Below are 123,100 nucleotides of genomic sequence, written 5' to 3'. Positions count from 1 at the left end.
GTGCCCTGCTCACAACAGGCCTTCTCCTTCCCCACACGACTCACAGAAGCAGGTAAATATGCACCTCCGACTCTTCTTTCATGCAAAAATGTTTTTCATCACAGTAACATGAATGAATTATTTAGTACAACAAAACTACAAACCTGTTTGTTGTTGCAACGCATGTTTTCAGTTTATACTGTCCAAGCTCACATGATCCCATCCCAATGACATCACTATGACATCATGGGGGTCTTGTTCTCCTCCAGTGGCACTGAAGACATCATACAGCTGTTCTGAGAGGTATTTAAAGTGGTACTTCCCATGCAGGGCTCTACTATAAGGATTCTTTAAACCAATCATGACAGGGTGAGTGAACTTATCAAACTATAACAGGAAAATACAACCAAATGCCAGGACACTATATGACATACTATCATTGTCAAATGATTGGTGGAAATCAAATTCCACCAAGCTCTGTCATGATTGATTGATGGCTTTTTATGATCTAAACTTAAATTAGTTTGACCTACTATAACTATTTCATGAATGACAGTTGGCAATGAATTATTTCTAAATGCTTTGAAAGTTCTTTAAATACTTTGCTGCCACAGTAAAATAAAAATGTAATTTCAGACCCTGCTGTACAAAGCCCCTTGTGACAAATTTGTATAAACAAAATTAGATATATTCTGTACACAAGGTTTCCTTCTAACAATGCAGGCCAATAAAAACATTTAAACTCTTAAAATCATTGGATTTCATAATTAAGTTATGTGGCAGTGTGCCATTTTTGAATTCCTTTGTTTATTCAGTAATAAAAGAAAGTGTAGCCTGGGAGGAATCAGGACTTTCACTTCATTCAACTGTGGGGAAAATAAATATAAATGTCCTGCTGAGAAGGAAAAACCAGAGAGTAAAGCTCTGGTGACTTGATGGTAGTTCTTGTAGATTTAAAGGCGGTGCAGTCATTCATGAGCATGTACACTTTATAAGGGAAAGCGTTACAGATTAGCTCCATTTAGGAGTTGCCGACTACTAACCAGCACTTTGGTTTAATAAACGATGGCATGTAAACATAACAGCTTTTAAGTCAATATGAAAAGGGTGCGTAACAGATGCAGATCAGACAGAGTCCAGCTCAACATGTTTATTCAGATTAAGACCAGATCAGAAACAGTCATTCAAATGTCACACAAGAGGAGACTTGGAGGTAATGAGGGCAAAGTCATCACCTTATAAATATCTATCCTTAAATGACATTTGAAAAACCCAGTGACACCACCAGAACTCATCAACTCCACAGGTCAAGCAGATTAGATTTAAATTCACGCTCACTGGAGCAGAAGGGTGCGTTTAAAGCCTGTGTGCCACATCTTCCCTCCAGGCTCAACCCTGAGACTTTGCATATTTAGCTCTTTGCCCCCAGGGTGTGCTTGTCAAACAGGTACTCCGCCATCTTGTTTTTGTTGGCGTCCATGCGGGAGAGGTTGGAGATGTAGTCGCCCAGCTTCTTGATGGCCTCCACCTGCTCGTTCAGGTAGTGGGTCTCCAGGAAGTCGCACATCTGAGGAACGGAGACAAGAGAGAGAGATTACTACGCGTACAGACGAATGCTAGAGCACACGAGTTTGTGGTGTAGCCGGGACCGTCTTTGGCAGACCACGCGGCACTAATTCACACTTACATGAGGGTCTACGTTGTCAGAAGCCAGTTTGTGCAGGTCCAGCAGGGCCTGGTTGACGTTCTTCTCCAGCTGCAGGGCGCACTGCATGGCCTCCAGCCCGCTGCCCCACTCATCACGGTCTGGTTTCTACGGAGGAAAAAACATTCAATTATAGCAGACTGAACGGTCATGATAATAATTGGTGGTAAACGGGAGGGACCGAGTGTCCCACTGCTGCAGGTTAATCCCAGTTTATTTGTCCTAGACAGACAGGGTGCAGCAAGACACGTCTCAACGGGGCCAGTCCTCCAGTGTGTACCGACCTTCAGGTCCTGGAGGAAGATGCGTCCTCCCCTGTTGTTCTGGAAGGCCAGCAGCTTCTGGGCGTGCTCCCTCTCCTCGTCACTGTTCTCCTTGAAGAAATGGGCGAAGCCTTCGAGGGCCACATCGTCACGGGAGAAGTAAAAGGCCTGTAAACAAGGGACAAGAGCAGAGGTTAGAACTGTGATTAGCAGACGTCACCATTATTTAAAAAAGAAAACGGTTGTGACAAACTGTAGTTAGGCAACAAAGTAGTTGTCAGGCACACGAGTCATAGTTTTGAAAGGTCTAGTCCAGGGGTCGTCAACGTTTTTCAGGCCAAGGACCCCCCCCAACTGATAGAGAGATGGAGCAGGGACCCCCGACAATTTATATTGTGCTTTATATTAAATGGGCCTAGTACCATCTATATTGTACATTCAATACTAAGCTATTCGAATAATACACAGGTTCATATATTCATGTTTTTATTTTAAACATGTTCAAGGTACAGTGAGTAGGGTGGCCGTGCCACTGCCATTGATAAGCATACCTTGTCAGCTGATGCCAATATCAACATTGTCTGTCAATTGCATGATAATCATGCATACAAGCTATTCAAAGTGATGTTTTTTTAAACAGAAATGTGGAAACGAAAATGAGTGATGTCCCATTAGTGCCATGCATAAACATACCTGTTATCTTGCATACAATACTGAACTATCAAAATAATGGGCAGATTCATGTTTGGAAAAAAAAAAAGAAAGTCTAATCAATCAAAAGTTTCGCGGACCCCCTGTTGAAGACCCCTGGTCTAGTCGGTTTGGACACAGACCAGCGTCACGTTTGAAGAAGTTAAGAAAACAGCATAAACATGACTCAGCGTGTTTGACTCAATGTGGCGAGTGGGGGATAAAACACTCCTTATCTGGCAACCATCAGATAAACAAGTGAGAGATGCAGAGAAACAGTGCTGCCATACTGCATTACTTATAAAACACAATCAATTTAATGACAATTGTATTTTATATTTCTTCTTTAACAGCCAATGTTTTTTTTATATCAAGACATACAATAGATGCAGATACTTAGCATACATTAATACATACTACGAAGATACAATAAATTGAAGTGTTCTTCTCACCATGGAAGTGTAGGTGTAAGAGGCGAACAGCTCCATGTTGACCATCCGGTTGACGGCGGCCTCGCAGTCGCGGTGGTAGTTCTGACGGACCTGAGACTCCATTGTAGCTGGCGTTTCTTGCGGGTTTCTTCTCTTGTTTTCTTAGCAAAACGGTCCAAAAAAATAGCTTAACGACGACTTTCTCGGTAGTGTTCAAGTAATAAAGGTTTGTCGTGTCCGGAATGCAGAGTAGAAGAAGTAGTACGCGGGACGAAGGAAGAAGTTCCGTTCAAACACTGTTGAAGCAAGAACTCCTTGTGGTTTCTCTCCCTGGTGTGAATGGTAAACGTCTCGCTCCGTGGTTTTATACCCTTGCCGGAGCTCGTGACACACGTTACGTCACTCCACGCATTTCCGCCAATCACTGAGCTCAGACAGCGGCAGAGCTGTGAGACGAGGGATGAGGTCGCATCCCCCTTCCTCATTCGGGGAAAAACAGGTTTTTCATATTCCATTGATTTATTCACACGTGCAATGACGAAGCACTTTTTGTTATTATCTCAAAAGACAATAAACTGAATTATATTTGAATGTAAATTCAAAGACTGAATAGGTTGAGTGTGCAATTTATGTGTGCAAAGGTGGGTTGTGAAGTTATCATTTTCCCTTTATACAAACAGCATAAAGATATAAAACTGTACATTTAGATTTAGAAAACTGAATACTCCAACATATAGACACAAATCCTCTACTGTTGTATAAACTACAATACATCAGGACATATTTAAATACAAATAGAAAACTGTTTCTGGTCTCAAAATCGTTGAATGCAAGTACTTGCAACTGCAAATGATAAACATCAGAATAACTTCCAATCCTCTGTTTCTACCCCCGCCATCCCTGAGTTGTTGCCCCGCGGCCTGTTCCGAGGATTTACGGACCTGACGACGGGGTGCGCTCGCGGCGCGCGTCTGGCACCAACGGGATGCGCCCGCCATTCAGAACCTGAAAACCTTGTGCGGTGCGGCGGCCTCGTCCTGGCTGTCCGCCGTGCGCCTCCGGGTACCCAACTCTCTTAACTCTCTGCAAGCGTTTTTGATTTAAAAAAGAACAGCAACTACAATTTTAGACGGAGCTCCATAATGACTAGTGCTATTTTTAGAACATGTCTTGCGGGCGACTCACGTGGTCCCTGCAGGCGACAGGGTGCCCGCGGGCACCGTGTTGGCTACCTCTGTTCTAGAGTCAAACCTTTTATATCTCAATGGCAATAAAACTGAAGTAATTTTATTTGGACCACAGTATTTGACCGACATTATATCTTCTCATCTTGGCCTTTTAACTTCTTCTGTTTCACCAGTCAATTCAGGATTTAAGTGTGACAATTAAATCAATGAAGTAGGTAAATTAGGCTTAGTGTTTGAACATAATGAACCAAACGTCTCTTTATTATTCAATTGTCATTATTTATTGCTTCATGAACTACACATGCTCACTTTTCTATTACATAAAAACAAGTAAATACATGATGTATACAACTAGGTTGCAAGTTAACCATCAACATCAAATATCAGATGAAATAACCTGCATTAAATACATCTGTATCAATAACCTAGACAATTAACAAAGACACAGGTAAATATAACAAATCTATGGTCAAATACACGTATACTGCCATCTAGTGGTAGCAATGGTAAACACTCTTAATCTGCGTCTCCTTTTACAGGCTATGATCTGCGTTCACTCAAGCAGCAGCACAATACGGTGGAAGAATAAATAGCAACAACTCTGCACACACAACAATGACTTTGATTAAACTATGTTAAAAACTGTATTGCATCAAACAATTGTTGAGGTATAAAACTAAGGATGTGAGAGCCTGCAGGCCGCAGGTACGTTTCTGCTGCGAGCTTCTTACTGCGCACGCGCACCATAAAAATGGGCTGGGTCCGGTTCAAAATTATAACAATATTTAATGTACTACACAAAGTTCACTTACAATCTGAATTAACTATCAATAGTAATGTTCTCGAGAACACATGCACACATCTCACTCACAGGTCTGAATCCAGGTACTGAAAAACGAGAGCGGAAGTGGTCTGAGGAATGCTCTCAAGAACGTTGTCTTTTATATCCCCTGACAGTCGGAAAGTGTCCGAACTGTCCTAAAACGTCTGAATGGTCGATTAGTGATTGGCTCCATTTGAATCCTGTCCCCTCCCTGGATCGATCCTTTCTGGCAAACATCCTGAACTCCTCCTCTCTGACCTGCTGGTCAGTTGTCCGTCCCTCTGTTCTCTGCTGCACCTCTGAAAAGCCTCACTCAAAATGATCTCTTTCTGACCCTCAAACCTATTCATACAGTGTTTTAATACCTTTAGTGACGATACTTCTATGGTTTAATACATTCAATGAGTAAAATACTGTAACATATAATATGCTCTATAAGTAAGAATATTGTAAACATAATACATTCCATAAGTAAACATATTGACTTTTTATTATTGTGACACTTCTACTCACCACTAGGGGTGTTATTTAATCCTACTTATAATATTTCTAATACTGAAATCCTTCACACAATCCACAGATTAATCGAAAACTTGATTCTTGCTGTGTACATGGATAAATGACTAATGTTGCTAACATACTCCCATCAGCCCACGTTTATTTATTAATATTTATTTATTTTTCTTCTAATGTTACCCTGGTATGTGCTTGCATCATAGACGAACCATTTTCTTGCATACGGTCATTCTATTATCATCACTTTTATTTTGACATATTCTTACTTCCGGACTACCTGTTTTACTTTGCGTCGCTCTTCAAAAGAAAAAATAAATAAACCATAAAACAGACTATCAAAACGTACACGCTCAGCTCGGCAGCTTCTTGACGGGTGCCGAACTAGTGCCGCTCGCCTGCCACAGTTGTGGCACCTGACTGACGCTTGCCACTGAGGTGCCACTGAGGTGCCGCTGACTGCCAGTGCCACAAGAAGGATCTCGGCCCTGCTCGACAGTGGACTTCAAGAGGAGCCCCCCAACACCACCATACCCAACAGCACAGTATCTGTGGTGGAGACCTTCAGGTTTCTGGGATTCACAATCTCCCAGGGTCTGAAGTAGGCCTACAACATCGACACCGTCAGGAAAAAGGCCCGGCAGGAGCTGCTGATTCTGTTTTACTCTACCACCATCCAGTCTGTTCTCTGCTCCTCTATCACTGTGTGGTTTGGATCGGCCACTAAACAGGACAGAAACAGACTACAACGGATTGTCAGGTCTGCAGAGAGAATCATTGGTGTCAGCCTGCCCTCCATCCTGGACTTGTACACCTCCAGAGTCAGGAAACGGGCTGGAAAGATCACTGCAGACCCATCACACCCTGGACACAAGCTGTTCCAACTCCTCCCCTCTGGTAGGCGCTACAGAGCTCTGTACGCCAAAACCACCAGACACAGGAACAGCTTCTTTCCACTGGCCGTCACTCTGATGAATAATTAATCAGATATACTGCACTGCTACCTCCATTTGCACTATCACCTCAATTCCACTGTCATTGCTGTATAGGTTTATGTTCATATATATATATATATATATATATATATATACTTCTGGATATTCTATATTTATATTTATTTGTACATAGTCGTTAAACGTTAAATGTTTACATCTGTTCTACTTTTTTTGGTTGTCCTTGTTTTATGTTTTTTTACATTTCTCTTGTTTATTTGCGTATACGCATACATGGCCAATAAAGCTGATTCTGATTCTTCCTCTTCGACCCAGTTTTCTGAACCCTCCCCCCAACCCCGTTTTTGTCTCTCTCTCTCTCTCTCGCAGGATTACAGGCACAACGGGGGACTCTGCACCACCAGAGCTTCCGAAGAGACGGCCCCCACTCTACAGTCTCCATTCCCCCCGTTCCCGCCAGCCACCATTACATTACATTACATTACATTACAGTCATTTAGCAGACGCTTTTATCCAAAGCGACTTACAATAAGTGTATTCAACATCGGTTTTCGAGAGAACAACTAGTCACCAGAAGTAATAAGTGCATGTCCCTACCTCAAACAAGCATCTAAGAGCATAAACCAGAGCCAACGTACAGTGCAGAAACAAAGGAATGCAATAAGTGCCACAAGCTAATATAAAAACAATAAGTGCAATAAGCTAGTATGAATACAGTAGATGCTAGGTAAGTGCTAAGCGGAAGGGTAGGCCTTCTTGAAGAGGTGAGTTTTCAGCCTGCGCCGAAAGATGGGCAGCGACTCTGCCGTCCTGACGTCAGTGGGGAGTTCATTCCACCACTGTGGGGCCAGGACAGAAAACAGCCGCGACCGGGTCGATCGGCCGCAGGGACCTCTGAGCGACGGGGCAACCAGTCGCCCCGAGGTAGCAGAGCGAAGTGGTCGGGCCGGGGTGTAGGGCTTGACCATGGCCTGGAGATAGGAAGGAGCTGTTCCTTTCACTGCCCTGTAGGCTAACACCAGAGTCTTAAACTGGATGCGGGCTCTTACAGGTAGCCAGTGTAGAGAACGGAGAAGGCAAGTTGTGTGGGAGAACTTGGGGCGATTGAACACCAGGCGAGCTGCAGCTTTCTGGACAAGCTCCAGAGGTCTGATGGCCAGCGCCGGGGCTCCGGCAAGTAGTGAGTTACAGTAGTCCAGGTGGGAGATGACAAGAGCCTGGATTAGCACCTGCGCCGTCTCATCAGTGAGGAAGGGGCGAATCCTCCTGATGTTGTAGAGCAGGAATCTGCAGGAGCGTGTAACCGATGCAATGTTTGCTGAGAACGACAGTTGGTCATCCAGGGTCACACCCAGGTTTCTCGCAGTCTGAGTTGGCGTCACCACGGTATCATCAATGGTGATGGACAGGTCTCGGTGCGGGCAACCCTTCCCCGGGAGGAACAGTAGCTCGGTTTTGTCCAGGTTGAGTTTGAGGTGGTGTGTCGTCATCCACTTCGAGATGTCAGCCAAGCACGCAGCGATGCGTGCCTCCACTTGAGTGTCCCCGGGGGGAAATGACAAGACCAGCTGGGTGTCATCGGCATAACAATGGTAGGAGAAGTCATGCGAGCGAATAACAGAACCCAGAGATGTTGTGTAGAGCGAGAAGAGAAGGGGGCCCAGGACTGAGCCTTGCGGAACCCCCGTAGTCAGTATGCGTGCTTCCGACACAGAGCCCCTCCATGACACCTGGTAGGATCGACCTGTCAGGTAGGATGCAAACAGGGAGAGTGCAGAGCCTGAAACGCCCATCCCCTCGAGGGTGGATAGGAGGATCTGGTGGTTAACAGTGTCAAACGCCGCAGACAGGTCCAGGAGAATCAGGACAGAGGAGAGAGATTTAGATCTCGCTGCATGAAGCGACTCCGTCACCGCAAGGAGGGCTGTCTCAGTCGAGTGACCCACTTTGAACCCGGACTGGTGAGGGTCCAAGAGGTTGTTTTGGTGGAGATAGGAGGATAGTTGAGTAAAGACAGCACATTCAAGTGTTTTGGAAAGAAAGGGTAGAAGAGACACCGGTCTGAAGTTCTTGACATCAGAGGGGTCAAGTGATGGTTTCTTCAGAAGGGGGGTGACTCTAGCAGTCTTGAAAGCCGTGGGAAAGTATCCTGAAACAAGAGATGTGTTCATGAGGTGGGTGAGAAAAGGAAGGAGTTCAGTCGCAATAGACTGAAGAAGAGGGGAGGGGATCGGGTCAAGGGAGCACGTGGTGGGGCGGTTAGATGTAACAAGGTTGAGGACCTCGTTAGGGGAGAGGGGAGCAAGATAGGGTAAGATGGGGCATGGAGAGGGGAGGGAGAGCTGTGGGGGAAGAGCTGGAGATGGTAGAGAGGGAGAGGGTGGACAGGGGGGCTGAGAGAAGGAGGATCTGATATCGTTTACCTTCTTGTCAAAGAAGTTGGCGAAATCGTCAGGGAGGGAGGACGTAGGAGGAGGGGGTGGGGGTTGGAGGAGTGAAGAGAAAGTTTCGAAGAGTTTTTTAGGATTGGAAGCAGAGGTTAGGATTTTGGAGCGAAAGAAAGCAGCTTTAGCAGTAGATAGAGTGATGGAAAAAGTGGAAAGAAGAGCTTGGAAGTTAAGAAGGTCCCCCGGGAGTTTGCCTTTTCTCCATTTACGCTCAGCCTCTCTTAGGCTCCGTCTGTCATTACGCACTGAGTCCGACAGCCACGGGGCAGGTAGGGTTGGGCGTGCAGGCCTGGAGGTGAAGGGACAGAGGTTGTCCAAAGAAGAGGAAAGGGTGGAGAGGAGAAGATCAGTAGCAATATCAGGGGATAGGAGAGAGAAGGCTTCAGGGTCAGGGAGAGCAGAGGTAACAGAAGATGAAAGATCAGCCGGGGAGAGGGAGCGGAGATGACTACGGGTAGAAACCAAGTGGGTAGGTGGTGGAAGTACGGGGGGAGAGGAGAGGGAGAGGGAGTACGACATGAAATAGTGGTCAGAGAGCTGGAGGGGAGTGACGGAGAGGTTAGCAGTAGAACAGTGTCTAGTGAAGATAAGATCCAGCTGGTTGCCGGCCTTGTGGGTAGGAGGAGAAGAGGCGGGGTAAAGGTCAAATGAGGAGAGGAAGGAAAGAAGCGGTTCTAATTTATCAGTCTGGATGTTAAAGTCTCCGAGCAGGATGAGTGCGGAGCCATCATCATGGAAGTGTGAGACTAATGTGTCGAGATCTTCCAAGAACTCACCAAGAGGGCCTGGTGGGCGATACACAACAGCAATGGTGAGCTTGACTGGATAAGTGACAGTAACCGCATGAAATTCGAAAGAGGACGGGGAGAACTGAGGAACCGAGACAAGAGTGTATTTCCATTTTGGGGAAATTAGCAAGCCAGTACCACCACCCCGCCTCGCAGCTCTGGGAGTGTGAGAGAAAGAGTACACTTCTGACAGAGCTGCAGGTGTGGTGGTATTTTCTGGCGTGATCCAGGTCTCAGTTAGAGCAAGAAAGCTGAGAGAGAGCAAGGAAGCGTAGCCCGAGATAAACTCAGCTTTCGGCACTGCCGACTGGCAATTCCAGAGCCCTCCCGATACCACTTGCTCAACATGAGCTGAGAGAGACACCAACGGTCCCCGATCGCTCCCCTAACCTTCTTTCTACAACCCTCTCTACCCTCCTCTTCTTCCCTACATCCCTTCATCCCTCGACCCCTTCTGCTTCCTAAATCTAACGATCATTCCATCACGCAATAAACCTCTTGAAACTCATATTGTTATTGCCGTGGTCCTTGTTAGTGAAATGTAACTTAGAGAAGCCATATGGATCTGTGGCTCTCCAAAGCAGGCGTCAGCTGTACACAGTGTTCTACACATGGTGCAGTTCGACACACACACACACACACACACACACACACACACACACACACACACACACACCCGCACACACACACACATCAACATATAGCAAAGTCATACGGCCAAGTATTGAACACAGACACCTATTGCAAAACGTACACACATGCATGACAACAGATGGCCGAGCGATAAACCATGAACCAACTGAACATGAACTATATTAGTTCCTCTTCTGGTGATGCCTGCGCTTAGCCAGGTATACACATACAGTTCCTCTTTTGATGTTTCATGCGTTTTAGCCACAAACACATACAGACAAAGGTAACCTTTTATAACATATGACCTATATATTATTATTATTCTTGATATTTTACCACTTATTGCTTAGGGATAGGGCTCCATACCTCATAAAGGTAGCAGTCAAATAAACTTGCCAAAGAGTACATATATTTGAAAGTTTACTCTGTTATATAATTTATGCTTGGCAACAAACCTGTATAATTGTTTTTTACTGTGATATCATGTTTCCATTGTCTTGTACCTAACAGTGAGCAGATGTGCCATACGTCCTTTGTAACAGTGGGGGGGTCACTAAAGTCAGAATAGACGGAAGGGGGTCAGATAAGGTCCTGACCAGAGCAATAGCCTGTCCGGGCGGAGTTCAGTGCTCCGAGCTGTCTCACAACACAGACAGGAGAGGGCTGGACTTCCTCTGCCTCTTGCTCAGCTGATGATAAATACCTTCGATTTTAGAAGATCAGGGCAGAAGAAGGGGGAGCGGCAGGTCGTAACCTGTGTTCAATTTAAAATTAATTGAACCAATCTCCGGACTTTTTGGCAATACACTTTGCTCACTGGTTTAGGTTTTATTCTTTTTCTGGTGTTGCAAACTTGTTGTCGATAGACCACTTTTTCTCTGAATTGGAATCCAAATAAATATACTTTGAATTGAATTAAATAAACAAGTGAAAACGTAACTATTTGCTACATTTTTCCATCCCGGACGGGACATCGAAACCAAGAGAGAGGGGTCTCCTCTAGGGGGAGATCGTTCAGCCCCTGCGGTAAGCTGCAGCACACTCACACCATCACACACACGCACACACACACACACACACACACACACACAGTCACATGCATTCTTAAAGTAGGAGAGACCTGGGGACACCTCACTCCGAGCACTATACTAAACTATAACGTAGGTATAGGCAGTGGAGGGAAAATTTAATTAAAATCAAGAGAAAAAAATTAAGATCCATGTTTTGCGGTCGAGAAAATGAAAATGAATGAACAACTGATCGTGTTGTTGTTCGTCATATATTACTGTTTGGTATAATTGACCCGTACAGGTTTCTCTCTTAAAACTCTTTAGAACGTGCGGGAGCACCACACGCGACACAATGTATAAATACTCTGTTACAAGTAAAAGTCATGCATTCAAAAAAGTAGTCCTATAGCATCAAAATATAGCTTATTTACTGAAAGAACTAAACGTAGTAGCTATTCATTGTGTTGAATGTCCCATTTCATTATAATGTATTTTATAATTCTGGATTATCATAACTGATGGGTTTATGTGTAATTGTTACTAATGCAGCTGGTAAAGGCAAAACTAATTTTAACAAATGTATATGCTGAGATTTAGCATGATCTATATTAATACATCATATTTTATAAATGTATATTTTATTTTTATTTACAATCTGAAGCTGCAAAGTAACTAAAGCTGTCAAATAAATAAAGTGGAGTAAAAAATATGTACTTCTGAATTGTAGTGGAATAGAAATATACAGAAGCACAAGATGGATGTACGGTGCATGGATATGGATATACTCAAGTAAAAGTACCTCAAAAGTACAGTAGGCCTACTTGAGTAAATGTCCTCATTCCACCACTAAAAGCCACTTACTGATTCCATCCATCACAGCACAATAGAACATTTTCTGAGGTCTCAATAACGGCACACCCATCATCACACTATCTCTGCCCATCTTTTGAAATATGAATGAATTTGGAAACAATGTGAAACTTAAGTTATTAATGAAAGTATAAAATGTTTTACCGTCAATAATTATCTTTAATTATTTCTACCTCAGCAATGTCCCATCTTATGTGAAGGAAACATAACAACCATGTTCCATTATGATCGCTACATGACATTGATGTTCATATATTACATGATTATATTTAAGAATGCATCTACCTCTGAACAGATAAATTAATAAGTGTATAAGTAAGTCTATCCTTCAGAAAACAAGTGTGACTTAAGACGACACATATTATATTTCCGGGCTGTAGTTTAGTTCACCTCATGTTTTTACGGGAGATATTACTTTACATTTTGGCGTGAAAACCATGTAAACATGACTCAATAGAGGAGAGAGATTTCATCACACATGACCTCAAATCAACTTCCTTTATCACATATTCACCATCTGATGCCTTCTCACTGCTGCTGTGAACGCCGCAGGTAAAAATAGCCTCTGTTGATCATCTGCACACTCTCAAGAGGTGCTTTGACCGGTGGAATTATCAGATAATAATCCTTAATAACCCTTCTAATGTTAATATGGTGATTTGCATTGTAAATTTAAGCACTTCAATGATCAATTTCTCCATGTAAACACACGTTAAAAGATGTAGCTACACAACGATAGCATTTTTGTTTTTCACAATTTAAAGTTTTTAAGGTGCAAGTTTGAAAGTAAATTTCTCTTATATTTTTAGAAATCTTATTATTTCTAAATGCAAAAACACAAAAACAACACGAGCCATTAAATGCTCTCTCTAAGTTGTATTGTACATGCTTGTATTCTCAGTGGTTGGTGCATAACAGATTTATTATGTATCAATTGTGAAATCCTTCCACAAAACATACTGCAAATGTTGTCATTTGGAATTTTACTTCCATAATATTTTCCAAATAAGTTCTTCCACATTCATCTACTGTCAGGTTCAATGTGTTTGCATGCAACCCTTACATGGGACCTGACAGAAAATGTACTTTTTTACAGAAGACTCTACACTTCCAAACACATCAAAGCAGTACACACTCTAAATGTCACACAGCAGGGGCGGATCCACACGTTGTGAACATTCGGGGCTCAGCCCAAACCTGGTGGGGGGGCAGTCATTTTTTAGTGACCTATTTACGGCAGCTTTGTGCACGCAAGCAAATTGAGATAATAGAACAACTAAAATCTATACATCTTTCGGTAAAAACATGATAGTTGCCAAGGAAACAATCATCCTGTAGAGTCTACATGCTGTATTGTATCTTCTTGTTCTCAAACTGTATTCATCATTCTCAAGTCAAAAATTGTCTTATGTTACTATTTCTTAAATTCCATGACATACTTAATTAGGCTAGGAATTAAGCATTAATGATCTGGAACCTATTTTTGTTACACAGTTGGAGAACAATTCTTGCAGATTATCTAACATTATACACAGGGACTGGTTTTGCTTGATCTTTAATAAGATGTTACTAACAGAATAATGATTCTCCTGCTGGAGTAATAATTTACCCAGGATGTCACGATCAGGCTTTGCCTTCTGTGTTCTGTGTGTGTCTTTCTGTAGCTCCTCACTCTACCTGTCAGCCACTCCCTCAGCACCAGTCTAACTCCCTTCACCTGCCCCTGATCACTAATCAAGCACTCCCTCATCAGCACAGCTCTCCTCACCTGTTCTAGCCACTATTTAAACCTCTGCCTCTCAGTCACTCACTGCCAGATCATTGTGTTCTACCGGCCCATTTGTCTTGTCCTATTCCCGGTTTCCCCGTCTGCTTGCCTTGTCTCGTTCCTGCTGGACTTTCCCCCTCGTCTCTTGTCTTGTGCTTGGACTCCCTGTTGTGTTATGATAACGATTCCTATTTGTGTTTAATAAACACCTGCTTCACGCTACTCTGCCTGGTCTGCGTTTGAGTTCTCTACCACACCCCGTGACACAGGATGCCTCTGCAAAAAGCAGCACATGAAACGCCGGGTTGCCGACTCGCTTTGGGATAAACTGCCGGGAATAGAGATCCTGCTGCGTGTGTCCAGGGGTGCAGGTGTTGGTGCGTCTCTGACTCCCACAGCAGGGCAGAGAGTCTTTCAGGCTCCTCTAGCATGCAGTATAACTATTACATGCTAACTGTCCATGTGTCATACAATCAAGATTTAGGATGATGTATTTTAAATATACACACTAATGTGACCTCTTTGGCTCAGGATGCGTTGGGTGTGTGTGTTGGGCCTCTTGTTGGTCCTGCTGCATCTGTCTACCTCCCTGCTGCTGGGAGCCTTCAACATCCAGCAATTTGGAGACAAGAAATCCAAAGACGTGACTCTCATGAATTACATCAGCGAGGTCTGAAAATGTTTTATTTTTTCTTGCATCCAATATTCCTTTTTTCTAAGACTGTATCTCATCGATATAAAGAGGATATATTTTGAACAGCGCTGAGTAACGTTAAAATACCACAAGGTTTACCCGACATCTGACCTCCCTTCAATTGCAATAAGTTGGTAGCACATTAGAAAGCACATTAGAAGTATGAGCATGTCGTTAGATTTAGTTACAATACTGTATTGTTCAGAGGCTTTTGGAGATTAAAGGGGCACTCCAGCTATTTTATTTCAAATCCATAAAGTTGGGGGATTCACAAGAGGAGATTAAAATAAATTGTAATAAATAAATAAAAATGGATCCTACATTTACCATAATGTAATTTACTGACTTTGGTCTTTGTTAGTATTTGATAACAACAAAGATTAAATAAATGAAACAAGTTATATGGGGGCAAGTGATTAAAAAAAAAAAAAACATTAACGTTGAACCCTGTTATGACCAGTGAAGCTTTTAAGTGAGGAATTAGTGAAGTACCCCTTTATTACCTAGAACAATAACCATCACAGATTATTTAATTTGAGTGGAAAAGGAGATGTTATGTTGGTTCACCTCTTTTAGTTCTGTTTCTCTTTGTTTCAGGAGAACTCTACTTGAATGGAATGAAACTAAACAGACCACGAATATAATAAGACGGCACTGCAGCAAGAACTCTAATCAGATATGTGTTGTTTTCTGTTTCTCAGATTGTCTGTCGCTACGACATCATTCTGATCCAGGAGGTCAGAGACCCGGATCTGGAAGTGACCACAAGACTCATGACGGCCGTCAGCAAGTTAGACTAACCACACACCTTATATAGTGCTTATATTACTACACACAGAATATAGTGACCTTCTGTAGAAGTTAAGTTGGACGGCTCATGAACTCACATTATGATTTGAGACAAACTAAATGATGCTCTACATCTGTGTGTGTTTGTGTGTGTTTACGCAGTCGTTGTCCTCAGTTGGTGTACAAGTACGTCGTCAGCGAGCCTCTGGGTAATACTTCCTACAAGGAGAGATATCTCTTCCTCTACAGGTAAACAGAGAGAGGCAAAAACAACCGATCCTCTGCAGGAATCCTCCGTTGAGACCCCACATCAGTGAACAGAAAACAAACTATTTATCTTTTAAAGTTATACTTCAGATCTGCACAGTGTCTTTGTCCTTATTGTCAGCGATTAGTGCCAGAAAACTACTCATGTAAAAGTAGCCAACATTACAATTCAAATACTCAACTACAAGCATTCAACATCATAAGTATTATCAGAAAAACATAAAGTATCACAAGTATAACCACATAATGCAGCAGACTGAGCCCTGTCAGAGTAATAGATTACAATGCTAGATTATTATTGTTAGCTGGTCTTGGTGGAGCCAATTTGAACTAATTGATTTACTGTTGGGCAGTTTAATCTGTACCAATGCGTCATGTTACAATGTATGTTACATGTTTTATGTGAAAGCACAATCTGAGAAGTAACCTTAAGTAAAGTAACTGAAGTAAACCTTCATTGTAAATATTTGCCTCTGAGATGTAGTGGGGCGGACGTATTTAGTAACAGGAAATGGAAACACTCAAGTACAAGTAACTCAAAATTGTACATGTGTATAGCGTCCAAAACTTGCAGCAGAATGTAAACCTTAAGTTGACACGTGTTTCTGGTCCTATGCACATAGCTCACACACTGCTCGTAGGTGAAAGCAAAACAGGTTTTATTGATCCAATTTCCCTCGTACAAGTTGGTGAAACAACTTCCTTTCTTCCTAAAAGTATCGCTGTTTATCTGGACACACTCAAAGAGTCCACAGATTAATCCACAGATTGTTCCACAACATAATCCACATAACACGGTTACTCCCCACCACAGGTTGTTATGAAAGATGGTTCAGTACAGATATTAGCAGATCAGAGTTTAAGGTAAATATGGGTGATCATGTGTCACATGCTGTGCTAGAAAACTCTACACTTTTGACAGCTTTTCGTGCCATCGAATGCAATTTCTCAACAAAGGCACTTAAAGGGCCAGTGTGCAGGATTTAGGAGCATCTAGTGGTGAGGTTGCAGATTCAAACCAACTCAACGCCTCTTCGCTCATCCCTCCTTTTACAAGGATGTCGGAAAACTACAGGCGCCTTCAGGTAACACAAAAAGCCAGCGTTTGGTTTGTCCATTCTGGGCTACTGTAGAAACACGGAGGACTCTGTGAAGAAGACACACTCTCTATGTAGCTATGAAAGACTCATTCTAAGCTAACAGAAACGCAACGATTCATAGTTTCAGGTGATGAAAACATGCAACAACCATCACTCTGCAAATAGATCCCCCAAAATCCTACACACTGTTCCTTTATGAATGCAAATGACTTGCAGATGTGTTGTGAAAAATTTAAATCCATTTGAAATTCCCTTTTTATATGGAATGTCACATAATTGCATAACATGCACAATATACAGCATAGCCCAGCATACTATCTACTATATAAATAGCCCACTTTAAAAACACCAAACACATCATGAAATCTAATTTCTGCAAAGAATACTGGTGAATACAGAGTACGTTTTGGTCCAGCTGTATTTAGTAATACAGTCTTCATTTGGTAATTATATGTAAATTTGTTTGGCAAAAACAGCAAACATGACACTTCTGCACATTACATTCATCCATTCACACATTCAGGACCGGTCAAGCTGCTCCCGAGTGGTCACAGGACCGATAAACGACGATGATGAACAACTTGTGAAAATGCTCCAGCAATGCTGTGAATAGCTGACTACAAGAAAGAGTTGATGAGCTTTAACCGCTTTTTAAAGACTACTTCAAAAGCAATGTGTTTACAGGAAGTGAGAGATGTGGTTAAGTACTATCTTTCCTCTGCAGGGTGGGGATAGTGTCCGAGGGTAGATCCTACACCTACAACGACCCTCACGGTTTCTACAGACGCTTCAGCCGGCCGCCCTTCATCGTTGAGTTCTCCTCCACACACACCGGTAGGCTCTGAAAGAGTGCGGCAAAGAACAGAGAGCGATAACTCTTCCTCACTGTAGGACGCCAGTGATGTAGATTGCCTCTCTCGTTAGGCGACCAACTGAGAACTAAACACCAGACGTGTGTGAGAGATTCTGAGGTCACGATCCGTTGGTCACCAAGGCCCCTTTAGAAAATGTTTTGTCTTCAGTTGAATTCTGACTGCCATACAGTATTTATGTCCGCCAAATAGGGCCGGCAACTCTGTGCTGCCACATTTAAAAGACAGTGAGCTCACTTTTTTGTTGAATGAATCATGTCTGCCATATCCAAAACATCAACTTGCCTCTTCGTTCACTCACTCCTTTCTCCTTCCTCCTGTTTTATAGCTGTGGGGAAGTTTGTTCTGATCCCCCAGCACACCTCTCCAAGCGACGCTGTGCTGCAGATCGATGCCCTCTATGACGTGGTGGCTGATGTCAACACCCGCTTGAACACCAATGTGAATGTTCTCCTCCAGAAAACACAATTATTTTTTTTTAAAACTGGATGATTAATTTGTTATACGAGATGGGGATGGTTGAAATTATTTCTACTCTCCCTGCAGAACATCGTGCTGCTGGGCGACTTCAACGCTGGCGGCACTTACGTAAAAGACTCCGACTGGAAGAAGATCCGCCTCTTCACGGACAAGAGTTTCCACTGGCTGATCACCAACGATCAGCACACTTCAGTGAAAACCGGCTTCCCTTATGACAGGTGCACACACACACACACACACACACACACACACACACACACACACACACACACACACACACACACAATCAGGTGTACAGACTCTAAATTCCACTCCTCTTCCTGTATCTGCAGGATTGTGGTCACTGATGACATGATGAAGGGAGTGACTGGCAGTGCTGGGGTCTACAACTTCATGTTAGACTTTGGTCTCACCTTGGACGAGGTAAAAACAACTTTAGCTTTAACTCTCCTCTGTGATAGAATTCACATCAGTTGCAATTTACAAAAAGACCGGGTCTATTAAGAGCAGTTTATAAAGAGCACTTTCATGTTGTCGCCAGAGAAATAAATGAAGGAGTAGAACGGACATAGAACTAGGCTCTGGCTCGGTGCTACAGCGGGTCGTCCTTCAATCAGAGGATGGCTCCTGAAAGCTGTGCCTTCAGTGTATGTGTGGGATGAATGTCAGTTAGTCCTGAATGCTTAGTCCTCATGGGCAGGTGGCATTTTGCATGGCAGCCCCTGCCATCAGTGTATGAATGGGTGAATGACATGTAGGGTTAAAGCAAGTACATTTAACATTTACATTCACATTCAAATCAATGTGGCAGGATAGTCAGAGCGTGGGCCATTTTTTTGTTTTTAAAATTCTATACAAGTTTCTAAAAGCAATTATTTAGTCATGAAAAAGAACAGAGTATTTAAGAGTAGCTCCTTGCTGTGATAAAATCCTACAAACCACTTAATGTTTCATCCTCTTGTCACAGCGTAGGAAAGCACATCGCTATTGTCATGGATCATTTATTGTAACCAGCATTAACTAGCTAGCTAGCTAACTAGTGGACAGCTGACTAAGTGGCTAGCTTGCTAGCTCCATCATGCTTTAATGCTACACTGGTTACAGAATATGAGCTGAGCTGCAGGCTGGAGGCCAGCGGCAGCTCTGGGTCTAACTCCGCCTTACTCCCCGCCACTCCAGGGAAGGACAAGCTAGCATAACTATCAATAATCACAATTTTTTTTTATACTGGTCAAATGATCACAAAACCGTTAATTGCGTTCTACTCCTATTTCATTTCAATGGTTTTCTCCTTGCAGCAGTGATGTAGAAGTATAGTCACGGGTTGGTCAGTGCACAGTGACATCACTGTTGGGAGGTTACAGGTGCAACAGATTCTGAACACGAGGAGGTGTCAGTAAGGTGTTATTATGGATCCCACTGCTCTTCTTGGCAAGACCCGCCCTGCGCAGCCATTCAAGCGCAAGGATTGGCCAGCAACCATGCTCACCGAGGTACTGGTAGCCTGATTTGTTCAGGTTCTATGTCCTGACCAATGGGCTGTACTGGCCCACGCAAGTAAAGGTCTAATGCCTTACCCTAACATTGTCACCAGCTACACAGGGCGGTTTTGCCAAGAAGACCAGTGGGATTCATAATTACACATCAGTGTATCAAAGTCCACCTCCACGCACCTCTAAAACTCACCAAATAATCAGATTTCAGGAAGGTTTAATACTGGAAATTCCCAGACCAGCCGAGCAATAGTTCAGCTCAGGGCCCCAAATAATGCAGCAAATTTTAATTCTTGACTATTTTTTAAAACAAACTTGCACACATGCTTGGAAAACGGTCATCAGTTTTGGTTGATGGTGCTGAAACATGTAAAACCAGTACTGTATGTAGTCCTTTAGTGATGCAAGTGAAAAGGGTATTTTGATGACTTGAGTTTTACAAAACATAATAAACCTGTTTTCTGTCTAACCGAGGACATTTTGCTGAAGCTGGGACAACTAGAAATTGTGCCACAGGAGAAACCTACAATGTTTTCTCTCTCTCTCTTTCTCTTTCTCTTTTTCTCTCTCTCTCTCTCTCTCTCTCTCTCTCTCTCTCTCTCTCTCAGGCATTGGCTGTCAGCGACCATTTCCCTGTGGAGGTGAGGCTGAAGTAAAAGGGTACCTGAATCATGAGTGCCAAAACCGTTGCAGAGACCTCCACGGTGAATTGGGATAATGATGACTCAGTGGGGGAACCCGCTGCAACCATGCAGCGTTGAATTGACGAGACCAAAATAAAGAAATTATTTCTGCTGTTCTGTTTTATTGTCATTTCTTTCAATGTTTGAAGCAGCACAAACAAAAGTCCATTCACCTTTATTGTATCAAGTAGCAGCAACATTTTCAGAGGTATGTATCGAAAACGTTGCACAAAAAACTAAAGCTATCTGCATGTCGTGACGCCAGCAGTAGTAGCAGTACGTCTGTCTCTGTTGCCTTGAAACCGAAAGAGACTTTGTGAGGATCATTTTTAAAGATAAAAATGAAAGTGACGATGTGATTTTTAACAGCTTCATTTCATTCCTTAATCACACGAATCAATCCTCTGACAACAAAAACCATCATTGCTTCAGATATTTCAGGCTAAATGTAGATAAAACTGTGAGATCACAAAGGCATCGCCCACTGTGGGCTGTTCAAATGCACCCAGGGTTACTTTCATTAGTTATGGTTCATGAAGGTACAGCAAGGCTAGGCACTCGGTGGAGACCGGCCTGTGGCAATAACTGACTGTTCACTAAAGCCCTCCCCCGAAAAGCAACTGTCCGACCACCGCTTAGCAACCGTAACTGGGCACAGTCGGTCTGTGAAGCTTTGGCTAACTAGCAGACTGAATATTTCACAAAATATGGTTTGATGGTAAATTGGAACGGATTGATGTTACTTTAAATAAAGTATTTAGAAATTTGGATCGAAAACATTTATGTCACTGAATCACTGGTGTCTGTCAAGGTTCAAGGTTAAGTTATTGTCATTGTCCAACACAGGGTTAGCAACAGTACATCCGTGCGTTTTAGTTCCAGTAAGAAGTCCTTCTTCATTCATGGACGCCAGTGAAGACAGTCGAGCCTCCCCAGTTGTATTTCTTGAATACGGTTTAATGCGTTTGAGGGCTGAAAATGTCCGCTCGACAGAGGCAGCAGATATTGGGATTGTCACCGCCCAACATGTCACGCAAGCCCACTGACCAATCACGTACTTGTAGGCCAGCTAGCAGGTTCTGACACGTTAAAGAATACGCCCAACATGTCAAACTAAAGATCTGATTGGTTGAACACTATGACAATCAACAATATCGTCCCCATTCACTTAAACTGCAAAGCGATTCACGTGTGAGTCTGCAGGCCTCTGCCTCTGTTCTTACCTAGAGACACAGAGGTGAAATCTGATTGGATAAAAGCTCTACTTAAAACAAGCTGCACTGGAAGCAGAGCAACTGAGGAAGACAGTAGCTGTCAATGAGAAAATAAGATAATGGGGAAAATATTTTTATAAATTATAATACATTTTTTTAAGAAAAATTATTAAATTATAAAATAGCTATAACTTTGTGATTCTGTTTAGGCCAGCAGAGAAGGCCTTGCAAGCCCTGACGGCCCACCACTGGACTGGGGGGGATGTGATCCAGACACAGCATGACCAAACACCAGTTTGTTCCTGACTCTCAATGCCGTTTCATTACTGTCACAATGCTACACAGGCTGCTAAGCTAGCCAAAGCTCTCCCTGCTTAGATAACAGCTGGATGTTTTCTTCCTGTTTGTGGCTGCTACACTAATGACGTCACGCAGCGTTTCCTTCCGCGAGCAAGTCGGTCGGTGTTAAACACAGCAGCGCTTTATCGCCCCCTGCCGGGCTGAAACCAAATATCCCAAAGAACCCACTGTCCTGTTTCCTTACTGCTGTGCTGCAACCAGTGGTAGAATAATAAGTAATACTCAAACCTTTTTCTTGAGGGCCTGCCGCGGATAAGTGTAGAAGATATGTTCATGATCAGAAGCCCTTCCAAAATGAACCGATTCGATTCCCACCTTACCCAAACTAAATGTCCAGTATTTGATTCAAATGATTAGCTACAGAATGTGGCTATAATACAAAAATAATGATCATTTATTTGTATAGCATTCATGCATAAACACAAAGTGCTTCACGTCAAAGAATCAAGATAGAATAATTTATCTTGAAGTAATTATGCAAATGAGATACTAATTTCCAAATATGATGCTGCAGTTTTACTTATATTATTGCAACAATAACAATATATGTTTATTGTGCAGATGAGCATATATAAATGTTTGATTATTTAATTTTCTATGTATTACCACCCCTAAAGTAAAGACAGTCAGAGGGGCACTTTCAAGATATTTTATTGAAAAAATACAGATGCACAAAAACAAAATGCCCCTAAAACATCATATATAAAACAAATGAACAATACATTTAATATACAGTATATATACAGTAGATGGTGTATCCATAAACATATTTACAATATAAGTGCTGAAACAATAATCATCAACATTATCTAGTTTCAGCTTCTCAAATGTCCGTATTTATTCTAGTGCTTTAAATGTATACATTATAATTAAATAATGATATTCATTCTAATGCAATAATTATATTTATACTCGTTAAATTATTAAATTAATACTAATACAATATATTGAACAGTGTTGTGTGTGAGTGTATATTTGGGGGTTTGGTGAGTTCGTGGTCACTTCTTCTTCTCTGCGATCCATCTGTCCCTCTCAGCCTCATAAAGTCAGACTGTGAGAAGTCTCTCCGGGTCTTCTCCTTCACCATGTCCTGGTCCTTGTGCAGGGAGAACACTCTGGAGGGGCAGTAGATGTACTTCCCTGACACCCCGGGGAAGCTGCTGCACATGAGGTTCACTGCTGGGACCCTGCTTCAGAGGCTGGTGACAGACCCTGCACAGGCCACCTGTCGGAAGTTGCACCGCTGACTCCCTCTTCTTCCTCTCCTCTGCCACCTTCCTCCACTCAGCCCCCCTCTGCTTCCTCAAGGACAGTGTCTCTCTGTGTTTCCACAGGGCCAATATTCTGAGATGATGACAAACAGGGAAGGCAAGTGAGATATACACATTAAAACACATGAGTAATACACTCTATAACTTAGATTTGATTTTAAAACGAGATACACTGCTAGTATGGGAGGACTACATACTTTGCCTCAACACATTGGGAGCTTGTTGATAGTAAGAAGGCCAATATGAATGTGATTAATGAAGACAAGCTAATGAATAACTGTTAATGCTGACATATAAACATTACATACAAACAGCAAATATAACGTTACGTAACCTTGATGTGCTAACGTTACGTCAGCGAACAACAAACCGAGTTAGAACCTTACAATGCTAAACAACAAACATGTAAGCAAACTATAAAAACAGTTTACCCATATATACAACTGAGAGGGTTCATTAAGTACTTGAACAAATGAGCCGTGCTTACGTGTGATATGTTTGACTGTTTGTCCGAAGATAGAGCCGTGATAAAACTCTGTGTAAAGCACAGGTTGTTTACTGTAGTCTGCTGCTGTAGATGCTACACGTCTGTCACTCAAAAAGGAAAACGGGGTCTCCTTACTTGTATGGAAGGGGAGAAACAGCGCCCCCAGAATCGTGCTTGTGGACAAAAATATATGACACCCGTAGTGATAAGAACTATCATAGAGAATCGTTTTTATCAACCTAAACCGTTTTCCATTCATTTTCAATGGTAGTCCTAAACCACTACGGGTGTAATATATCTTTGGCCACCAGCAGCGCTGTGGAGCCGAAAGGACGTAATATATCTTTGGCCGCTAGTTGCGCTGTGGTGCCGTTTTGCGAGTGAAAGACTTTCTCCGGTGACAGCCCGGATTTTCTGGAGCTCTTCGCTGTGTGGACGCTACGTTAAACGGTAAATCATTAAGATGAATAACGATGAATTTAAATGTCATGACAGTTAGTCTGGGCTGTTTGACATTCACGTGAAAGCTATAAAGATAAAGTTAGTTGTGTAGTTGTCTTCAGTTTTATTCTTCATACGGGTTCATTCATGTCCGACTTTGTTGTGTTTTTGTGGCCGAAAGTATCAAGTTAACACGAATGTGCATTTAAATATATGATTTAGCGATTACTGCTGTACGTCGGTGAATATAGAGGCTGACCAGCGGCCGGTTAACGTCAGATATACTCTGTTACTTTACATACACGTAACGAAAGAACAAGAAGCTATGACCGGACCCGGTGCTTCATTTGAATCACGTTAACGTGAAATAAACACACACGTCTCCGTTGTATCACGTCACGTATCGTCATTAATTCATGTAGTTTATAGTTATGTACCTTTACTGCTCCACGTGTATTTGACAGCATTAGTTACTAGTTATTTAGCAGATTAAGGATATCAGACACAATATACTCAACTAATAAATGATGTGTTATTACAGATTAAACTACCAGCAGTGTATAAAGTCATTGAAGTAATGAACACATTAATGCCTCAATAATTTCAATAATAATTTAATGCATAATATTCTGCATCATGAGTACTTTTATTTTTGCTCCTTAAAATTTACTTTTTGTACTTTTACTTAAGTCAGACTTTGAGTAAGTAAAATTTGAATGCAGGACTTTTACTTGTAAAAGAGTATTTACACCATGTGGTGGTATTAATACATATTTCTTTACTGAAGTACAAGATGTGTAGACTTTCTCCATCACTGTTAAAATAATGTTGTTTATTACATTATACAAGAAGTACAAGAAGATATTCATTTAATGACGTTCTTATTCTCGTCTGTTTGCATCTCAGTGATGGATGAAGATGAAGAGCTGGAGAGAGGGATGCTGAGTATCTCTCCTTCCCAAGCAACATGTGCAGAGCTGTGAGTAAACATTTGCTGTCTTTAATTTCTTTTTCTACCCCCTGAAGATTTAAAATCAGTTACAGTTCATACATATATACATACATGTGAAACTGCTGTGTTACTAACACCTGCATGCATGTGTTTGAAGTGTGCCATGTTGCTTCACCTGCCTAGGTTACATCATAATGACTGGCTACTGAATATTAACCCATTGAAACATGAACACACGTGTATGAATGAAGTATATATTCTTTATATATTAATGTTAGAATCAGTCTGTTTCATTGGATAAGGTTGAGAAAGGTGAAGTAACGATGCTAACAGTAGTGTTCGTATGTTGTCAAAATATAAATGACTTTCAAGGCTTTTTCCTTAGAACCATCTGCTGCACTGGCTGCACCAACTCATCTGAAGGGTTCACATAGAGGGTAAATGCATCCAACATTTAAACGTATCTGTCATATTCACTGTGCTCATATCCGTTATAAACCATTGATTATGTGTTGTGATCCTTCTCTCCTTGCAGCTCTAACTGTAAAGAGACCAGTGCCTGTTCCCCAGGAGCTCGTGTGTCTGCTGCCAGAAGGAGCGGGTCGTCCATCAACAGTTCCTGGTGTGTATTATTTCACCTGTATGTGCATCTTTAAATTATCCATATGTAGTTTCCATCAAAACTGTTGTTAATTCTTTAAAGTTGCTGGTGCACTGTATTCTGACAAAAAGTAGAGTTTCACAGACTACAGTGTAGATGTCATGTTACATTCTTGTTACTGTCAATGATAATAACATGTTTAATATTCTCTATAGTGTCAGAGGCACTGAAGTATTTCATGTTTATGGTGCTACTTTATAGTTGTACTCCACTACATCTCAGAGGTGAATATTGTAGTTTTTACTGCACTACGTTCATGTAATAACTTAATTATTTATGTATTTAATGACATCTTTAGGCCACCAATTATAACATTGAAATGCTGCTTATGTGTGTTTGTGTATATATACATTAGTATATAGTATATACAGTAATAGTATTATATATATATATAACACCCCTAATATATATATTAGGGGTGTAACGGTTCACAAAATTCTCGGTTCGGTTCAATACGACACAGTGGTGCCACGGTTCGGTTCGGTACGTTTTCAATACAGCAAAAAAGCAGAAATCCAAGCTGGTGAGACTCTCAAGGGGGCGTGTCTGAAGATCATGGCTCCTCCCACTCAGAAGAAGAAAGAAGAAACCATTTTTATTGTCATATACATATACACATACACGAAATTTGACCGCTGCATTTGACCCATCCCTGTATATAGAGAGCAGTGGGCTGCCAATGACAGGCGCCCGGGGAGCCGGGGGTCCAGTGTATTGCTCAGGGACACTACGACACGTGGCACTTCCCAGTCGAGGATCAAACCATTGACCCTGCGGTTACCAGACAACCCTCTTAACCCAGTGAGCCATCTGATCTGAGGATTGTTTGATGTGATACAGTTCATAATATAGTTTAATTAAAGTCATGTTGTGTTCACAGAGTTGTTGCTGTTACCACTGATACTTATGTCTCCACATGTTTTAGTGAACTCAGAGCTCAGACTGTAGAAGTTAATGTTTCACATTTCTACCACTAGATGACAGTACACGTGTATTTAAAGCACAGATTTACTCATGTTTACCTCTTCTTTGTTCATGATCCAGGTTATTGACACACATGTATTTAATGATGTTTATTTCATCTCATATTTATGGAAGCCCATTCCCACAGCAAAAAAAAAAAAAAAAAGTTAACTTAAAAACTATATATATATATTTAAAAATCCACCCCCCCCTTGCGGAAATGATCTTCCATACATATTTGATGTTCATGGTTCATTTGCAATTTACTGTAGTGGGACTGCTGCCACCTGGTGGTGGGACACAGGTATGGATGCTGGACTCAATAAGTCCACCAGGGACAGAGACCAGGGACAGAGACCAGGGACAGAGACATAAAGGGATGAGGGATTTATTTGACTTTGGTTCTCTCGTTTTGTCGTTTTTGGTTTAAAACGGAAACAAACAAAAAGATGGCATTTCTGAATTTCCGTTTTTTTCTTGATAAAATGATAAAACAAAGTATCAAAACAATGATTATAATCTCTCCTTTGTTTGCTTCATAAAACATTTCTAATAATATTATTTCTATATTTCTACACAATTTCATATTTGCCCCCCCCTAGGATTGATAAGGTCGATATTGTTTGATATGAACTTCAACACAAAGCAACATGAGGAAGTAGTGTCCTCGTGACGGCCCCTCCCTTCCCGTTTCCTCTTTACTTTCACTTCTGGAGCTCGTGGTGTCGCAGCTTCTTCTCTGCTTCTAACGGTTAGTAAGAATCGCTGATTATTTAAAAAGGTGAATTCAGTTTGATTTGACTGTTTTAAAATAATTTGTGACGATCTGAAGGAAGCAGCTTCTCTTTAATCTTCATGTTGAAGCACAAACGTGATGATCCTCAAATAAATGAAGCTTTTACTGCTCAATGACGTTTAGACAGAAACTCATTTATGTGTGTAAGCGTCTGTCTGCATAAAGAAGCTGTTCAGCTGATAAACAGTTTTCAAAGAACATCAACCCAACAAATGATAGTGTTTCATTGTGAAAAGTGGTAAACGGTGTAATGAGTCAGTTCAAGGTGACGGTTTCCCTCTGAGCCACCAGAGGGCGACAGCTCCACTAACAGCCTCATTGAGAGGAGACATCAGTGTGACTCCATCAGAGAGAATCACGACGTTGATGTAAAGGAGGAATGAGTGCTGATGTGCTGATCAATGATTGGACGGATGCTTTCAGTTCTGCTCTCACTGGTTCCTCTACACATGAAGGTACAAAGTGATCTGAATTCAGCAGTAGCTAACAAGGTCACATGACTGATTTTTGATTATTGGACGAGCTGCTTCCTGCTCTGACTGGATGTAGTAGACGTGGAAACAGAGGAACATTTCAAACGTTGAAGAGCTTTTCAAAGTCAGTCAAATAGAAGTGAAAAGTGCCGTCATCCCCAAAGAAAGGCCAATAAAAAGCCACATGAAGAGTCTTCCTCTAGTCTTCAAACAAGCCAACAGACTAAAGACCATTGTGAACGTCATTTCTTAGAGAAGACTCTGCAGCGCAAAGTGACAACACCATGGAAACTGTCCCATGAGTGTCTTTAGTATTGAGGTGAATGAGCTGTGTGTGTTTGTCATGATGAAGAGAAATAATGTTGTTGTGTTTGTGTGAAGGTGTGGACTCTGCTATGAATCAGTGTGAGGACAGAGAGGAGGGAGTCCCTCCCTCTAAAACCAGCCACACCAAAGCTCAGAGGTGAGATGACCATCTCTACCTGTACATGACTCAAAGTCTTTCATTCACTGACTCTGTTTCTACACATGTGACCAGCATCCATCAGGGACCAGACTGTCCTGGACCTGGACCCAGCTGTGTGTCCATGAAGAGTGACTGGTCTATGCCTCATTATATTAATTTCAAAGATGGACACCACTCTGTTGATCAAAGGTAAGGATTTCAAACTGATGATAACAACAACTTTATTTAAATAGCACTTTTCCAAAATAAAGTTACAAAGTGCTTCACAATAAAACATGAAAGCAAATAAGAAACACAATCAAACCGTAAAATAAGATTTTTAATAAATAAAATGCATCAGATGTAAAAGTAACTCAGTAAAAGTGAGTCTTCAGAAGAGGTTTAAAGAGGAAACTGAACTTTCCGGCCTTAGATTACCAGGAAGAGAGTTCCACAGCTGAGGGGCCGGACAGCAAAGGCCCGTTAGTACGGTGTGGTGTATAAACTATATGATAGTACGAAAGAGTGCTATAATACTGAAATGTGAGGAGAGAAAGTTTGTCTTTGGAGTATTTATTCTCTGTGCAGAGAAGGTTCAATCCTCCCACTGAGCTCCTGTGTGCAGTCTGAGGGATGAAGAGCCCTGTGTGCAGGTTTCTACATCTTATAAAGGACCAGTGCACAAGGGTGGGGGGGGTAGGATGAGTCCTCACTAACACATCTGTTTCTGACCTAAACATTCTGTGGTTAACTGTCTGCACCCCCATTGAGTTACTTCCTCTAATGGAAGGAACACACGCCAAGTCACATAGATGGTGTTGTTAGTGAGGAAGGAACACACGCCAAGTCACATAGATGGTGTTGTTAGTGAGGAAGGAACACACGCCAAGTCACATAGATGGTGTTGTTAGTGAGGAAGGAACACACGCCAAGTCACATAGATGGTGTTGTTAGTGAGGAAGGAACACACGCCAAGTCACATACATGGTGTTGTTAGTGAGGAAGGAACACACGCCAAGTCACATAGATGGTGTTGTTAGTGAGGAAGGAACACACGCCAAGTCACATGTATGGTGTTGTTAGAGAGTATATATATTTTGCATCCACAGGTGCAGCAGCTAAAAAGACTAAAACGCTCACAGCTTTTGGTCATAGTGGTACTTGGACCAGACAGGCTCCACCTTCTCCTCAGGCTTTCTATGGTGGAGGCAAGCGACTTATCACAGGGGGGCAAAGAGGGCAACAGGGGATGGACCCAGATGCAGGTAGACTCAGGAGCAGAAGGATATTTAACAGTGATTTAAATAAAGAATAGTCCAAAACAAAACTTACAAAGGTGAGTCCAAAAGGGAGGAACAAATAATCCAAAGAGTACCAGAACGGGAAAAGACAAAACAGAATGAGGTCATTTAGAAAGAAAATGCACGAGGGATACATCCATGATAGCAGGAACATACCGGGAAGCAGATCAGAGCAGACAAACCCACACTGAGACAGGAACACAGGGTTTAAATACACTGGGGAGGTGCAGGTGATCAGACAGGAGGATTCAATCAGGGGCGGGGCAGGCAATCACACAGACAGGAAGTGAAGTGAACACGGGGCACAAGAGGCGGGGAACTTCAAAATAAAACAGGAAACAAACTAAACCAAAACCAAGACCGTGACACGACTCAAGTTGATAAGGAACTTTGAGGATTGCCTTGACATGACGTCATTGGTGGCAGCGTGCACTATCACAGTGAGGACAGAGGGATGATGTCAACGAGAGCTCAATAAAATCACAGTATGTCATTGCACCTGGGAGCATAACAAATCTGATGATTGAGTCTCCAACTATTCAAATCTCAGGTGGCCCGGTTGCAGGGTTCCTTTATGTACTGCAAGCTGTGATCTGAGTCTGTGGTTTATCATTAATGAGCTGAATGATTGACCACCTGAGCTGATGCCTGAGTGGGAGGAGGTTTGCCCCCCGGGGGGGTCCCTGACGCAGGTGATGGTGAGTCTGTTGACGAGGTGGCTCTGGTGGGAATGGAGCGCTTTCTAGAGGGACGCCTCACACGGTCCGCTCCACGGGCAGGAGGTGGAATAGAGGAGAGTATAGGCTCTAGAGGAAGCTCGGCCAGCGGTGAGAAAAAGTTGAAGAGTGGAGTGTCATCACCGCTGATGCTGAGCGGGTCGTAGAGGGGAAGAGAACCTCCAACCTTTAACTGTAGAGGCCCAGGATGGGGGCCGAGGTGAAGTCGGACCAGGGTCACCAGAGGGAATAGCTGCTACATCCATGGTCCGAGGCTGCTGGATCCTCACCGGCTCGAGACATGTTAGCTGGGAACACAGCTCCGTCTGCCGTTGGAGGACGTCCTCCATGAGCCACTCAATGGATCGTAGCTCCCTTTTCAGCTGGGAAACCTCTGCTGGGCCCATCAGTGGAGCTGAAGTAGCAAGAACGATGAAGAGCCGCCGCTTGATTGTAGACTGTTAGTGTTGTGGCAAAATGATGACAAGAGACGACGAACTGAAGTTGCAACACAGCGGGAAGTGTTTTAATGAGAACAAGCCAACATATTACAAGTTCAGCACATCCAAACAAATCCAATGTATTACTTTTCACAGATCACTTTTATAGTCAAACTTCACCCCCCTTAAGTCACTTTCCACCAGTCAAACCAGTCCGTTGAACCAAAAACAAAGCACATCTGGTCTCTTCATTATGTCATGTTCTCATGTCCTCGTTTGGGTCAAGATAACCTTTTGGCAGAACACACGATCCATGTACGGGAAATGTTTTGGTACAAATTGGAGAGATTTATTACAATTTGTCTGGCTCGTCCGAATCACTTCCTAAGAATGTTTTTGTGAAACAGAATGTGTTCAACATAACAAGTTATATAAACTGTTTACTTGTGAAGCCAAATGTGTTCAGCTCAATCTTAAGTTATATGATGATTTTCTTCAACATATCCCCCCTTTGGGGGTCACTTGACCCCCAACATAACTTCATATAACTTTTGTCAAATAGGTGGAACTGTAACCTAAAGTTTTGATCCCTCACAGCATTGCAACAACACAAGTGATTATATGGATTATACAGAATAGAATCAGGGAATGATCCTGCCAAGTAATTTATGTAAATTGTATGTGCTTGATTAAATACCAATACAGAACATTTGAGTTAGTAAGATATTTCAAATAATATCACTCAATACTAAGGTTCACTTTCACAAAACTAAGATGGCGCCGAAGAAGGCTGCTTCGACGTGTTGGTGCGCATTGTTTTGGTCGTAAATTCAGTTTTATGCTGCGATACCCGGAGCTCTTTCACCAGAGATGAGCTCATGAACATCAGGGGTACAACTCCAGCGGACTTAGTTCCAACTTTTCTGCTAACTTCTGTGGAATTACTGGACATTCTTGTCAAAGGTGCGCTCACCTTAGCCCATGCAGTGAGACGACGGAGGAGAGGGAAGTGGGCTGGCGTGCTTGTGCGTCTTCGCACACGTGGATTTCGCACACCGCTGCCGGGCATATTTCTCTCAAAAGTCCGCTCACTGTGCAACAAACTGGACGAACTTCAGCTACTGGTGAGGGGAGACAGAGACTTTTCTTCATCTGCCGTTTTGTGCTTCACTGAGACCTGGCTCTGTGGATCCATACCGGACTCTGCGCTCCAGCTGGCGGGCTTCCAGCTGTTCAGAGCGGACCGCGACACGGAGCTCTCCAGCAAATCGAAAGGTGGAGGAATCTGTTTCTACTCCAACAGTGGCTGGTGCAACGATGTGTCAGTGATACTTCAGCACTGTTCTCCTGATCTGGAATCTTTCATCATAAACTGCAAACCCTTTTACTCCCCCCGTGAGTTCGCCTCATTCATACTGGTCGGTGTTTACATTCCGCCGCAGAGCAACGTGCAGGAAGCACAGCGCGCGCTCGCCGACCAGATACTGTGTGGAGCGGACCTACCCGGACTCTTTAGTTATTGTCCTTGGTGACTTTAACAAAGGAAAGCTCAGCCATGAACTCCCTAAATACAGACAGTTTATTAAATGCCCTACCAGAGAGGAGAACATTCTGCACTGTTACACAACAATCAGCGGGGCCTATCACGCCGTCCCTCGTGCTGCACTGGGTCTCTCTGACCACGTCATGGTCCATCTGATTCCTGCATACAGGCAGAAACTAAAGCTCTGTAAACCTGTAGTGTGGACATTCAAGAAGTGGACCAGGGAGGCTCTAGAGCAGTGGTTCTCAACTGGTCTGGCTGCGGGACCCACCATCACCCCTTAATGACAAGCCGCGACCCACGACCCAAATTATATATATATATATATATATATATATATATATATATATATATATATATATATATATATATATATATATATATATATATATATATATATATATATATATATATATATATATATATATATATATATATATATATATATATAATTTGGGTATATCTATATTCAAGAAGTCTAGTATTAGTAACAACGTCTCTGTGTAGTAAACAACTGTTAAATCAAATAAAGAAAGTACACCAATTATATTTTAAAAATATTATTCTCATTTTTCAAATTTAACTGGATGGATTATAATTAATACATGAATAAATGTTCTTCTCATTTCAAGTAAAATAACAGCTGGATTAAAAAATAAATTACGTAACAGAATTCGTTTTAGAAAAAATATTTTTATGTTGTTACCTACTTCTATAGCTCCTTTGGCTTTCTTTACCGTTGGAACGATAGTTGAATTAGTTACCACTACATTAGGAATTACTGCCTTAGTCATCGTGTCTACTTGTTTTCCAGTTGTTGTTACTAACGGATGGCTTGGTTTTGTGCTAACCTCACTTGGCACTGTCACTTGTATCCCTACAGGAGTGCTTGGAACTTTGATTGGCCATGGTTTTGGAGTAGGAGTGACAGCGGTTGTACCGCTGCTCAAATTAACTCTTAAGGTTGGAGTGATAACGGTTGTTACCTTATTTACCTTTGCTCTTATGGTAGGAGTATTAACAGTTGTAACATTTATCTCACTCTCAGACTTTACTGGCTTGGGGGTAACTGTATGTTTACCACTATTGTCGATAGGGTTCATCAATGGTATAACTGTTGGACTAGTTTTGGTTATTTTAACAGATGGAGTTGTACCGTTCGTTTCCTTATTTGTCAATTCGGCAGTTACGTTATAGTTTTCTATCATCTCTGACACCCTCCAGGGAACTGTCCTGATCACACGTCTCTCTTTATTATTTACGCTTATAAATTTAAGTGCATATGTTCTGTTGGGTTGGATTATCTCGTCTTTTAGTTCCATTACCCATCCAGATGCCTTTGGTGCCACCCTTACCCCACACTCAACAATTTTGGTGAGAGCTGTTGGGACTAAAGCAAACTGACTGGTGAAGAAAACAGTGAGCTGAAAGACTGAGCTGTTGATTCTCAGTGGGATCAGCAGGACTAGTAAACCTTTACCACTACAGGGGCTCATCTGATCCACATCCACATATCACTTCATGGACCTTTACCTTGTGTTGGTCTCTGTGTGGACAGACACAATGTGAGCTGATTGTTCATGATTCCTCCACAGAGAGGACCAGGAGAGCTCAGAGGTTCCCAGAGGTCAGTCTGCCCAGCAGCATCAAACACACCTGGACTCCATATTTATGGTCTGTACATGTACAACTACTTTTACATCTATTGTGTTCACAATCATCTCCATGCTGCACTTTGTAGACCAGTGGATTGTCAGTCTGTCCAACATGGATCTGATGTTTGGTTCCATGGTTTTAGTTTGTGTCATTCATAGAATATTCTGTTCCAGCTGCTGGAGGAGAACATCGTCACTTTTGTGAAGAACGAGCTGAAGAAGATCCAGAAGGTTGTGAGTTCAGATTACCCAGAATGCTTAGAGAGTCAGAGGGAGGATGAGGAGGTGCTGGACGGTGAGGATGAAGAACAGAGGAGGAGCAGCAGAGAGGCATTTGTGAAGATCACAGTAAACTTCCTGAGGAGAATGAAGCAGGAGGAGCTGGCTGACTGTCTGCAGAGCAGTAAGAGGATTTCTCTAAAGATTCAACATGCTGGATAAATGGGACGTTTACTAATGTCTCAAGAGATGGACCAACATATATTCAGATATGTTGACATATTTGTATAATAATGTATTCATTGATGTTCTTTGTTTTTATTCAGGAATTCATTCAGGACTTCCTGCAGCAGTTTGTCAGCGTGAACTGAAATCTAACCTGAAGAAGAAGTTCCAGTGTGTGTTTGAGGGGATCCCTAAAGCAGGAAACCCAACCCTTCTGAATCAGATGTACACAGAGCTCTACATCACAGAGGGAGGGACTGCAGAGGTCAATGATGAACATGAGGTCAGACACATTGAAACAGCATCCAGGAAACCACACAGACCAGAAACAACCATCAGACAAGAAGACCTCTTTAAAGCCTCACCTGGAAGAGAGGAACCAATCAGAACAGTGATGACAAAGGGAGTGGCTGGCATTGGGAAAACAGTCTTAACACAGAAGTTCACTCTGGACTGGGCTGAAGACAAAGACCACCAGGACATACAGTTCACATTTCCATTCACTTTCAGAGAGCTGAATGTGCTGAAAGAGAAACAGTTCAGCTTGGTGGAACTTGTTCATCACTTCTTCAGTGAAACCAAAGAAGCAGGAATCTGCAGGTTTGAAGAGTTCTTGGTTCTGTTCATCTTTGACGGTCTGGATGAGTGTCGACTTCCTCTGGACTTCACCAACAATGAGATCCTGACTGATGTTACAGAGTCCACCTCACTGGATGTGCTGCTGACAAACCTCTTCAGGGGGAAACTGCTTCCCTCTGCTTGCCTCTGGATAACCACACGACCTGCAGCAGCCAATCAGATCCCTCCTGAGTGTGTTGACATGGTGACAGAGGTCAGAGGATTCACTGACCCACAGAAGGAGGAGTACTTCAGGAAGAGATTCAGAGATAAGGAGCAGGCCAGAGGGATCATCTCCCACATCAAGACCTCACGAAGCCTCCACATCATGTGCCACATCCCAGTCTTCTGCTGGATCACTGCTACAGTTCTGGAGGATGAGTTGAAGACTAGAGAGGGAGGAAAGCTGCCCAAGACCCTGACTGAGATGTACATCCACTTCCTGGTGGTTCAGTCCAAACTGAAGAAGGTCAAGTATGATGGAGGAGCTGAGTCAGATCCACACTGGAGTCCAGAGAGCAGGAAGATGACCGAGTCTCTGGGAAAACTGGCTTTTTATCAGCTGCAGAAAGGCAACCTGATCTTCTATGAATCCGACCTGACAGAGTGTGGCATCGATATCAGAGCAGCCTCAGTGTACTCAGGAGTGTTCACACAGGTCTTTAGAGAAGAGAGAGGACTGTACCAGGACAAGGTGTTCTGCTTCATCCATCTGAGTGTTCAGGAGTTTCTGGCTGCTCTTCATGTCCATCTGACCTTCATCAACTCTGGAGTCAATCTGCTGTCAGAAGAACCAACAACCTCCCGGTTGTCTGAAGTCTCTAGAGGCAAACCTGAACTAACACATCTCTACCAGAGTGCTGTGGACAAGGCCTTACGGAGTCCAAATGGATACCTGGACTTGTTCCTGCGCTTCCTCCTGGGTCTTTCTCTAGAGACCAATCAGACTCTCCTACGAGGTCTGTTGACACAGACAGGAAGTAGCTCACAGACCAATCAGGAAACAGTCCAGTACATCAAGAAGAAGATCAGTGAGGATGTGTCTCCAGAGAAAAGCATCAATCTGTTCCACTGTCTGAATGAACTGAATGATGGTTCTCTAGTGGAGGAGATCCAACAGTCCCTGAGTTCAGGACGTCTCTCCACAGATGAACTGTCTCCTGCTCAGTGGTCAGCTCTGGTCTTCATCTTACTGTCATCAGAAAACGATCTGGACGTGTTTGACCTGAAGAAATACTCTGCTTCAGAGGAGGCTCTTCTGAGGCTGCTGCCAGTGGTCAAAGCCTCCAACAAAGCTCTGTAAGTACAGAGAGAGTTAGATTCATATATCATAACTTAAATATGCTGCTATCTTTTCTACTTATTGTTTATTTCTTCTTCATCATTGTCTCTTCAGACTGAGTGGCTGTAACCTCTCAGAGAGAAGCTGTGAAGATCTGTCCTCAGTTCTCAGCTCCCAGTCCTCTAGTCTGAGAGAGATGGACCTGAGTAACAACGACCTGCAGGATTCAGGAGTGAAGCTGCTGTCTGCTGGACTGGAGAGTCCACATTGTACACTGGAGACTCTCAGGTGACCCTGTGAATTACTTTTCTTGGACTAAGTACTAAGTTTAAAGTTTACACACAAACAGATTGGTGATGACAGTTATACACATAAACCTTCCAGCCCTCACAGTTCCCTCAGATCATGTGACATGTGTGTTGTTTTGTGTGTTTGCAGCCTGTCAGGCTGTCTGATCACAGAGGAAGGCTGTGCTTCTCTGGTCTCAGCTCTGAGCTCCAACCCCTCCCATCTGAGAGAGCTGGACCTGAGCTACAATCATCCAGGAGACTCAGGAGTGAAGCTGCTGTCTGATGGACTGGAGGATCCACACTGGAGACTGGAAACTCTCAGGTATGAAGAGGCCTGCTGCAGCCACAGACAATCAGTCTGATGGAGGAGGTAGAGCTGGAGACTTTTTCTCTGTCGCACTGTCAGCCTGGTTAATATGACCCTGACACACCAAGCTGACCTCAAACTACCAGAGACTCATCAAATGTTTGTGTCCCACATCAGACCATCAATACAGACAGAAGTAGTCAGGGAACAGTAGCCAGGATGAGCCAAAACAGGGAGGGAAGGTGATGAAACTGTTGTTTTTCTGGAGCGTTGTCTTGGTTCAACATTAGAAAATAGGACAGTGGTGTATCCTGACACTTTGACGGGCATCATGGTGGGTTGACATGAGTCAACGTTGTCACACTGCAGGTTTGTGGGCTCATATCAAACAATAGTTGATGTTTTGATGCTCGTGTGTGTTGCCCTTTAGTCCAGACATTATTGTGAAAAGACAAACAGACAAAGAAACAATCTGTTTAAAGCACCTTGATAAATCATCACAATAGGAATGTTTTTCTGTTTTAAAGGAGTTCAGCTTTACCTGGTTTTGGTTTGTTTTGCACTGAGAGCCAGTTCCCCGGCTGATAAGAGTCGACTTGTTGAAACTACAGGTGACAGTCGGCCACAGACACTCAGTGAAGAACCAACAGCTGATTGTGGACATGGTGTGTCAGAGCCCAAAGAGGTTTATTGAGGACTGGACCAAAGTTCTAGGGGGACACAGGCAGTGCTCTGTGGCTGCAGACGGACTTGAACTGTAATATTTTCACCCCCAGATTACAGATAATAGAAACCAGTGTTGACTGTTGCTAGGAGACGGGATGTGAACAGCTTTGTACATCCAACCATCCCCCCCGACCTCCTCCATCAGAGGGTTTGTGGCGCTGTAGTGATTTCAGGCTACTTCTTCCTTTACTTCTGAGAGACAACAGTCATTATTACACAAACACAAGAGGTCGCTTTGTCAGGACCAAAACATCCAACAATCAATACTTCTATATTGACAACGGATCAGCTGACTCTGTGTGATGGTGAAGAGTCATGTGGTGGTGATGAACCCACAGAGAATTGTCTCCATCTCTGCAGCTCTACAGAGCTTTTTAGCCTCTTTTAGCTCCTAGTTTTGGTTCTGCAGCACATTTCCTGTTTGGTTGAGTCTCAGTGTTTCCAGCAGCAGCTGTTTTCATCCAAAAAGCTGTGATGAAGCCACTGTTCACTACCTGCTCAGCAGCAAACAGCAGACAGACTCAGTTAGAGACGAGCTGGTGAACATAGTGGAGCATTTAGCAGCTAAAGAGACAGATGTTTCCCTCAGGAGGTGGTGGAGACCAAACACAGAGCTACAAGAGAGAGAGTAGTGGACTTCCATTCATCAGGTGACACAAACACAAAGACTCCTGATGAGTCATCATGTTGATGTGTAACTGCTGGATGTGGAAGCAGCTGTTGATATCATGTTAGACACAACTACTTTATAAGCTGATAATATGTCACATGTTGTGTTCACAGCTTGTTTTCACTGAACCACAAGTGGACAAAGAAATCAATTGATGGAGGTTTAAACATGTGATTCACTGACTGACTGGTAGAGGAAACTGAGTGTGAAATGGATGATGATTGTCAATATAATACTGATAATAATACATCATGAATAAGTGAACATAATGAGCTGTCGTCATGGGCCAATCAGAAGAAGCTCCAGTGAAGTCAAAGAATATGAGCTGATGAATAATAAGTGCTCCATGTGAACATGAATAACAAAGCTCTGTGTATGAGAGTAATGTCCATGTCTCCATGCTGCTCTGACCCCCCTCCTCCTTTCAGGGTGGAGCCTGCTGGAGTCCGATGGTCCAGACCAGGTCTGAGGAAGTGTAAGTGTGCTTTGAGTTTGATTCATGAAAACAAAGCATCTTCAAACTGTGACATCACTCATTCACATCTCTGATGTCATCATCAAACACATGATAGATTAATAACTGCAGTTGTATTGTGTCTTGTTCTCTCCATCAGATTCCTGTGAACTCACACTCGACACAAACACAGTGAACAGAGAACTCAAACTGTCTGACAACAACAGGAAGGTGACATGTGTGAAGGAGGATCAGTCATATCCTGATCATCCAGACAGGTTTGATGACTGGCCTCAGCTGCTGTGTAGAACTGGTCTGACTGGTCGCTGTTACTGGGAGGTCGAGTGGAGAGGAAGAGTTTATATATCAGTGAGTTACAGAGGAAACAGGAGGAGAGGAAACGGTGATGACTGTATGTTTGGATTTAATGATCAGTCCTGGAGTCTGTGGTGCTCTGATGGTGGTTACTCTGTCTGTCACAATAAGACAAGAACATCCATCACCTCCTCCTCCTCCTCCTCCTCCTCCTCCTCCTCCTCTGGTAGAGTAGCAGTGTATGTGGACTGTCCTGCTGGCTCTCTGTCCTTCTACAGAGTCTCCTCTGACACACTGATCCACCTCCACACCGTCAACACCACATTCACTGAACCTCTTTATCCTGGGTTCTGGTTCAGGTGTGGTTCCTCAGTGTCTCTGTGTTCTCTGGAGGAGGGAGAGTCTCCTCCTGCTAGAGGAACCTTCTCTCTGCTGACCAGATAGTTCAGTGTGTACAGGATCACACACAGCTGATGTGAGTTCGTACCAACCTGATCTCTCAGTGGTTGTAGATGCAGTTGGAGCAGGTGAGGGGTACCTGAGCTGGTCTGGACTCTGGGGGGTTGAGAGCTCTCTGGGACTTGTGGTGTTGCAGATGGATGTCTGAAAGAGCTGAGCGAGGTCCATGTAATGACCTGAAATGATGTGTTGTCTGAGAGAAGCTGTGAAACATCTTTGACTTTGTGTAGAAAACTGAACTTTGTTGTCTTGAAACATTTGTTTGTGTTCAGAAAAACCTCCGAATGTCAAACAAGAGTCTTTCTGGATCAAATTCAGCATCTGTGGAACAAGAACCACAAGTTGTGAAGAGTTGTTTTGATTTGAACAAACTAAATTCATCTTCTTTGATCATCGTGTAACAAATGAACAAACTTTGAGAAGTGACGTTGAGATCAAAAGAAATCAAAGTTTTGGATGATTCTAGATAATAAACCACATAAACATCATGTCAAAGCAGAAATGTCCAAATCCATCAGAACACTGTATCAAATGAAGGATTAGTTAAATGCAGCTTCGTTCTTCACGTCGTATTGTTCACTTTGACTTCATTCATCACTGACTGTGTGCTAGTTTGATGAAACTCATAGAAACGAATCAAAAGAGACAAAAGAAGTTTGAACCAAACTACTGATCAAGAACCAACTCAGCTGTTTATTCAATGAAGATATATTATAATGCAGAATGTGTCATGATTTAACTTTTCATTCTTTGGTTTGTATTCTTACTGATCATGTGTTCATTTAATGATGATCATGTTTCAGTGATCTTCATTCATGTATTCATGTGTGATTTGTGACGAGGCTTATTGGTGATCTGAACTTTTGAGGTTTTTGACATTTTATCTTTTCTTTTCTTTTTGCATCATCTGTTTCTGTAACCTTTAATGTTTTTATTGTATAAACCAAATACAACTGGTTTGTATTTTGTACATTCCAACCAAAGTCCAGTGTTGCTGGTCTCTGAGGGTGTCTGCGTAGTCTCCATGAGGTCAGAGAGCTCTTCTCCTGGGAGGCTGACAGTACTGAATGATTGATATGAATATGAATAACAGAGCTGCTACAAGCTGAGCTTAAATTCATACAGAAGGAGAGAGAGAAGAGGAGAGAGGAGCTCAGTGTATCCAAGGAAGTCCTCCAACAGTCTAGGCCTATAGCAGCTTATCTAGGGGCTGGTCCAAGGCAAACCTGAACCTATAATCCTGAGTCAGCCCTAACTATAAACCTGAACCAGCCCTAACTATAAACCTGAACCAGCCCTAACTATAAACCTGAACCAGCCCTAACTATAAACCCAGTGGTGTATAGTAACGAAGTAGAAATACTTCGTTACTATACTTAAGTCGTTTTTTTGGATATCTGTACTTTACTATTTATATTTCTGTTGACTTTTACTTTTACTTCACTACATTTTGCAAAGAAAACTGATACTTTTACTCCGCTACATTTCCCCTGAAACCTTCGTTACTCGCTACAAAATCAAATCTATCTTTAGAAACAAAATGAATCATGAGACCAACGTCGGGGACTGTGGTGGAACAGAGACTGCAAGCAAGCAGGTTTGGCGAATCAGTTAAATCATTGGTTAATCACGTTAATGCGCAATTGCAAACAAGTGCTCTCAAAGCCGCGGTGTTTTGATTCCCAGTGATGCCCAGGATGCTACATGCTATAGCTAGCAAGCGACAACACGAGTATAATTCCACACAGGACGGGTGGGATGAGGAGAGGTGGATGGGTCAAACAAACACTGGTGTTTCCTCCAGGAGGCCGCAGTTTGTGCCGTGTGTGAAACGAGAAGCCAATGTTGATTTATTTGTGACGTGACTTCCGTACTTAAGCAACGCCACTTCCGTAGATATTTTAACGCAAACCACGATCTTTTCCTAAACCTAACTAAGTAGTTTCATCGCCTAAACCTTAGTTGTTTCCTGTGAAGATGGAAGTTTATTTTGAAAGGACAGTATGCATGTAACAAGCGAAAACAGACTCATGTTGCTGGACTTTTGCAGGAAATACGCACGAAAAATGAGGAGTAACTTTTCGTAAGATATCAATAAAACGGGGATGAATTTATATCATTGTATAAAGAGAGTGACATGAGAAGATCAATCTCATGTCTGTAAGTTAAATCGGCTATAATCACTCTTTTAAAGTGATTACTCGTCTAAACCATTTAAAAAAGGAATAACTTCAATAGAATCATTCTACACACTGTAGCTTCTTTACATTCTAATAGAATTGTCTTTTGAAGATGAACAGGACATTTTTCAGTTTCAAGTAATGACTGGGTTGCTGCTTTAGTATTGATCATGTTTTGATATTTGAGTCATTTTGTGGATGATCAGATGGAGTTATGATGGTAGCAGTCGCCCAATTACAGATTCAGCTTGAGCAAAACCTTTGCCTGTTGTGTTCAAATCAGGCCCATAGGAGTTTACAAGGCAGGCGTCCTTTCTCACAACACTGACCTGATGCATCAAGTGGATATTTTCTGCTGAACACAATATTATGCATTTGCCCTCTACATCCTCTAGTCGGACTGAGCATACTTATAAACGCACTGTTACAACTCCTTCATAGTGTCATATTGCTTTTCGGAGAATTATGATAAGTTCATAGTAGATGCAAAAGTATACTTATGTACAATATATTATGTTGAACATTGTTGCTCCTGGATGGATCACAGCCAACACAATTATGTTCAACACAGCTCCATGTCCTTGGTCATGGTGCCACAGCACTTAAAAGAATAAACTTCATAATTCTCAAAATTCTGACCCTTTGCTTTTTTATTAACAGCATTTACTTGTACTTTTACTTTCAATACTTAAGTACATTTAATATCAGAAAATTACTTTTGATACTTAAGTACAATAAATATCAGATACTTTAAGACTTTTACTCAAGTAGTATTCTAATAGGTGACTTTTACTTTTACTGGAGTAGTTTTCCAGTAAGGTATCTTTACTTTTACTCAAGTATGGCTTTTGGGTACTTTATACACCACTGATAGTCGTTAAACGTTAAATGTTTACATCTGTTCTACTTTTTTTGGTTGTCCTTGTTTTATGTTTTTTTTACATTTCTCTTGTTTATTTGCGTATACGCATACATGGCCAATAAAGCTGATTCTGATTCTTCCTCTTCGACCCAGTTTTCTGAACCCTCCCCCCAACCCCATTTTTGTCTCTCTCTCTCTCTCTCTCTCTCTCTCTCTCGCAGGATTACAGGACCAACGGGGGACTCTGCACCACCAGAGCTTCCGAAGAGACGGCCCCCACTCTACAGTCTCCATTCCCCCCGTTCCCGCCAGCCACCAGACACCAACGGTCCCCGATCGCTCCCCCAACCTTCTTTCTACAACCCTCTCTACCCTCCTCTTCTTCCCTACATCCCTTCATCCCTCTACCCCTTCATCCCTCGACCCCTTCCGCTTCCTAAATCTAACGATCATTCCATCACGCAATAAACCTCTTGAAACTCATATTGTTATTGCCGTGGTCCTTGTTAGTGAAATGTAACTTAGAGAAGCCATATGGATCTGTGGCTCTCCAAAGCAGGCGTCAGCTGTACACAGTGTTCTACACATGGTGCAGTTCGACACACACACACACACACACACACACACACACACGCACACACACATATAGCAAAGTCATATGGCCCAGCGTTGAACACACACACCTATTGCAACACCAACACACACATCAACATATAGCAAAGTCATACGGCCAAGTATTGAACACACACACCTATTGCAAAACGCACACACATGCATGACAACAGATGGCCAAACGATGAACCATGAATTATCTGTGACCAACTGTATTAGTTCCTCTTCTGGTGATGCCTGCGCTTAGCCAGGTATACACATACAGTTCCTCTTTTGATGTTTCATGCGTTTTAGCCACGAACACATACAGACAAAGGTAACCTTTTATAACATATGACCTATATATTATTATTATTCTTGATATTTTACCACTTATTGCTTAGGGATAGGGCTCCATACCTCATAAAGGTAGCAGTCAAATAAACTTGCCAAAGAGTACATATATTTGAAAGTTTACTCTGTTATACAATCCATGCTTGGCAACAAACCTGTATATTTGGTTTTTATTGTGATATCATGTTTCCATTGTCTTGTACCTAACAGTGAGCAGATGTGCCATACGTCCTTTGTAACAGTGGGGGGGTCACTAAAGTCAGAATAGACAGAAGGAGGTCAGATAAGGTCCTGACCAGAGCAATAGCCTGTCCGGGCGGAGTTCAGTGCTCCGAGCTGTCTCACAAGACAGACAGGAGAGGGCTGGACTTCCTCTGCCTCTTGCTCAGCTGATGATAAATACCTTCGATTTTAGAAGATCAGGGCAGAAGAAGGGGGAGCGGCAGGTCGTAACCTGTGTTCAATTTAAAATTAATTTAACCAATCTCCGGACTTTTTGGCAATACGCTTTGCTCACTGGTTTAGGTTTTATTCTTTTTCTGGTGTTGCAAACTTGTTGTCGATAGACCACTTTTTCTCTGAATTGGAATCCAAATAAATATACTTTGAATTGAATTAAATAAACAAGTGAAAACGTAACTATTTGCTACATTTTTCCATCCCGGACGGGACATCGAAACCAAGAGAGAGGGGTCTCCTCTAGGGGGAGATCGTTCAGCCCCTGCGGTAAGCTGCAGCACGCTCACACCATCTCACACACACACACACACACACACACACACACACACACACACACACACACACACACACACACAGGTGTACATATAATTAAAATCAAGAGAAAAAATTAAGATCCATGTTTTGCGGTCGAGAAAATGAAAACGAATGAACAACTGATCGTGTTGTTGTTCGTCATATATTACTGTTTGGTATAATTGACCCGTACAGGTTTCTCTCTTTAAAATTCGTTAGAACGTGCGGGAGCACCACACGCGACACAATGTATAAATACAAGTTATACAAGTAAAAGTCATCCACACATTGTGAACATTCGGGGCTCAGCCCAAACCTGGTGGGGCGGTCATTTTTTTGTGACCTATTTACGGCAGCTTTGTGCACGCAAGCAAATTGAGATAATAGAACAACTAAAATCTATACATCTTTCGGTAAAAACATGATAGTTGCCAAGGAAACAATCATCCTGTAGAGTCTACATGCTGTATTGTATCTTCTTGTTCTCAAACTGTATTCATCATTCTGACACCGTAGCCCAACAAATGTTGAGATGACTCACTGAAAAAAAGTCAAAAATTGTCTTATTTTACTATTTTTTAAATTCCATAACTTAGGCTAGGTATTAAGCGTTAACAGCATTAATGATCTGGAACCTATTTTTGTTACACAGTTGGAGAACAAGTCTTTCAGATTATCTAACAATATACACAGGGACTGGTTTTGCTTGATCTTTAATAAGATCTTACTTATTAAATACTAGTATTAAATACTTAGGCGAAGATGGTTCATTAAACACAGGATATGGTTTTTACTCTGGCTGACTAAATGTAAAATAGGGCAACAGTTTGCGTATAGGATAACAAAAAGGTCACCACACTGTATTTTAAACCTTTGCACCAAGAATCACCTCCACACCAGTGTGACCAGGGTAACAGAATAATGATTCTCCTGCTGGAGTAATAATTTATCCAGGATGCCTCTGCAAAAAGCAGATGAAACGCTGGGTTGCCGACTCGCTTTGAGATAAACTGCCAGGAATAGAGATCCTGCTGCGTGTGTCCAGGGGTGCAGGTGTTGGTGCGTCTCCGACTCCCACAGCAGGGCAGAGAGTCTTTCAGGCTCCTGTAATGGTAAAATATGTATTAGTATGAAGGCAAATCACTGTCAAAATCCGAGAGCGCAAATGAGATCCATGCGCGCTCGAAAATCAAACAGCCGCGCACGTATTTTACTTTGACGAGCGCTTTTACGTCACTCCGCGAGCAAAATGTCGTCTCGCGGAGTTTAAACCCGCTCGCTCGAGAGTCTTTTACCTGCTCGCTCGCGAGCAGTTTTTCTTTTTGACAGTAAGTGGGAGGACCCAGTCGCCATTGTATCTCTACATCTAATTGGTTACAATCCTCGTCTTGGGATAAACCGGATATCACTCTGACGCAGACGCTAGTTCTGATAGAGGTGGTTTTCAATCCGCCACTAAACACTACTCCACTACATCTCAGGATGTTCTACATTTGTCTGACAGGTTTTGTAAACTTTTCAGACTGTAGAGGCTGATGAAATACAAATGATGTTAATAGAGTTGTTAAATACAATAATTAAAAATGTGTTAAAGTCAAGTTGCTCAGATTGGTTTAAATTCACTCCATCATTCTATTACAGACACTGTGTGTTTGATACTCAAACAGCTCAAAGAAACTCTTTGATCTTAATTGATTAAAACATGATGTGATCATATTTAATCATACTGTTGTGTTTACAGAATAGATATAATATAGTTGTATATAATATGAGCAACAATTTGGACCTGCTCAAAGATCTGGAGCCAAGATTAGGAACCACTGTTTGTATATTAACTGTTAAATCACTGACAAGTAGTTAGTGGATGAAAAAGTATTCAGATCCTCACTGCAGTAAACGTACTAATACCATACTGATGAAACAATAATCCACTACGAGTAAAATACCTCCATTCAAAACCTTAGTCAATGTTATTATCAGCAAAATGTACTTTAAGTGCAGAAAGTAAAAGTACCCGTGCAGTAAAATGTACATTATTTTCCCCTGACCTGCAATCTGAAAATCTCCCCCTAGCGTCGGTGTCAGAGTGATATCCGCTTTATCCCAAGATGAGGATTGTAACCAATTAGATGTAGAGATACAATGGAGACTGGGTCCGCCCACTTACTGTCAATAAGAAAAACTGCTCGCTCGCGAGCAGGTAAAAGACTCGCGAGCGAGCGGGTTGAAGCTTCGCGAGTGACTTTTGCTCGCGCGAGACGATATTTTGCTCGCGGAGTGATGTAAAAGCGCTCGTCAAAGTAAAATACGTGCGCGGCTGTTTGATTTTCGCGCGCGCATGGATCTCATTTGCGCTCTCGGATTTTGACAGTGATTTGCCTTCATATATTAGCATCATGGAAAGTTTTTAAAGAACATAGTGTGACATCGTGGTATAATGGAGAAGTAAAAACAGGCCCTGCAAGACACAGATGTCAGCACCTAAAGACCTGTTTCTTAACTGAAGACATGTTCACATACTCTGTTTCTCGGAAGGGTCGTTTAAAACAGGAACATAGAAACCACACCGACTCACAGTTGAGCTACCTGCATGAACCAGATAAGACCAGACTAGACACTCCCCGCATGGGAGTCATGTGGGATGGAGGCCTCTGTAGGTATAAAAGGATGTTGAATGTTGTATCTCGTTGAAGCTCACACCGCAGACAGCTGAATGAGTATCTGTGGTGCACTCTTCCCTTGCAAGCAAATAAATGGACAAAGACAACTTTGAATCTTTTGAAGACTTTGTTATTGATTTGTGAACAGCTCTCTCTTCTCCCGATTAACATAGAAATCTTCCATCACACTCCTCTAGCATGCAGAATAACTATTACATGCTAACTGTCCATGTGTCATGAAATCAAGATTTAGAATGATGTATTTTAAATATACACACTAATGTGACCTCTTTGGCTCAGGATGCGTTGGGTGTGTGTGTTGGGCCTCTTGTTGGTCCTGCTGCATCTGTCTACCTCCCTGCTGCTGGGAGCCTTCAACATCCAGACATTTGGAGACAAGAAATCCTCCAACGCGACTCTCATGAATTACATCTGCACGGTCTGAAAATGTTTTATTTTTTCTTGCATCCAATATTCCTTTTTTCTAAGACTGTATCTCATCGATATAAAGAGGATATATTTTGAACAGCGCTGAGTAACGTTAAAATACCACAAGGTTTACCCGACATCTGGCCTCCCTTCAATTGCAATAAGTTGGTAGCACATTAGAAAGCACATTAGAAGTATGAGCATGTCGTTAGATTTAGTTACAATACTGTATTGTTCAGAGGCTTTTGGAGATTAAAGGGGCACTCCAGCTATTCTTTTTCAAATCCATAAAGTTGGGGGACTCACAAGAGGAGATTAAAAGATAATAATAGTAAATGAAAAAAATGGATCCTACATTTCCCATAATGTCATTTCCTGACTTTGGTCTTTGTTAGTATTTGATAACAGCAAAGATTAAATAAATGAAACAAGTTATATGGGGGCAAGTGATTAAAAAAACAAACATTAACGTTGAACCCTGTTATGACCAGTGAAGCTTTTAAGTGAGGAATTAGTGAAGTACCCCTTTATTACCTAGAACAATAACCATCACAGATTATTTAATTTGACTGGAAAAGGAGATGTTATGTTGGTTCACCTCTTTTAGTTCTGTTTCTCTTTGTTTCAGGAGAACTCTACTTGAATGGAATGAAACTAAACAGACCACTAATATTATAAGACGGCACTGCAGCAAGAACTCTAATCAGATATGTGTTGTTTTCTGTTTCTCAGATTGTCTGTCGCTACGACATCATTCTGATCCAGGAGGTCAGAGACCCGGATCTGGAAGTGACCACAAGACTCATGACGGCCGTCAGCAAGTTAGACTAACCACACACCTTATATAGTGCTTATATTACTACACACAGAATATAGTGACCTTCTGTAGAAGTTAAGTTGGACGGCTCATGAACTCACATTATGATTTGAGACAAACTAAATGATGCTCTACATCTGTGTGTGTTTGTGTGTGTTTACGCAGACAGTGTCCTCAGTTGGTGTACAAGTACATCTACAGCGAGCCTCTGGGTGCTGGTTCACACAAGGAGAGATATCTCTTCCTCTACAGGTAAACAGAGAGAGGCAAAAACAACCGATCCTCTGCAGGAATCCTCCGTTGAGACCCCACATCAGTGACTAGACAACAAACTATTTATCTTTTAAAGTTATACTTCAGATCTGCACAGTGTCTTTGTCCTTATTGTCAGCGATTAGTGCCAGAAAACTACTGATGTAAAAGTAGCCAACATTACAATTCAAATACTCAACTACAAGCATTCAACATCAAATACATAAGTATTATCAGAAAAACATAAAGTATCACAAGTATAACCACATAATGCAGCAGACTGAGCCCTGTCAGAGTAATAGATTACAATGCTAGATTATTATTGTTAGCTGGTCTTGGTGGAGCCAATTTGAACTAATTGATATACTGTTGGACAGTTTAATCTGTACCAATGCGTCATGTTACAATGTATGTTACATGTTTTATGTGAAAGCACAATCTGAAAAGTAACCTTAAGTAAAGTAACTGAAGTAAACCTTCATTGTAAATATTTGCCTCTGAGATGTAGTGGGGCGGACGTATTTAGTAACAGGAAATGGAAACACTCAAGTACAAGTAACTCAAAATAGTACATGTGTTTAGCGTCCAAAACTTGCAGCAGAATGTAAACCTTAAGTTGACACGTGTTTCTGGTCCTATGCACATAGCTCACACACTGCTCGTAGGTGAAAGCAAAACAGGTTTTATTGATCCAATTTCCCTCGTACAAGTTGGTGAAACAACTTCCTTTCTTCCTAAAAGTATCGCTGTTTATCTGGACACACTCAAAGAGTCCACAGATTAATCCACAGATTGTTCCACAACATAATCCACATAACACGGTTACTCCCCACCACTGGTTGTTATGAAAGATGGTTCAGTACAGATATTAGCAGATCAGAGTTTAAGGTAAATATGGGTGATCATGTGTCACATGCTGTGCTAGAAAACTCTACACTTTTGACAGCTTTTCGTGCCATCGAATGCAATTTCTCAACAAAGGCACTTAAAGGGCCAGTGTGCAGGATTTAGGAGCATCTAGTGGTGAGGTTGCAGATTCAAACCAACTCAACGCCTCTTCGCTCATCCCTCCTTTTACAAGGATGTCGGAAAACTACAGGCGCCTTCAGGTAACACAAAAAGCCAGCGTTTGGTTTGTCCATTCTGGGCTACTGTAGAAACACGGAGGACTCCGTGAAGAAGACACACTCTCTGTGTAGCTATGAAAGACTCATTCTAAGCTAACAGAAACGCAACGATTCGTAGTTTCAGGTGATGAAAACATGCAACAAACATCACTCTGCCAATAGATCCCCCAAAATCCTACACACTGTTCCTTTATGAATGCAAATGACTTGCAGATGTGTTGTGAAAAATTTAAATGCATTTGAAATTTCCATTTTATATGGAATGTCACATAATTGCATAACATGCACAATATACAGCATAGCCCAGCATACTATCTACTATATAAATAGCCCACTTTAAAAACACCAAACACATCATGAAATCTAATTTCTGCAAAGAATACTGATGAATACAGAGTACGTTTTGGTCCAGCTGTATTTAGTAATACAGTCTTCCTTTGGTAATTATACGTAAATTTGTTGGGCAAAAAAAAAAAACATGACACATCTGCACATTACATTCATCCATTCACACATTCAGGACCGGTCAAGCTGCTCCCGAGTGGTCACAGGACCGATAAACGACGATGATAAACAACTTGTGAAAATGCTCCAGCAATGCTGTGAATAGCTGACTACAAGAAAGAGTTGATGAACTTTAACCGCTTTTTGAAGACTACTTCAAAAGCAATGTGTTTACAGGAAGTGAGAGATGTGGTTAAGTACTATCTTTCCTCTGCAGGGCGAGGATAGTGTCCGTGGTTAGATACTACACCTACGACGACATTCCCTACGGTAGCTACAGTCGCTTCAGCCGGCCGCCCTTCATCGTTGAGTTCTCCACACACACCGGTAGGCTCTGAAAGAGTGCGGCAAAGAACAGAGAGCGATAACTCTTCCTCACTGTAGGACGCCAGTGATGTAGATTGCCTCTCTCGTTAGGCGACCAACTGAGAACTAAACACCAGACGTGTGTGAGAGATTCTGAGGTCACGATCCGTTGGTCACCAAGGCCCCTTTAGAAAATGTTTTGTCTTCAGTTGAATTCTGACTGCATACAGTATTTATGTCCGCCAAATAGGGCCGGCAACTCTGTGCTGCCACATTTAAAAGACAGTGAGCTCACTTTTTTGTTGAATGAATCATGTCTGCCATATCCAAAACATCAACTTGCCTCTTCGTTCACTCACTCCTTTCTCCTTCCTCCTGTTTTATAGCTGTGGGGAAGTTTGTTCTGATCCCCCAGCACACCTCTCCAAGCGACGCTGTGCTGCAGATCGATGCCCTCTATGACGTGGTGGCTTATGTCCGCAATTACTGGAACACCAATGTGAATGTTCTCCTCCAGAAAACACACGCAAAACCAATTATTTGGTGGAAAAAAAATAAAAAAAGAGTGTAAAGGATGATTAATTTCTTATACGAGATGGGGGATGGTTGAAACTATTTCTGCTCTTCCTGCAGAACATCGTGCTGCTGGGCGACTTCAACGCTGGAGATAACTATGTATCGAGCCCCAGATGGAAGTGGATCCGCCTCTCCGCGGACCCATGGTTCCACTGGCTGATCACCAACGATCAGGATACTACAGTGCCAAGACAAGGGAAAACAGGCTTCCCTTACGACAGGTGGATGCACACACACACACACACACACACACACACACACACACACACACACACACACTCTAAAATCCACTCCTCTTCCTGTATCTGCAGGATTGTGGTCACTGATGACATGATGAAGAATGGAGTGATGCCTGGCAGTGCTAAGGTCTACAACTTCATGTCGGCCTTTGGTCTCACCTTGGACGAGGTAAAAACAACTTTAGCTATAACTCTCTGTGATAGAATTCACATCAGTTGCAATTTACAAAAAGACCGGGTCTATTAAGAGCAGTTTAACACTTTCATGTTTTCACCATAGAAATAAATGAAGGAGTAGAACGGACATAGAACTAGGCTCTGGCTCGGTGCTACAGCGGGTCGTCCTTCAATCAGAGGATGGCTCCTGAAAGCTGTGCCTTCAGTGTATGTGTGGGATGAATGTCAGTTAGTCCTGAATGCTTAGTCCTGATGGACAGGTGGCATTTTGCATGGCAGCCCCTGCCATCAGAGTGTGAAAGGGTGTGAATGGATGAATGACATGTAGCGTTGAAGCAAGTACATTTAACATTTACATTCACATTCAAATCAATGTGGCAGGATAGTCAGAGCGTGGGCCATTTTTATGTTTGCCGTTGTCATCGTGGCCGGTGTAGCGGGCTAATTTCGGTTTAATTTAGACTTCCATGGCAGGGGAGAAGATCAAAAATCTGGTTCACCCAGGGCTGTTAACCAAGTGTGGCGATGTCGACTGCATAGTTTGTGGGCGTAACATCGTTTGACCTCTTCTCTGATTGTGAGGCGGCTGTAGCTCAGTGGGTAGAGCGTGTCGACCTCCAACCAGATGGTCGATGGTTACGAAGTGTAGAGAGCCAGAGTAAATGAGTAAAAAGGAAGTGTGTCAAGAGTGTGGATTAATAGGCAGAAATATAATATAATATTCATAACTGTGTTTTTATTAGTGTATAATGACCTGAAACTAAGGAGGCTTATGCTTTACTTAGCTTAGAATTTTTTTTTTTATCTTTATAGGAAGCGGGTCCTCTTCCACAGAGTCCACCATGTTGCACCGCCATGAGCCTTTCATGTTTTTGCATTAACTAAAGCTGGTGATGGGCACTGAAACTCAGTGTTAAATTGGCACCACGCTAAATGATTAAAGACCAGAGAATTGATAAGCTCCAACGTTACTGGTGCTTTTTCTTAGTACGTTTTAATGTTTTGGTGTAGTTTATTATCACGCTGCAGGGAGCATCTCCTCTGCTCTGTCTGTCAGGGCTCATCTCCTTCAACTACACTCACACACACGGAACTAAGTCAGCATACAGAGCACAGAGGCTGCGGTGGAAATATTTGCTTAAAGGCACTCAAATGGATCAGGCAAAAAACGTAGTTGACGAAAAACAGGCAGAGAACATAACACTAGGAGAATCGCTGGAACGCTTGACACAAAGGACTAAGATGAACCAGCACAGAGACAGGGGAACACAAGGTTCAAGTACAGTGGGGAGGTGTAGGTGATGGGACACAGGTGGGATCAGTCAGGGGCGGGGCAGACAATCACAGTGGCGGGAAAACACAAAATAAAACAGGAAACACTGACAAATGATAAAGTAAGAAAAACAACAAAGGAGACAGGATGAGACAATACAATCTGATGTCTGTGTTCTTCATTACTGATTATTATGATTTATAAACTTCTTGTTATCTTATTTATTTTATTGACATTTGAAATGACTTCATATAGGGACTTTGCTGTTGTAAATGTGGTGGGGAATGCTCCAGAGAGAATGAAGCATCGGGTGTAGGGTTGTGAACGCAGCCCTCAGGCTGGCTCCTCCCCCAACCAATCCCCTAATCAGAGCCATCTTTCGAAAGGCACCAGTTGGCATGGCCTCATTCCTTCTGGGCCCTTGTCCTGTCTCTGTGGTGGCTCCTAGTGTTTTTTTTTGTGTTACAGGTATGTATTTAATGTGATCACTTAGCATGCCAACCATTATAAAATACAGCTGCCTTTAATAATAACTCTGGACTGACTTGTTGGTTAGAAATTCTTTTTGAAGCTCCATCATCGTTGTGCCGTCGATGAGTGATTGCATATGTTAGTACCCCATATACAAGGTAGTAAGTAGTCACAACCTTCATTTGTATTAGTTTGCAGCATGGTGAGCCCTGTTTGTAGGTTCACCTGCTGCTATTTCACCTGTTTTGCCTTGAAGTTTTAATTAATTTACATTGTTCAACCCAGTGATTTTCAACCACTGTGCCGCGGCACACCGGTGTGCCGTGAGATATCGTCAGGTGTGCTGTGGGAAAATGTCCAATTTCACTTAATCGGTCCAAAAGAATATTTAGTTGCTGCAAATAATTTGCCATTGTTGAGCGTCTGTCTGAGCTGCAATATAGTGGCTGGCTAAGTAATTAAATACTCTTCCATACCAGTGGGTGGCAGTAGGTAGCGCAATAATGACCGTGTTAATTTAAAACAGTAGAATTAAATGATGCGCGGGAGAAGTTGCAGTGACAAGACGAACAGCGATGGAGACTCTGAACTGGGCCCTGGACAAAATTCTTAGTTTATGTTGGATAGGACATTTTAGGATATTAGATTATAATGTAGTCTTAGAGTTTTTAGTAAGGCCTTTTTAGCTTAATATGTAATAATTATTTAAGATCCCTTATTGGTTCCAGTAATGTTTTTGTCCATAAATATTCTTTCCTCTGCAGCTCTCGTCTCTGCAAATTTGACTATTTTCTTTGATTCCTTAAATAAAACCTTTGGTTCATTTTTACGAAACACGTCTCTGTCTCATAACAGTAACGAATCTGTAGGCCTAAATAATTCAAAAAGAAACGATATCTTAAGGTTAAGTTTATATTTCCTGGGGTGTAATTCCCCAGGTGGCGTTGTTGGTTCCTTCATTTTCCCCCGAAGGCCCCGCCACATAAACATTACAGTTGCTGCTCTAGAGACAATATTTGGTTGTATCTCAATTATGAATAATTTCTAATCCAGATTTTTTGTTTTTAAAATTCTATATGTTTGTAAAAGCAATTATTTGGTCATGAAAAAGAACAGAGTATTTAAGAGTAGCTCCTTGCTGTGATAAAATCCAACAAACCACTTAATGTTTCATCCTCTTGTCACAGCGTAGGAAAGCACATCGCTATTGTCATGGATCATTTATTGTAACCAGCATTAACTAGCTAGCTAGCTAACTAGTGGACAGCTGAGTAAGTGACTAGCTTGCTAGCTCCATGATGCTTTAATGCTACACTGGTTACAGAATATGAGCTGAGCTGCAGGCTGGAGGCCAGCGGCAGCTCTGGGTCTTACTCCGCCTTACTCCCCGCCACTCCAGGGAAGGACAAGCTAGCATAACTATCAATAATCACAATTTTCTTTTATACTGGTCAAATGAACACAAAACCGTTCATTGCGTTCTACTCCTATTCCATTTCAATGGTTTTCTCCTTGCAGCAGTGATGTAGAAGTATAGTGACGGCTTGGTCAATGCACAGTGACATCACTGTTGGGAGGTTACAGGTGCAACAGATTCTGAACACGAGGAGGTGTCAGTAAGGCGTTATTATGGATCCCACTGCTCTTCTTGGCAAGACCCGCCCTGCGCAGACATTCAAGCGCAAGGATTGGCCAGCAACCATGCTCACCGAGGTACTGGTAGCCTGATTTGTTCAGGTTCTATGTCCTGACCAATGGGCTGTACTGGCCCACGCAAGTAAAGGTCTAATGCCTAACACTAACATTGTCACCAGCTACACAGGGCGGTTTTGCCAAGAAGAGCAGTGGGATTCATAATTACACATCAGTGTATCAAAGTCCACCTCCACGCACCTCTAAAACTCACCAAATAATCAGATTTTATGGAAGGTTTAATACTGGAAATTCCCAGACCAGCCGAGCAATAGTTCAGCTCAGGGCCCCAAATAATGCAGCACATTTATTTTTTATTTTTTTTTTTTTAACAGTTTTTGTTTGGATTGTCGACTATTTTAAAACAAACTTGCACACATGCTTGGAAAACGGTCATCAGTTTTGGTTGATGATGCTGAAACATGTAAAACCAGTACTGTATGTAGTCCTTTAGTGATGCAAGTGAAAAGGGTATTTTGATGACTTGAGTTTTACAAAACATAATAAACCTGTTTTCTGTCTAACCGAGGACATTTTGCTGAAGCTGGACCAACTAGAAATTGTGCCACAGGAGAAACCTACAACGTTTTCTCTCTCTCTCTCTCTCTCAGGCATTGGCTGTCAGCGACCATTTCCCTGTGGAGGTGAGGCTGAAGTAAAAGGGTACCTGAATCATGAGTGCCAAAACCATTGCAGAGACCTCCACGGTGAATTGGGATAATGATGACTCAGTGGGGGAACCCGCTGCAACCATGCAGCATTGAATTGACTAGACCAAAATAAAGAAATTATTTCTGCTGTTCTGTTTTATTGTCATTTCTTTCAATGTTTGAAGCAACACAAACAAAAGTCCATTCACCTTTATTGTATCAAGTAGCAGCAACATTTTCAGAGGTATGTATCGAAAACGTTGCACAAAAAACTAAAGCTATCTGCATGTCATGACACCAGCAGTAGTAGCAGTACGTCTGTCTCTGTTGCCTTGAAACCGAAAGAGACTTTATGAGGATCATTTTTAAAGATAAAAATGAAAGTGACGATGTGATTTTTAACAGCTTCAGTTCATTCCTTAATCACACGAATCAATCCTCTGTTTCATGAATGACACTCTTGGCAATGAATCATTTCTGAATGCTTTGAAAGTTCTCTTTAAATAGTTGGCTGCCACAGTAAAAAAAATGTAATTCCAGACCCTGCTGTACAGAGCCCCTTGTGGCAAATTTGTATAAACTAAATTAGATATATTCTGTGCACAGTTTCCTTCAATGCAGGGCAATAAAAACATGTAATTTAAACTCTTAAAATCATTTGAGGATTTCATAAGTAACAGTTATGTGGCAGTGTGCCGTTTCAGAATTCGTTTATTCAGTAATTAAAGAAAATGTAGCCTGGGAGGAATCAGGACTTTCACTTCATTGAACTGTGGGGAAAATAAATCTAAATGTCCTGCTGAGAAGGAAAAACCAGAGAGTAAAGCTCTGGTGACTTGATGGCGGTTATTGTAGATTTAAAGGCGGTGCAGTCATTCATGAGCATGTACACTTTATAAGGGAAAGAGTTACAGATTAGCTCCATTTAGGAGTTACCGACTACTAACCAGCACTTTGGTTTAATAAACGATGGTGTGTAAACATAACAGCTTTTAAGTCAATATGAAAAGGGTGCGTAACAGATGCAGATCAGACAACAGAGTCCAGCTCAACATGTTTATTCAGATTAAGAACAGATCAGAAACAGTCATTCAAATGTCACACAAGAGGAGATTTAGAGGTAATGAGGGCAAAGTCATCACCTTATAAATATCTATCCTTAAATGACATTTGAAAAACCCGGTGACACCACCAGAACTCATCAACTCCACAGGTCAAGCAGAGTAGATTTAAATTCACACTCACTGGAGCAGAAGGGTGCGTTTAAAGCCTGTGTGCCACATCTTCCCTCCAGGCTCAACCCTGAGACTTTGCATATTTAGCTCTTTGCCCCCAGGGTGTGCTTGTCGAACAGGTACTCCGCCATCTTGTTTTTGCTGGCGTCCATGCGGGAGAGGCTGGAGATGTAGTCGCCCAGCTTCTTGATGGCCTCCACCTGCTCGTTCAGGTAGTGGGTCTCCAGGAAGTCGCACATCTGAGGAACGGAGACGAGAGAGAGAGATTACTACGCGTACAGACGAATGCTAGAGCACACAAGTTTGTGGTGTAGCCGGGACCGTCTTTGGCAGACCACGCGGCACTGATTCACACTTACATGAGGGTCTACGTTGTCAGAAGCCAGTTTGTGCAGGTCCAGCAGGGCCTGGTTGACGTTCTTCTCCAGCTGCAGGGCGCACTGCATGGCCTCCAGCCCGCTGCCCCACTCATCACGGTCTGGTTTCTACGGAAAAACAGTCAATTATAGCAGACTGAACGGTCATGATAATAATTGGTGGTAAACGGGAGGGACCGAGTGTCCCACTGCTGCAGGTTAATCCCAGTTTATTTGTCCTAGACAGACAGGGTGCTGCAAGACACGTCTCAACGGGGCCAGTCCTCCAGTGTGTACCGACCTTCAGGTCCTGGAGGAAGATGCGTCCTCCCCTGTTGTTCTGGAAGGCCAGCAGCTTCTGGGCGTGCTCCCTCTCCTCGTCGCTGTTCTCCTTGAAGAAATGGGCGAAGCCGTCGAGGGCCACATCGTCACGGGAGAAGTAAAAGGCCTGTAAACAAGGGACAAGAGGGGAGGAAGAGCGGAGGTTAGAACTGTGATCAGCAGACGTCACCATTATTTAAAAAAGAAAACGGTTGTGACAAACTGTAGTTAGGCAACAAAGTAGTTGTCAGGCACACAAGTCATAGTTTTGAAAGGTCTAGTCCAGGGGTCGTCAACGTTTTTCAGGCCAAGGACCCCCCCCCCCCCCCAACTGATAGAGAGATGGAGCAGGGACCCCCGACTATTTATATTGTGTTTTATATTAAATGGGCCTAGTACCATCTATATTGTACATTCAATACTAAGCTATTCGAATAATACACAGGTTCATATATTCATGTTTTTATTTTAAACATGTTCAAGGTACAGTGAGTAGGGTGGCCGTGCCACTGCCATTGATAAGCATAACTTGTCAGCTGATACCAATATCAACATTGTCTGTCAATTGCATGATAATCATGCATACAAGCTATTCAAAGTGATGTTTTTTTAAACAGAAATGTGGAAACGAAAATGAGTGATGTCCCATTAGTGCCATGCATAAACATACCTGTTATCTTGCATACAATACTGAACTATTAAAATAATGGGCAGATTCATGTTTTGAAAAAAAAAAAAAAGAAAGTCTAATCAATCAAAAGTTTCGCGGACCCCCTGTTGAAGACCCCTGGTCTAGTCGGTTTGGACACAGACCAGCGTCACGTTTGAAGAAGTTAAGAAAACAGCATAAACATGACTCAGCATGTTTCACTCAGTGTGGCGAGTGGGGGATAAAACACTCCTTATTTGGCAACCATCAGATAAACAAGTGAGAGATGCAGAGAAACAGTGCTGTCATACTGCATTACTTATAAAACACAATCAATTTAAATGACAATTGTATTTTATATTTATTCTTCTAACAGCCAATGTTTTTTTTATATCAAGACATACAATAGATGCAGATACTTAGCATACATTAATACATACTACGAAGATACAATAAATTGAAGTGTTCTTCTCACCATGGAAGTGTAGGTGTAAGAGGCGAACAGCTCCATGTTGACCATCCGGTTGACGGCGGCCTCGCAGTCGCGGTGGTAGTTCTGACGGACCTGAGACTCCATTGTAGCTGGCGTTTCTTGCGGGTTTCTTCTCTTGTTTTCTTAGCAAAACGGAACAAAAAATAGCTTAACGACGACTTTCTCGGTAGTGTTCAAGTAATAAAGGTTTGTCGTGTCCAGAATGCAGAGTAGAAGAAGTAGTACGCGGGACAAAGGAAGAAGTTCCGTTCAAACACTGTTGAAGCAAGAACTCCTTGTGGTTTCTCTCCCTGGTGTGAATGGTAAACGTCTCGCTCCGCGGTTTTATACCCTTGCCAGAGCTCGTGACACACGTTACGTCACTCCACGCATTTCCGCCAATCACTGAGCTCAGACAGCGGCAGAGCTGTGAGACGAGGGATGAGGTCGCATCCCCCTTCCTCATTCGGGGAAAAACAGGTTTTTCATATTCCATTGATTTATTCACACGTGCAATGACGAAGCACTTTTTGTTATTATCTCAAAAGACAATAAACTGAATTATATTTGAATGTAAATTCAAAGACTGAATAGGCTGAGTGTGCAATTTATGTGTGCAAAGGTGGGTTGTGAAGTTATCATTTTCCCTTTATACAAACAGCATAAAGATATAAAACTGTACATTTAGATTTAGAAAACTGAATACTCCTACATATAGACACAAATCCTCTACTGTTGTATAAACTACAATACATCAGGGCATATTTAAATAGAAATAGAAAACTGTTTCTGGTCTCAAAATCGTTGAATGCAAGTACTTGCAACTGCAAATGATAAACATCAGAATAACTTCCAATCCTCTGTTTAATAGTGCTCTTGACTTTTTTATGAATTTTGTTAACAGAGATTATATACTGAGTTCTGGCCTTGCCTTCTCTCTATAAAGCGACCCAGCATTGGGTCGCTTTATAAATAAGTTGTTCACTATAAAACAACTAAATAAGTTGTTCACTATACATGCACGCGCAGAAGTACAATGTATGTACTACAAGGATCATTGTTAAAGATAAAGTACATGGCTAAAAACGAAAGTGACGATGTGATTTTTAACAGCTTCATTTCATTCCTTAATCACATGAATCAATCCTCTGACAACAAAAACCATCATTGCTTCAGATATTTCAGGCTAAATGTAGATAAAACTGTGAGATCACAAAGGCATCGCCCACTGTGGGCTGTTCAAATGCACCCAGGGTTACTTTCATTAGTTATGGTTCATGAAGGTACAGCAAGACTAGGGACTCGGTGGAGACCGGCCTGTGGCAATAACTGACTGTTCACTAAAGCCCTCCCCCGAAAAGCAATTGTCCAATCACCGCTTAGCAACCGTAACTGGGCACAGCAGGTCTGTGAAGCTTTGGCTAACTAGCATACTGAATATTTCACAAAATATGGTTTGATGGTAAATTGGAACGGATTGATGTTACTTTAAATAAAGTATTTAGAAATTTGGATAGAAAACATTTATGTCACTGAATCACTGGTGTCTGTCAAGGTTCAAGGTTAAGTTATTGTCATTGTCCAACACAGGGTTAGCAACAGAATGCAGTTGTTCCTTTCTGCTACATGAGTGAAACAAACAAACTACTTATTATGGTGAGTGTTCCACCAGCTTGCTGGTTGAACAGTGAAGGTGAGCTGCTGCAGGGAGCTGTACTCAACCATCTTAGCACAATTGACACAAATGAACATGTGACACCGAATGCGTTTTCCAACTGAGTGCATCATTCTATTAGTTTCCCCTCTCTCCTCTAGCCCCTTCTCTTTTTAAGCATCTCCATATACATGCCCAGCGACTTCTGAATGGAGTCTTTGGTGATGAAGTTGACAAAGTGTTTGATGTCGGCGTCTCTGTTGGACGTCAGCTTGTCGATGGTTGGCTTCCTCATCATGGACTTGGTGATCGCTCTGGCGTGGTCTGTGAAGTGCACAGATGAACAATTGTTCTCCAACTGTCTTCATCATTTTTAAACACAACACATGGTGAGGAGGATTTATTTTCACTCCTGGCACCTAAAAAATGGCACAATGATCTTATGTTGCTATTTTGAAGTTACATGCATACATACATGAGTGGGGTGAAATTTAGCGTCAAAAGCATTATTATTCTTGAAACCTATTTTTGTTAAACAGTTGGAGAACAATTAGATACTAAATAGGATGTGGGCTCTGCAGGATGATTGTTTCCTTGGGAATGATGTGCAGATTTTTAGGCCCTCTTTTTATCTCGTAAAATAATGTATATAGCTGCCATGAATACTTTACAATCCCTCCCCGGCCCCCCTTAGGTTTGGGCTGAGCCCTGGATGGCTCCGCCCCTGCTGTGGAGTCCTGCAAATGTTACCTATCAACACAGTGAGTTGGTGGTGAGTTGAATAATTCTAGAAACTAAATCAAATCAAAAGCAGAAATTCTTTGAATTTCTATAATAAGACTGCCACATTGTAGCCGACACATAAAACCACTGTGAGGGCCAATGTTTCCGAACGTGTCTCCTTGACCTGAAAACCCCGATCCCCATCCGCAACACACCTCCTCTCTTCACCCCTCCCCTCCAGCCTGACCCGGTCACATGCACTGTGCAGGTAAATAAAAACCTCCCGAGAGAAGTTGCAGAGGAGCCTCCGGGGATTCACACAAGCAAAGCCTCTGTGCCCCGCTCACAACAGGCCTTCTCCTTCCCCACACGACTCACAGAAGCAGGTAAATATGCACCTCGGACTCTTCTTTCATGCAAAAATGTTTTTAATCACAGTAACATGGATGAATTATTTAGTACAAAACTATAAACCTGTTTGTTGTTGTGGAGAATCATCATTCTTGCAGGCGATCCAACACTATGCACAGATCCTACTTGATGTCACAGGAACACAGTATATGGTTTTTAATCTGACTGACTAAATGTAACTTACAGTCACATTTTATGTTGGATCACCAATACAAAACACCACCACATTCCAGCTGATGATATTTTACAACCTTTGCACCCTGAATCACCTCCGCACCAGCGTAACCACGGTAAAAGGATAATGTAATCTCCTGCAATGCCGGAGGTAATATTTTACCCAGGACCCTCTCTGCAAACAGCAGCGCATGAAACGACTCAGAGTTATATAAACTTGCAGGAATAGAGATCCTGCTGCGTGTGTCCAGGGGTGCAGGTGTTGGTGCGTCTCTGACTCCCACAGCAGGGCAGAGAGTCTTTCAGGCTCCTCCAGCATGCAGTATAACTATTACATGCTAACTGTCCATGTGTCATACAATCAAGATTTAGAATGATGTATTTTAAATATACACACTAATGTGACCTCTTTGGCTCAGGATGCGTTGGGTGTGTGTGTTGGGCCTCTTGTTGGTCCTGCTGCATCTGTCTACCTCCCTGCTGCTGGGAGCCTTCAACATCCAGACATTTGGAGACAAGAAATCCTCCAACACGACTCTCATGAACATCATCAGCACGGTCGGGAACTGTGTATATATATATATATATACTTTATTCTTTCTCTCTTCCTTCACTTTCTTTCTCAGACTGTGTCTCATTACAAGAACCCACATTTGAAGTGTAAAGACGATATATATTTGAACGGTGCTAAGTAAAAGTTGAGCCCACATGTTGCCTCCCTTCCATTGCAATAAGTTGATGAGCACCAACTACCAATGGAGATTAAAGGAGCACTCAGGGAATTTTATTTTTTTTCACATCCGTAAAGTTTGGGGAGACTCACAAGAGGTAGATTAAATACAAAAACAAAAGAAACAAGAAAAATGCATCCTACATTTCCCACAATGCAACCATTATCATTTTATAATTCCTCCAGACCCTCCTTGCCTGGTAAATATCCATGGCTTTTAAATTCTACTTTCCCAGTTTGTAACGCATGTTTTCAGTTTATACTATCCAAGCCCGAGCTCACATGATCCTAATGACATCACTATGACATCATGGGGGTCTTGTTCTCCTCCAGTGGCACTGAAGACATCATATTGAGAGTGTTGTGGAATATTTCTAAGGCCGTCTTGATCTGCTCATTATCTAGTTTCTGCTAGATGCGTTCAACTGGGAACCAGTTACGGTTATCAAGGTAAGATGAGACTTTCGCCTGCAAGTTCCTCATTACTGCATAGTTTTAACCACATGTAAGTTTCGTGTTCACAACACGGACACACAGAGTTCAATATATTTTGCCATTACAAGAGGTATTTAACCTTTTAACTACTAGGCCTGTTTTTAGCCCCCTGTTCGGAAATTGCATACTCCTACTCCTTTGAGTACACTACCCAAACTACAAGGTCTATTTTAATAATTTTGATGCTAGAATACTGGTAACACTTGTGAGATGTGTTGATATACATTGATTGATGTATATGTTACTGGTTAATATAGAAAAATAAGAGATTACACAGCTGAAATTGAAAACATTCAGCTCCGCCTGGAAAAAATGCACTTTCAGTGATAAAAAGTTATTGAAATAATGCAGTATGATCCCTAAAAACTTTCTTAAGTCATAGCATAACTGATCAGTAGTTATTACAAAATGGTTAGAGTGGAATAAAGTGAATAATAAGAGGTTTTTATTACAAAGGGGTCAGGCGAGGTCATCATTTTCGAACCAGCTGTTGCAGCTCTTACATTGTACTTTTATACACTATATAACTATATATTTCACTTTCTTTATCACTCATATGATTCAATACATCCAAATACAGATAATAGGAATCATATTCATATTCATAACATCATCAGAGCCAGTTTTGGCTGTCATCTGTAGGATTTTCTCATTGCATGGGTGTGTGTGTGGCTGGATCTCAGCCTATCCTCGGTCGATTTCCAAAAACAACCCCTCCTTAGACGCGTCACAGGCTTAGGAAGACTCATGCCAAATTTGGTGGCGATCGTCAAAAGATTTCGTACAATAAAGTTGCCAGAAGTGAGGCGTGTACCCCGGCGGAAATTTCCGGTCGCAGGCAGTCTGACCACTCGCCCAAGCCCCCTTGACCGCTCTTATTCTGGAAACAAGTCGGAAGTCAACAGTATGCAGTTGGCAGCAATGACTACAGCTTTGGAACGGAAATTCCGCGACGTTATTATCCATATTTTGAGAAAACTTGGGCGCATAACCACGATTTTTGTCGGCGAAGTTCAGCATGAAGGTACGTTTGATCGGGACACAACGGTTTAGTGCTTCTACGGATCGTAAAACAGAAGTTAGTTACGTGTTCCGCCACGTGTGCTAATGCTAATAAATGCTTTGTATGACTGGGTAGCTGTTAGCATGAGGGTACAAACATTGATTTACTGTACTCATAGCGCCGATTTCTGGCCCGGATTTGGTGCTTTTATGCCACGATATTGTTATACTTATATGAGTAGCCTATAGTTGTCTTTGGAGTTTATAATAAGTGACTTATATGATGTTGTTGTCCACACGTTGCTATTTCATCCAAAAAAAAAAGTGGCCGTGTCCACACTACTGGCTAATAATCATGCTATTTTCCGCATTTGATTTTGGGGCGCTCGTAGCCAGAAGGTTAAAGTGGTACTTCCCATGCAGGGCTCTACTATAAGGATTCTTTAAAGGGACTCTGGTGCTTGGAAACAATACCACTTTCTTCCACAGGGGTCGCCAAAAACAAAACAAGAAGTAAGCGTTAAATAAAGAATAAACATGGCAATTAACTTTGGTCTTCGTTGTTATTTGATAACAGCTGATCAATAAAACAATTTGTATAGGGGCGAGTGAAAAAAAACATTTGAGTTGAACTAGTAGAATTAGTGAAGTGCCCCTTTACTACCGACATTAATCATTACGGGAAAGAGATGACTTGTTGGTTCTCCTCTTTAAGTTCTGTTTTCTGTGTGTTTTATGGAGAACCTTACTTGAATCAACTCATATAATAAGACACCGCTGCTACGAGAACTCTAATCATATGATTAGGATATACGTGTTTTGTGTTTCTCAGATTGTCCATCGCTATGACATCATTCTGATCCAGGAGGTCAGAGACAGCGATCTGTCAGCGACCAAAAAACTCATGGAGCACGTCAACAAGTTAGACTGCACCTTACAAAGCGCACATGTTATTATGATAATTATATTTATTATGATGTAAGATAAACTAAATTATGTTTAATCTGTGTGTGTTTTGGCAGAGGTTCTCCTCAGTTCAGGTACAGCCACATCGTCAGCGAGCCTCTGGGTCGCAGCTCCTACAAGGAGAGATATCTCTTCCTCTACAGGTAAACAGAGAGAGGCAAAAACAACCGATCTGTTGAAGGAAATCCTCCGTTGAGACAGTGAACAGAAACCAAACTTACATTGTTGGATTATTACTGCTGATTTTAACCTTGTAGCTGGTCTTAGTGGAGCTCATCTTAACGTCTTGATATGCTCTGGGGCAGTTTAATCTGTAACAATTCGTCATATATTACAATGTATGTCATATGTTTTGTATGTGAAAGCTCAATCTGAAAAGTAACAGTGAGTAAAGTAAGTAAACTAATTGTAAACATTTATCTCTGAGATGTAGTGGAGTAGAGAGGTATTTAGTCACAGCAAATGGAAACACTCAAGTACCTCAAAAAAACCTCAAAATTATACTGAGGCACAGTACTTGAGTACATGTACTTAGTTACTTTCCACCACTGGTTTAAATAAAGCCGGTTCAATATACATATTAGCAGATTGAAGTTGATGATCATGTGTCACTGTGCCAGAAAACACCACACTTTTGACCGCTTTTCGTGCCATTGAATACAATTTCTCAACGAATTCACTTAAAACCTCTTATCACTCCTGTAAAATTTGCCTAAAACGCCTATCCAAGACGTACCCAAAGTAAACTGCCAGCTCTTATTGAACCATTGGGAGTACATGTATGGTTTTAATCTCTATTGAAAGGTAACACTCTAAAGTTTCTAAACAATCACTAAATAATCACTGTAAGTGCTACTAGCATTGAGCTAATGAAGCTACAACACACTGAAACAGAAGGCTTTTATTTCCGCCTGGATGATTTTTTTTGGCCAACAGATGCCTGCAGATAACCATGGCTGGAACTTATTAGCTGGAAAACACAATGGTACCATAGCATGAAGTCATAGTACCTAAGTTCAAATTTGATAACAATACAACAGAAAATGAATATTTTACACATGGTTTACTAAGAGTACGTCAGCTTAAAAGAGCATTTGGAAGATAATAGTCACCACTTCAAAATGCACAGACTACAATAAACTGTGTCCGAATTCAAACTACAGTTTGTTCATGTTGATATATGGTTATCTACAACATATTTAACCATTGTCAACTTTTCTCACTAATTCTCACTAACTACACTTTGGTGTTCAAGATCGGTAACAAGTACCTCACTGACGGTGCGAGATTTGAGTTCGCAAACATTTACCCAGCTTGCTTTGCGTGAATCTGCATATCGTTCTCTTCGTAATTTCATTGGCTATAACGAAGCTGAGTTTGAACAAGATATGTTGCAATTGGCTCGAGCTTTACTCAAAGAAGAGAGGCGGGCATTGTCTTTCAAAGCGGACTCTCGTTGGCTGTTCCAGAATGTGACCAGGCTATGGAAGCTCCTATTGGGTCAAATGAGGTGTCAATCTAACCGGCAGAATGCAGCCTCCATTTTGAGACACAGGGTACATCCCAAGTCTCTTAATTCTCATTTCCTCGCTCCTCGATCCTCGCTTGAACCGGAAGTTGTTCTGCGCCGCCATATTGACGGCCGTCCCAAAGCTCTTATTTAGCTCTGAGGAGTGAGGATCGAGGAGAGAGGAGGGATCTCTGAGGAGCCATGAGCGAGGACCCACGAGAACAGACTTACAGGAAGTCTTTTAACGGCCGACACGCCCCCTCATTGTTCATCTGTCATGTGATTGGACGCTGCAGCCGATCGGACTGATGAGATTTTGTTCAACATGTAAACAGTGAAGACGGATCACAGAATAAACTCAAGCTTTATATTTGATTCGTTTTCTGATTCAACATCTGGTTTAAATAAATGTTCATTGTAGTCTGAACAACAAAAGGACCACAAACAACTTTCTACATTTATTAGAAAGATTTGTGTTTTCATGATCTGAACTTTTATTATGGAAACAATTAAAGTCAGAGGGAACTGGAGAGACAAAACACATATATATAAATATATATATATATATATATATATATATATATATATATAGAGAGAGAGAGAGAGAGAGAGAGAGAGCGAGAGAGAGAGAGCTGGAGAGACTAAACACTTTTTACATCATTTATCATCATTTCATTCCTGATTGTCGGGTTTGATGAGTTTTATCATTTCAGAGAAACAATAATCATATTCTGGGTTATTTAATATCGACGTCACAATCTGAATTTCAAAACGTAGACGCAAATAATTCATAAATAAGACGATCGCATTCCGCCGGTAGAAATGGATCCTGTGCTTATAAACAGAACACAGGACACAGTTTGTTAACAGACTACAGAGAGAACACCTCTACAGTGGTGATAACTGTGTGTCTTTATGAGTTATTAGTATTATTAGTTACTATTATTAAGTACAGTGATCATGTGAACAGACACAAACTTATCAAAAGTCTCTCCAGCTGTTAAAGCCAACTGACAGCTGATCCAGCTGTGATCAACTGATCCTCCGTCATCAGAAACAGACGTCACTTCACATGACACAACTGAGGAAAGGACGTCTCATGTCTCTTAAAACATATTTCCTCGTTCCTCTCTCCTCGCATGGTTTCCTCCATGCATCCCTGGTGGGAGGAACTAAGACGCAAGGAAAGGACCCAAGTGAGGGAAACGGGGATGCAATTAAGAGACTTGGGATGTACCCACAGAGACCGGCAATGTTTACATGTTAACGGGAGATATGACTAAAATACATAGAAAATTATCAATATCTACTGGCTAATTTGAAATGATGCAACAGCACCCCGTGGGTGTTTATGGACGTAATAATGTGTTTTGGACTAAATCTTTTACTGGATTGGATCGTGTGGACCCTTAGCGATCTAGCAAGACCGTTTTTGCTGGACTAGCATGCATGAGGGAAACGCTATGAATCATAATCGGTGAGTCACGGCAATATTTGATCGGCTATTTTTGGAGCGTTTGGTTGACAGAGACGTTAACTGTACCTGCTGTTGTGATTGTATCTTGAAATGGTTTGCATAAATCGAATTACAAGAACCGGAGCTTTCTAATGAGATATCGCATCAGTACCTGTCTTGAAAGAACAGTTGTGTACAGTCAGAGTGGCAACAGGTTAAAGGGCCAGTGTGCAGGATTTAGTGCCATCTAGTGGTGAGATTGCGGATTTAAAGCAACTGAATACCTCTACCTTCACAAGCGTGTCGGAGAACTATATGATGGCCTTCAGGTAACAGTAGCCACTATTTGGTTTGTCCCTTCTGGGCTTCTGTATGAACATGGAGGTGCAACATGGCGGACTCCGTGAAGAGGAGCATCTCAATATGTAGATATGAAGGGCTCTTTCTAAGCTAACGCAAACACGATTCTTAGTTTACGGAAACATAGTTGTGAATATTATATATTCCATTTCTGCCAATAGATCTGCTAAATCCTACACACTGGCCCTTTAAATAATCACCAAAGTGTGTTTTTGAATGCAAATTACTCACAAGACTGTTGGGAAATGAAAATTAATTTAAATTTTGAATGCAGAATAATCCTATGGCAGTTATACCTAAATTATTTTCCTTGGCAAAAAAAAAGAAAGAAAAAGGCATGAGACATCTGCACACCACATTCACCCTTTCATGATTAAGCTGCCCCCTAGTGGTCGGCCCCAGAAGGCACAAGACTTACTTGTTCAAAAGTAAAAGTTTTTACAGGCAGCAATAGACGTGGTCAAGTAGCATCTTTCCTCTGCAGGGAGCAGACGGTGTCCGTGGCTATAAACTACACCTTTGACGACGGCTGCGAGCCGTGCGGGACGGACACCTTCAGCCGAGAGCCCTTCGTCGTCATGTTCACCTCCAAACAAACCGGTAGGCCCCCGAGGGAGTGCGGCAAGTCCAATTTTTTTCTGTCATACACCAGTGATGTCGATTGCCTCATTTATTAGGCAATCAACTGAGAACTTGTGTGAGATTCTGAGGTCACAGATCTATTGGTCACCAATGGTCCTTAAAGAAAAACTCTAAAACTTGTGAATTCTTACTGCCAAACAGTAATTATGTCAGCCAAATAGTGTTGGCATCTCTTTTCTGCTATATATAAAAAAAATCTCAACTTTCTCCTTCACGCATCTCCCCCTTCATTCACTCCTTCCTCCTTTTTTATAGCTGTGAAGAACTTTGTTCTGATCCCCCAGCACACCTCTCCAGACTCCGCTGTGAAGGAAGCCGACGCCCTCTATGACGTGATGGTTGATGTCCGCGCCCGCTGGAACACCAATGTGAATGCTCTCCTCCAGAAAACACAGAAAAAAAAGAGTGCAAATGATGATTAATTTGTTAAAATATGAGATGGTGGGTGGTTGAAACGATGTATCCTCTCCCTGCAGGACATCGTGCTGCTGGGCGACTTCAACACAGGCTCAGTGTTGCCAACTCCTCAGTAAGGAAAGTAGCTATTGGCTGTCCTAAAAGTCGTTAGAAGTCGCTAAATGATGTCATCGCCTAATTTGCATAATTGTAATGAGCGCTGTAGGAGAGAGGCGGGAACAGCGGCGGCTTTGCGCATGCGCGATTCATTTGCAGTCTGGACACGGAGAGTGTGTTGTAGCTGTGTCTCAAGCTGTGTCTCAATTCAGGGTCTGCATCCTTCGGAGGCTGCATTCGTAGACCGGTTGCGTCACAGCGCTGCGACTAGTGCTGTCCCATTTTGCATTTCTGTTGAAGAGTCCTTCAATGCAGCCTTCTCGTCGGAGATTTGGAGGATACATCTGATGTATGCTTCGCGGCCCAGCATATCCCAAGATGCATTGCGTGCCGGTGCGCTATTACCGGCAGCTCGGCTGCCTGCATCCGACCGTAGTTAAGCCTTGTAAATTAACTTTTAATAACTTCACTTTCAAACCTCAGAGGTTGAATAATATCTTACTGAGTTTGTGATGATTTTACAGATGATTTATACTTTATAGCATGTACATAAACGGACCAACGTGAGCTCAGGTAGACAGGTTGTGAACCTGAAATATCACTTTAAGTCCGGAAACGTTTCAAACGTTGAGATTAACTACACGAATACACTGAATTTGAGTATTTTGCTGATTCTGTTCATGTTTTGTTACAGAGAGCCAGGAGCTGAGGGGAGAACGATGGACAAACATTCAGCAGCCGTAGCTTTGAATTAAGACATTAGTCCATTTGTAATATCTCCATTTGACCATCCTGTACTTAAGGTTACAGTTACATTAGCTCTCATCCTGTACAAAGCCTTCACTAATAAGACAACCAGTAGATCCTTCTCATGTGTTCATGTTGCCGTCACAGAGATGACAGTTGTGATGTCACCTTTTTATTTTATTTATTTAAATTGACATAAGACATCCATGTAAATGATTTCTATGTGAATATGTATATATTCTGCTGTGTAAAATGTGTCAATCTTCTAAGTTTGCATCCCTGTGTGAACATTATTGATAAATGTTTCTCTTTTCATCAATTTATTTAAAAAATATAAAGTATATGCACATGTGTTACTGAGAGTTAATAAACACGTTTGCTGACATTTGTTTTGCTGCTGTTAATGTTAACTGTCTTGATTGATTTCCTCTGCCTTAGGATTGCTATATATATGTACATGTAAATATATATGTATGTGTGAATGAAATGAAATAAAGTTATTGATAAATTAATTTAATTACCAGAACTATAACTGATTGAAAATTAGTTATTAGTAACTGATTTAATTAACTGATTATTAATATAGAAAAACAATATTATGAAAAAGATCTATGAATTAATTATTGAATATATGATAAAAAACTGATTAAAACACTAAACTAAAACCTTTCCAGTATATGTACTGAATAGGTTTTAGTTTAATGTATTTATATATATATATATTTATAATCCTGCTGAGCAGGGATTTTAGGGACGGGGAGCAGCAAGAGGGGGGCGGGAACAGCTGTTGACGCAAACAGGAAGTCCTCTGTGGCGTAGGCCGTCTCATTTCGTAGACCGCACGGTCTGGCCTATGCGGTCCTCAAAGGACGTGGCCCAAGTAGACCGCGAAGGCTGGGTCCTCCGAAGGATGCAGACCCTTAATTGAGACACAGTGGGTCTCCTCTTTCTGCAGCTGAGACTGCTGCGCGAGGGGCTTTCACGTCAGAGTCAAAACACCAGAAAAGTCTCCAACAACACCAGAAAAAGTAGCTAGATTTGTCGCTAGTAGCTTTTGACAAAAAAGTCTCCATGAGGGTTTGGAAAGTCGCCAGATTTAGCGAGAAAGTCGCCAAGTTGGCAACACTGCACAGGCTGCAGTTACGTATCGGGCTCCGACTGGCAGCAGATCCGCCTCTTCACGGACAAGAGTTTCCACTGGCTGATCACCGACGAGGCCGACACGACAGTGTCACACACTAACTGCCCTTACGACAGGTGGACACACATGCATAGACACTTGCATGCACACACACGGACATACGCGCAGACTCTTAATTCCAACCCTCTTCCTGTATCTGCAGGATTGTGGTCACTGATGACATGATGAAGGGAGTGGTGCCCGGCAGCGCTGAGGTCTACAACTACATGGTGGACTTGAAACTCAGCCACAGTCTGGTAAAGACAACTTTAGCTTTAAATCTCCTCTATGATAGAATTCATATCAGTTGCAATGGATTAAAAAAGGTTGGGTGTTAACAGATGTAGCTTGTACAGCAATTCTGGCGTGTGTACCCAGTGCTAACCCAAAGATGTTTGTGGAGGAATAAAAGAACGTGGGGCATCACTTCTGTTCAGTGGAACTCTCCTTGTCCAAAGTAAAACTTTATTGACAACACACAATCGAGAACACATTGATTCGTGTATGTTAACATTGGGTCTATTAGGAGTTGCTTAACACCGGCTGGGGATCGTGTTTTTGCTCAACCCTATTAAGTGGGTAGAGCGTGTCGTCTTCTAGAACGTTGGCTATATGTTGGTCTTTCGTTCCAGCAGCAGTTCGATTTTTTAATGAACACCTTTAGAGGTTTTTATCTTTCTGATGTCAATCATGTTTTATATGGCATTGTCTGGTGTTATTTATCCTTTGTAATGTGATTTTGTCTGTTGTGCATTGTGGACTGTGTCATCTGTACGAGTTTTGGGTGGCAAATGAGTTTCCCCACTGGGGATTAATAAAGTTTTTCTAATCTAATGTGACTGGTTCTTGTGAGTTTGTTCTTATCATTGTGTTAATTACATTGATTTAGACTATATGCATTGTATGTTAATGACGAAGCATCCCGTCATGCGCGTATTCATGTATCTGCGCTCTGCAGTTAGTGTAATTGTAGCCCTCATAGGTGTTGAGCTTCATGTAACATTATATTTCAAATGTTGCAGTGTTATGTGAATACCCGGTTTTTACACGAAACAAATAATAAGCCGTAGCTGTGGCGTCATAATGAGGTTATTAGGAGGTGGTTCAACTGTAGTAGGACAGCACTGAAGGCCCGGGTATAAAATACACGGCATGCCACTAGTCAATTGTAATAATTTGGTTGGAGAAAATCGTCTGAAAAAACGTTCAACAGTTCTTCAAGTTTTTTTTTAAATTTTCCGACATCTTTGTAGTATTGTTTTGAAAATGTATAACACTGTGGATCTGGCTTATGTGAGTTTGTGGTGTCTTGTAAGCAATAATGAAAACTATATTTTAAAGCTTTTGATGTGAAATGCCATTCTTAAATGTTCTTGTGAATCTTGTTAGAAACAATCTGAATTAGTATGTTAGTGTTATTAACACTGAAGAGGACATAATTGTGTACCACGATATCTCAATATATGATGTCATTACGATATGATTCTATTAAAAAGGCGATAAATTGTCATATTGAATTACCACCCAGTGTGTCGACGGTGGCACACGAGAACTACCAAAGTGTTTTCCAGATTTCCAGTGGCCAGCATTGTGAATGCACGCTGCCCCCATTTACTTTACTTCATCGAGACTTTTCTCCGATTTTTGATCCTCCGTTCGCCATGGAGGCATGCGAGAAAAATCAAATTTTCTTTAAGAATTCAAGGTAGCGCGGGGCGATAAATTGAAACACAAATGGTCATTTTGGGGGTGAAGTATTCCTTTAAAGACATCACCCCGGGTCCTGAGACATGCTGGGCATAATCATTAGTTGCAGCCTCAGGCCATGTCCACACTACTACGTTTCAATTTGAAAACGCATATATTGTTTTGCTACGTTTACACTGAGCATCCACACTACGTCAGAGTTTTCGAGCACCGAAAACGGATAATAATATCCTAGTAGTACAAAGTTATCAGTATAGATAACATGTTAAAGTGTGATATTTTGGTAAAAAAAATGTTTGCTTTGTCTTCATTCTTCCTTTGCTCTGCCAAGAGGATGTGCATCCTGTTAAACTGGATGTGAGAGATCATGAGACGTCTGAGGCGTTTGTTTGTGTTTGCCACTCTGCCTATTTTCACACGCTGCTCTATGTAGTAGTGGGCGTGCAGCATTTATCAATATGATGTATAATAGAGCATTTATTATATGTCCTGCAAATCCTACAAAAATTATATTGAAAACAAAGAAATACGCGTGCAGAGAATGCACTGTGTCCATCTCTTGTCATCGAGCCTTGACTGCATGCAGACTCGAAAACAGAAATGATTTCACACCAAACCAGTTTGTGTTAATGTGTCACAGTGTGTTAGTCCAATGAGCTGACACTCCACATAAACAAGCCTCATGTTGTTATTTCTGACTACATTACCCATGTACACTAAACTATCATTATTATCTTATCAACATAAGTCATATTGTAGATGTCTGCTTTAATCACTAGTAGCTAGTGAGCCTACCATAGCTTATATCTCCTATCTAATATTATCTACACGTCTAAGCGTACAATTAAAATGACAGAACAATGCTCACACAGTCACAGTACAATAGTGTTAAGAGATTGTAGAAAAATATGAAAGCATAAAAGTATAACCATCACAACATATAACTTGTTTACACTTTTTATTACTTTTTATATAAGAAAGTCACTCAAGCCTCATATAATTCATCCTGTTCAAACAGGATCAAACCAGTTAAACATCCTGATGTTGATCCAGAAACAGGATGACTCATGTGTGAGTGACGCATGATTTTGAGGGAGGTACAAACCTCAGACCAGCATAAAAAGCAGCTGCAAAACTGAGAGAACAGAGTCTTCACCCTTCGGGGTGACTGGAGTCTTCACCCTTCGGGGTGACTAGAGTCTTCACCCTTCGGGGTGACTGGAGTCTTCACCCTTCGGGGTGAGTAGAGTCTTCACCCTTAGGGGTGACTAGAGTCTTCACCCTTAGGGGTGACTAGAGTCTTCACCCTTAGGGGTGACTGGAGTCTTCACCCTTAGGGGTGACTGGAGTCTTCACCCTTAGGGGTGACTAGAGTCTTCACCCTTAGGGGTGACTAGAGTCTTCACCCTTAGGGGTGACTAGAGTCTTCACCCTTAGGGTTGACTGGAGTCTTCACCCTTAGGGGTGACTGGAGTCTTCACCCTTAGGGGTGACAGGAGTCTTCACCCTTAGGGGTGACTGGAGTCTTCACCCTTAGGGGTGACTGGAGTCTTCACCCTTAGGGGTGACTGGAAGACCCTTCTGCTATCAGAGAGACAGCTTTTTCTCCAGTTTAGAGACTGGACTGCCCTTCTTTCATAGAAGACCCTGTAAGACATTCCTGCTTTCAGAAGACAGCTTACAGTGACTGATATCTTTTACACCACTTAGACTTTCATTGAGTTGAAATTGTTTTATGTAACTGTTTTGAGAAAACTAATAAAACCACAGCCTTACCATTTGTAAGTGACTGGGACTCAAACTGAAGACTGTTTTAGATTAAGTTACCCCTCTTCCCCTGTCCCGGAAACGTGTGATACATAAGTGACAACTGACTCTACTAGAGGAGCTTACGGTAAGTTCCCTGGGAGAAGACTTGGCAGTGTTAGTCAAAAATGGTGAGAAAACTAAAATAGGCAGTAGTAAGGTACAGACGTTCTACGTAACTACTCATACTGTGTGTTAGGGTTACATCCTACTGAGAGCGCCTAGGGCGTAGCCGTACAAGACTCTCAGAAAGACAATAATTCCGAAATCCTAATGATTCAACTACGGGGTGAGATAAAAGGCTGAAGGTACATTTCCGACTCCTCAGAGGGACACTAATCCTCTGATGTTGTTACTGACAGAGTTACCATCATGTTAGGTGCGATCCTGCCCTTCTTTCCGTTGGGCAGGACCCGCTCACGCTACAATAGTTTGCAGTGTAAAACACGCAGTGCGCTGCTGAAGCAGGCTCTGTACGAGTAGGACAACTGCCTGCTAATTAGCAACCAGGCTAGCCTTAGTTAGCGCTAGCTGACGTCAAACTACGACAACTCTAACAAGTGCTGTCGTTGGCCCACTGAGCGCGACGCTTACTCGATTGGGAACCAATCACCACAGAGCAGCTTGGCATTCTCTATGTCATCGTGGCAGAGGAAGCGGAGCTGGACTTCACTGAGAGCTGTGGGAGGCATCACATCACTCATTCACACCTGCGGAGACCAACAGAGAGCAAAGAAAGGTATGTTAATGGTGTTTTGATAGAGTTCTGCTGTTGTTTAACGCTGCCCCCATTTACTTCAGTTCATCGAGACTTTTCTCAGTTTTTTTGATCCTCCGTTCGCCATGGAGGCATGCAAGAAAAATCAGATTTTCTTTCAGAATTCAAGGTAAGGCGGGGTGATACATTGAAACACAAATGATCATTTTGGGGGTGAAGTATTCCTTTAAAGACACCACCCCGGGTCATGGGACATTTTCTAATTTATTTTAATAATCATTAGTTGCAGCCTCAGGCCATGTCCACACCACTACGTTTCCATTTGAAAACGCATATATTGTTTTGCTACGTTTACACTGAGCGTCCACACTACGCCGGAGTTTTCGAGCACTGAAAACGGATAATAATATCCTAGTAGTACAAAGTTATCAGTACAGATCAAATGTTTTGCAGTAGGATCTTTGTTTACTTTAATTTGCATTTTTTTATGAATTAGTTTCTTTGTTAAAGTGTAATATTTTGGCAAAAAAATGTTTGCTTTGTCTTCGTTCTTCCTTTGCTCTGCCAAGAGGATGTGTATCCTGTTAAACTGGATGTGAGAGATTATGAGACGTCTGAGGTGTTTGTTTGTTTGTGTGTGTGTGTGTGTGTGTGTGTGTGTGTGTGTGTGTGTGTGTGTTTGCCACTCTGCCTATTCCAGTCTTCTCCCTTAGGGGTGACTAGAGTCTTCTCCCTTACGGGTGACTGGAGTCTATTTTCGTTTTTACGTCTGTGAAGCACTTTTTAAACTGTGTAATATGTAAACAAAGTTTATTATCATTCTTTTTAATGTTATTATAGACTGAATATAATTCAGAAAACCCTGGGCATTAACATTAAACATTTGAAAATGCATTGATGAATATGTTTGTAAGTGTTTGAAGAGGTAACCAGCTGTTTCAGTTCACCCGAAACCAAAACGTTCCCTGGACACTGACGAGGTATGACTTAATGAATAAATACCTGAATGACTGACGCATTTCTAAGAGTAAGTGGCGAATCGCGAAGCACCACCGTCTTTGGGTTTATTACTATTTTGCTCGACAGAGTTCGAATCCAGGTTGTTGCGATCTTTCCAGAAATATATTTTCTTTAATGTAGTTCTTCATACGTGGCTGTGATGTAGTGCTCACTTATACAATCGTAATCCACGTAATGAATATGAGATGTAGTTTATAGATCTCCAGCAATATGTTTGTGAATGTTTGACGAATCTGGCGACAGAGACAGAAAACAGCTGCTGCGCTAGGAGGAGAAACCAGTAGGTTCAAAAAGCAGTCGGGACGTAACACCGGCACCGGAGGAAAGTCGAGGAGAATGATATTCCCAGGGTATCCAGCGATGCGGCCGCTACTCCGGACACAGCATGACCAAACACCAGTTTGTTCCCGACTCTCAATGCCGTTTCATTACTGTCACAATGCTACACAGGCTGCTAAGCTAGCCAAAGCTCTCCCTGCTTAGATAACAGCTGGATGTTTTCTTCCTGTTTGTGGCTGCTACACTAATGACGTCACGCAGCGTTTCCTTCCGCGATCAAGTCGGTCGGTGTTAAACACAGCAGCGCTTTATCGCCCCCTGCCGGGCTGAAACCACATAACCCAAAGAACCCACTGTCCTGTTTCCTTACTGCTGTGCTGCAACCAGTGGTAGAATAATAAGTAATACTCAAACCTTTTTCTTGAGTAAAAGTAGCAATATTACAGTGTATAAATACTCTGTTACACGTAAAAGTCCTGCATTAAAATATAAAAGTAGGCCTAATAGCATCAAAATATAATCTGCTTGAAGCACCAAAAGAAAAAGTAGGCTTCATTAAGCCGAATGGCCCATTTCAACACAATATATTATATGACAGGATTATAATTAGTGATAGATTTATATGTAAGTGTCACTAATGTTGCAGGTGGTGAAGGCAGAGCTAATATTAACAAATGTACTGTATATTCCTGCATGTAGCTTCATCTATAATAAAACATCATAACTTATTAATTGATTTTAATATTTTTTAATAATCTGAATCCGCAAGGTATTCAAAAGCTGTCAAATAAAAGTAGTGGAGTTAAAAATGTACTTCTGAATTGTAGTGTAGTAGAAGTATACAGTAGCACAAAATAGAAATACAAAGACCTTCTTCAATCAATGTAGTCATTCCACCACTAGCTGCCACTCCCTGATTCCATGCGTCACAATAGAACCATATTCGGAGGTCTCAATAATCACACCTGCTGGTTCCCTCCCAGCTTAAAGTCCTTCCAAACTTTTGACAGAACCCACAAGGATCTCCTCCAGACATTTTTAAGACATGACACTTACTATTCAAAACACTTTCCACAAAAATATGAAGATTAAAATAGAATTTTCCACTTTTAATCACATTTCCAATATTTGTTTGAGACCAATCCATTATTAAAATATTTAAACTACTCATGTCTGCCCATCTTTTGAAATATGAATTCATTTGGAAACAATGTGAAACTTAAGTTATTAATGAAAGTATAAAATGTTTTACCATCAAATAATTATCTTTAATTATTTCTACCTCAGTAATGTCCCATCTTATGTGAAGGAAACATAACAACCATGTTCCACTATGATCGCTACATGACATTGATGTTCATATATTACATGATTATATTTAAGAATGCATCTACCTCTGAATAAATAAACTAATAAGTGTATAAGTAAGTCTATCCTTCAGAAAACAAGTGTGTCTTAAGACGACACATATTATATTTCCAGGCTGTAGTTTGGTTCACCTTATGGAAACGATTCCTATGTGTGTTTAATAAACACCTGCTTCACGCTACTCTGCCTGGTCTGCGTTTGAGTTCTCTACCACACCCCGTGACACAGGATGCCTCTGCAAAAAGCAGCACATGAAACGCCGGGTTGCCGACTCGCTTTGAGATAAACTGCCGGGAATAGAGATCCTGCTGCGTGTGTCCAGGGGTGCAGGTGTTGGTGCGTCTCTGACTCCCACAGCAGGGCAGAGAGTCTTTCAGGCTCCTCTAGCATGCAGTATAACTATTACATGCTAACTGTCCATGTGTCATGAAATCAAGATTTAGGATGATGTATTTTAAATATACACACTAATGTGACCTCTTTGGCTCAGGATGCGTTGGGTGTGTGTGTTGGGCCTCTTGTTGGTCCTACTGCATCTGTCTACCTCCCTGCTGCTGGGAGCCTTCAACATCCAGACATTTGGAGACAAGAAATCCAAAGACGTGACTGTCATGAACATCATCACCCAGGTCTGAAAATGTTTTATATTTTCTTGCATCCAATATTCCTTTTTTCTGAGACTGTATCTCATCGATATAAAGAGGATATATTTTGAACAGCGCTGAGTAACGTTAAAATACCACAAGGTTTACCCGACATCTGGCCTCCCTTCAATTGCAATAAGTTGGTAGCACATTAGAAAGCACATTAGAAGTATGAGCATGTCGTTAGATTTAGTTACAATACTGTATTGTTCAGAGGCTTTTGGAGATTAAAGGGGCACTCCAGCTATTCTTTTTCAAATCCATAAAGTTGGGGGATTCACAAGAGGAGATTAAAAGATAATAATAGTAAATGAAAAAAATGGATCCTACATTTCCCATAATGTCATTTCCTGACTTTGGTCTTTGTTAGTATTTGATAACAGCAAAGATTAAATAAATGAAACAAGTTATATGGGGGCAAGTGATTAAAAAAAAAAAACATTAACGTTGAACCCTGTTATGACCAGTGAAGCTTTTAAGTGAGGAATTAGTGAAGTACCCCTTTATTACCTAGAACAATAACCATCACAGATTATTTAATTTGACTGGAAAAGGAGATGTTATGTTGGTTCACCTCTTTTAGTTCTGTTTCTCTTTGTTTCAGGAGAACTCTACTTGAATGGAATGAAACTAAACAGACCACTAATATAATAAGACGGCACTGCAGCAAGAACTCTAATCAGATATGTGTTGTTTTCTGTTTCTCAGATTGTCTGTCGCTACGACATCATTCTGATCCAGGAGGTCAGAGACCCGGATCTGGAAGTGACCGACAGACTCATTACGGCCGTCAACAAGTTAGACTAACCACACACCTTATATAGTGCTTATATTACTACACACAGAATATAGTGACCTTCTGTAGAAGTTAAGTTGGACAGCTCATGAACTCACATTATGATTTGAGACAAACTAAATGATGCTCTACATCTGTGTGTGTTTGTGTGTGTTTACGCAGTCGTTGTCCTCAGTACGGCTACATCATCAGCGCCTATCTGGGTGCTAGTTCACACAAGGAGAGATATCTCTTCCTCTACAGGTAAACAGAGAGAGACAAAAACAACCGATCCTCTGCAGGAATCCTCCGTTGAGACCCCACATCAGTGACCAGAAAACAAACTATTTATCTTTTAAAGTTATACTTCAGATCTGCACAGTGTCTTTGTCCTTATTGTCAGCGATTAGTGCCAGAAAACTACTGATGTAAAAGTAGCCAACATTACAATTCAAATACTCAACTACAAGCATTCAACATCATAAGTATTATCAGAAAAACGTAAAGTATCACAAGTATAACCACATAATGCAGCAGACTGAGCCCTGTCAGAGTAATAGATTACAATGCTAGATTATTATTGTTAGCTGGTCTTGGTGGAGCCAATTTGAACTAATTGATATACTGTTGGACAGTTTAATCTGTACCAATGCGTCATGTTACAATGTATGTTACATGTTTTATGTGAAAGCACAATCTGAAAAGTAACCTTAAGTAAAGTAACTGAAGTAAACCTTCATTGTAAATATTTGCCTCTGAGATGTAGTGGCGCGGACGTATTTAGTAACAGGAAATGGAAACACTCAAGTACAAGTAACTCAAAATTGTACATGTGTATAGCGTCCAAAACTTGCAGCAGAATGTAAACCTTAAGTTGACACGTGTTTCTGGTCCTATGCACATAGCTCACACACTGCTCGTAGGTGAAAGCAAAACAGGTTTTATTGATCCAATTTCCCTCGTACAAGTTGGTGAAACAACTTCCTTTCTTCCTAAAAGTATCGCTGTTTATCTCGACACACTCAAAGAGTCCACAGATTAATCCACAGATTGTTCCACAACATAATCCACATAACACGGTTACTCCCCACCACAGGTTGTTATGAAAGATGGTTCAGTACAGATATTAGCAGATCAGAGTTTAAGGTAAATATGCGTGATCATGTGTCACATGCTGTGCTAGAAAACTCTACACTTTTGACAGCTTTTCGTGCCATCGAATGCAATTTCTCAACAAAGGCACTTAAAGGGCCAGTGTGCAGGATTTAGGAGCATCTAGTGGTGAGGTTGCAGATTCAAACCAACTCAACGCCTCTTCGCTCATCCCTCCTTTTACAAGGATGTCGGAAAACTACAGGCGCCTTCAGGTAACACAAAAAGCCAGCGTTTGGTTTGTCCATTCTGGGCTACTGTAGAAACACGGAGGACTCCGTGAAGAAGACACACTCTCTATGTAGCTATGAAAGACTCATTCTAAGCTAACAGAAACTCAACGATTCATAGTTTCAGGTGATGAAAACATGCAACAACCATCACTCTGCCAATAGATCCCCCAAAATCCTACACACTGTTCCTTTATGAATGCAAATGACTTGCAGATGTGTTGTGAAAAATGTAAATACATTTGAAATTACCATATTATATGGAGTGTCATATAAAAAAACAGGATAGCCTATACAGCATACTATCTACTATATAAATAGCCCACTTTAAAAACACCAAACACATCATGAAATCTAATTTCTGCAAAGAATACTGATGAATACAGAGTACGTTTTGGTCCAGCTGTATTTAGTAATACAGTCTTCCTTTGGGAATTATATGTAAATTTGTTTGGCAAAAACAGCAAACATGACACATCTGCACATTACATTCATCCATTCACACATTCAGGACCGGTCAAGCTGCTCCCGAGTGGTCACAGGACCGATAAACGACGATGATAAACAACTTGTGAAAATTCTCCAGCAATGCTGTGAATAGCTGACTACAAGAAAGAGTTGATGAACTTTAACCGCTTTTTGAAGACTACTTCAAAAGCAATGTGTTTACAGGAAGTGAGAGATGTGGTTAAGTACTATCTTTCCTCTGCAGGGTGGGGATAGTGTCCGTGGGTAGATCCTACACCTACAACGACATTCCCTACGGTTTCTACACTCGCTTCAGCCGGCCGCCCTTCATCGTTGAGTTCTCCTTCAAACTACCCGGTAGGCTCTGAAAGAGTGCGGCAAAGAACAGAGAGCGATAACTCTTCCTCACTGTAGGACGCCAGTGATGTAGATTGCCTCTCTCGTTAGGCGACCAACTGAGAACTAAACACCAGACGTGTGTGAGAGATTCTGAGGTCACGATCCGTTGGTCACCAAGGCCCCTTTAGAAAATGTTTTGTCTTCAGTAGAATTCGTTCACTCACTCCTTTCTCCTTTCTCCTGTTTTATAGCTGTGGGGAACTTTGTTCTGATCCCCCAGCACACCTCTCCAAGCGACGCTGTGCTGCAGATCGATGCCCTCTATGACGTGGTGGCTTATGTCCGCAATTACTGGAACACCAATGTGAATGTTCTCCTCCAGAAAACACACGCAAAACCAATTATTTGGTGGAAAGAAAATAAAAAAAAGAGTGTAAAGGATGATTAATTTGTTATACTAGATGGGGGTGGTTGAAACTATTTCTGCTCTTCCTGCAGAACATCGTGCTGCTGGGCGACTTCAACGCTGGTAGTAACTATGTATCGAGCCCCAGATGGAAGTGGATCCGCCTCTCCGTGGACAAGAGTTTCCACTGGCTGATCACCGACGATCAGGATACTACAGTGCCAAGACAAGGGAAAACAGGCTTCCCTTACGACAGGTGGATACACACACACACACACACACACACACACACAGGTGTACATATACAGGTGTACAAATCCACTCCTCTTCCTGTATCTGCAGGATTGTGATCACTGATGACATAAAGAATGGAGTGGTGACTGGCAGTGCTAAGGTCTACAACTTCATGTCGGCCTTTGGTCTCACCTTGGACGAGGTAAAAACAACTTTAGCTTTAACTCTCTGTGATAGAATTCACATCAGTTGCAATTTACAAAAAGACCGGGTCTATTAAGAGCAGTTTAACACTTTCATGTTTTCACCATAGAAATAAATGAAGGAGTAGAACGGACATAGAACTAGGCTATGGCTCGGTGCTACAGCGGGTCGTCCTTCAATCAGAGGACGGCTCCTGAAAGCTGTGCCTTCAGTGTATGTGTGGGATGAATGTCAGTTAGTCCTGAATGCTTAGTCCTGATGGACAGGTGGCATTTTGCATGGCAGCCCCTGCCATCAGTGTATGAATGGGTATGAATGGGTGAATGACATGTAGTGTTAAAGCAAGTACATTTAACATTTACATTCACATTCAAATCAATGTGGCAGGATAGTCAGAGCGTGGGCCATTTTTATGTGTGCCGTTGTCATCGTGGCCGGTGTAGCGGGCTAGTTTCGGTTTAATTTAGACTTCCATGGCAGGAGAGAAGATCAAAAATCTGGTTCATCCAGGGCTGTTAACCAAGTGTGGAGATGTCGACTGCATAATTTGTGGGCGTAACATCGTTTGACCTCTTCTCTGATTTTGAGGCGGCTGTAGCTCAGTGGGTAGAGCGTGTCGACCTCCAACCAGATGGTCGATGGTGTTAGGTTTTTAAAGAACAAAGGATGAAGGAGCCTGCAGGCCGCAGGTACTCTTCTTCCGCGAGCTTCTTACTGCGCACGCGCATCAGAAGAATGAGCTGGACCCGGTCCAAAATTAAAACAATATTTAATGTACTACACAAAGTTCACTTACAAACTGAATTAACTATCAATAGTAATGTTCTCGAGAGCAGAGACCACATACACGCATCTCCTCACAGTCCGGCGCGGCCAGTTAGCTGAAAATGAGAGCTGCAGTGATCTGAGGTAAACTCCCTAAAACATTGTCTTTTGTATCCCCTGAGAGTCGGAAAGTGTCCGATACTGTCATAAAACGTGTGAATGACCCTCCGTGGCGATTAGTGATTGGCTTCATTTGAAGTCTGCCCCCTCCCATTATCGATCCTTTAGCAAAACATCTTGGCTCCTCCTCTCTGTCCTGCTGGTCAGCTTGGCATTTGACCGTCCCACTGGCCCCATCCTCCATCGATGAGGTCGCCTCCATTTGCTGCTGCATGTCTGACACCTCACTCAGAATCCCTATCTGACCCTCAAGACTATTCTTAGTGTTTTAATACCTACAGTGACTATACTTCTATGATTTAATACATTCAATGAGTTAATATACTGTAACATATAATATCCTCTATAAGTGTGAATATTTGTAAACATAATACATTCCATATGGAAACATATTGTGACTAACATATTTATTATTGTGACACTTCTACTCACCACTAGGGGTGTTATTAAATCCTACTAATAATGCATTTAATACTGAAATTCTCCACAATGGTTACGAAGTGTAGAGAGCCAGAGTAAATGAGTAAAAAGGAAGTGTGTCAAGAGTGTGGATTAATAGGCAGAAATATAATATAATATTCATAACTATGTTTTTATTAGTGTATAATGACCTGAAACTAAGGAGGCTTATGCTTTACTTAGCTTAGAATTTGTTTTTTTATCTTTATAGGAAGCGGGTCCTCTTCCACAGAGTCCACCATGTTGCACCGCCATGAGCCTTTCATGTTTTTGCATTAACTAAAGCTGGTGATGGGCACTGAAACTCAGTGTTAAATTGGCACCACGCTAAATGATTAAAGACCAGAGAAGTGATAAGCTTCAACGTTACTGGTGCTTTTTCTTAGTACGTTTTAATGTTTTGGTGTAGTTTATTATCACGCTGCAGGGAGCATCTCCTCTGCTCTGTCTGTCAGGGCTCATCTCCTTCAACTACACTCACACACACATGGAACTAAGTCAGCCTACAGAGCACAGAGGCTGCGGTGGAAATATTTGCTCAAAGGCACTCAAATGGATCCGGCAAAAAACGTAGTTGACGAAAAACAGGCAGAGAACATAACACGAGGAGAATCACTGGAACGCTTGACACAAAGGACTAAGATGAACCAGCACAGAGACAGGGGAACACAAGGTTCAAGTACAGTGGGGAGGTGTAGGTGATGGGACACAGGTGGGATCAGTCAGGGGCGGGGCAGACAATCACAGTGGCGGGGAAACACAAAATAAAACAGGAAACACTGACAAATGATAAAGTAAGAAAAACAACAAAGGAGACAGGATGAGACAATACAATCTGATGTCTGTGTTCTTCATTACTGATTATTATGATTTATAAACTTCTTATTATCTTATTTATTTTATTGACATTTGAAATGACTTCATATAGGGACTTTGCTGTTGTAAATGTGGTGGGGAATGCTCCAGAGAGAATGAAGCATCGGGTGTAGGGTTGTGAACGCAGCCCTCAGGCTGGCTCCTCCCCCAACCAATCCCCTAATCAGAGCCATCTTTCGAAAGGCACCAGTTGGCATGGCCTCATTCCTTCTGGGCCCTTGTCCTGTCTCTGTGGTGGCTCCTAGTGTTTTTTTTTGTGTTACAGGTATGTATTTAATGTGATCACTTAGCATGCCAACCATTATAAAATACAGCTGCCTTTAATAATAACTCTGGACTGACTTGTTGGTTAGAAATTCTTTTTGAAGCTCCATCATCGTTGTGCCGTCGATGAGTGATTGCATATGTTAGTACCCCATATACAAGGTAGTAAGTAGTCACAACCTTCATTTGTATTAGTTTGCAGCATGGTGAGCCCTGTTTGTAGGTTCACCTGCTGCTATTTCACCTGTTTTGCCTTGAAGTTTTAATTAATTTACATTGTTCAACCCAGTGATTTTCAACCACTGTGCCGCGGCACACCGGTGTGCCGTGAGATATCGTCAGGTGTGCTGTGGGAAAATGTCCAATTTCACTTAATCGGTCGAAAAGAATATTTAGTTGCTGCAAATAATTTGCCATTGTTGAGCGTCTGTCTGAGCTGCAATATAGTGGCTGGCTAAGTAATTAAATACTCTTCCATACCAGTGGGTGGCAGTAGGTAGCGCAATAATGACGTGTTAATTTAAAACAGTAGAATTAAATGATGCGCGGGAGAAGTTGCGGTGACAAGACGAACAGCGATGGAGACTCTGAAGTGGGCCCTGGACAAAATTCTTAGTTTATGTTGGATAGGACATTTTAGGATATTAGATTATAATGTAGTCTTAGAGTTTTTAGTAAGGCCTTTTTAGCTTAATATGTAATAATTATTGAAGATCCCTTATTGGTTCCAGTAATGTTTTTGTCCATAAATATTCTTTCCTCCCCGCAGCTCTCGTCCCTGCAAATTTGACTATTTTCTTTGATTCCTTAAATAAAACCTTTGGCTCATTTTTATGAAACACGTCTCTGTCTCATAACGGTAACGAATCTGTAGGCCTTAATAATTCAAAAATAAACGATATCTTAAGGTTAAGCTTATATTTCCTGGGGTGTAATTCCCCAGGTGGCGTTGTTGGTTCCTTCATTTCCCCCCGAAGGCCCCGCCACATAAACATTACAGTTGCTGCTCTAGAGACAATATTTAGTTGTATCTCAATTATGAATAATTTCTAATCCAGATTTTTTTGTTTTTAAAATTCTATACAAGTTTCTAAAAGCAATTATTTAGTCATGAAAAAGAACAGAGTATTTAAGAGTAGCTCCTTGCTGTGATAAAATCCTACAAACCACTTAATGTTTCATCCTCTTGTCACAGCGTAGGAAAGCACATCGCTATTGTCATGGATCATTTATTGTAACCAGCATTAACTAGCTAGCTAGCTAACTAGTGGACAGCTGACTAAGTGGCTAGCTTGCTAGCTCCATCATGCTTTAATGCTACACTGGTTACAGAATATGAGCTGAGCTGGAGGCCAGCGGCAGCTCTGGGTCTAACTCCGCCTTACTCCCCGCCACTCCAGGGAAGGACAAGCTAGCATAACTATCAATAATCACAGTTTTCTTTTATACTGGTCAAATGAACACAAAACCGTTCATTGCGTTCTACTCCTATTCCATTTCAATGGTTTTCTCCTTGCAGCAGTGATGTAGAAGTATAGTGACGGCTTGGTCAATGCACAGTGACATCACTGTTAGGAGGTTACAGGTGCAACAGATTCTGAACACGAGGAGGTGTCAGTAAGGCGTTATTATGGATCCCACTGCTCTTCTTGGCAAGACCCGCCCTGCGCAGCCATTCAAGCGCAAGGATTGGCCAGCAACCATGCTCACCGAGGTACTGGTAGCCTGATTTGTTCAGGTTCTATGTCCTGACCAATGGGTTGTACTGGCCCAAACTAGTAAAGGTCTAATGCCTAACACTAACATTGTCACCAGCTACACAGGGCGGTTTTGCCAAGAAGAGCAGTGGGATTCATAATTACACATCAGTGTATCAAAGTCCACCTCCACGCACCTCTAAAACTCACCAAATAATCAGATTTCAGGAAGGTTATGTGCTGGAAATTCCCAGACCTGCTGAGCAATAGTTCAGCTCAGGGCCCCAAATAATGCAGTGAATTTTAATTGTTGACTATTTTTTAAAACATACTTGCACACATACATGCTTGGAAAATGGTCAGCAGTTTTGGTTGATGGTGCTGAAACATGTAAAACCAGTACTGTATGTAGTCCTTTAGTGATGCAAGTGAAAAGGGTATTTTGATGACTTGAGTTTTACAAAACATAATAAACCTTTTCTGTCTAACCGAGGACATTTTGCTGAAGCTGGGACAACTAGAAATTGTGCCACAGGAGAAACCTACGATGTTTTCTCTCTCTCTCTCTCTCTCTCTCTCTCTTTCCGGTTCCGGTGAGTGTGAGTGTGGAGGTGAGACGGTGGAAGAGCGAGTGGCGCTAGATTTGAACGATCAAGTGAGTCTCTTGAACGTCTGTACTGCTTGGTGTGTTGAGTGATCGGGGCTCTGTCGAGGTGCGTTCGGGAGGAATGGCGTCCTCCGAGACGCCACCTCCGTCTCTCCGGCAGGGAGTGAGGATCGTCCCCCCGGATAACAGCGTGACGGTGGAGGAGGTGTTGCTGGCTGTCGGTGAGCAGGTGGGACACGATGAGCTCAGCTTTGCCTCCAGAATGAACAAAGCAGTGGTGGTGTTCCTGAAGAAGGAGCCTCTAGTCCACCAGCTGATCGAGAGCGGAGTCTTCATCAGGGACGTGTTCGTGCAGGTCTCCCCGCTGTCAGCTCCCTCCACACGGATCACCGTGTCCGGTGTTCCGCCGTTTATCCAGAACGAACTGTTGGAGAAAGAGCTCCGGAAGTTCGGGAAATTTGCCAGCAGACTAAAAACAGTGAGTCTGGGATGTAAAGACCATAAACTGAGGCACGTTCAGTCTCTGAGGCGGCAGCTGTTCATGTTTCTGGACTCACCGACTCAAACCCTGGAGGTGTCCTTCAGAGTGAAGCACGGTGACGGCTCCTACATGGTGTACGCCAGCTCCGGACAGCTCAAGTGTGGAGGAGTGGGACACAAGCGGGCTAACTGTCCGCACAGAAAGAAGGCCGGTTCTGCTGACACAGACACCGGAGCGGGAGCTACGCCCGCGGATGAAGAACCTGTGGCTGAACCGAAGGATGACGGACCGGTGGTCGAATCGATGGCAGATGGACCGGTGGTCGAACCGGTGGTTGAACCGGCGGCGAGCGGATCTGGGGCCGGGCCCGCGGTGGCGGATTGCGGTACTGCAGGCGCGGCGGCTGGTGGTAGAGACAAAGATGAGAAGGAGCAGAGCCAAGCGGAGGAGCAACAGGCCGATGTTGCAGAGAACAGCAGCTCTCAGACTGGACAGCCCCAGCCAGCAGAACGCGTGGAGGAAGCAGCCTCCACCAGTGATGAACCCAGTGTGTCTAACAGTCAGATGTCAGCTGGAGAGGACATGGAGCATGACTATGAGTCAGACATAGAGTCTGTGAGTGGAACCCCCAGACAAGATACAGATATGTACACATTGAAGGAAATAAACACTTTTCCAGATGAAACATATCAAAAGAAAGCTAGAATAAACGAACACTTCAGTGACACCCCGAAATTCATAAGATCAGCCATCTCTATTATGAAAGCGGTCAGTTTTGACGTTCTGGATGAGAAGAAGCGGTTTCGCCTTAAGAAACATGTCACTGTTCTTAGAAAAGTACACAAAAAAGAAGCTAAAGGTAGAAAGTCTTTGGTTAAAGGTCATAGGTTCTTCTAAAGGTACTTCAGGTTACTGAAGAAAAAGGCTGTTAGTTAATGTGTGATTTGCTGTTGTGTCTCAAAAAAAGAATTATGTTTGTTTTGATAAACTGTAAAACTCTGTAAACGGCACTTAAACAAAAAAAAATAAAGATATATTTAAACCTCTCTCTCTCTCTCTCTCTCTCTCTCTCTCTCTCTCTCTCTCTCTCTCTCTCTCTCTCTCTCTCTCTCTCTCTCTCTCTCTCAAAGGCATTGGATGTCAGCGACCATTTGCCTGTGGAGGTGATGCTGAAGTAAAAGGGTACCTGAATCATGAGTGCCAAAACCGTTGCAGAGACCTCCACGGTGAATTGGGATAATGATGACTGCGTGGGGGAACCTGCTGCAACCATGCAGCGTTGAATTGACTAGACCAAAATAAAGAAATTATTTCTGCTGTTCTGTTTTATTGTCATTTCTTTCAATGTTTGAAGCAGCACAAACAAAAGTCCATTCACCTTTATTGTATCAAGTAGCAGCACAATTTTCAGAGGTATGTATCGAAAACGTTGCACAAAAAACTAAAGCTATCCGCATGTCGTGACGCCAGCAGTAGTAGCAGTACGTCTGTCTCTGTTGCCTTGAAACCGAAAGAGACTTTATGAGGATCATTTTTAAAGATAAAAACGAAAGTGACGATGTGATTTTTAACAGCTTCATTTCATTCCTTAATCACACGAATCAATCCTCTGACAACAAAAACCATCATTGCTTCAGATATTTCAGGCTAAATGTAGATAAAACTGTTAGATCACAAAGGCATCGCCCACTGTGGGCTGTTCAAATGCACCCAGGGTTACTTTCATTAGTTATGGTTCATGAAGGTACAGCAAGGCTAGGCACTCGGTGGAGACCGGCCTGTGGCAATAACTGACTGTTCACTAAAGCCCTCCCCCGAAGAGCAACTGTCCAATCACCGCTTAGCAACCGTAACTGGGCACAGCAGGTCTGTGAAGCTTTGGCTAACTAGCATACTGAATATTTCACAAAATATGGTTTGATGGTAAATTGGAACGGATTGATGTTACTTTAAATAAAGTATTTAGAAATTTGGATAGAAAACATTTATGTCACTGAATCACTGGTGTCTGTCAAGGTTCAAGGTTAAGTTATTGTCATTGTCCAACACAGGGTTAGCAACAGAATGCAGTTGTTCCTTTCTGCTACATGAGTGAAACAAACAAACTACTTATTATGGTGAGTGTTCCACCAGCTTGCTGGTTGAACAGTGAAGGTGAGCTGCTGCAGGGAGCTGTACTCAACCATCTTAGCACAATTGACACAAATGAACATGTGACACCAAATGCAGACGCATTTTTCAACTAGTGCCACGAAGTCCCCCAAAGAAGTGTATCATTCTATAAGTTTCCCCTCTCTCCTTGCATAGATATGTGGGTGGAATTTAGAGTATTCTTGAAACCTATTTTTGTTAAACAGTTGGAGAACAATTAGATACAAAATAGGATGTGGGCTCTGCAGGATGATTGTTTCCCTGGAATCTGCACATCATTCCCAAATGATGTGCAGATTTTTAGGCCCTCTTTTTATCTCATAAGGCTCGTAAAATAATGTATATAGCTGCCATGAATAGTTTACAATCCCTCCCCGGCCCCCCTTAGGTTTGGGCTGAGCCCTGGATGGCTCCGCCCCTGCTGTGGAGCCCTGCAAATGTTACCTATCAACACAGGGAGTTGGTGGTGAGTTGAATAATTCTGGAAACTAAATCAAATCAAAAGTAGAAATTCTTTGAATTTCTATAATAAGACTGCCACATTGTAGCCGACACATAAAACCACTGTGAGGGCCAATTTTGCTGAACGGACCTCCTTGACCTGAAAACCCCGATCCCCATCCGCAACACACCTCTCTTCACCCCTCCCCTCCAGCCTGACCCGGTCACATGCACTGTGCAGGTAAATAAAAACCTCCCGAGAGAAGTTGCAGAGGAGCCTCCGGGGATTCACACAAGCAAAGCCTCTGTGCCCTGCTCACAACAGGCCTTCTCCTTCCCCACACGACTCACAGAAGCAGGTAAATATGCACCTCCGACTCTTCTTTCATGCAAAAATGTTTTTCATCACAGTAACATGAATGAATTATTTAGTACAACAAAACTACAAACCTGTTTGTTGTTGCAACGCATGTTTTCAGTTTATACTGTCCAAGCTCACATGATCCCATCCCAATGACATCACTATGACATCATGGGGGTCTTGCTCTCCTCCAGTGGCACTGAAGACATCATACAGCTGTTCTGAGAGGTATTTAAAGTGGTACTTCCCATGCAGGGCTCTACTATAAGGATTCTTTAAACCAATCATGACAGGGTGAGTGAACTTATCAAACTATAACAGGAAAATACAACCAAATGCCAGGACACTATATGACATACTATCATTGTCAAATGATTGGTGGAAATCAAATTCCACCAAGCTCTGTCATGATTGATTGATGGCTTTTTATGATCTAAACTTAAATTAGTTTGACCTACTATAACTATTTCATGAATGACAGTTAGCAATGAATTATTTCTAAATGCTTTGAAAGTTCTTTAAATACTTCGCTGCCACAGTAAAATAAAAATGTAATTTCAGACCCTGCTGTACAGAGCCCCTTGTGACAAATTTGTATAAACAAAATTAGATATATTCTGTACACAAGGTTTCCTTCTAACAATGCAGGCCAATAAAAACATTTAAACTCTTAAAATCATTGGATTTCATAATTAAGTTATGTGGCAGTGTGCCATTTTTGAATTCCTTTGTTTATTCAGTAATAAAAGAAAGTGTAGCCTGGGAGGAATCAGGACTTTCACTTCGTTCAACTGTGGGGAAAATAAATCTAAATGTCCTGCTGAGAAGGAAAAACCAGAGAGTAAAGCTCTGGTGACTTGATGGCAGTTATTGTAGATTTAAAGGCGGTGCAGTCATTCATGAGCATGTACACTTTATAAGGGAAAGCGTTACAGATTAGCTCCATTTAGGAGTTACCGACTACTAACCAGCACTTTGGTTTAATAAACGATGGTGTGTAAACATAACAGCTTTTAAGTCAATATGAAAAGGGTGCGTAACAGATGCAGATCAGACAACAGAGTCCAGCTCAACATGTTTATTCAGATTAAGACCAGATCAGAAACAGTCATTCAAATGTCACACAAGAGGAGATTTGGAGGTAATGAGGGCAAAGTCATCACCTTATAAATATCTATCCTTAAATGACATTTAAAAAACCCGGTGACACCACCAGAACTCATCAACTCCACAGGTCAAGCAGAGTAGATTTAAATTCACGCTCACTGGAGCAGAAGGGTGCGTTTAAAGCCTGTGTGCCACATCTTCCCTCCAGGCTCAACCCTGAGACTTTGCATATTTAGCTCTTTGCCCCCAGGGTGTGCTTGTCGAACAGGTACTCCGCCATCTTGTTTTTGTTGGCGTCCATGCGGGAGAGGTTGGAGATGTAGTCGCCCAGCTTCTTGATGGCCTCCACCTGCTCGTTCAGGTAGTGGGTCTCCAGGAAGTTGCACATCTGAGGAACGGAGACGAGAGAGAGAGATTACTACGCGTACAGACGAATGCTAGAGCACACGAGTTTGTGGTGTAGCCGGGACCGTCTTTGGCAGACCACGCGGCACTAATTCACACTTACATGAGGGTCTACGTTGTCAGAAGCCAGTTTGTGCAGGTCCAGCAGGGCCTGGTTTACATTCTTCTCCAGCTGCAGGGCGCACTGCATGGCCTCCAGCCCGCTGCCCCACTCATCACGGTCTGGTTTCTACGGAGGGAAAAACATTCAATTATAGCAGACTGAACGGTCATGATAATAATAATTGGTGGTAAACGGGAGGGACCGAGTGTCCCACTGCTGCAGGTTAATCCCAGTTTATTTGTCCTAGACAGACAGGGTGCTGCAAGACACGTCTCAACGGGGCCAGTCCTCCAGTGTGTACAGACCTTCAGGTCCTGGAGGAAGATGCGTCCTCCCCTGTTGTTCTGGAAGGCCAGCAGCTTCTGGGCGTGCTCCCTCTCCTCGTCGCTGTTCTCCTTGAAGAAATGGGCGAAGCCTTCGAGGGCCACATCGTCACGGGAGAAGTAAAAGGCCTGTGAACAAGGGACAAGAGGGGGAAAAAAAAAAGAAAAAAAAGGTTGTGACAAACAGTTCGGCAGCAAAGTAGTGGTCAGGCACACGAGTCATGGTTTTGAAAGGACTAGTTGGTTTGGACACAGACTAGCATCATGTTTGAAGAAGTTAAAAAAACAAACAAAAAAAACAAAAAAAAAAAACAGCATAAACATGACTCAGCATGTTTGACTCAATGTGGTGAGTGGGGGATAAAACAATCCTTATCTGGCAACCATCAGATAAACAAGTGAGAAATGCAGAGAAACAGTGCTGCCATACTGCATTACTTATAAAACACAATCAATTTAATGACAATTGTATTTTATATTTATTCTTTTAACAGCAAATATTTTTTTATATCAAGACATACAATAGATGCAGATACTTAGCATACATTAATACGAAGATACAATAAATTGAAGTGTTCTTCTCACCATGGAAGTGTAGGTGTAAGAGGCGAACAGCTCCATGTTGACCATCCGGTTGACGGCGGCCTCGCAGTCGCGGTGGTAGTTCTGACGGACCTGAGACTCCATTGTAGCTGGCGTTTCTTGCGGGTTTCTTCTCTTGTTTTCTTAGCAAAACGGTACAAAAAATAGCTTAACGGCGACTTTCTCGGTAGTGTTCAAGTAATAAAGGTTTGTCGTGTCCGGAATGCAGAGTAGAAGAAGTAGTACGCGGGACGAAGGAAGAAGTTCCGTTCAAACACTGTTGAAGCAAGAACTCCTTGTGGTTTCTCTCCCTGGTGTGAATGGTAAACGTCTCGCTCCGTGGTTTTATACCCTTGCCGGAGCTCGTGACACACGTTACGTCACTCCACGCATTTCCGCCAATGACTGAGCTCAGACAGCGGCAGAGCTGTGAGACGAGGGATGAGGTCGCATCCCCCTTCCTCATTCGGGGAAAAACAGGTTTTTCATATTCCATTGATTTATTCACACGTGCAATGACGAAGCACTTTTTGTTATTATCTCAAAAGACAATACACTGAATTATATTTGAATGTAAATTCAAAGACTGAATAGGTTGAGTGTGCAATTTATGTGTGCAAAGGTGGGTTGTGAAGTTATCATTTTCCCTTTATACAAACAGCATAAAGATATAAAACTGTACATTTAGATTTAGAAAACTGAATACTCCTACATATAGACACAAACCCTCTACTGTTCTTGTATAAACTACAATACATCAGGACATATTTAAATAGAAATAGAAAACTGTTTCTGGTCTCAAAATCGTTGAATGCAAGTACTTGCAACTGCAAATGATAAACATCAGAATAACTTCCAATCCTCTGTTTAATAGTAATCTTGACTTTTTCATGATTTTTTTAACAGAGATTATATACTGAGTTCTGGCCTTGCCTTCTCTCTATAAAGCGACCCAGCACTGGATTATAAACTGGATTATTACTGGAAAATAAAAATAAATACGTTGTTCACTATACATGCACGCACAGAACTACAATGTGTGTACTACAAGGATCATTGTTAAAGATAAAGTACACGGCTAAAAACGAAAGTGACGATGTGATTTTTAACAGCTTCATTTCATTCCTTAATCACATGAATCAATCCTCTGACAATAAAAACCATCATTGCTTCAGATATTTCAGGCTAAATGTAGATAAAACTGTTCGATCACAAAGGCATCGCCCACTATGGGCTGTTCAAATGCACCCAGGGTTACTTTCATTAGTTATGGTTTATAAGGCAAGGCAAGTTTATTTGTATAGCACATTTCAACAACAAGGTAATTCAAAGTGCTTCACATAAAACCATTAAAAGCATCAAAACATAAGGCAAAAGAGATTTAAAAAAACAATTAAGAACATACATTGAAACAATAAAAACAGTCATTGAAACACTTTAACCCGGCCTCCCTGAGGTCTTTCAATGACACTTTTTATCGGTTTACCAGAACTTTTCAGACATAGTAACATAACATCACTAAATGTCATGTTCTCAATCAGCAGTATTTGGAAATTGATGACAAAAAAAAAAAGTGTAAGAAATAAAATACAGTAGTTAAATGCAGAAATGCAGGAAATTGATTAATATATTAATTGAATGTGCTTCAATTAAAGGCAGCAGCAAACAGAAAAGTCTTCAATCTTGATTGAAAGGAGCTGAGGGTCTCAGCAGACCTGCAGCATGAAGGTACAGCAAGGCTAGGCACTCGGTGGAGACCGGCCTGTGGCAATAACTGACTGTTCGCAAAAGCCCTCCCCCGAAAAGCAATTGTCCAATCACCGCTTAGTAACCGTAACTGGGCACAGCAGGTCTGTGAAGCTTTGGCTAACTAGCAGACTGAATATTTCACAAAATATGGTTTGATGGTAAATTGGAACGGATTGATGTTACTTTAAATAAAGTATTTAGAAATTTGGATAGAAAACATTTATGTCACTGAATCACTGGTGTCTGTCAAGGTTCAAGGTTAAGTTATTGTCATTGTCCAATACAGGGTTAGCAACAGTACATCCATGCGTTTTAGTTCCAGTAAGAAGTCCTTCTTCATTCATGGACGCCAGTGAAGACAGTCGAGCCTCCCCAGTTGTATTTCTTGAATACGGTTTAATGCGTTTGAGGGCTGAAAATGTCCGCTCGACAGAGGCAGCAGATATTGGGATTGTCACCGCCCAACATGTCACGCAAGCCCACTGACCAATCATGTACTTGTAGGCCAGCTAGCAGGTTCTGACACGTTAAAGAATACGCCCAACATGTCAAACTAAAGATCTGATTGGTTGAACACTATGACAATCAACAATATCGTCCCCATTCACTTAAACTGCAAAGCGATTCACGTGTGAGTCTGCAGGCCTCAGGCCTCTGTTCTTACCTAGAGACACAGAGGTGAACTCTGATTGGATAAAAGCTCTACTTAAAACAAGCTGCACTGGAAGCAGAGCAACTGAGGAAGACAGTAGCTGTGCAATGAGAAAATAAGATAATGGGGAAAATATTTTTATAAATTATACTACAGGTAGTGTATTTAAGAAAAATTATTAAATTATAAAATAGCTATAACTTTGTGATTCTGTTTAGGCCAGCAGAGAAGGCCTTGCAAGCCCTGACGGCCCGCCACTGGACTGGGGGGATGTGATCCAGACACAGCATGACCAAACACCAGTTTGTTCCCGACTCTCAATGCCGTTTCATTACTGTCACAATGCTACACAGGCTGCTAAGCTAGCCAAAGCTCTCCCTGCTTAGATAACAGCTGGATGTTTTCTTCCTGTTTGTGGCTGCTACACGGATGACGTCACGCAGCGTTTCCTTCTGTGATCAAGTCGGTCGGTGTTAAACACAGCAGCGCTTTATCGCCCCCTGCCGGGCTGAAACCAAATAACCCAAAGAACCCACTGTCCTGTTTCCTTACTGCTGTGCTGCAACCAGTGGTAGAATAATAAGTAATACTCAAACCTTTTTCTTGAGGGCCTGCCGCGGATAAGTGTAGAAGATATGTTCATGAACAGAAGCCCTTCCAAAATGAACCGATTCGATTCCCACCTTACCCAAACTAAATGTCCAGTATTTGATTCAAATGATTAGCTACAGAATGTGGCTATAATACAAAAATAATGATCATTTATTTGTATAGCATTCATGCATAAACATAAAGTGCTTCACATCAAAGAATCAAGATAGAATAATTTATCTTGAAGTAATTATGCAAATGAGATACTAATTTCCAAATATGATGCTGCAGTTTTACTTATATTATTGCAACAATAACAATATATGTTTATTGTGCAGATGAGCATATATAAATGTTTGATTATTTAATTTTCTATGTATTACCACCCCTAAAGTAAAGACAGTCAGAGGGGCACTTTCAAGATATTTTATTGAAAAAATACAGATGCACAAAAACAAAATGCCCCTAAAACATCATATATAAAACAAATGAACAATACATTTAATATACAGTATATATACAGTAGATGGTGTATCCATAAACATATTTACAATATAAGTGCTGAAACAATAATCGTCAACATTATCTAGTTTCAGCTTCTCAAATGTCCGTATTTATTCTAGTGCTTTAAATGTATATATTCTAATTAAATAATGATATTCATTCTAATGCAATAATTATATTTATACGAGTTAAATAATTAAATTAATACTAATACAATATATTGAACAGTGTTGTGTGTGAGTGTATATTTGGGGGTTTGGTGAGTTCGTGGTCACTCCTTCTTCTCTGCGATCCATCTGTCCCTCTCAGCCTCATAAAGTCAGACTGTGAGAAGTCTCTCCGGGTCTTCTCCTTCACCATGTCCTGGTCCTTGTGCAGGGAGAACACTCTGGAGGGGCAGTAGATGTACTTCCCTGACACCCCGGGGAAGCTGCTGCACATGAGGTTCACTGCTGGGACCCTGCTTCAGAGGCTGGTGACAGACCCTGCACAGCCTGCACAGGCCACCTGTCGGAAGTTGCACCGCTGACTCCCTCTTCTTCCTCTCCTCTGCCACCTTCCTCCACTCAGCCCCCCTCTGCTTCCTCAAGGACAGTGTCTCTCTGTGTTTCCACAGGGCCAATATTCTGAGATGATGACAAACAGGGAAGGCAAGTGAGATATACACATTAAAACACATGAGTAATATACACTATATAACTTAGATTTGATTTTAAAACGAGATACACTGCTAGTATGGGAGGACTACATACTTTGCCTCAACACATTGGGAGCTTGTTGATAGTAAGAAGGCCAATATGAATGTGATTAATGAAGACAAGCTGATGAATAACTGTTAATGCTGACATATAAACGTTACATACAAACAGCAAATATAACGTTACGTAACCTTGATGTGCTAACGTTACGTCAGCGAACAACAAACCGAGTTAGAACCTTACAATGCTAAACAACAAACATTTAAGCAAACTATAAAAACAGTTTACCCATATATACAACTGAGAGGGTTCATTAAGTACTTGAACAAATGAGCCGTACTTACGTGGGATATGTTTGACTGTTTGTCCGAAGATAGAGCCGTGATAAAACTCTGTGTAAAGCACAGGTTGTTTACTGTAGTCTGCTGCTGTAGATGCTGCACGTCTGTCACTCAAAAAGGAAAACGGGGTCTCCTTACTTGTATGGAAGGGGAGAAACAGCGCCCCCAGAATCGTGCTTGTGGACAAAAATATATGACACCCGTAGTGATAAGAACTATCATAGAGAATCGTTTTCATCAACCTAAACCGTTTTCCATTCATTTTCAATGGTAGTCCTAAACCACTACGGGTGTAATATATCTTTGGCCACCAGCAGCGCTGTGGAGCCGAAAGGACGTAATATATCTTTGGCCGCTAGTTGCGCTGTGGTGCCGTTTTGCGAGTGAAAGACTTTCTCCGGTGACAGCCCGGATTTTCTGGAGCTCTTCCCTGTGTGGACGCTACGTTAAACGGTAAATCATTAAGATGAATAACGATGAATTTAAATGTCATGATAGTTAGTCTGGGCTGTCTGACATTCACGTGAAAGCTATAAAGATAAAGTTAGTTGTGTAGTTGTCTTCAGTTTTATTCTTCATACGGGTTCATTCATGTCCGACTTTGTTGTGTTTTTGTGGCCGAAAGTATCAAGTTAACACGAACGTGCATTTAAATATATGATTTAGCGATTACTGCTGTACGTCGGTGAATATAGAGGCTGACCAGCGGCCGGTTAACGTCAGATATACTCTGTTACTTTACATACACGTAACGAAAGAACAAGAAGCTATGACCGGACCCGGTGCTTCATTTGAATGACGTTAACGTGAAATAAACACACACGTCTCCGTTGTATCACGTCACGTATCGTCATTAATTCATGTAGTTTATAGTTATGTACCTTTACTGCTCCACGTGTATTTGACAGCATTAGTTACTAGTTATTTAGCAGATTAAGGATATCAGACACAATATACTCAACTAATAAATGATGTGTTATTACAGATTAAACTACCAGCAGTGTATAAAGTCATTGAAGTGATGAACACATTAATGCCTCAATAATTATAATAATTTAATGCATAATATTCTGCATCATGAGTACTTTTATTTTTGCTCCTTAAAGTTTACTTTTTGTACTTTTACTTAAGTCAGACTTTGAGTAAGTAAGATTTGAATGCAGGACTTTTACTTGTAAAAGAGTATTTACACCATGTGGTGGTATTAATACATATTTCTTTACTGAAGTACAAGATGTGTAGACTTTCTCCATCACTGTTAAAATAATGTTGTTTATTACATTATACAAGAAGTACAAGAAGATATTCATTTAGTGACGTTCTTATTCTCGTCTGTTTGCATCTCAGTGATGGATGAAGATGAAGAGCTGGAGAGAGGGATGCTGAGTATCTCTCCTTCCCAAGCAACATGTGCAGAGCTGTGAGTAAACATTTGCTGTCTTTAATTTCTTTTTCTACCCCCTGAAGATTTAAAATCAGTTACAGTTCATACATATATACATACATGTGAAACTGCTGTGTTACTAACACCTGCATGCATGTGTTTGAAGTGTGCCATGTTGCTTCACCTGCCTAGGTTACATCATAATGACTGGCTACTGAATATTAACCCATTGAAACATGAACACACGTGTATGAATGAAGTATATATTCTTTATATATTAATGTTAGAAACAGTCTGTTTCGTTGGATAAGGTTGAGAAAGGTGAAGTAACGATGCTAACTGTAGTGTTCGTATGTTGTCAAAATATAAATGACTTTCAAGGCTTTTTCCTTAGAACCATCTGCTGCACTGGCTGCACCAACTCATCTGAAGGGTTCACATAGAGGGTAAATGCATCCAACATTTAAACGTATCTGTCATATTCACTGTGCTCATATCCGTTATAAACCATTGATTATGTGTTGTGATCCTTCTCTCCTTGCAGCTCTAACTGTAAAGAGACCAGTGCCTGTTCCCCAGGAGCTCGTGTGTCTGCTGCCAGAAGGAGCGGGTCGTCCATCAACAGTTCCTGGTGTGTATTATTTCACCTGTATGTGCATCTTTAAATTATCCATATGTAGTTTCCATCAAAACTGTTGTTAATTCTTTAAAGTTGCTGGTGCACTGTATTCGGACAATAAGTAGAGTTTCACAGACTACAGTGTAGATGTCATGTTACATTCTTGCTTCACGTTACTGTCAATGATAATAACATGTTTAATATTCTCTATAGTGTCAGAGGCACCCCGCATTTCTCCTGAGACGTCAGCAGAGCCCGGTCAACTGTCACCTGCACAGAGACATCAAAGTTACTATTAGAATGTTTTTCATGTCAAGAAGATGAAATCAAGTCGCACCAAAAATGGTACTAATTAGCTCTGGTTATTCTTGTCTGACTAGGTGAGCCGTTACCCAGGCCGTTAGCTCTCCCCACCCGTCCTCCTCCACAGCTCCCTGCCTACGACCATGAAGTCAGCCAGTGGACCTGTTCACAGCAGCAGAGGAGCTGGATGAAGACAGAGCTGCAATCCATGGGTCTCTGGCCAGGCTCCTTTCCTGTGCGCAACCTAATGAAGATGGTGTCATTGTGGCGTCTCCCTCCCTCCCCAGCCAGAATTAATCGACAGCATCTCTGATCTTCCTTCCCCAAAGTTCTTTCAGCTGGAACTGGATGCCAAAGAGCCAAAGAGGAAGAGGACTGAATTCCAGCACACAGGTCGCAAGTGTTGATTCTGTCAGATGGAACTGAAGCAGGATCCAAAGAGTCCTCACATTCACACGGGGTTCCCTGGACTAACAGGGAAGTAGATTTACTGCCCTGGTAAAGTCTTTTCCCCTTACAAAGACCAGGGCATGGAGAAGGAGAAGACCTGGAATGAGTTCCAGCGTCTCCTTTTTATGAGAAAGAAAAAAAGAGATGGGAGGTTGAAAAGGGAAAATAAGAGAAAGAAAAGGGGAGTGTTCTGTCGTGTATATGTCTTTGCTCATTTTAATAATTAATTACTTTTTACTGGATTCATTATTATATTTGTGTTGTGTATTTGTGACCTTGCACTATGGGCTCTGTGTTCAATGTTTACTGTCCCTGTTGTGTTTAATAAATATATTTTGTTCACTAATGTCTACACGTCTCATTGATAAGTGAATCATTATAGTGAGCAGTAAATAAATATTGAATTGAAGTAATGAAGTGATTGCAATTTAAATGTTCATAAAACTGCAATATAATAGGTTAATAGTCATAAATAAGTCAAGTACTTGATCATCTATCTGCCACTACAATCTAGTGATAATCAGTAAACGGTAAAGTTGGGTACACATTTCTTGATTTATAAATAGCTCTTTATCATTGAGTGGCTTTGTCCCAACGGAGACTCGAACCTGCGTCCAGGAGCTGAAAACAGCGCTATGAAAGTGGATTTTGAGCACCTTGGACACACCCCCTCACACCCCCTCCCTTAAGATTATGGTCCTCACTGCAGGCAATCTCAACACCTGACCATCCAGAATCCTCCCCTCTGCAACTTTGGTACCCGAGAAGCAATTTTAAGAGAGGAGAAAAACCAGAGCAGACAGAAAGAGAGACTGCAGGGAGTAAAAGAAAACACAAGTTAACTTAAACAGTTACAGCTCGCGACATGGCATCAGCCACTGTATCAGCAAACAGGCAGGGATAACCTTTAATAAGATCCACCAACTCTCTTTGCTTTGGTTCAGGTAAATGTTTCAACATTACATCCAGATTGGAAAGTAACTCAGAGTTTTTAAGAAGTCCTTTCAAAATGACATCATCTGGTGTACAACACTCTTCCTCATATTCCTCGGTCGGATCAAGAGGTGACGGTGAATGACCAACTGGAACCACTGCAGCAGCAGAGGCAAACCCCGACCCAGGACCTGGCACAAGGGAGCGGGCAAAGTAGGGTTTAAACAAATGAATGTGGCAGAGCTGCACCAACGTCTTTCAATTAGGGGTCGCGATTAAATAATTTAGGTCAGACACTTTTCGGGTCACTGTATAGGGACCAGAGAACTTAGCCTGGAAAGGAGAGCCAACTAAAGGCAAAAGTGCCAGAACTTGATCACCAGTACTAAATTCAAGACGTTCTGCACGTTGATCATACAGACTCCATTTTATTTTGAACTGCCTGTAGGTTTTCTTTCGCCATTTTATTTGCCTGGTACAGCTGCTGCTTAAAACCATTTATATGATCCATCAAGTTTTTTGGAGCCTCCCAGCTTGCCAGTCCCTGTGTAGGGATGCTAAAGGGCCTCGCACTGTGTGACCAAAGACTAAGTCATTGGGACTAAAACCCAAGCTCTCTTGAGACACCTCCCTGGCTGCTAACATCAGCCAAGGTAACCCCTCCTCCCAGTCACGCTCCAACTCAGTGCAATATGCACGGAGGAAGGACTTCATCGTTTGGTGAAACCTTTCTAGAGCCCCCTGGCTCTGGGCATGGTATGCGCTGGACTGAGAATGTTTAACATTTAACTGGTTCAACACTTCTGCAAACATCTTTGAACTGAAGTTGGACCCCTGATCAGATTGAATTATTTTTGGGATGCCAAAAATAGACGTAAACTGTCAGCGCCTTTACAACAGACTTCGTGATAATGTTTCTGAGAGGATATGCAGCTGGATAGCGTGTAGCCTGACACATCACTGTGAACAGTTACTACCAGCTTTGGAGCGTGGCAAGGGACCAACACAGTCAATGATCAGATGGTTGCTCAGCAACTGGAATAGGATACAAAGGAGCAGGTTTTATTGTTTTATTTGGTTTTCCAGTCAACTGACACACACGGCAAGTTTTAATGAAAGCAGAAATGTCTCTTCAACAGAGGCCAGTAAAAGTGTCTCCTAACTCTATCATAGGTTTTTCTTACCGCCAAATGACCTGCAACTCCATCATGAGCAGTCTGAAGTACAGCAAGTCTTACACTAGAGGGCAAAACAATTTGTAACATCTCTTCCCCCATAAAACCCTCTCCCTGAGGAACCCAGTTTCTCACCAACAGGCCATCTTGGAGAAAATAACCATGAGCTGATGTAATGGCAAAATATATGTAAACCATGTGCTTCTAGTCAAATGTATATCAAAGTGTCTGCTAAGCAAAAATAGAAAAGCGCAGAGACAAGTGGAAAAACACTGCCTGCCCTTTCTGTGAACTGTCGACCCCCAGAACTACCTGGAACTTCTGTTTCTTACAGTTTCTGAGAAAACTAACCACAAAGGTCAGTTTTCGGGGGGCCTACACAGGCCAGTTGTAACCAGTTCTGCTTCATGTACATACAGAACTTCTGCTTTGTGTATTACTCATCTTGGGTGTTACTTTCTGTATAAATGACATGTACAGCAACCACTCGAGGAAGCTTTTCCACAGTACACTGAGATACGAGTCTGTTGAACCGCTCTCCTGCTTGCAAGCAATAAAGACAAACAACTTTGATTCTCTCAAGACTCTGTTTATTGATATAGATTGAAAACCTTGACTCTTCTCCCGATTAATCATAGAAATCTTTCACATCACTGAACTCTCCACCTCATCATCCTGAGAACCCGGTTGTACAGAGCCTGAAGTGTGGGGTCACGTTTTTGCTCTTTCAGTAGGTCACTGCGAGACAGTCTTTTCTTATCTGAATGTTCAGAACTGGAATCACCACTGGCTGGGCTCATAGCACGTGTCACTGTACAGGTGGGATGTATAGCAGAAGGTGTTTTGGAGGACTCAGACTCTACCTGGGAGGATAGAGTATCCACTGACACCTCAGGCCACACCTGATTGATTGCCAGCCAGGTCATTTCCTAAGATGACCTGTACTCCCCCCCCCCCCCCCCATAGGCAACGAAGGGCACACTCCCATGATCACATCACCTTGGACCAGATTTGATACTAGCGTCAAATTATTTTCTGTGGCGCAGAAAAGACTGTCAAACCCATCCCTCGGACCGCAACACTGGAACCAGCGTCTGTTTCAGGAGAGAAATTCAACGCAGATTCCAAAATAAACGATTCTTAATATTTTTACAGGGACTTTTATTCCACTTCCTACGAGTGAAACATAACCATCAGACACAAATGCAGCATAACCAGGGTCAATCTCCTGCTGAGCTGTGGAACCTGTCTGTTCCTGATCCAAAACTTGAACCTCAGTTACTGACTGATGAAGGTTTCGTGTGTGCCTGCACGGCAGCAATGACACGGTCTCTTTCTTCAGCATTCAAAGACGCAGCAGCCCCAGATGGTTTTGCTGGTTAAAAAAAAAAAAAAAAAAAAAAAAAAAACAGGCTTTCATTTTTTGTTTTTTTACATTGGACACTCATTTCGCCAGTGACCCTTGCCAAAACAATAATTACAGACACGATTGGGGTCCATCCTGCCCTGTAAACCCCGGTCTGCCTTAACTGAACCCGTCTGACCAAAACTTACTTGAGTTTGCTCCCACATTACTCTGTCGGAAGCCAAAATCTCCACAACCAGGGTTCTCACCGAAAAATCCCTTATGAGTCAGGACAAACTCATCTGCTAATCTAGCAGCATCTGTAACCTTGCTTACTGTCCTTTCCTGAATGCAGGTATCAACACGGTCAGGCAAAGCATTTTTGAACTGTTCCAGCCAGATTAATTCCTCAAGGTCCTCCATAGTATTTACCTGTGAAGCAGCACACCAGCGATTCAAATTAGTGGTTAAATCACGAGCAAACTCAATATGGGACTGCCTCTCTTTTCTGAGTAACCTGAACCGTTGTTGTTAAGCTTCCGGTACCAACTCATATATCCTAAGTACAGCAGCTTTAACCAACTGGTAGCTACCGCTATCAGTAACACTCAAGGCTGAAAAAGCCTCCTGGGCCTTGCCAGTGAGCACACACTGAAGCAAAAGAGTACGCTCAGCATCCGACCAATTTCGTGCCCCTGCTAAACGTTCAAACAAAACAAAGAAAATGTCAGGGTCCCTTTCATTAAACTTTGGAACCAACCACAAGTTAACAGCAACATCAAATGAGGGAAAAGCAGGAACAGGTATACTGACTCTCCTACCTTGCGTGGATCAGCCTGAAGCTTTCCTTCACTCATAACCTCCAGCTTATATCGCTCCAACTCTAATTGTTGTCTTGCCTCAACATGGGCTAGTTCAGCCTCCCGAAGATGTGCATCTTGTCTTAACTTTTCTAACTCCAAAGTATTTTTATGTTCCTCTTGCATTTTGTAGCAGGATAAGTTGTTTTTGTTGCTCAAATGTCAAACCAACTCCAAGTCCAGTCAAAACAGGAGCCATTTCGGAAACTTTGACTGACTCACTCACCCTGGGGGAAGCTACCTCTGAAAATGTATCAATTTCTACAGGCGCCTCTGCAATCCCCACTATGACAGGCAACACTTTCTCCTCCAACAAGTGGTCCTTTAATGTGGCCAACAATTTCTCTTTATTCCACTTTTTAGAAAGTTCGACATTGTAACGGTCCGCTAATGTCAAGAGCTGATCTTTTGTGTAAGAATTTAACGAATCATCATTTAGAGACTGAACAAAGTCTTCAATGGAAGCCGTTTTATCAGTTCACCTGCAACCCATTTAGGCACTTTTCCAACAAACTACAATTAATACAAAGTTTTTCAACCCAAAGCTAACGGATGACAGGGTGCTTTAAATAAAGAACCCAATTCCTCTGACTAACTGCCTAACCAGGTCTAGCTGAGCAACTCATCCCTAGTCTTCATGCAGGTTCGTGGCAGGATAAATTAAGCACAAAACCCAGCAACCCGGTTAACCTTCAGCAAGCTGAAAATCACCTAGACAGTCATGGAAGTGCCCCCGAGCCATTGCTCTAACCACGTATTGCACCAAGACAAACAAAAAAAAGAAAAGGGTCAATGAGAGACGACCAGTGCCCCTCATTGCTTATGCCTATCAGGAAAAGGGTTCCAAATGACTGACAAGCCTGTACTACTAACCGCAGGTCAGAAAACACAATTTAACCAAAAAAAACATCTGTGTGGAAAACTCCCTTTAACAAAGTTACATTTAACAACTTTCCAGTACTAACCTTTCCAAATCATTCCGGACGAGCCCCCATTTGTTACCACCTGGCTCAAGGCTGGCAACAAAAAGGGAGGCCACACAGAGATCTAACACAAAACAGTTTATTTAGCTGCACAACTTCCGCATAACAAACAAATGATGAGGCTGGTGCAGCAGGCCCTGCTGAGTGAGAGAGACCATAGACTCCCAGAAGGCTGTCTTTTATTGCCTTCCTGGAGGCTCCAATCAGATGATTGGATGATTGGTGCAGGTAACTCCTCCCACCAGGAAATCCTGAGCAGGAACACAGCCAGCAGAGTGAGAGGGTCGTCACACTGTCAACAAATGCCACCTATACGTGACCTCCGGAGGCCGATAAAAGTAGCAATATTACAGTTGTTAGAGGGCCTGTAATATTTTTACGAATTCCTCTGGACGGACTGCTCTGGTCAGTAGGTGTTAGAAGACACTATAGCAGAACAATATACAAAAAGAGCAAAAATAAATGTAACTTAGAGAAGCCATAGGGATCTGTGGCTCTCCAAAGCAGGCGCCAGCTGTACACAGTGTTCTACACACAGTTCGACACACACACACACACACACACACACACACACACACACACACACACACACACACACACACACACACACACACACACATCAACATATAGCAAAGTCATTGGGCCAAGCATTGAACACACACACCTTTTGCAACACCCACACACATGAACAGATGGCAGAACGATAAACCATGAACTATCTGTGAATTACTGTATTAGTTCCTCTTCTGGTGATGCCTGCGCTTAACCACATAATGTATACACATACAGTTCTTCTTTTGATGTTTCATGCGTTTTAGCCACCGTTTTGCATGTAACTTTTTTTATTCTTGATATTTTACTTATTGCTTTGGGATAGGGCTCATACCTCATAAAGGTAGCAGTCAAATAAACTTGCCAAAGAGTACATATATTTGAAAGTTTACTCTGTTATATAATCCATGCTTGGCAACAAACCTGTATAATTGTTTTTTACTGTGATATCATGTTTCCATTGTCTTGTACCTAACAGTGAGCAGATGTGCCATACGTCCTTTGTAACAGTGGGGGGGGGGGGGGGGGTCACTAAAGTCAGAATAGACGGAAGGGGGTCAGATAAGGTCCTGACCAGAGCAATAGCCTGTCCGGGCGGAGTTCAGTGCTCCGAGCTGTCTCACAAGACAGACAGGAGAGGGCTGGACTTCCTCTGCCTCTTGCTCAGCTGATGATAAATACCTTCGATTTTAGAAGATCAGGGCAGAAGAAGGGGGAGCGGCAGGTCGTAACCTGTGTTCAATTTAAAATTTATTTAACCAATCTCCGGACTTTTTGGCAATACGCTTTGCTCACTGGTTTAGGTTTTATTCTTTTTCTGGTGTTGCAAACTTGTTGTCGATAGACCACTTTTTCTCTGAATTGGAATCCAAATAAATATACTTTGAATTGAATTAAATAAACAAGTGAAAACGTAACTATTTGCTACATTTTTCCATCCCGGACGGGACATCGAAACCAAGAGAGAGGGGTCTCCTCTAGGGGGAGATCGTTCAGCCCCTGCGGTAAGCTGCAGCACACTCACACCATCTCACACACACACACACACACACACACACACACACACACACACACACAGTCACATGCATTCTTAAAGTAGGAGAGACCTGGGGACACCTCACTCCGAGCACTATACTAAACTAAAACGTAGTTATAGGGAGTGGAGGGAAAATTTAATTAAAATCAAGAGAAAAAAATTAAGATCCATGTTTTGCGGTCAAGAAAATGAAAACGAATGAACAACTGATCGTGTTGTTGTTCGTCATATATTACTGTTTGGTATAATTGACCCGTACAGATTTCTCTCTTTAAACTCGTTAGAACGTGCGGGAGCACCACACGCGACACAATGTATAAATACTCTGTTACAAGTAAAAGTCATGCATTCAAAAAAGTAGTCCTAATAGCATCAAAATATAGCTTGTTTACTGAAAGAACCAAACGTAGTAGCTATTCATTGTGTTGAATGTCCCATTTCATTATAATGTATTTTATAATACTGGATTATCATAACTGATGGGTTTATGTGTAATTGTTACTAATGCAGCTGGTAAAGGCAAAACTAATTTTAACAAATGTATATGCTGAGATTCAGCATGATCTATATTAATACATCATATTTTATAAATGTATTTTTTATTTTTATTTACAATCTGAAGCTGCAAAGTAACTAAAGCTGTCAAATAAATAAAGTGGAGTAAAAAATATGTACTTCTGAATTGTAGTGGAATAGAAATATACAGAAGCACAAGATGGATGTACGGTGCATGGATATGGATATACTCAAGTAAAAGTACCTCAAAAGTACAGTAGGCCTACTTGAGTAAATGTACTCATTCCACCACTAAAAGCCACTTACTGATTCCATCCATCACAGCACAATAGAACATTTTCTGAGGTCTCAATAACGGCACACCCATCATCACACTATCTCTGCCCATCTTTTGAAATATGAATGAATTTGGAAACAATGTGAAACTTAAGTTATTAATGAAAGTATAAAATGTTTTACCGTCAATAATTATCTTTAATTATTTCTACCTCAGCAATGTCCCATCTTATGTGAAGGAAACATAACAACCATGTTCCACTATGATCGCTACATGACATTGATGTTCATATATTACATGATTATATTTAAGAATGCATCTACCTCTGAACAGATAAACTAATAAGTGTATAAATAAGTCTATCCTTCAGAAAACAAGTGTGTCTTAAGACGACACATATTATATTTCCAGGCTGTAGTTTGGTTCACCTCATGTTTTTACTGGGAGATATTACTTTACATTTTGGCGTGAAAACCATGTAAACATGACTCAATAGAGGAGAGAGATTTCATCACACATGACCTCAAATCAACTTCCTTTATCACATATTCACCATCTGTTGCCTTCTCACTGCTGCTGTGAACGCCGCAGGTAAAAACAGCCTCTGTTGATCATCTGCACACTCTAGTTCCACATTCATCTACTGTCAGGTTCAATGTGTTTGCATGCAACCCTTACATGGGACCTGACAGAAAATGCACTTTTCCAGAAGACTCTACACTTCCAAACACATCATAGCAGTACACACTCTAAATGTCACACAGCAGGGGCGGATCCACACGTTGTGAACATTCGGGGCTCAGCCCAAACCTGGTGGGGGGCTCAGTCATTTTTTGTGACCTATTTACGGCAGCTTTGTGCACGCAAGCAAATTGAGATAATAGAACAACTAAAATCTATACATCTTTCGGGAAAAACATGATAGTTGCCAAGGAAACAATCATCCTGTAGAGTCTACATGCTGTATTGTATCTTCTTGTTCTCAAACTGTATTCATCATTCTGACACCGTCGCCCAACAAATGTTGAGAATGACTCACTGAAAAAAAGTCAAGAATTGTCTTAAGTTTCTACTTTTTAAATTCCATAACGTACTTAATTAGGCTAGGTATTAAGCATTAATGATCTGGAACCTATTTTTGTTACACAGTTGGAGAACAAGTCTTGCAGATTATCTAACATTATACACAGGGACTGGTTTTGCTTGATCTTTAATAAGATGTTACTAACAGAATAATGATTCTCCTGCTGGAGTAATAATTTACCCAGGATGCCTCTGGAAAAAGCAGCACATGAAACGCCGGGTTGCCGACTCAGAGTTATATAAACTTGCAGGAATAGAGATCCTGCTGCGTGTGTCCAGGGGTGCAGGTGTTGGTGCGTCTCTGACTCCCACAGCAGGGCAGAGAGTCTTTCAGGCTCCTCCAGCATGCAGTATAACTATTACATGCTAACTGTCCATGTGTCATACAATCAAGATTTAGAATGATGTATTTTAAATATACACACTAATGTGACCTCTTTGGCTCAGGATGCGTTGGGTGTGTGTGTTGGGCCTCTTGTTGGTCCTGCTGCATCTGTCTACCTCCCTGCTGCTGGGAGCCTTCAACATCCAGACATTTGGAGACAAGAAATCCAAAGACGTGACTCTCATGAATTACATCACCAAGGTCTGAAAATGTTTTATATTTTCTTTGCATCCAATATTCCTTTTTTCTAAGACTGTATCTCATCGATATAAAGAGGATATATTTTGAACAGCGCTGAGTAACGTTAAAATACCACGAGGTTTACCCGACAGCTGGCCTCCCTTCAATTGCAATAAGTTGGTAGCACATTAGAAGTATGAGCATGTCGTTAGATTTAGTTACAATACTGTATTGTTCAGAGGCTTTTGGAGATTAAAGGGGCACTCCAGCTATTCATTTTCAAATCCATAAAGTTGGGGGACTCACAAGAGGTAGATTCAAAAAGAATTATAATAAATAAAAATGGATCCTACATTTCCCATAATTCAACCATTAAGCATTTTATAATTTCTTTAGAACCTCCTTGGATGGTAAATGTCCATGTCTTTTAAATACTATGTGCCCAGTTTATAACGCAGGTTTTCCATTTGTACTGTCCAAGCCCAAGCTCATATTACCCTGATGACACTATATATCACTATGACATCATCAGGGCTTATTGTGTCCTCCAGAGACACTTGAGACACAGGTAGTACTTCCCATGCAGGACTCAACAACAAGGGTTGCCCGCTTGCCCGGGGCAAGTAAAATGCCCCGTCGGGCTAATAAATCTTGCAACTCACTTGCCCGATTGTAAAAAAAAGAATGAAACACGTTTTTTTTTCGGGAGCTGACGATGGAAGTAGCTAAGGGGGGAGCCATTTGCTTCCTCCCCATCTCTGATGAGAGTTGCACATGCGCGAGGAAATGGGGGGTAAAGACAAAGTTCTGTGAACTGAAGCGCAAGCGAGCACCTCAAATGTGTTTAGTATTAAAACAGTTTAGTAGTTTAATGATGTTAGAGGATGTGGGAGAAACTCCAGATTAATTTACTGACTTTGGTCTTTGTTAGTATTTGATAACAACAAAGATTAAACAAGTTATATGGGGGCAAGTGATTAAAACAAAACATTAACGTTGAACCCTGTTATGACCAGTGAAGCTTTTAAGTGAGGAATTAGTGAAGTACCCCTTAATTACCTAGAACAATAACCATCACAGATTATTTAATTTGAGTGGAAAAGGAGATGTTATGTTGGTTCACCTCTTTTAGTTCTGTTTCTCTTTGTTTCAGGAGAACTCTACTTGAATGGAATGAAACTAAACAGACCACTAATATAATAAGACGGCACTGCAGCAAGAACTCTAATCAGATATGTGTTGTTTTCTGTTTCTCAGATTGTCTGTCGCTACGACATCATTCTGATCCAGGAGGTCAGAGACCCGGATCTGTCAGTGACCACAAGACTCATGAAAGCCGTCAGCAAGTTAGACTAACCACACACCTTATATAGTGCTTATATTACTACACACAGAATATAGTGACCTTCTGTAGAAGTTAAGTTGGACGGCTCATGAACTCACATTATGATTTGAGACAAACTAAATGATGCTCTACATCTGTGTGTGTTTGTGTGTGTTTACGCAGAGAGTGTCCTCAGTTCAAGGAATTCCCCAGCGAGCCTCTGGGTCGCAACTCCTACAAGGAGAGATATCTCTTCCTCTACAGGTAAACAGAGAGAGGCAAAAACAACCGATCCTCTGCAGGAATCCTCCGTTGAGACCCCACATCAGTGACCAGAAAAGAAACTATTTATCTTTTAAAGTTATACTTCAGATCTGCACAGTGTCTTTGTCCTTATTGTCAGCGATTAGTGCCAGAAAACTACTTATGTAAAATAGCCAACATTACAATTCAAATACTCAACTACAAGCATTCAACATCATAAGTATTATCAGAAAAACATAAAGTATCATTCTACTCATTCTAAGCTAACAGAAACTCAACGATTCATAGTTTCAGGTGATGAAAACATGCAACAAACATCACTCTGCCAATAGATCCCCCAAAATCCTGCACACTGTTCCTTTATGAATGCAAATGACTTGCAGATGTGTTGTGAAAAATTAAAATCCATTTGAAATTCCCATTTTATATGGAATGTCACATAATTGCATAACATGCACAATATACAGCATAGCCCAGCATACTATCTACTATATAAATAGCCCACTTTAAAAACACCAAACACATCATGAAATCTAATTTTTGCAAAGAATACTGGTGAATACAGAGTACGTTTTGGTCCAGCTGTATTTAGTAATACAGTCTTCCTTTGGTAATTATACGTAAATTTGTTGGGCAAAAAAAAAAAACATGACACATCTGCACATTACATTCATCCATTCACACATTCAGGACCGGTCAAGCTGCTCCCGAGTGGTCACAGGACCGATAAACGACGATGATAAACAACTTGTGAAAATGCTCCAGCAATGCTGTGAATAGCTGACTACAAGAAAGAGTTGATGAACTTTAACCGCTTTTTGAAGACTACTTCAAAAGCAATGTGTTTACAGGAAGTGAGAGATGTGGTTAAGTACTATCTTTCCTCTGCAGGGTGGGGATAGTGTCCGTGGTTAGAAACTACACCTACAACGACATTCCCTACGGTAGCGACACTCGCTTCAGCCGGCCGCCCTTCATCGTTGAGTTCTCCTCCACACACACCGGTAGGCTCTGAAAGAGTGCGGCAAAGAACAGAGAGCGATAACTCTTCCTCACTGTAGGACGCCAGTGATGTAGATTGCCTCTCTCTCTCTAGGCGACCAACTGAGAACTAAACACGTGTGTGAGAGATTCTGAGGTCACGATCCGTTGGTCACCAAGGCCCCTTTAGAAAATGTTTTGTCTTCAGTAGAATTCTGACTGCCATACAGTATTTATGTCCGCCAAATAGGGCCGGCAACTCTGTGCTGCCACATTTAAAAGACAGTGAGCTCACTTTTTTGTTGTATGAATCATGTCTGCCATATCCAAAACATCAACTTGTCTCTTGTCATCTCGCATTTCCCTCTTCGTTCACTCACTCCTTTCTCCTTCCTCCTGTTTTATAGCTGTGGGGAAGTTTGTTCTGATCCCCCAGCACACCTCTCCAAGCGACGCTGTGCTGCAAATCGATGCCCTCTATGACGTGGTGGCTGATGTCAACACCCGCTTGAACACCAATGTGAATGTTGTCCTCCAGAAAACACAATTATTTTTTTTTAAAACTGGATGATTAATTTGTTAAAATATGAGATGGGGATGGTTGAAACTATTTCTACTCTCCCTGCAGAACATCGTGCTGCTGGGCGACTTCAACGCTGGCGGCACTTACGTAAAAGACTCCGACTGGCAGAAGATCCGCCTCTTCACGAACAAGAGTTTCCACTGGCTGATCACCAACGATCAGCACACTTCAGTGAAAACCGGCTTCCCTTATGACAGGTGCACACACACACACACACACACACACACACACACAAAAGTGTACAGACTCTAAAATCCACTCCTCTTCCTGTATCTGCAGGATTGTGATCACTGATGACATGAAGAATGGAGTGGTGCCTGGCAGTGCTGGGGTCTACAACTTCATGTCGGCCTTTGGTCTCACCTTGGACGAGGTAAAAACAACTTTAGCTTTAACTCTCTGTGATAGAATTCACATCAGTTGCAATTTACAAAAAGACTGGGTCTATTAAGAGCAGTTTAACACTTTCATGTTTTCACCATAGAAATAAATGAAGGAGTAGAACGGACATAGAACTAGGCTCTGGCTCGGTGGTACAGCGGGTCGTCCTTCAATCAGAGGATGGCTCCTGAAAGCTGTGCCTTCAGTGTATGTGTGGGATGTTTATGTGCTCTGGAGACAATATTTAGTTGTATGTCAATTATGAATAACTTCCCAGACCAGCTGAGCAATAGTTCGGCTCAGGGCCTCAAATAATGCAGCGAATTGTGTTGTTTAAAAAAAAAATTTTAACCAGTTTTATTTTTGGTTGACTATTTTTTAAAACATACTTGCACACATACATGCTTGGAAAACGGTCATCAGTTTTGGTTGATGATGCTGAAACATGTAAAACCAGTACTGTATGTAGTCCTTTAGTGATGCAAGTGAAAAGGGTATTTTGATGACTTGAGTTTTACAAAACATAATAAACCTTTTGTCTAACCGAGGACATTTTGCTGAAGCTGGACCAACTAGAAATTGTGCCACAGGAGAAACCTACGTTTCTCTCTCTCTCTCTCTCAGGCATCTGCTATCAGCGACCATTATCCTGTGGAGGTGGAGCTGATTGAAAAGAAGGTTCCCAAACGTAAACGCAAATGGGAAGACCCGCCACGGTGAATTGGGATAATGATGACTGCGTGGGGGAACCCGCTGCAACCATGCAGCATTGAATTGACTAGACCAAAATTAACAAATTATTTCTGCTATTCTGTTTTGTCATTTTCTTCAATGTTTGAAGCAGCACAAACAAAAGTTCATTCACCTTTATTGTATCAAGTAGCAGCAACATTTTCAGAGGTATGTATCGAAAACGTTGCACAAAAAACTAAATTCAGAATTCCTTTGTTTATTCAGTAATAAAAGAAAATGTAGCCTGGGAGGAATCAGGACTTTCACTTCATTGAACTGTGGGGAAAATAAATCTAAATGTCCTGCTGAGAAGGAAAAACCAGAGAGTAAAGCTCTGGTGACTTGATGGCAGTTATTGTAGATTAAAGGCGGTGCAGTCATTCATGAGCATGTACACTTTATAAGGGAAAGAGTTACAGATTAGCTCCATTTAGGAGTTACCGACTACTAACCAGCACTTTGGTTTAATAAACGATGGTGTGCAAACATAACAGCTTTTAAGTCAATATGAAAAGGGTGCGTAACAGATGCAGATCAGACAACAGAGTCCAGCTCAACATGTTTATTCAGATTAAGAACAGATCAGAAACAGTCATTCAAATGTCACACAAGAGGAGATTTATAGGTAATGAGGGCAAAGTCATCACCTTATAAATATCTATCCTTAAATGACATTTAAAAAACCCAGTGACACCACCAGAACTCATCAACTCCACAGGTCAAGCAGAGTAGATTTAAATTCACGCTCACTGGAGCAGAAGGGTGCGTTTAAAGCCTGTGTGCCACATCTTCCCTCCAGGCTCAACCCTGAGACTTTGCATATTTAGCTCTTTGCCCCCAGGGTGTGCTTGTCGAACAGGTACTCCGCCATCTTGTTTTTGTTGGCGTCCATGCGGGAGAGGTTGGAGATGTAGTCGCCCAGCTTCTTGATGGCCTCCACCTGCTCGTTCAGGTAGTGGGTCTCCAGGAAGTCGCACATCTGAGGAACGGAGACGAGAGAGAGAGAGATTACTACGCGTACAGACGAATGCCAGAGCACACGAGTTTGTGGTGTAGCCGGGACCGTCTTTGGCAGACCACGCGGCACTAATTCACACTTACATGAGGGTCTACGTTGTCAGAAGACAGTTTGTGCAGGTCCAGCAGGGCCTGGTTGACGGTCTTCTCCAGCTGCAGGGCGCACTGCATGGCCTCCAGCCCGCTGCCCCACTCATCACGGTCTGGTTTCTACGGAGGGAAAAACATTCAATTATAGCAGACTGAACGGTCATGATAATAATTGGTGGTAAACGGGAGGGACCGAGTGTCCCACTGCTGCAGGTTAATCCCAGTTTATTTGTCCTAGACAGACAGGGTGCAGCAAGACACGTCTCAACGGGGCCAGTCCTCCAGTGTGTACCGACCTTCAGGTCCTGGAGGAAGATGCGTCCTCCCCTGTTGTTCTGGAAGGCCAGCAGCTTCTGGGCGTGCTCCCTCTCCTCGTCACTGTTCTCCTTGAAGAAATGGGCGAAGCCTTCGAGGGCCACATCGTCACGGGAGAAGTAAAAGGCCTGTAAACAAGGGACAAGAGGGGAGGAAGAGCAGAGGTTAGAACTGTGATTAGCAGACGTCACCATTATTTAAAAAAGAAAACGGTTGTGACAAACTGTAGTTAGGCAACAAAGTAGTTGTCAGGCACACGAGTCATAGTTTTGAAAGGTCTAGTCCATGGGTCGTCAACGTTTTTCAGGCCAAGGACCCCCCCCCCAACTGATAGAGAGATGGAGCAGGGACCCCCGACAATTTATATTGTGTTTTATATTAAATGGGCCTAGTACCATCTATATTGTACATTCAATACTAAGCTATTCGAATAATACACAGGTTCATATATTCATGTTTTTATTTTAAACATGTGCAAGGTACAGTGAGTAGGGTGGCCGTGCCACTGCCATTGATAAGCATACCTTGTCAGCTGATGCCAATATCAACATTGTCTGTCAATTGCATGATAATCATGCATACAAGCTATTCAAAGTGATGTTTTTTTAAACAGAAATGTGGAAACGAAAATGAGTGATGTCCCATTAGTGCCATGCATAAACATACCCGTTATCTTGCATACAATACTGAACTATCAAAATAATGGGCAGATTCATGTTTGGAAAAAAAAAAAGAAAGTCTAATCAATCAAAAGTTTCGCGGACCCCCTGTTGAAGACCCCTGGTCTAGTCGGTTTGGACACAGACCAGCGTCACGTTTGAAGAAGTTAAGAAAACAGCATAAACATGACTCAGCGTGTTTGACTCAATGTGGCGAGTGGGGGATAAAACACTCCTTATCTGGCAACCATCAGATAAACAAGTGAGAGATGCAGAGAAACAGTGCTGTCATACTGCATTACTTATAAAACACAATCAATTTAATGACAATTGTATTTTATATTTCTTCTTTAACAGCCAATGTTTTTTTTATATCAAGACATACAATAGATGCAGATACTTAGCATACATTAATACATACTACGAAGATACAATAAATTGAAGTGTTCTTCTCACCATGGAAGTGTAGGTGTAAGAGGCGAACAGCTCCATGTTGACCATCCGGTTGACGGCGGCCTCGCAGTCGCGGTGGTAGTTCTGACGGACCTGAGACTCCATTGTAGCTGGCGTTTCTTGCGGGATTCTTCTCTTGTTTTCTTAGCAAAACGGTCCAAAAAAATAGCTTAACGACGACTTTCTCGGTAGTGTTCAAGTAATAAAGGTTTGTCGTGTCCGGAATGCAGAGTAGAAGAAGTAGTACGCGGGACGAAGGAAGAAGTTCCGTTCAAACACTGTTGAAGCAAGAACTCCTTGTGGTTTCTCTCCCTGGTGTGAATGGTAAACGTCTCGCTCCGTGGTTTTATACCCTTGCCGGAGCTCGTGACACACGTTACGTCACTCCACGCATTTCCGCCAATCACTGAGCTCAGACAGCGGCAGAGCTGTGAGACGAGGGATGAGGTCGCATCCCCCTTCCTCATTCGGGGAAAAACAGGTTTTTCATATTCCATTGATTTATTCACACGTGCAATGACGAAGCACTTTTTGTTATTATCTCAAAAGACAATAAACTGAATTATATTTGAATGTAAATTCAAAGACTGAATAGGCTGAGTGTGCAATTTATGTGTGCAAAGGTGGGTTGTGAAGTTATCATTTTCCCTTTATACAAACAGCATAAAGATATAAAACTGTACATTTAGATTTAGAAAACTGAATACTCCTACATATAGACACAAATCCTCTACTGTTGTATAAACTACAATACATCAGGACATATTTAAATACAAATAGAAAACTGTTTCTGGTCTCAAAATCGTTGAATGCAAGTACTCGCAACTGCAAATGATAAACATCAGAATAACTTCCAATCCTCGCCTCTACCCCCGCCATCCCTGAGTTGTTGCCCCGCGGCCTGTTCCGAGGATTTACGGACCTGACGACAGGGTGCGCTCGCGGCGCGCGTCTGGCACCAACGGGATGCGCCCGCCATTCAGAACCTGAAAACCTTGTGCGGTGCGGCGGCCTCGTCCTGGCTGTCCGCCGTGCGCCTCCGGGTACCCAACTCTCTTAACTCTCTGCAAGCGTTTTTGATTTAAAAAAGAACAGCAACAATTTTAGAAGGAGCTCCATAATGACTAGTGCTATTTTTAGAACATGTCTTGCGGGCGACTCACGTGGTCCCTGCAGGCGACAGGGTGCCCACAGGGTGCCCGCGGGCACCGTGTTGGCTACCTCTGTTCTAGAGTCAAACCTTTTATATCTCAATGGCAATAAAACTGAAGTAATTTTATTTGGACCACAGTATTTGACCGACATTATATCTTCTCATCTTGGCCTTTTAACTTCTTCTGTTTCACCAGTCAATTCAGGATTTAAGTGTGACAATTAAATCAATGAAGTAGGTAAATTAGGCTTAGTGTTTGAACAGAATGAACCAAACGTCTCTTTATTATTCAATTGTCATTATGTATTGCTTCATGAACTACACATGCTCACTTTTCTATTACATAAAAACAACAAGTAAATACATGATGTATACAACTAGGTTGCAAGTTAACCATCAACATCAAATATCAGATGAAATAACCTGCATTAAATACATCTGTATCAATAACCTAGACAATTAACAAAGACAGGTAAATATAACAAATCTATGGTCAAATACACGTATACTGCCATCTAGTGGTAGCAATGGTAAACACTCTTAATCTGCGTCTCCTTTTACAGGCTATGATCTGCGTTCACTCAAGCAGCAGCACAATACGGTGGAAGAATAAATAGCAACAACTCTGCACACACAACAATGACTTTGATTAAACTATGTTAAAAACTGTATTGCATCAAACAATTGTTGAGGTATAAAACTAAGGATGTGAGAGCCTGCAGGCCGCAGGTACGTTTCTGCTGCGAGCTTCTTACTGCGCACGCGCACCATAAAAATGGGCTGGGTCCGGTTCAAAATTATAACAATATTTAATGTACTACACAAAGTTCACTTACAATCTGAATTAACTATCAATAGTAATGTTCTCGAGAACACATGCACGCATCTCACTCACAGGTCTGAATCCAGGTACTGAAAAACGAGAGCGGAAGTGGTCTGAGGAATGCTCTCTAGAACGTTGTCTTTTATATCCCCTGACAGTCGGAAAGTGTCCGAACTGTCCTAAAACGTCTGAATGGTCGATTAGTGATTGGCTCCATTTGAATCCTGTCCCCTCCCTGGATCGATCCTTTCTGGCAAACATCCTGAACTCCTCCTCTCTGACCTGCTGGTCAGTTGTCCGTCCCTCTGTTCTCTGCTGCACCTCTGAAAAGCCTCACTCAAAATGATCTCTTTCTGACCCTCAAACCTATTCATACAGTGTTTTAATACCTTTAGTGACTATACTTCTATGGTTTAATACATTCAATGAGTAAAATACTGTAACATATAATATGCTCTATAAGTAAGAATATTGTAAACATAATACATTCCATAAGTAAACATATTGTGACTTTTTATTATTGTGACACTTCTACTCACCACTAGGGGTGTTATTTAATCCTACTTATAATATTTCTAATACTGAAATCCTTCACACAATCCACAGATTAATCGAAAACTTGATTCTTGCTGTGTACATGGATAAATGACTAATGTTGCTAACATACTCCCATCAGCCCACGTTTATTTATTTATATTTATTTATTTTTCTTCTAATGTTACCCTGGTATGTGCTTGCATCATAGACGAACCATTTTCTTGCATACGGTCATTCTATTACCATCACTTTTATTTTGACATATTCTTACTTCCGGACTACCTGTTTTACTTTGCGTCGCTCTTCAAAAGAAAAAACAAATAAACCATAAAACAGACTATCAAAACGTACACGCTCAGCTCGGCAGCTTCTTGACGGGTGCCGAACTAGTGCCGCTCGCCTGCCACAGTTGTGGCACCTGACTGATGCTTGCCACTGAGGTGCCGCTGACTGCCAGTGCCACAAGAAGGATCTCGGCCCTGCTCGACAGTGGACTTCAAGAGGAGCCCCCCAACACCACCATACCCAACAGCACAGTGTCTGTGGTGGAGACCTTCAGGTTTCTGGGATTCACAATCTCCCAGGGCCTGAGGTAGGCCGACAACATTGACACCTTCAGGAAAAAGGCCCGGCAGGAGCTGCTGATTCTGTTTTACTCAACCACCATCCAGTCTGTTCTCTGCTCCTCTATCACTGTGTGGTTTGGATCGGCCACTAAACAGGACAGAAACAGACTACAACGGATTGTCAGGTCTGCAGAGAGAATCATTGGTGCCAGCCTGCCCTCCATCCTGGACTTGTACACCTCCAGAGTCAGGAAACGGGCTGGAAAGATCACTGCAGACCCATCACACCCTGGACACAAGCTGTTCCAACTCCTCCCCTCTGGTAGGCGCTACAGAGCTCTGTACGCCAAAACCACCAGACACAGGAACAGCTTCTTTCCACTGGCCGTCACTCTGATGAATAATTAATCAGATATACTGCACTGCTACCTCCATTTGCACTATCACCTCAATTCCACTGTCGTTGCTGTATAGGTTTATGTTCATATATATATATATATATATATACTTCTGGATATTCTATATTTATATTTATTTGTACATAGTCGTTAAACGTTAAATGTTTACATCTGTTCTACTTTTTTTGGATGTCCTTGTTTTATGTTTTTTTACATTTCTCTTGTTTATTTGCGTATACGCATACATGGCCAATAAAGCTGATTCTGATTCTTCCTCTTCGACCCAGTTTTCTGAACCCTCCCCCCAACCCCGTTTTTGTCTCTCTCTCTCTCTCTCTCTCTCTCGCAGGATTACAGGAACAACGGGGGACTCTGCACCACCAGAGCTTCCGAAGAGACGGCCCCCACTCTACAGTCTCCATTCCCCCCGTTCCCGCCAGCCACCGGACACCAACGGTCCCCCATCGCTCCCCCAACCTTCTTTCTACAACCCTCTCTACCCTCCTCTTCTTCCCTACATCCCTTCATCCCTCTACCCCTTCCGCTTCCTAAATCTAACGATCATTCCATCACGCAATAAACCTTTTGAAACTCATATTGTTATATGGCCATATGGATCTGTGGCGCTCCAAAGCAGGCGTCAGCTGAACACAGTGTTCTACACATAGTGCAGTTCGACACACACACACACACACACACACACAAACACACACATCAACATATAGCAAAGTCATACGGAAAGCATTGAAACACCCACACCCCCACACACACACCCACACACACACACACACACACACACACTCACACACACATCAACATATAGCAAAGTCATACGGAAAGCATTGAAACACCCACACCCCCACACACACACCCACACCCACACACACACCCACACACACACACACACAGACACACACACACCCACCCACACACACACACACAGACACACACACACACACCCACACACACACATATCAACATATAGCAAAGTCATACGGCCAAGTATTGAACACACACACCTATTGCAAAACGCACACACATGCATGACAACTGATGGCCGAACGATGAACCATGAATTATCTGTGACCAACTGTATTAGTTCCTCTTCTGGTGATGCCTGCGCTTAGCCAGGTATACACATACAGTTCCTCTTTTGATGTTTCATGCGTTTTAGCCACGAACGCATACAGACAAAGGTAACCTTTTATAACATATGACCTATATATTATTATTATTCTTGATATTTTACTTATTGCTTAGGGATAGGGCTCATACCTCATAAAGGTAGCAGTCAAATAAACTTGCCAAAGAGTACATATATTTGAAAGTTTACTCTGTTATATAATCCATGCTTGGCAACAAACCTGTATAATTGTTTTTTACTGTGATATCATGTTTCCATTGTCTTGTACCTAACAGTGAGCAGATGTGCCATACGTCCTTTGTAACAGTGGGGGGGGGGGGGGGGGGTCACTAAAGTCAGAATAGACGGAAGGGGGTCAGATAAGGTCCTGACCAGAGCAATAGCCTGTCCGGGCGGAGTTCAGTGCTCCGAGCTGTCTCACAAGACAGACAGGAGAGGGCTGGACTTCCTCTGCCTCTTGCTCAGCTGATGATAAATACCTTCGATTTTAGAAGATCAGGGCAGAAGAAGGGGGAGCGGCAGGTCGTAACCTGTGTTCAATTTAAAATTAATTTAACCAATCTCCGGACTTTTTGGCAATACGCTTTGCTCACTGGTTTAGGTTTTATTCTTTTTCTGGTGTTGCAAACTTGTTGTCGATAGACCACTTTTTCTCTGAATTGGAATCCAAATAAATATACTTTGAATTGAATTAAATAAACAAGTGAAAACGTAACTCTTTGCTACATTTTTCCATCCCGGACGGGACATCGAAACCAAGAGAGAGGGGTCTCCTCTAGGGGGAGATCGTTCAGCCCCTGCGGTAAGCTGCAGCACGCTCACACCATCACACACACACACACACACACACACACACACACACACACACACACACACACACACACAGGTGTACATATAATTAAAATCAAGAGAAAAAATTAAGATCCATGTTTTGCGGTCAAGAAAATGAAAACGAATGAACAACTGATCGTGTTGTTGTTCGTCATATATTACTGTTTGGAATAATTGACCCGTACAGGTTTCTCTCTTTAAGAGTAGAGTCTACATGCTGTATTGTATCTTCTTGTTCTCAAACTGTATTCATCATTCTCAAGTCAAAAATTGTCTTATGTTACTATTTCTTAAATTCCATGACATACTTAATTAGGCTAGGAATTAAGCATTAATGATCTGGAACCTATTTTTGTTACACAGTTGGAGAACAATTCTTGCAGATTATCAAACATTATACACAGGGACTGGTTTTGCTTGATCTTTAATAAGATGTTACTAACAGAATAATGATTCTCCTGCTGGAGTAATAATTTACCCAGGATGTCACGATCAGGCTTTGCCTTCTGTGTTCTGTGTGTGTCTTTCTGTATCCTCACTCTACCTGTCAGCCACTCCCTCAGCACCAGTCTAACTCCCTTCACCTGCCCCTGATCACTAATCAAGCACTCCCTCATCAGCACAACTCTCCTCACCTGTTCTAGCCACTATTTAAACCTCTGCCTCTCAGTCACTCACTGCCAGATCATTGTGTTCTACCGGCCCGTTTGTCTTGTCCTATTCCCGGTTTCCCCGTCTGCTTGCCTTGTCTCGTTCCTGCTGGACTTTCCCCCTCGTCTCTTGTCTTGTGCTTGGACTCCCTGTTGTGTTATGATAACGATTCCTATTTGTGTTTAATAAACACCTGCTTC

General features: G+C 42.0%; 10 protein-coding genes and 1 long non-coding RNA gene across 16 annotated transcripts; 7 read left to right on the top strand and 4 right to left on the bottom strand.

The window, feature by feature from the left end:
* Positions 1-1,390: 1,390 nt before the first annotated feature.
* Positions 1,391-3,191, bottom strand: LOC142945231 (ferritin, spleen middle subunit). The gene is made up of 4 exons (XM_076086650.1): positions 3,090-3,191; positions 1,969-2,115; positions 1,667-1,792; positions 1,391-1,546 (listed from the first exon to the last, which is right to left on the bottom strand). The coding sequence occupies exons 1-4, from the start codon at positions 3,189-3,191 to the stop codon at positions 1,391-1,393; spliced, it is 531 nt and encodes a 176-aa protein (XP_075942765.1).
* Positions 3,192-14,592: 11,401 nt separating this feature from the next.
* On the top strand, positions 14,593-20,552 carry LOC142940569 (deoxyribonuclease-1-like). The gene is made up of 8 exons (XM_076083086.1): positions 14,593-14,730; positions 15,456-15,544; positions 15,706-15,792; positions 17,635-17,744; positions 18,111-18,223; positions 18,329-18,480; positions 18,595-18,685; positions 20,364-20,552. The coding sequence occupies exons 1-8, from the start codon at positions 14,593-14,595 to the stop codon at positions 20,409-20,411; spliced, it is 828 nt and encodes a 275-aa protein (XP_075939201.1). The 3' UTR covers positions 20,412-20,552.
* A 6,992-nt stretch (positions 20,553-27,544) lies between these two features.
* On the top strand, positions 27,545-43,462 carry LOC142940453 (protein NLRC3-like). 5 transcript variants are annotated; one of them, XR_012950692.1, is made up of 11 exons: positions 27,545-28,038; positions 28,438-28,519; positions 28,595-28,711; positions 34,097-34,175; positions 34,331-34,559; positions 34,702-36,517; positions 36,615-36,788; positions 36,939-37,112; positions 38,413-38,473; positions 38,922-38,968; positions 39,108-39,175. XR_012950692.1 is itself a non-coding variant. In XM_076083079.1 (11 exons), the coding sequence occupies exons 1-11, from the start codon at positions 27,963-27,965 to the stop codon at positions 43,229-43,231; spliced, it is 3,159 nt and encodes a 1,052-aa protein (XP_075939194.1). In that variant the 5' UTR covers positions 27,545-27,962; the 3' UTR covers positions 43,232-43,246. The 5 variants fall into 5 exon arrangements, 4 of the variants coding, with proteins under 4 accessions (XP_075939194.1, XP_075939195.1, XP_075939193.1 ...); XM_076083079.1 differs by lacking the exon at positions 38,413-38,473 and adding an exon at positions 42,985-43,246 and having other exon boundaries at positions 39,108-39,225; XM_076083080.1 differs by lacking the exons at positions 38,413-38,473; positions 39,108-39,175 and adding an exon at positions 42,985-43,462 and having other exon boundaries at positions 38,922-38,956.
* Positions 43,463-47,422: 3,960 nt separating this feature from the next.
* On the top strand, positions 47,423-55,663 carry LOC142940585 (deoxyribonuclease-1-like). Its single transcript, XM_076083088.1, has 8 exons — positions 47,423-47,560; positions 48,283-48,371; positions 48,533-48,619; positions 50,468-50,577; positions 50,943-51,055; positions 51,190-51,353; positions 51,444-51,540; positions 55,596-55,663. The coding sequence occupies exons 1-8, from the start codon at positions 47,423-47,425 to the stop codon at positions 55,641-55,643; spliced, it is 846 nt and encodes a 281-aa protein (XP_075939203.1). The 3' UTR covers positions 55,644-55,663.
* A 1,289-nt stretch (positions 55,664-56,952) lies between these two features.
* Positions 56,953-58,772, bottom strand: LOC142945230 (ferritin, spleen middle subunit-like). The gene is made up of 4 exons (XM_076086649.1): positions 58,671-58,772; positions 57,527-57,673; positions 57,229-57,354; positions 56,953-57,108 (listed from the first exon to the last, which is right to left on the bottom strand). The coding sequence occupies exons 1-4, from the start codon at positions 58,770-58,772 to the stop codon at positions 56,953-56,955; spliced, it is 531 nt and encodes a 176-aa protein (XP_075942764.1).
* Positions 58,773-62,049: 3,277 nt separating this feature from the next.
* Positions 62,050-89,087, top strand: LOC142940537 (deoxyribonuclease-1-like). The gene is made up of 9 exons (XM_076083084.1): positions 62,050-62,187; positions 64,689-64,777; positions 64,879-64,965; positions 68,633-68,748; positions 69,046-69,158; positions 69,267-69,297; positions 71,184-71,307; positions 71,394-71,487; positions 89,040-89,087. Exons 1-9 carry the CDS (start codon positions 62,050-62,052, stop codon positions 89,085-89,087), a joined length of 840 nt encoding a protein of 279 aa, XP_075939199.1.
* On the top strand, positions 78,620-86,115 carry LOC142945203 (deoxyribonuclease-1-like). Its single transcript, XM_076086626.1, has 8 exons — positions 78,620-78,757; positions 79,481-79,569; positions 79,731-79,811; positions 81,642-81,754; positions 81,988-82,100; positions 82,235-82,398; positions 82,485-82,578; positions 86,068-86,115. The coding sequence occupies exons 1-8, from the start codon at positions 78,620-78,622 to the stop codon at positions 86,113-86,115; spliced, it is 840 nt and encodes a 279-aa protein (XP_075942741.1).
* Positions 89,088-92,201: 3,114 nt separating the features above from the next.
* Positions 92,202-93,487, bottom strand: LOC142945229 (ferritin, spleen middle subunit-like). Its single transcript, XM_076086648.1, has 4 exons — positions 93,386-93,487; positions 92,783-92,929; positions 92,478-92,603; positions 92,202-92,357 (listed from the first exon to the last, which is right to left on the bottom strand). The coding sequence occupies exons 1-4, from the start codon at positions 93,485-93,487 to the stop codon at positions 92,202-92,204; spliced, it is 531 nt and encodes a 176-aa protein (XP_075942763.1).
* A 3,165-nt stretch (positions 93,488-96,652) lies between these two features.
* LOC142940601 (uncharacterized) lies at positions 96,653-100,938 on the top strand. 2 transcript variants are annotated; one of them, XR_012950793.1, is made up of 6 exons: positions 96,653-97,528; positions 99,265-99,337; positions 99,696-99,747; positions 99,846-99,932; positions 100,134-100,208; positions 100,301-100,938. It is a non-coding gene; the product is annotated as an uncharacterized LOC142940601 (long non-coding RNA). The 2 variants fall into 2 exon arrangements; XR_012950799.1 differs by lacking the exon at positions 96,653-97,528 and adding an exon at positions 98,299-98,370.
* An 8,943-nt stretch (positions 100,939-109,881) lies between these two features.
* On the top strand, positions 109,882-114,513 carry LOC142940520 (deoxyribonuclease-1-like). The gene is made up of 8 exons (XM_076083083.1): positions 109,882-110,019; positions 111,256-111,344; positions 111,506-111,586; positions 112,478-112,590; positions 112,975-113,087; positions 113,196-113,347; positions 113,430-113,523; positions 114,156-114,513. Exons 1-8 carry the CDS (start codon positions 109,882-109,884, stop codon positions 114,249-114,251), a joined length of 876 nt encoding a protein of 291 aa, XP_075939198.1. The 3' UTR covers positions 114,252-114,513.
* Positions 114,514-115,086: 573 nt separating this feature from the next.
* LOC142945228 (ferritin, spleen middle subunit-like) lies at positions 115,087-116,902 on the bottom strand. Its single transcript, XM_076086647.1, has 4 exons — positions 116,801-116,902; positions 115,667-115,813; positions 115,365-115,490; positions 115,087-115,242 (listed from the first exon to the last, which is right to left on the bottom strand). Exons 1-4 carry the CDS (start codon positions 116,900-116,902, stop codon positions 115,087-115,089), a joined length of 531 nt encoding a protein of 176 aa, XP_075942762.1.
* Between the last annotated feature and the right edge of the window lie 6,198 nt (positions 116,903-123,100).

This window comes from Anarhichas minor, unplaced genomic scaffold (genome assembly GCF_050575085.1).
Source record: "Anarhichas minor isolate MPS153535 unplaced genomic scaffold, ASM5057508v1 ptg000007l, whole genome shotgun sequence".
In the NCBI taxonomy this organism is placed as follows: Eukaryota; Metazoa; Chordata; class Actinopteri; order Perciformes; family Anarhichadidae; genus Anarhichas; species Anarhichas minor.
Note: the sequence above shows the minus strand (reverse complement) of the source record. Positions and strands in the feature narration are given on the sequence as shown.

What these genes read in the sequence shown, in the direction of transcription:
- LOC142940585 (XM_076083088.1), top strand. Translation starts at nt 47,423, where the DNA reads ATGCGTTGGGTGTGTGTGTTGGGCCTCTTGTTGGTCCTGCTGCATCTG. An exon ending in TCATGAATTACATCTGCACG is followed by an intron (nt 47,561 to 48,282) that starts GTCTGAAAATGT and finishes TCTGTTTCTCAG; the next exon opens with ATTGTCTGTCGCTACGACAT. An exon ending in TGAGTTCTCCACACACACCG is followed by an intron (nt 50,578 to 50,942) that starts GTAGGCTCTGAA and finishes CCTGTTTTATAG; the next exon opens with CTGTGGGGAAGTTTGTTCTG.
- LOC142945230 (XM_076086649.1), bottom strand. Translation starts at nt 58,772, where the DNA reads ATGGAGTCTCAGGTCCGTCAGAACTACCACCGCGACTGCGAGGCCGCC. An exon ending in CTTACACCTACACTTCCATG is followed by an intron (nt 57,674 to 58,670) that starts GTGAGAAGAACA and finishes CCTTGTTTACAG; the next exon opens with GCCTTTTACTTCTCCCGTGA. An exon ending in CTGACAACGTAGACCCTCAT is followed by an intron (nt 57,109 to 57,228) that starts GTAAGTGTGAAT and finishes TCCGTTCCTCAG; the next exon opens with ATGTGCGACTTCCTGGAGAC.
- LOC142945231 (XM_076086650.1), bottom strand. Translation starts at nt 3,191, where the DNA reads ATGGAGTCTCAGGTCCGTCAGAACTACCACCGCGACTGCGAGGCCGCC. An exon ending in CTTACACCTACACTTCCATG is followed by an intron (nt 2,116 to 3,089) that starts GTGAGAAGAACA and finishes CCTTGTTTACAG; the next exon opens with GCCTTTTACTTCTCCCGTGA. An exon ending in CTGACAACGTAGACCCTCAT is followed by an intron (nt 1,547 to 1,666) that starts GTAAGTGTGAAT and finishes TCCGTTCCTCAG; the next exon opens with ATGTGCGACTTCCTGGAGAC.
- LOC142940569 (XM_076083086.1), top strand. Translation starts at nt 14,593, where the DNA reads ATGCGTTGGGTGTGTGTGTTGGGCCTCTTGTTGGTCCTGCTGCATCTG. An exon ending in TCATGAATTACATCAGCGAG is followed by an intron (nt 14,731 to 15,455) that starts GTCTGAAAATGT and finishes TCTGTTTCTCAG; the next exon opens with ATTGTCTGTCGCTACGACAT. An exon ending in AGATATCTCTTCCTCTACAG is followed by an intron (nt 15,793 to 17,634) that starts GTAAACAGAGAG and finishes TTTCCTCTGCAG; the next exon opens with GGTGGGGATAGTGTCCGAGG.
- LOC142945203 (XM_076086626.1), top strand. Translation starts at nt 78,620, where the DNA reads ATGCGTTGGGTGTGTGTGTTGGGCCTCTTGTTGGTCCTACTGCATCTG. An exon ending in AGATATCTCTTCCTCTACAG is followed by an intron (nt 79,812 to 81,641) that starts GTAAACAGAGAG and finishes TTTCCTCTGCAG; the next exon opens with GGTGGGGATAGTGTCCGTGG. An exon ending in GCAATTACTGGAACACCAAT is followed by an intron (nt 82,101 to 82,234) that starts GTGAATGTTCTC and finishes CTCTTCCTGCAG; the next exon opens with AACATCGTGCTGCTGGGCGA.
- LOC142940453 (XM_076083078.1), top strand. Translation starts at nt 27,963, where the DNA reads ATGAGTGCTGATGTGCTGATCAATGATTGGACGGATGCTTTCAGTTCT. An exon ending in ACCTGGACTCCATATTTATG is followed by an intron (nt 34,176 to 34,330) that starts GTCTGTACATGT and finishes ATTCTGTTCCAG; the next exon opens with CTGCTGGAGGAGAACATCGT. An exon ending in TGTACACTGGAGACTCTCAG is followed by an intron (nt 36,789 to 36,938) that starts GTGACCCTGTGA and finishes GTGTGTTTGCAG; the next exon opens with CCTGTCAGGCTGTCTGATCA.
- LOC142940520 (XM_076083083.1), top strand. Translation starts at nt 109,882, where the DNA reads ATGCGTTGGGTGTGTGTGTTGGGCCTCTTGTTGGTCCTGCTGCATCTG. An exon ending in GTTCTCCTCCACACACACCG is followed by an intron (nt 112,591 to 112,974) that starts GTAGGCTCTGAA and finishes CCTGTTTTATAG; the next exon opens with CTGTGGGGAAGTTTGTTCTG. An exon ending in ACCGGCTTCCCTTATGACAG is followed by an intron (nt 113,348 to 113,429) that starts GTGCACACACAC and finishes CTGTATCTGCAG; the next exon opens with GATTGTGATCACTGATGACA.
- LOC142945228 (XM_076086647.1), bottom strand. Translation starts at nt 116,902, where the DNA reads ATGGAGTCTCAGGTCCGTCAGAACTACCACCGCGACTGCGAGGCCGCC. An exon ending in TCTTCCTCCAGGACCTGAAG is followed by an intron (nt 115,491 to 115,666) that starts GTCGGTACACAC and finishes TTCCCTCCGTAG; the next exon opens with AAACCAGACCGTGATGAGTG. An exon ending in CTGACAACGTAGACCCTCAT is followed by an intron (nt 115,243 to 115,364) that starts GTAAGTGTGAAT and finishes TCCGTTCCTCAG; the next exon opens with ATGTGCGACTTCCTGGAGAC.
- LOC142945229 (XM_076086648.1), bottom strand. Translation starts at nt 93,487, where the DNA reads ATGGAGTCTCAGGTCCGTCAGAACTACCACCGCGACTGCGAGGCCGCC. An exon ending in CTTACACCTACACTTCCATG is followed by an intron (nt 92,930 to 93,385) that starts GTGAGAAGAACA and finishes CCTTGTTCACAG; the next exon opens with GCCTTTTACTTCTCCCGTGA. An exon ending in TCTTCCTCCAGGACCTGAAG is followed by an intron (nt 92,604 to 92,782) that starts GTCTGTACACAC and finishes TTCCCTCCGTAG; the next exon opens with AAACCAGACCGTGATGAGTG.
- LOC142940537 (XM_076083084.1), top strand. Translation starts at nt 62,050, where the DNA reads ATGCGTTGGGTGTGTGTGTTGGGCCTCTTGTTGGTCCTGCTGCATCTG. An exon ending in TCATGAACATCATCAGCACG is followed by an intron (nt 62,188 to 64,688) that starts GTCGGGAACTGT and finishes TGTGTTTCTCAG; the next exon opens with ATTGTCCATCGCTATGACAT. An exon ending in TGAAACTCAGCCACAGTCTG is followed by an intron (nt 71,488 to 89,039) that starts GTAAAGACAACT and finishes TCTCTCTCAAAG; the next exon opens with GCATTGGATGTCAGCGACCA.